Here is a 144,179-nt window from a genome sequence, read left to right as displayed (position 1 = left end):
TAATCTGGTATCTCAAGGAGCTAAGTGGCGTTTACATGTCGACTCATCTCACAGAAGCGCGAGTGAGGATGCCGGACAGAATATGGAGGATGCCCGCTGAGCACAGATGTCAGCTGGGTGGGAGGGGTCCACGTAGGAGTCAGGAGAGAGACTGAAAAGGCAAGTGTGGGCAATGGGGGTCTTTCCATGGTTCTAATGAAGCTGAGCTTCAGGCCTCCTGGCTGCCGTGGACCCCTCCCCAAACCTGGTGAGGCTCCAGCTATCTGGTCGGTGTCCCTTTTCTTAAAGAGGGCCTCACAAATTGCAAAAGCCTCAGAGACCCACAGATGCACAGCTCTGGGTACTTTATAGGGTGATGAGCCTCAAGGGCTGGGCTGGGGAGCTGGGCTTTCTCGTGTAAGCCCCTGGGGAGCTCACCAGTGGGAGGAAGTGGCAGTGCTAGTGCTTCTGGAAACCACCCAGCTGCCTGACGTCCAGGGAATTTGCCCAGCCCCTCTGGCCTGGCGAAGACGCCTCACGGAGCATGCCCGGAGCAGCAGACGGAGAGAAAACCCCGAACCCAGCTCTCCTCCCTCGGACAAGCCAGTGCAGGCCCCTCTGATTGTGTGGGATCACCCACCGCTCCCAACAATTTGGGGAATCCGAGGCACGATGCTGCTTTCCTGCCGGCTCCCGGCGGCTGACACCACCATCCGGCTAAGGAGATTAAGCAGCTTTACTTACAGAAGCCTCCTGGTGACAGCAGCCCCAGCGCACCCAGGTAGAGCCTGCGAAGAATGAAAGCACATTCCTTCCTTGTCGCCGCTGAATGCCTGGGCAGAGTCTCCATCAGAGACTGTCTGCACAGGTACCAGCAACCCCACCGAGGCTGACCACCAGTCAGCATCACGGGAAGAGGACCCTAGTGCAGGGCCTGGAGCACAGTGGGCCAGAGCAGAGACAGGGCCTGATGTCCAGAGAGGCCTCCGCCACCTGCACTGAATTTAGCTCAGGAAAGGGACTTACTGGGCATTTTCTGAATGAATGAATGTCCATGACCACCCCAGCTGCCTCTGTGTCACACCCCTTCCCCAGTCCTCATTTCTGGAAGAAAGAGTTTTTCAAAATAAAAAGTATTTTATAAACACATGTATTAATAAAACTTATTTTATTAATAAGCAATTGCAATCTACCCCTTAAGTGTGGAGCTCTCACTCAAAGAGTCTGAAAGGACAGAAATAAATGACTCCCGCGTCCTTCCACCACATGCCTTTCTTTCACTTGTGTGCCTGTGTACACACACACACACACACACACACACACACACACACACATGCCTGAGAGACGGTCCTGCACAGTGATGAGTGTGTGATCTCTAGAGTCAGATGCTTTGGGCTAGGAACCCATTTCTTCCATTTATGAATGGAATGACCTCGGGCAAGTTACTTCACCTTTCTGAGCCTCAGTTTTCTTATCTGTAAGATGGGATGATGACACCAACCACCTTCCAGGGTTTGTTATGAGGATCGATGAAGATAATAAAAAGTGTCATAAAAACTGTGAAGAGCACTTCAGTTATTGCTGCCAACACAGCATCCTCGGATGAGTGAACAGGAGCATCTTGCTTTCGCTCTCCCTGGCACTCAGTGGGGACCGAAAAAGGATATGCATCCATTCACTCTGCGCAGACAGGGCTGGGTAGATGATGCTGTCCTGGAAATATCTCTGTGGAATAAGTTGCTAAACTTTCATGGAGAAACCAACAGGAGACCAGGGAAGACTTCCCAAAGGAAGTGATTTTGAAAAACATCGGAGATGCCTAATCCCTTGGCACTTAACCCCCCTTTTTCAAAACTGAAATACCTTGGTTATCTCTGACCCCTATAAAGATCATGACTTGTGTTTCTGATTTCTCTTCCAAGTTCCATGTGTTTTCTTGAATTTCCGCCCATGAATGTCATTTGTTGATTTCTCTACTGTAAGTTGTGTAGCCCATGGTTCTCTTTGTGAGGGTCCCAGCAAAACCTTTTTGGCTGTTGTATTCATGTACTTGGGCTGCTCTAATGAAATGTCATCAATGGCATGGCTGAAACAACAAACATTTACTTCTCACAGTTGCGGAGTCTTGCTGGGTCCACACATGGCAGAGAGAGAGAGAGAGCAAGAGAGATCATGAGCGAGCCCTGGTCTCTTCCTCCTTTCATGAGGACACTAATCCCATCATGAGGGTTTCACCCTCATGACCTCATACCTTCCAGAGGCCCCATTTCCAAATAGTATCATATTGGGGGTTAGGACTTCAGCACATGAATGGGGGGACCACAATTCAGTCCATAGATTTCTGCTCCCTTTCCCCAAATCATGTCCTTCTTGCATGCAAAATACATACATTCCATCCTGACAGCCCCTAAATTCTTAGCTCGTTCCACCATCAGCTCCTATGTCTCAAGTTCAGTCTCATCTAAATATCCTCTAAATCAGATATGAACAACATTTGAGGTGTTATTTATCCTGAGGCAAAATTCCTCTCTAGCCGTGAACCCGTGAAACCACACAAGACATGTGATTTCAAACTACAATGATGGGACAAGCATAGGACAGATATCTTCCCTCCAAAAGAGAGAAGTAGGGAAAATGGAAGGGGTGATGGGTCCCAAGCAAGTCCCAGACCTAGCAGGGCAAATTCCATGAGATCCGAGGCTTCAAGAATAATCCTCTTTGACTCAGTGCTCTGCCCTCCAGCCCCATCAGGGTGACAACATCATCCCCACAACGGTGCAGGGGCTCCGGGTGGCTGTCTGGGGGATGGGGGGACAGCCCACACTGTGGGTCTCTGCTGAGGGCCACAGGCCTCTCCTCTGACACGGAGGGGGAGATAGCCTCTCCCTCCCCTTTCCCCTCAGGCCCCTGGCCTGTGCTCTCTGGGCCTTGTGGTGGGAGTGGCAGCCCTGGCCATCTCTGAATTGCCTTTGGGGTCCCTCCCCCCTTTTCTGGAAGGATAGCACACATAGAGCCAGATAGCTCTATGGTCCCAGCCTGTAGCATCCAGGACGTCTAACAGCCTTCGTTTACCCTGTGCCTCTTCCTCTGCCCCCTCTGGTTCATACTGGAGTATCTGCTGGCATGATCCCACCTCTGATGCTGCCTCTCCTGAGCAGGCTGGGTGAATCTGTGAGTCACGCTCACCATCTCCTTGTCGCGTCATCGCCCAGCCCGGCCTTCAGTGTTCTCCTCAGAACAAACTTTATTTTTTGCAGTATGGACAGGCTGGGAATCTCCCAGACTTCCAAGTTCTGTGTTTTGTTTTTTGGGTTTTTCCTGGCTTACAATCCTCTCTTCGTGTTCTCTCTCTCCTCACTCTTTGCTGTAGAGAGTCAGGAGGAATCAAGCTGCTGCTTCTACATTGGCTTAGAAAGCTCCTCGGCTAAATTTCCGACCTCCTTGCTCGCAGTACGTGGTAAATGGTATAGGAGAGGGACAGTGTGTTATAGGATACCCGGTATGGAGCTCATCCAATTATGGGGTTCAGTGCAGGCGTTGGAGAACGGGTGAGAATCTTGAGGATGGGTGTGTGATGGGGAAGGAGAGAGCGGAGAAAGAGTGAAGGTGGGCAGAGAGGATCGAGTGATGTGACGTTGGGGATGGGAGGATGGAATTCAGGGAAGGCAGCCTCGGGAGGCCCTTGAAGAGTTTGGACTGTATTGGTTAGAAAATGTGGGCACCTATGGTCTTGAACATTTGGGAAGCCTGCTTTAAAGGAGAAAAGCCTCTCTCCATCCTTGGCCCAGAGCTGTCTGTGCCTTGCCAATGCTACCCGGTCACAGAAGGAACCAGGGAACAGAAGTGGATGACTTGGATTCCTGGAAAACAGACCAAACCCAGGTCCAGCAAGGGAACGGGGGTGGTGGTACCATGACTAATTTTGCTGTGGACATTACCTCTCCTTGGGAATCCACCCTCTCAGGATAGCAAGCATTCCACGGATCTCTAGTGGTCAAAATAGCACCGAAATGGTCCCACATGCCCCTACTTCACAAACCTATCCCCAGAGATCACGGTGGAGCAAGAAATTGCTTAGAATAGAGCCTCTGTCCTTCCAGCCGCTCCTTTTTTTGCCCTCCGTGGGCTTTCCTTCTTCATTAAACTAAATCTGTCCACTCACTCTCTGAGCAAAAGTGTCTGACCCAAGTCAGTAACCTTCAGGGCTGGAGGAGACATGACACTCCTCTGTGTTGGTCACAGCCTGCTGAAGCTCTCTTCACCTCAGGAAGCATCCTGTTTGCCATGAAGGATGAGCACGCATTAAAGTCAGTATCTGACTCACAGTTAAATTTTCCTAGACCGTGAAGTAGGGTCAGGTGTTCTAACAATAATCACTAAGGCTTAGCACTACGTCAGATGACATTCTGGGCATTTTAGATATGAAATTTTACTTAATCTTCACAAAAACCCTTAGAAGCAGGCATTTTACAGTTTTTTTTCTTTTGCATTATGGTTTATTATAGGCTATTGAATATAGTTCCCTGTGCTATACAATAGGACCTTGTTGTTCATCCGCTCTACATATAATAGCTTGCATCTGCTCATGCCAAGCTCCCAGTCCTTCCCTCCCTCACCCCCCTCCCCCTTGGCAACCACAAGTCTGTTCTCTATGTCTGTGAGTCTGTTTCTGTTTTGTGGATAAGTACATTTGTGTCATATTTTGGATGCCATGTAAGTGATATCATATGATATCTGTCTCTGTCTGACTTGCTTCACTTAGTGTGATCGTCTCTAGGTCCACCCATGCTGCTGCAGATGGCATTATTTCACTCTTTTTTATGGCTGAGTCGTATTCCATTGTGTGTGTGTGTGCGTGTGTGTGTGTGCGCACGCGTGTGTGTGTACCACATAGAAGCAGGCATTTTAAAGATGAGGAAATTGAGGCACAAAACAAGCTCGAGATTACAAAGATAGGCAGTGATAGGACAGACACCTGGCCCAGGCAGCATCATTGCAGAACCTGTGCTCTTAGACACCACGGGATGTTGCTTCCCAGCCTCATGTTGGACCAGCCAAGGGACATCCCTACGGTCCCTGGGCCTCTGCTTCTTCATCTGCCATGTGAGGGGATTGGATTAGAGTAGACGCATCAGACTTCGACGTGGAACAGACAGAGACAACAGAAACAGAGCATTTGCTTTAGCAAAAGGGGGGCTGATAACCAGCTCACTTGTTCTCTCCTCCCTGCCCCCTTTCCCATCCAAGGGGCTCTTAAACTCCTGGGAAAGATCTCAGGACTCCAGGGAGCTAGACGGCACCACGGAATTACTTAGTGAGCATTTATTTAGCATTTACTGTGTTGCTGGTGTCTTATTCAGTGTTTTAGAAACATTATATCCCTAATTCTCACAACAATCTCACGAGGTAGCTGTTATTATGCCCATTTTACAGATGAGTAAACCAAAGCACAGAGAGGATCAAATAGCTATCCCAAAGTCACACAGCCAGTAACCGGCAAAACTGGGATGTGAATCTAGGTCTGCCTGACGCCAAAGTCCATGCCTTTCACAGCAAACTCCAAGGTCCCTCTGCCAGTGAGACTGTGTGCTGGGAATCGGTGTCCTGGGGTCTGGTTCCAAGCCTCCCCCTGAGTCACTGTGCCTGGTAAGGAGAAGGTGAGGACGATCCTTCCTCAGGGCAGCGGGGAGCAGCAGCTAGAGCCGAACTCACGGGAGGAACATCCGCTCTCCAGCTCAGCAGACAACCAGCCACCAGGGCCATAGCCTGTCCATAAGCATGGAGATGACCTCTGGACTTACAGAAGCTTCCAGTCGAAGGAAGCTGTTCTGACTCAAGCTCCTCCGGTCAGAGTCCCTTTCTAGATTCCGGCTCCCACACTAGGAAGGTGTAGAAGCAGACAGCTTTGCCACCAGCCCAGACACAAGCTGCCTCTCGGGGCAGACGGCTTGCCCTGGCTCAGCAGGGCTGTGGGATCGGCCCACGTCACTCAGCCTACTCAGTGGTTGGTTATCTGCCCTTGGCAGGTAAAGAGAAATGGTTGGTTAGAGGCCCCCAGGAGGCCCCCTTTTTTGAAGTCACGTGTTGTTTCTCCAGCTGTGGTTCTCGCTCTAAATCCAGGGACCAGATAGAAAAGGGATACCAATGGAGCCTTGATGCCCCCTCTCAGTTTAGAAAAGACCCGATTTCTAAGAGAAACCTTAGTAGAAGGGAATCCGAAGCAGAGCATCTTAGGAGAAGAGCATCTTAGAAGAAAATCTCACTCACAGTTAACTTTATCTGAACAGAATCATACACAGTTTTGAAGCTCACCATTTTATTTTATTTTATTTTTTCACTGCAATTTAATTTTTTATTTTATTTTTTGAAAAAAAGATAATCTTTATTCCCAGACAAAATGTGTAGTTATTGATAGAATAGTTTTCTTTATTTTTCTTTCTTTTTTTTTTTGCGGTACGCGGGCCTCTCACTGTTGTGGCCTCTCCCGTTGCGGAGCACAGGCTCCGGACGCGCAGGCTCAGCGGCCATGGCTCACGGGCCCAGCCGCTCTGCGGCACGTGGGATCTTCCCGGACCGGGGCACGAACCCGCGTCCCCCGCATCGGCAGGCGGACTCCCAACCACTGCGCCACCAGGGAAGCCCTATTTTTTATTTTTTAATTGAAGTATAGTTGCTGTACAATTTTATAGAAGTTACAGGTGTACAACATAGTGACTCACCAGTTTTAAAGGGTATGTTCCATTTATAGTTACTATAAAATATTGGCTATGTTCCCTGTGTTGTACAACATATCCTTGTAGCTTATTTTATACCTAGTAGTTTGTGCCTCTGAATCCCCTACCCCTATGTTGCCCCTCTCCCATTCCCTCTCCTCAGTGGTAACCATAGTTTGTTCTCTATATCTGTGAGTCTGCTTATTTTTTGTTAAATTCACTAGTTTGTTGTATTTTTGAGATTCCACATGCAAGTGATATCACACAGTGTTTGTCTCACCATTTTATTAATTTGTTGTAAACTAAGACACCACACCCTAATCTATCTTTCCAGCAAATGTTGATTTTAATTGTTTCATGCCAGATTGTTTTTAGTGTCTGAACCATTGGATATGACCATAGTTGAAATAAACTCCAAGGTAAATCCAAAGAGACCTGGAATGAAAGTTGGATTCGCTCTGGGCTAGTGACGCAGCTGTCATCCTCACCATTTCCTTCCACAGTCACCAAAGAGAGGGCCAAGGACCAATAAGAAGGGGTCCTCGTATTTGAGGAGTCCACGGTCTAGTGGAGGAAATGGATGTACAAGGGGAATATCTCAGTGCAATGTGATACATGCGCTTACAGACGTATTCAAAGGGTGATGGTCAAGGCTGTAATTTTTAGAAAAGACGAAGCACCTCCATTTCCCTGGATCATAAGCCCCTACAAAAAGGAATGTATTTTAGGCCAAGCTGTATGGGTGCAGTCAAAGCACAGAGCAAATATGCCCATTAGAACAAGAATTGATGCTTCTGGGGTCCAGACCACCACCCGACTCAGCCTCCAGCCGTTGCAGCCTGGCCCCTTGGAGGAGACTGGCCAGCCTGCAGTCCAGGAGGGCCGGGCTCCTCCATGGCCCCTTGAACTGAGGGGACCACTTGCTGATCCCCCGGAATGGTGCCCAATGATGGTTCCTGGGTGGAGGGCCTCTACCTTGAACACCAACCTCAGAGAAGGGCTGATGGTGTCTTGAGGGGCAGGAAAAGGAGCAGGGCTGGGAAGTAAGGAGATTGGGGTCCGGAAGGAACTGGGAGTGTGTGTGAGGAGGGGAATCAAGCCGTGGTCTCTGGGTCTAATCAGAGCCTCACTGGTGGAGGCCCAGCCCTCATCTGGCGTAAGTGCCCCCGAGCATCCGTGGTCAGGCTGGACCACAGCTGCGGTGTAGGGCTGCATCCATCTGGGGAGGTCGGCCCACTGTGACCTTGGCCTCTTCCAAAACCTGCGCGGTCAGGCCAGGCTAAAGCACTGGGGCCGGGGGAGGGGGGAAGCAGGAGGCCAGATGGCAGGGGCCGGAGCTGGGTGGACTGATACGCCCAGGACCCCTGGCTGAACTTCTGTGCCCGTCCCCGCCCAGCCCTCCTGCTAGGGGTTGGCAGGAAGAAGTGGTGGCCGTAGGGAATTAGTAACAAGATATGGTGTCATTCACCTCCAGACCCACTAGTTCTAAACCAGGTGCACCGGGAGTCAAAGTTCCTGACCAAGGAGGCCGTGGTGGTTCATTTGAATGGGTTGAAGGCAGATGTTCATGCTCTCAGAAGACGGCGCAGGCAGGTCGGCCAGGGCCACGGGGCGAGGAGCTGTGTCCCTGGTGACACGCCGTGCAGGCAGAGAGGCCTCTACCGGGGCTCGTCCTTGTGGTCCATTCTCTCCAAGACCCCGCTTCTCTGCCCCCAGGCCAGGTCACACCGCCGTGTGCTCACATCAGGGTTGCCTGTCCGCAGGATCCAGGTAGGCGGCACCCAGAGCATCTGGTGAGAGCTCTGCTTCCTTAGAAGTCTCTGCCTCTGAGGGCAGGGGCCACAGTGATTTCATATCCTATGCATATGACATCATCACTCTCTAGCACATCCTGATTCATTATTATTTTGCCTTATCATTATCTCAACTAGTTTATTTATTTGTTTACTTGTCTCTTGCCTGAGTCTTCATACTATTAACATTAAGCTGTTTGAAAGCAGAGGCCCCATCTATGGCTGGCACTCATTAGACGCTCACACATTGTTTATTGAATGAATAAATACATAAAATAAGGAGTGAATCCCTGGTGCCTCACAGTGTCTGGCAGAGAGGATGTGCTCAAAGATTTTTGCCGGATGAATGAATGAAGGAGGAATGAATGAAAATTTTGAGAATTATCAGCTCCCAGCATGCCGGTGGGACCATTGTACTGCTAGAGAATCAGCAAGTTTTTCTCAATACAAAACTGAAATCTGTAAACCCCAAGCACGGTGCTTGGTACACAGTAGGTGCTTAGAAAATGTTTCTTGAGTGAATGGATGATAAGTGGATGGATGGATAGATGGATGGGTGGACAGGAGGGTCAAGCAGGTAAGGCTAGCATGCGTGGATGAGGCCAAACCCAAAAGGTTTATGACAATTATTTTTTTCCTTCTTATCCAACATGTTGACCTTTTGGTTTCCCTCTCTCCATAACTCCAGATCTGGGAGTTTCTCATTCATTCAGTTTGCACATAATTAAGTTTTTCATTCATTCATCCATCCAAGCAAACGAAGTGTTGGCTCGGTCCACACTCAACTCAGTGTGTTGTACATGCGAGACGCATACCGTGACGAATAAGATGCGATCCAAGCCATAAGTCCAGTGGTCAGACATACCTTCTAACTTCCTCTGTCTGCCACTTGGCTAAAGTTTCTCTTTTTTTATCACATAATCTCTTGCCCACTCATTCGTGTTTATTCGTGTGTTCATTGAACACTTGCTCCATGTCAGTGACTGTGCTGTGGGGTTACAACAGTGAGTAAGACAGCCTGGTTCTGTTTTTGTATTGTTGTTTTCATGTCTTGCAGCTGTACTGTCTGTCCTAGATTCTAAGTGACCCCTCACTTAGCTATCGAAATGGAATTTCGTCATGAGTCAGGACTAATATCTAATAAAAGTTATAGGCAGAGGCTAGACCGAGCCTATTTGCCCTGTATTGTGACTAACCTAGCACCAGTGACAATTAGCAGTTTTGCAGAAATTTTCAAAAATAAGGCTGCTTATGACACACAAAGTTACCACAATTGCAAGTTATATATCTCTAGCCTCATAATTCAAGACAATTGCTAGAGCATCTTAGCGTGTCCACCATGTGCCAGGTATTGTGCTACATGTTGGGGGCGATGGATAAAATCTTGCTTTGGCCCCATAAAAGATCTGAATCTAGCTGAAGATGTAAAAATGCTTTGTTCTATGGGATAAGGATTCTAAACAAGGTACGTATGTAGTGGGAGCATCCGGGAGGGCTTGATTAATTATGTTTTGGGGTGTTGGAGCCAATATTTGGGGTTTGCTCTGGCCAGAAAACAGCAGTTTGTGAAATGAGAGAAGGATGCGGCAGAGCCTAAGTCTGGCAGTTGTAGGTGTGTGGAAGTTGGTAGAACCATGAGCTGTCTGTGTGGCTAGAATATAGGGCATTAAGAAGAGATGGACCTGGGTATATATCCGGAAAAAAAAAACAAAAAAAACAGAACACTAATTCAAAAAGATACATGCACCCCATTGTTCATAGCAGTGTTATTTACAATAAGCAAAAACATGGAGACACCTAAGTGTCCATCAACAGATGAATGGATAAAGAAGTAGACTACTTACACATAAAAAAGAACGAAATCTTGCCATTTGCAGCAACATGGATGGACTTGGAAGGCATTATGCTAAGTGAAATAAGCCAGACAGAGAAAGATAAACACCATATGATATCGCTTATATGTGGAATCTAAAAAAATACAACAAACTAGTGACTATAACATAAAAGAAGCAGACTCACAGATATAGAGAACAAACTAGTGGTTACCAGTGGGGAGGGGTGGTGGGCAATATCGGGGCGGGGAATTTAGACATACAAACTATGGAGTGTCAGACAGGCTCAAGGATGTATTCTACAGCACGGGAGTATAGCCAATATTTTGTAGTAACCGTAAATGGAAAATAAACTTTAAAAATTATGTAAAAATAAAAAAGAATTTTTTAAAAAGAAGAGAGAGATGGAAAACGGAACGGGAGAAGCACATATGAGCCAGACTGTTTTCTCCAGGTCATGCTAATGAGCTGGGTTGTTACTGTTTGTGTAATGGGGAATCATCAGATTAGTGCTTTTGACTGTTATGTCTGAGGGGGGGGGATCCTTATTTTCTACAATATGGTACATTAGATGACCTGAAAACTCTCCTATCTCAAAACTCCTAGAAATGCTGAACAAAATATATATATAGAAAAATTGTTTTTTCTACACGCAAAGAGGAGCTCACAGAAAGTAAGAAAGATCCCCCAGGAGAAAACAAGCAGGAATTGAAAATGAGTGAACGGATGTGGGGCGACCCTGCATGCTGGGGCAGGTATGGGGAGGATTGGGTTTGTAGGCTTTTAGGATTTTAAATTTTCTAATTTAGTTTGGGTTTTAGGTCCACAGAAATTTGAATATGAGGCCTTGGGTCTGTGCCAGACGGAGAGTTGGAATGAAGGCTTTCACGTAAGGCGAGGAAGAGGTTTATAAGGAAACATTCTGCTCAGCTACAAAGGGAGATGCCATATAAGCTTGTCTGTTGAGCCTGGGCTACGAGTGGAAGGAAAACAAGTGTCCCCTGTAATCTCATAATTACACGCTGACCTTCACGTGGAGCAGGGGTTTGCACTGACATTACTTGAGTGGTCCAGGAACCCTCAAATCAACAAAATAACGAGAAGCCATCTTTTGGACAGTGCTGCAGGGATCCCATGGAGAACTGTACACAGATGGCCCTTGCAGGACACACGCTCAGTGCAGCCCCTTCAGAATCCTCATTCCCACCGTAGTGAATTCTCAACTCTGAAGTTATAGTCTCACAACCCCCACGGGCAAACATCGGCATATACAACAAACAATAGGTGTAGACCACCAAGAATCTTCATTCAGAAAATAGAGCTATTGGAGACAGACTAGAAATTAGTGTTTTCTTTAAATCGTTAAAGATATATATAAAGGGAAAAAAATCATTAAGACACTACCAAAAGAAACCCAGACAGATTTGAAGAAACAAATAGAACCTAGAAAAACACAGTGCAGTAAATGACATGGGTTACACATAGCTGAAGTAAGAGTTTAAGAACTGGCAGATTTCAGAAAACTGCCCCAAATGCAGCATAGATACATAAATAGAAAATATAAAAGCAAGATTAAGAGACATGGAGGATAGAGAGAGGGGAAACGTATGAGTAATAGAACTTCAGGTAGAGAATATTAAGAGAAGGAGGAAAGAAAACAACCAAAGAGAAAAAGGCTGAGAATTTTCCAGAACCTATGAGAGAAACAAATCTTCAGAGGCAGGAAATGAGTCCTAAGAAAGATCGAATGAAACTTGTACCCATAACATCAGAGAAAAACTTTTGAAAACCAAAAAGAAATAGATCTTAAAAGCGGCAAGAGAGAAATATGGATTCTCACTAAGAAATCATAATTGGACTTGTAACTGACTTCTCAAAAGCAACAGTGGAGCCAGAAGTCGATGAAATAATATTTTTAAGGTGCTGAGAGAAAAAAAATGGTCAGTCTTCATTTCTACCATCTTCAACTATCATTTAAAAACAAAAGGAAAGGGGCTTCCCTGGTGGCGCAGCGGTTGAGAGTCCACCTGCCGATGCAGGGGACACGGGTTCCTGCCCCGGTCCAGGGGGATCCCACATGCCACGGAGTGGCTGGGCCCGTGAGCCATGGCCGCTGAGCCTGTGTGTCCAGAGCCTGTGCTCCGCAACGGGAGAGGCCACAACAGTTAGAGGCCCGTGTACCGCAAAAAAAAAAAGAAAAAAGAAAAAGGAAATAAAGATATTCTAAAGCAATGACCAAAAAAATGTATGATTCAAGGACACTCATGGAAAAGACTTCTAGAGTATGTGTTTTAGGAAAGAAGAAATTGAAGTCAGAGGGAAAGATTCAGAGGCAAGAAGGGATGGTTATTAAAGATGCTGATAAACATCTAGGCAAAGCCAAAAAATGCATTAATTTGCTCAAAGCCAACAATAATGAAAATAATAACACTTAGGGTATAAAACTAAAGTGGAACTATCTAAAATGTTGGATAGCGATAATATGTAAGATGGGTTAAAATATTCTAAATTCCTTATATTATTTAGGAAGAGGGTAGTAATAGTAACTTTAGAATTTAGGTCCAACTGGCTTGGCAAAAGTTTCAGGATAACCCCTGGAAGAGTAGAAACAGAACATGTAATTTCTAAATTAATTGAGGGAAAGAGAGAAATATGGAAACCTTGATCGATCCAAAAGAAGACAGGAAAAGAGGAAGAAAAGGCATTAAAAAGCAGAGTAAATAGAAAGTCCCGCAAGAAATGGTGGAAATAAATCTAAATATATTAAGAAACACAATAAATCTAAGTGGATTATACTCACGAGTTGAAAGACAGTTGTCAGGTTCGATGTGAAAAAAATAGAAAGAAAACTTACTTATGCCGCTTTCAAAATACATATTGATACCTAAAACAGAAGGATTCAAAACAATTGAAAGTAAATGATAAAAAGAGGTATACTAGGCAAATATGAATCAAAACAAAACTAACTAGAAGGCTGCAGCAGAGTAAATGTCTTTAAGGCAAAAAGAAGGTCATTATATAGTGATAAAAGGAATAATTCATCAGGAGGGTATAACACATCCAAATTTGTATTTACCTATTTTAGACCCTCAAAATGTACAAAAGCAAAAATTTGACCAAATTTCAGGGAGGAACTGACAAATCGTTACAGGAGATTTTAAAATACACCTTTCTGGTTATTGATAAGTCAGGAGGCATAAAAATTGACAAGACTGTCTAAGATTTGAATAACACAATGAACAAGTTGATCTAACAGACCTGTGTAGAATCGTGTACCCAACAGTTGAAGAATGCACATTTTTCAAACACAGAAGAGATGGTTACAGAAACCGACAAGGTACTCAGCCACAAAGCAAGTCTCCACAAATGCAAAAGAATAAGGATTGTAGAGCCCACCTTCCCGACCCAGTCTAATTAGGTTATAAATGAACAACAAAAGGTAACTAAAAAAAAAGCAAGATATGTTTAGAATTTAAAACCTTTCTAATTGATTCATAGGTTAAAGAAAAAAGCATAATATCAATGAACAAATATTTAGAACAAAATCTATTATTTATATATATTTTTAAATTTTTGTTGGCGTATAGTTGATGTACAATGTTGTGTTCATTCAGGTGTACAGCGAAGTGAATCAGATATATCTATATATCTATATCTATATATCTCGATTCTTTTTAAGATTCTTTTTCCATATAGGTTATTAGAGAATATTAAGTAGAGTTCCCTGTGCTATACAGTAGGTGCTTGTTGGTTATCTATTTTATATATAGTAGTGTATATATATTAATCCCAATCTCCTAATTTATCATTTCCCCCACATTTTCCCTTTGGTAACCATAAGTTTGATTTCGAGATCTGTGAGCCTTAGAACAAAACTTAAAATCCTACTTCATAAAGCTTGAGGGATGTCGTGAAGAAGTGCTGTGAGCAGTGGTCCTCAACTGGGGACAGTTTTGCTCCTCACAGGGACATTTGGCAACGCCTGGAGACGTCTTCGTTTGTCACGACTATGGGCAGATCTACAAGCATCTAGTGGGTGGAGGCCAGGGGTGCTGCTCTCTTCCAATGCCAAGGACAGCCACCCACAATTCCAGTGGGCTGGGCCCCCAGCCCCCAGGTCCTCGCCTTGTTCACATGGATGTTATATAAGCCACTGAAGAACAGTTGACAATTCTGCCACGGTGGAGAAAAAGAAAGAGACACGACCACATGTACCACAGCTCAGAGCTTCAAAGACCACACTTAAGGTGCACTTCAAACAGTCATTTTGCAGCTCGAGCTGGTCCCAGACCCAAGACTGTGTAAACAGAATTATATTTACTAGCACGAGGCCTAAAATAGAAATCCCGCAGCAAGCTCTTCTCTCATTAAAGGTGTCTCTTTGATACCTAAGTGGGTACCCATCGAAGGGGCCCGTGTCAATTGTTGACGCCAGTGGCTGGTGAGGATGCTCTCTCTTTCACATTTTATGGGGGACTTCAAAGGGCAGTAGATTCATAGTCTGGTGACATCTTTGGTGGAAATGCTCAGATCTTTTTCTCTCTGGCTGTAGCTGGTCTCTATGGGTTGATGTTTGGTATTGAAAAGCCTGAAACAGGTGGCTGAGGGAATCTGTAGGCTCATTGTTTAACGTTTCAAATAGTCACGAAATGAACTTCTCTGAGCCCCATTTAGGGTCCTAAGGTGTTTCTGACCTAATGAGGTTTTTGGTTTTGTTTTTTTTCCATCTAGATAAAAGATAGTGTATTAGTCAAGATAGCTGGTATTTTTTATTTGTTGGTTTCCCATCAAACTCTCTCTCTCTCTCTGAAGTACACACAGGTCTTTATTTGGTTTGTCTGTGTGTGGGAGAGAGATACACAGACCAGGGTAACAACCACAAAGAAAGGCAAAGCCAGCCTGCCTATGTCTGTCCTGCCGAACTGTCTGTCTCTGTGAAACGTAGACTACATAGGACTTCCTCTAAGTCAATGATGGTGGTGATGGTGGTGAGAAGAGAGCACAGAAACACCAAGAAATGGGTAGCAAGCCAGGAGGAGAGGAAGAGAGAAGTGAAATGGCAGGAAGGTGAGGACGGCAGAGGTTCCTTTTCTCTGCCCTTAGCAACATTGTCTTGGCTCCATGTCTGTCTGTTCACAAGTCCTGTCTATGTCACTGAGGATGGACCCACTGGGGCCTTGGGGTTATGAGGGTTGAGCAGCAGGAAAAGACTCCAGCATCTCCAGCCTCCATCCTCCTGGAGTGGGGGAGGAGGAGGGGAGGGGAGGACTGAGACCCAGGGCATCTTTAATGTCTGCCCGCCTGGCACTGGGCAGCCTTCTTCCTCTTGTAAGGGTCAGGAAGGGAGACTGGTGAAACTTGTACAGACTGGTTGAAAGTTTTGTAGGCTGAAGTGATGGTTGGGCTCCAACATTAAAACGTTAGCCGACTTGAAAGTTTCTTTGCCTACGAAGATGAATTTACCGAGCACCCTTCCAGGAAAAACAGAGATGTCACAATGAAAAGTTTTCCCTTTCATCCTGTGAAAGAATTCTAGGGGCTTCCCTGGTGGTGCAGCGGTTAAGAATCCGCCTGCCAATGCAGGGGATACGGGTTCGAGCCCTGGTCCAGGAAGATCCCACATGCTGCAGAGCAACTAAGCCCATGTGTCACAACTACTGAACCTGTGCTCTAGAGCCCGTGAGCCACAACTACTGAGCCCACGTGCCACAGTTGCTGAAGCCCGTGTGCCTAGAGCCCATGCTCCGCAACAAGAGAAGCCACTGCAATGAGGAGCCTGCACACTGCAACAAAGAGTAGCCCCCGCTCGCCACAACTAGAGAAAGCCCGTGTGCAGCAGCAAAGACCCAACGCAGCCAAAAATAAATAAATAAATAGAAAGAAAGAATTCTAATGCGAATACCTCCCTGTGTATCATAGCACCTTCTGTTTCTTTAGGGTATTTTCACAGCTGCCATCTCATTTGGTTCTGTCAGGGAGTAAGAGGTAGACTGCTATCTCTTTTTATCCCTGGGACGTTGGTTTGCTTCCTCCTTTCTGATAATAAGAATGATGTGATTGATGGTATCTCATGTTTTGCTTTGGTTACCAGGAAGCTCAGAGCCAAATTTGTAGCTCAAACATCACTGATTCTCTGTTGTTCTGTACTATATTTTCAGAGTCTAGAGCACCGCCTGGCACATGGAAGTCCCTCGATAAATACCTACTGAGTGAAAGAATCACTTATCACATGCCAAATTCTGTGCTAGGAGATGGCAACCAGAGCCTGTTTCATGGGGATGTGACCTTTGCTGAATCACAGGGCGCCACACTTGGTTGAAGGCTGTGCTGTCGCCATCTTGAAATACCTAATACACTTTGAATGAGGAGCCCATATTTCCATTTACACTGGGCTCTGAATTCTATGATGAGTCCTGATGGGGATGTTCCAGTGTTACTACCGGTATGAAGGTTTGATCTGGAGGAAGGAATTCTAAGAAAAGATATATACCACGAATATGTATTTTAACATGAAAGATATATGTGTGTACACACACACACACACATCTGCATGAATCTTTTGATTCAGAGCTAATGCCTTTTCTGTCATCTTTCTTGTATAAAACACACCCTTAATGCATCGTCCATGATTTCCTGTTTTCATTTCTTGAAAGGGGAGGGAGAAGTTAAAGACAGACTTGAAAAGAAATCTGCAGAGTTCTTCTGTAGTTTGATAATGCCCTCCCCAATTTTTTACAGTTGTTTCACTCACTGTTAAGCAAGTTTTGGTGCCTTACCTTTATCAAGTCTTCCCAAATGATTCAACTGAATTCTCAGACAGATGAATACTTTTTGTACTCACATTTCATTGGCTTGCATAATATTTAATTCAGTTACATAAATTACAATAGCGTGCACAGCTAGCGTGAACCAATTTGGGAACAAATACAAGTGACCCTTGATAAGCAAACTCTAAACAAGAGAGAAGCAGAAATATTCAATCACGTTAAAGAGTGGCCTACCAGCTTCCAGCATTCAGAGTATCATGGGCACCAAACACAGAGAGGTGGATAGTGTTAGTGAATCTGGAAAGTCAGTTAAGGGGAGGTTGGTTAAATGAATTTCTACTGTTATTAATGCTATGAGAACACATAACAGGGAGATTCAACTCCCTTTGGGCCAAGGAGGTCATAGAAGTCCTCCCCGAGGAAGTTATGACTGAGATGAGTGCTTAAAAAAATAAAAATAAAGGTAGGGGTTGTCTGGATGAAGAGAGAGGAATGATCAGGGCTGTAGGAAGAGCATGTGCAAAGGTCCTGTGGAAGGATGGGTTTACAGCAGATTCAGAGACGTGAAAGAAGGTGGTGTAGCTGGAGCGTACAGAATGAGAATCGTGGGGTGTGAAGCACAGAGAAGTCAGGAGGGAAAGACCTGGCAAGCTTTATGGGTCATGTTAAGGATTATGGGTTTTGCAATGGGAGCGAGGAAAGCTACCAAAGATTTTAAGCAAGAAATATGACATTATCAGATTCCAGTTCATAAAGATCACTCTGGCCGCAGTGTGGAGAACAGACTGGAGGGGAACAAGAGTGGTTTGGAAAATCAGCAGTAGTCCAGGGAAGACGTGCTGTTAGTGTACTTGGGTTGTGATGATGGACATGAAGAGGATACTTAGAACTTGGTGATAGATTAGATATGGAGGGAGGGTGATGACTGATCGAGGATGACACCTAATTTCTGACTTGTAAAACGGGGTGGATGTTGTTTCTATTCCTTGAACTATTCATTGAAACTATATTACAAGCCTATAGTAATCAAAGCAGTATGGTATTGGCATAAAAACAGACATATAAATCAATGGGATAGAATAGAGAGCCCAGAAATAAATCCATGCATATATGATCAATTTTTTTTTGACAAGGAACCAAGAATATACAATGGGGAAAGGAGAGTCTCTTCAACAAATGGTGTTGGGAAAACAGGACAGTGACATGCAAGAGAATCATACTGGACCATTATGTTACACCATTCACAAAAATTAACTCAAAATGGCTTAAGGACTTGAGTGTAGGACCTGAAATTATAAAACTTCTAGAAGAAAACATAAGCAGTAAGCTCCTAGACATTGGTTTTGGTAATGATTTTTTGGATTTGAAAACAAAAGCAAGAATAAACAAGTGGGACCACATCAAATTAAAGAGCTTCTGTACAGCAAAAGAAAACATCAATAGAATGAGAAGGCAACTTACTGAGTGGGAGAAAAGTATTTACAAATTGTATATCTTATAGAGAGTTGATATCCAAAAAACAAAAAACAAAAACCAAAAAATTTAAAAACGGGCAGAGTATCTTAATAGACATTTTTCCAAAGAAGACATACAGATGGCCATGAGGCACAGGAAAAGATGCTCAACATCATAATCTTCAGTAAAATGCAAATCAAAATCACAGTTGGATATCATCTCACAACTATTAGAATGGCTATCCTCAAAAAGACAAGAAATAACGAGTGTTGGCAAGGATGTGGAGAAAAGGGAACCCTTGTACACTGTTGTTGGGAATGCACATTGGTGAAGCCGCTACGGAAAACAGTATGGAGCTTCCTCAAAAAATTAGAAATAGAACTACCATATATGATTTAACAATTCCATCACTGGGTATTTATTCAAAGGAAATGAAAACACTAACTTGAAAAGATATATGTACCCCCTACATTCATTGTAACATTATTTATAATAGCCAAGACATGAAAGCAACCTAAGTATTCACTGACAGATGAATGGTTAGAGAAGATGTGGTATATGTATTCAACAGAATATTATTTAGCTGTAAAAAAAGAAGAAAAGCTTGCCATTTGTGACAGCATGGATGGACCTTGAGGGCGTTATGCTAAGTGAAGTAAGTGAGACAGACAAAACAAATACCATATGATCTCAGTTATATGTGGAATCTAAAAAAACCCCCAAAAACCAAACAAAACCTAAAAACTGGAAACCATACATACAGAGAACAGATTGGTAATTGTCAGAGGTGGTGGGTGGGGGTGGGCAAAAGGGATGAAAGTGTCAAAAGGCACAAACTTCCAGTTATGATATAAATAAGTCCTGGGGCTGTAATGTACAGCATGGTGACTATAGTTAATACCATATTATATATTTTGTTGCTAAGTTGCTAAGGAAGTAAATCTTAAAAGTTCTCACCACAGGGGAAAAAATTTGTAACTGTGTGTGGTGATGGATGTTAACTAGACTTTTTGTGGTGATTATTTTTCAGTATACACAAATATCAAATCATTGTGTGGTATGAAACTAATATAATGAAAAACTAAGGACTGTAAATATCCATTGAAACTAGCAACCTGGAGGTCACTGATGACTTTAAAGAAAGCTGTTTCCTGGAGTGATGGGATAGGAAGGCAAATTGGAGTGGGTTGATTAGGCAGTAGGAGATAAGGAGATGGAGGCTCTGCAGATCCTTTCTAGGAGGGAGATAGAGAGATGGATGGATGGATGGATAGATATATAGATAGATAGATGATGGATGGATAGATGAGGGATGGATGGACAGATAGATGAGGGATGGATGGACAGATAGATATATAATGGATGGATAGATAGATGAGGGATGGATGGACACATAGATAATGGATGGATAGATGATGGATGCATGGACAGATAGATAGATGATGGATGGATGGATGGATAGATGAGGGATGGATGGACAGATAGATAGATGATGGATGGATAGATAGATGATGGATGGATGGATGGATAGATGAGGGATGGATGGATAGATAGGTAGATAATGGATGGGTGGATGGATAGATGATAGCTGGATGGATGGTTAGATGATGGGTGGATGAATGGATAGATAGATGATGGTTAGATAGATAGATGATGGGTGGATGGATGGATGGATGAATGGATGGATGGATAGATAGAGATATAGAGAGAGATAGATATATAGATATATTTACACAAATATATGTGGAGATATGTATGGATATCCATTTGGATAGTCATATCTATCTCTCTATATACATTTGTATACATACAAACAAATCCCTATTTTATTGTTGAGAAAACAGGTTCAGAGAAATTATATGATTTGCTTAAAGTTGTACAGAAAACCTGTAGCCAAGCTATGACCATAGACTAGTCCTCTGACTCATCAGACATAGCTCAGCACCCGGAAAGAGGGTTGGATCTCAGAGCTCTTGGCAAATCACATATTTTCTCCAAGTCTCAGTTTCCTTAGCTTTACCTCATTGGTTGTGAGGATTAAATGCAAGAACCGCTCAACAGCCGGACCCTAGCAGCACTCTGTCTCAGTTTCCATGTCCTTCCTGCCCCTCAATTTCCTTTTCTCCTTAATCTGAGAAGAGGGAGATAGCATGAAAGGAGAGAGAGCATTTGGATATTTCTTTAGAAGGGTGATGAGCTGGGAATTAGGTTCAAATCAGCTGGAGAGATGGAGGGTAGATGCAGCCAACATACTGGCGGCCAGAAAACTGAGTGAGCAGAACGTGCCGTCATGAAAACCAGGAAGTGTCTTTCCCTGGAAGTCTTTCAGCTGAGGCAATAATTCCTTTCTGCGTACTTTGAGCCATTTGTTTCACGCTGCTGTCTCTGACCTTCAGAGGGAGTGATCCATTAACAAGTCTGAGAACTTTGTCAGCAATCCCCAAATTGAGTCTTTATTAGCATTTCAGAGGAACATCTAAATGCCACCACTGAAGCACAGGCTCCTTGGTCTCCTGAAAGCACGTGTGCAGAGTCCTGTGCTGCCTGGCCACTAAGCTGGGTGACCAAGAGGGAATGAGGCTGCCCCCACCCACGCACCCCACCTCTTTATCCTGTCCAGAGAGTCCAGAAAATGCAGGTTACCTAGGCGCCTACGACTACTCATCCTCTGCCCCGGCCCAAAGATGTTAAACCAGTTTAGATGACTGGGTTTTGGCAGAGGTATTTATTTTTTCCAAGTGATTTTCAGGCATGCCGTTATTTCCTAGTGGAGCCCAGTTTGAGAAGAGAACCGTTCCCTTCCAGCCTGAACCAACGTATGTGTAGATTTATCTAAAGTTGGGGTGGGATGAGGGTGGACCGTGAATGACACTTTCAAGTTCTGACCAACACAAGAGGCACACAGTTTGTAGCCCTGTAGATTACCTTTGGGTTCTCCTACCCAGTGAGTTTTTTCGTATTTTTCACATGAACCAAACCCAGAAGTTACAAATGCCATTCCAAGTGCTTGAAGAAACCATTTCCAAATAATTCATTCAGCATCACGGTGATGGCCAGAGGCTCTATTTCCTGCTAGTTGTGGGCAGGTGTGGAGGAAGAAGTGGGAGGAAATTAAGCCAACTGGATACAGTCAGAATAAATACAAGAGTGGATGGGTTGCATGGCCCATCAGACTCAGCTCCTGGAAAAGCTTAAGTAAATAACCTTCAGCTATGACCTGAGTGAAACGGGAAACTCAAACCTCCCATTGTATCAGAGAGGTTTCCACAGTTCACGGACTTAGCTGTACTCAAGGGCCCCCTTCCCATAGCTGTTCTCTCCCAGCCCCACACAAACACTTAGGTTCAAAGCATTCAATCCTTTTTTTTAAGGCTTGGGTACTCAACCATGGCATCTCTTTCCTTGGTGAACTTTAGGCTGTGGTTCAACATTTGGTTTATAATTTAAACATCACCCTTAAAAATAACTGAGTGTTTACAAACACATAATGTTCATCCTTCTCTTCTTATAGAATATTAAAGAAGGTCTTAGAGAATCTAGAACAACTTGAACATCAAAATGAATAATAATACTAAAGGAATAATTAAGAATCCATGAATCTACACTAGAAAGAAAGAAAGAGAGAGAGAGAGAAAGAAAGAAAGAAAGAGAAAGAAAGAAAGAAAGAAAGAAAGAGAAAGAAAGAAAAGCTCTTCCTTATCATGGAAAGCCAACTAATAAATGTAGAAGAAATGACAGAATTAGAAAATCACCATTTGGCAACCATCATAATAATTGATTTAGGCAAGAAACATCAATGGATGCTAAAACCGATCGGTAAAAGTTTGAGGACTATTCAAATTTTATATACTCTCAATGTCTACCCATCATACACTTACTAATTACAAGGGGGGAAATAGTCATTTTGCAGTGGAGAAACCTGGCAGACACCCCCTTAAATGAGTGATCAAAATTAACGTCAGCAATAATGGGACACATTGACTATGTGCTGTCTGAAACGGAGTTCCTGCCAAATGGGTAGAATCTAATCACCAGGAAACAGACAAACCCAACTTGAAGGACGGTTTACAAACAAATTGAGCTCTACTCTTCAAAAATGTCTACAGCATGAAAACACAAAGACAGACTGAGGAACTGTTCCAGGTTAAGGGAGACTAAATTAGAGACATGATAAATGAACACAATACGAGTCTGGATTTTCTTTTTCAATAAAAGGGCGTTATTGGGACAATTGGTGAAATCTTTGTCAAGTCTGTAATTCAGATAGTAGTATTGTTATCAATGCTAATTTCTTGATTTATAGAGTTGTATTATGGTAGTATTAGAGTATGTCTTACTTTTAGGAAAGACAGTCTGAAGTAAATAGGGGTAAAGGGGCTTCATGTCTGCGATTTAATCTCACACAGTGCACACACACACACACACACAAGAGGATAAACCAGAGTGAGATGTTAATCTTTGAGGAATCTGGATGAAGAGTGTAGATGGATTCTTTGTATTATTTTCACAACTTTTCTATATATCTGAAGTTACATTTTAAGGACTTTTGAAAGAGGTCTTGGCGATTAGTTGTTAAATCCTCTTGTTTGATGGTAGCGGTCTTGCCCGAGGACATCCAAGGGGCTGGTGGTGGGGTTAGGCTGGGCACTACCTCTGCCGCATGCCATAAATCCAGGGAGACAGGCAAAACTGTTTTGCTTTTCATTGCCAATCATTCTGTGGGCTCTCCTTTGAGATCTTTCTGGATCTTTCGTTGTCTGGTTTAAACTTGGATAATGTAACCTATGACAAAAGAAGACACTTAGAACAGCTGCTAGGGATTGGTGTTAAGAGTGGGGCTTCTCTGGTGAATCCTCCCCAGAACTGTCCTTGATTCAACCATTTCTAAGTGTACCCTAGAGCAGTGAATACATCTGTTGTTGAAAGGAAGGATATTTGAGTCCCCTCCGTGGCCTTATTCTAGGCAGACCTGTGACCTTGGGCTGGAAATTGAATCTGTTGTCCTCAATCTTGACTCTGATTTTTCTTTTCTTTGTGCCTTCGCTCAATTATCCAGGAATACCTTGATGAATATTCCATCAAGCGCTAAGGTATAAATATTTTCAGGTTTTTAGGAAGGACACCTTCTGCAACACGTCTTACACGAACGTGGCCGTTGAATTCAATATCCTTAAAGAACTACCCACATATGTTTTTCCTCCATCCACAAAACATCCTGGTAGTGTCTACATTTTATCTTCATTTGATTTTATGTGGAAGCACTAGAGTGAGGGGAAATGAAGGAAATCCAGTTTCCAGCTGGACTATGAAATCCGTAATACATGGTCATTCCTCCTCAGACCCTCCCACCTTTCCTTAGCAAATACAAACTCCTTGCCATGGGTTCCTGACTGTCTCCAGCTGTTTTGTTTTCTCAGCGGTTGAGATGAGAGATAAATGAGAATGGAAATAGCCCCTCTTCCCACCTTCTGTAGAAGCCTTTCCCACGCTATCCACCATTCCCCTCCCAACTCGCCACCTTTAAATCCTTAATGTTCACTTTTTCTATGGAGATTCCCCATGTTGATGCCACTGCATAAGAGCAGCTCATATTTATTGAGTTCCAACTTGTTGCATCAAATGAGAAAACCTATGCAAAGCGTGAGGCACTGAACTAGCCTGTAACAAACACGTAATACATCTGATCGTTTACAGGTCCTCAGTGCTTATCCAAAACCCTCAGGGCCAGATGAGTTTTGGAATTAATTTATTAATTAATTTTGCAGATATAAGAAAGGTAATGAGGTACCTGCACTGTACATGAATAAGACACCCTCAGCTGGGTCGGGGGGAGCATTCTTTAATCAAATGCATTAATATGTCTAAAATGAAATGTATGAATATTCATATTAAGTGGAATAAATAAAGCCTATAAATAGCTTTACTTCTGGTCAAGCCCGGTTTTGCAACCAAATGAGTTTGCACTGAACTTACGGTAGACCTTCCTGTTGGGATTCGGGGACTGTGGATGAGAGATTGTGGTATATCAGTATTCTTAAGTTACTGATGCTCAGAGAGGTAAAGAGATTCCTATAGCTGGGAGCAGGGCTGGGATACAAACACAGATTTTTCTGAACCTGGAGCCCACGCTTTTACCAGGGACTGACCCTCCTTCCCTCCAGCTAGCTCAGCCTTCTCTGCAGCCTTCTGTTTACGGGCCTGCATCCCCACTGTTCTGACTCCATCCACTACATTCACTCACCTTTCCCTCCTGGGTAGGTTGTGAAGTCCTTAGACTGAGTCAGAAGTTCTGCCTTTCACGCACATTCCCTGGAGAGGCATCCAGGATTTCCAAAACCGGAATAGGTACCACTTCCCCAGGGAAACAAAGGGCCCAGAGAGGCTCATCTCCACAACTTCTTTTAAAATTTTATAGAGAATTTAAAATGTTTATTGGAAATTTACATAACATAAAATTAACAACTTTAAAGTGAACAATTCAGTGACATTTGGTATCTTCACAGTGTTGTATAACCACCAGATCTATCTACTTCCAAAATATTTGCATCACCCCAGAAAGGAAACTAGTACCCATTAAGCAGTTAGTCCTCCTTTCCCCCTCCCTCCAGCCCCTAGCAACCAGCAGTCTGCTCTGACGCTATGGATTTTCTTGTTCTGGGTATCTCACATAAATGGAATCCTATACTGTGTGACCTAGAGTGTCTGGCTTTTTCACTGAGCATGGTGTTTTTGAGGTTCATCCTTATGGTAGCATGGATCAGAACTTCATTCCTTTTCATGGCTTAGTAGTATTCCATGGTATAGATAGACAACATTTTGTTTATCTGTTCATCTATTGGTGGGCATTAGGTTATTTCCCCCTTTTGGCCACTGTGAACTGCGCTGTGAGGAGCATGCAAGGAAGGGCATTGTTTGCACAATTTCTTTTTAAGATAAACCCTCTGCTCCAGCCAAGCTTTCCCTTTTACTGCCTCACTCGAGGCCCCTCTGCTGGGGTTTGGTACAGATTCAAAGCCTAGGATGAGGCTGAATATGCAAAGGACTGAGGGGAGATGAGGGAGCCGAGGAGGAAGGAGACAAAAGGATACTAGTTTGCTTTGCTTTGGCTTTAAATTGTATTTTTTATGCACAGAAGTAATGCATGTTAATTGTGGAAACTTTTAAATATGCAGAAAACACAAAGAAGAGCTTTTTGAACCTTCTCTTTAAGTCCATCACCCAGGGAGAGGTTTCTGGTCATTTGTAATAATATCGTTTATACTGTTTTTTGCTTATTTGTTTTTAAAATAGACTACCTTTTAGAACAGTTTTAGATTTACAGAAAAATTGAGAAGATAGTAAAGAGAGTTCACATATACTACCTTACCCGATTTCCCCTGTTATTAACATCTTACATTAGTGTGGTACATTTGTTGAAATTAATGAACCCATACTGATACATTGTTGACTAAAGTCCACAGTTTATTTAGATGTCCTTATTTTTTACCTAACGTCCTTTCCCCAGGATCCTATCCAGGAAACCTCGTTACATCTAGTCATCATGTCACACAGGCTTTTCTTGGCTGTGACAGTTTCTCAGACTTCCCTTGTTTTTGATGACCTTGGCAGTTTTGTGGGGGTCTATAGTCAGGTATATTGTAGAATGTCCCTTTATTGGGATTTGTTTGATGTTTCTCTCATGATTTAGCTGGGGTTGTAAATTTGGGGAGGAAGATCACAGAAGTAGAGTGCCGGTTTCCTCACATCATATCAATGTGCATATTATCAACATTACCTGTAACTGCTGACGTTGGCCTGGATCACCTGGCTGTAACAGTGTTTCTCTGGTTTCTTCATTGTAAACTTACTCTTTTCTCCGCTCTTTCCATATTGATCTCTTTGGAAACAGTTACTATGCATAGCCCATACCTAAGGGGTGGGGAGGTCCCATAGTGTTTTAAACACCATTATTTTGAACAGTAGGAGTTCACTAAAGGAAGTGATCACTTACCTGATTAACCTGCCCTTTCCATTCTGTTAAGTATACTAAGTATGTGATACACTGAATACTCACTGAATTTAGGTGTCTAGGACACCTGAATCATTCCGCTCCTGCCCATTGAACTGTATCCTTACCAGTCGGTTCCATTCCCAAACCTAGGAATGCCAATTGTATTTGTTATTGTAAACCACATTATTTAATTATTAGGGGATTCAATAAACTATAAGTGATAAAACTATTAACCAACCAGTTAACAGGCCTAATTAAAATCCATGGACGGGGGACTTCCCTGGTGGCGCAGTGGTTAAGAATCCGACTGCTGATGCAGGGGGCGTGGGTTCGATCCCTGGTCCGGGAAGATCCCACATGCCACGGAGCAACTAAGCCTGTGCGTCACAACTACTGAGCCTGCGCTCTAGAGCCCGCGAGCCACAAGTACTTAAGCCCACGCGCCTAGAGCCTGTGCTCTGAAACAAGAGAAGCCACTGCAGTGAGAGGCCCACGCACCACAACGAAGAGTAGCCCCTGCTCGCGCAACTAGAGAAAGCCCATGTGCAGCAACGAAGATCCAACGACGAAGACCCAACACAGCCAAAAATAAATAAATAAATTTATTTTTTAAAAAATTCATTGACGCCTTTATTGTAATATTGTTCTATATCAAAAAAGTTCTGCCTTTATTTGTTTATTTTCTCTGCTAGATTAATTTTACAATTAATTTGTCAAGATAACGTTAAAAAAATCTGTTGCAATTTTCATTGGGATTTTTTTTAAATTCATGAATTAATTTGGGGAAATTAACTTTATAATATAGAACATTTTTACCGTGGCACAGAAACTTCCTTTTACTCAAATCTTTTTTATGTTGTTCAGTAAAGAAAGTGTCATAGTTTCACTTTATAGATCTTATATGTTTCTTATTAAGTATGTGCCTATTTTTAGGACTTTGTTGCTATAGTAAATGCTATTAGATTTATTATTAATTGTTATTAGATTTATTATTTATTAGATTTATAGGAAAGCAATTAGTTCTTGTATATTTTTAGCACTATCTGACATCTATTGATTCCATTTTTTTTTTTTTTTTTGGCCGTGCCTCGCGGCATGTGGGATCTTAGTTCCCCGACCAGGGATTGAACCCGTGCCCTCTGCATTGGGAGTACAGAGTGTTAACCACTGGACTTCCAGGGATAATTTTACATATATATATATATATATATATATATATATATATAATCTTGGATTTTCAAGGTAGATGACCATGCAATCTGCATACAACAACAGTTTTGTCTTTTTTATTATTTCTGTGTATATTTTTGTGTGTACAGAATTTGTCTGGATCTCCAGTAAAATGTTGAGTAACAGCAGTAATCGAGGTATCCTTTTTTTGTCCCTCATTTTGACGGGTAGGCTTCTGTTTTCACCATTCCTGGTAGATAACCCACACACACTGAAGAAAATTTCCTTGTATTCCTAGTTTGAAAATGGGATTTTTTTTCTTATGATGTTAATATATAAATTATGCCGCTAGTGTTGAACCAGCTTTGCATTCCTGAAATAAATCTTACTTGGTCATGAGCTATTATCCTTATATTATATGGCTGAATTTGATTTGCCTATATTTTGTTTAGGTTTTTTGCGTCTATGTAAGGCTGGCTTATAATTTCTTTGTCAGACTTTGTCTTTGAGATTGCATTAAACTTTTTAAATGAGTTTTGTGTCCTTCACCTTTTTTCTCTGCTCTGGAACAATTTATATATCACAAAGATTATCTGCAACTTTTAGGGTCAGGTAGAGTTTATCCATGGATACATCTGGGTCTAGTGACTTTAAATTTTTTTTAAAACATTCTAATTGAAGTATGTCATACACAGAGATAAGCACTCAATTCATAAGTTTTGGCTTGATGAATTATTCCAGAGTTAACGTTCTCCTAGGACCACCACCCAGGCCAAGAAATAGAGCATGACTTAGACCCAAGAAATAGAGCATGGCTTAGACCCAAGAAATAGAGCATGGCTTAGACCCAAGAAATAGAGCATGACTTAGACCCAAGAAATAGAGCATGACTTAGACCCAAGAAGCCCCTTCCTGCCTCCTCCCAGCCTCTGCCCCCCACTTTCCTCCCCAGACATCATCGCTGCCCTGACTTCTATCACCTTGGATGAGTTTTGCCTGATTTTGCATTTTATATAAATGGAATCATACAGTGTATATACTCTTGTGTTCTTTTGCGGTGTGAAGCAAGAGTCCGTTCATTTTAGTTGTCTAGTATTTCACTGTATAAAATATGCCACAATTTATCTATTCATTCTGCTGTTGAGGGGCATTTGCATGATTTTCGGTTTTAGGGCGTTATGAGTAACCCCGCTCTGAACATTTTTGCACATGTCTTTGCGGCATTCACTCACACATTTCTACTGGGAGTGGAAAAATAGGGTCAGTGAATGTGCATATGTTGACCGTTACTAGGTTCCACCAACTGCTTTCCAAAGTGGGTGTATAGATTCATATTCCCAGAAGTAGCGCATGAGAACTTTAGTTGCTCAGTATCCTTACCAACACTTGATTATGAGTCTTTTTTTAAATTTTATTTTAGCCACTGTGGTCTGTGTTCAGTTGTATTTCAGTGGGTTTAAATTTGCTGCTCCTGATAACTGAGTTGAGCACATCTTCTTACATGTTTTGGCAATTTGGATATCGTCTTTTGTGAATGCCTATTTGGGATGTTTACCTATTTTTTTCCCCACTTAGTTGTCTTTTCCTTATGTGTAGGATCATTGAGTTCTAGATTAAAAACTTAGCTCTCCAAATATATGCACTTAAGGCTATACACTTTACCCTGTAAGTACTATATTAGCTGTATCCCATATATTTTGATTTGTCATATTTTCATAATAATTTAATTTTTAAATATCTACTATTTCTTCTTTGTCCTACAGGTTATTTAGAAGCATGTTGCTTAATTTCCAACTACATCGAGATTTTCTCGTTATCTTTGTATTTTTTTTTTTTTTTTTTTGCGGTACGCGGACCTCTCACTGCTGTGGCCTCTCCCGTTGCGGAGCACAGGCTCCAGACGCGCAGGCTTAGCGGCCATGGCTCACAGGCCCAGCCGCTCCACGGCATGTGGGCTTTTCCTGGACTGGGGCACGAACCCGCGTCCCCTGCATTGGCAGGCGGACTCTCAACCACTGCGCCACCAGGGAAGCCCCATCTTTGTATTATTGATTTCTAGTTTAACCTACCGTGATCAGAGGACATATTCTGCATAATCTGAAAATGTTTTGAGACTTGCTTTACGAACTAGCATATAGTCAGTTCTGGTAAATATATTTTGTCAAGCCTATATGCACTTGAATTCTGCATTTGTTGGGTATCATACATTGTATATGTAAATTAAGTCCAGTTTGTTAATTATGTTGTTTAAATCTTTTATAATCTTACTGACTTCTGTCTGCTTATTCTATAGTTCCTAAGAAACATATTATAATCTCCCACTATAAAGCATTACACTTACAATTTTTGTACTCTTCTGTATATGCTATATTTTGATAAGAATTTCACTAAATATCTCTCACTGTGGTTGTGAATTTGTCCATTTCACCTTTAAGTTTTGTCAATATTTGTTTATGCATTTTGAAGGTATGTGGTTTTTTGGTTTTTTTGTGTTTGGTAAATACGAATTTACAAGTTGTATGTCTTCCTGGTGAAATGACTTCCTTTACCATGTTAAAATACCTTCCTCGTCTCTACTAAAGACATATTTCTTGCTTTAAAATCTACTTTGTCTGATATTAATACAGCTGCAAGTTTTGTTTGGGTTAGTGTTTTCATTGTATATTTTTTTATCTAGATATTTTATATAAAATATTGGAGAGCTAATTTGATTTTCTATGTAGTGTCCTCTTCCATAGAATTTTGTTGTTGTTGTTTCTGTAGACAGTTAGATTAGGGCTGATCAATAATCCAACTAGAGATTTGAAGTGGGCTTTCGTGTTGGTGGGGGTCAGTATGGTTCTGGTTCACCCTTACCCCTAAGGTATAGTCTTTTGGGATCTCAGTGGAAAACCAGGGAGGCTAACCAGGTTTTTCCTCTTGTGGGGGTTCTGATCTCCAAACTTCCCCAAACCTTGACAGGTGGTGAAAGTGCTCTCAGCTTCACAGCCACAATTTTTGATCAAATGTCGCTAAGGGAAGAGCCACATCGAGTGTTGAACTCACCAATCTGGACTTCCCTCTGGGATCTTGTTCTTACAAATATTTGCTGCCCTGGTGGCTCTCCAGTGCCTTGAGTAGATTATTTCTTTATTTATTTAACTTTTAATCCAGCTCTTCTACTTGTTCTCAGGGACAGCTTTGGTCTAAAACAGGCTGGAACAAGCTTCCATTACTGAAAGTAAAAAGGTTAGAGCATTTCCTGATGCCATTTTAAGAGTTACATCTTTCATTACCTTTTCAGTTTTGCTGTCATTATTGCTCTAAGTCAGGTTTTCTACATCTTTTGAATAAGTCTCCTAGAAAATCATTTATTTCATCTAAGTTAAAGTTGTTACAAAATTATATATGGTATTCTTTCACAATTAAAAAATATCAGTATATCTTTTGTTATGTTTCTTTTCTCATTCTTAAGTTTCTAGAACTATTTAATATAGTTTTCTTTAACATAGTTGGCAAATATTTATTTTATTGTTCTTTTCAGTAACCATATTTCTTGTCTATCAATTAAGTTTATGGTTTTAAAAAATTTGTTCCCTAGAGGATCTCAGTTTTTGGCCAAGTCAAGATGGTAACTGGAGAAACATTAAAAAAATAAATGAAAACCTTCCCTTTGGTGTGAGAGAGAGTCACGTTTCAATCCTGAATCTATCATTTACTATCTGTCTCATGTTGGGTAAATCGCTCTGTGTCTCTTAGCCTCATCTGTGAAAGAAGAAGAAGAATATCTATTCTACAGTTTGTTGTGAGATAATATATTAAAGAACTTATTACAATGCCTGACATGTGATTAAATACAAAAATAAGTTGTTGTTATTATTCTGACATGTGAACAATGGAGCAACGACGACATAGTTAGAATTGTCATAGGACAGATATCACAACTGCCAACACACATTTGGGATGCCACATAAAGAAATCACTCTTACAGAATGAGGTGTTGAAGGTAAGAGAGAGACCTAATCGGTCAGGCTTGGGTTTGGATCTTGGCTCTACCACTTACTTAGCTGTGTGACCTTGCATGTGGTACTTAACCTCTCTGAGCCTTAGTTTCTCACCTGTAATATGTAGATAATAATAGGATTATTTTGTGGGCTAACTGACGTAATGTATACAAAATTCTTAAGACAAGGTCTCACACATAAACTTTAATACATTTAGCTATTACTATGAAATGGCTAACTCCAGAAGGTAGAAGTGGGACCAACAGGTAGAAGTAAAGGGGCAATCTTTGGCTCAATTTGAGAAGGATGTTTCCAAAGATTAACGTTCTCTGACAATGGACAGGGCTAGCGTTTGTCGTAATAAGTTATATACTGAGCTGCACATTCAGTCTCCAAGGCGCTTTCAGCTCTGTAATTCTGTGATTTCACAACAGTATGAGTGTTCCAGATATCTTCCCCTTTCCAGATTCCTATGCTGTTTTACCTTTTCTCTCACTTGGCAATTGCTTCTCCATGTTGTGTGTTCTTTTTTGGCATATTTGTTTATTCTTTCATTCAATCGCAGTGCAGGAAGCCCCATGCCAGATGTTGATAATAAAGTGAGGAGGGACACCAGACCACCCCCCACCCCCTCCAAACTCTCCTGAGGCCACAGGCCAGCAGGGGAGAGAGACATTAGTCAACATTCTCCCTCCTGAGTGTGTGGCCACAGTCTGAGATGAGTGCCCCGAGCATAGGTGAGCGTGGAGAACCTGACCCAGATGCGTGCTCAGGGTCCCCCTGAGTAACTGACATGCACGGTGAAATTCACATCGGGCTTGGGATGGCTGAAGCAAAGTAGGGGAATGGGTGAGTCTTGTCATAGGTGTCCCTCCACCTCTCCTAAAGCCACCATCTCCCCCCACTTGGGCTCATGTTATTATCACATTGCATCCATCACTTGGGCAATTCCTCACGTTGGGCATCTCTTCTGAGCCATCCTTCCTGCCTTGTCAGAACTTACCTGTCTGCTGTCTCACTTCCTTATGCTTGGCTCAGCCTTAAAAGATGCTACTTCTTTTCGATTAAATCTTTGCATTTTATCAGAAACTCTTACTGTATGAAAGAAGCAGGGTGTGTAATGAGGGCATTCCAGCTATTTTCTCAGGCTTGGGGAAGCCATATTTTGGGGCAAAGAGCCTTTCACTTCCTCCCTAACCACCCCATGCAGTGGTTGTAAACTTGATCTCCTCTGAATCTCCACCCTGCTTCTCCCCACCCCATCCTCTACGTCAACGCCCCCCCCCCATCTCCCCACACCCACAGACTTTCCACAATAGGCCTGGGTCCCTCCTACCCAAGCATTCACACTTGGGGTGTTCTTCCTGCGGGGCTCCAAGGGAGAACAACAGGCAAAGGAATCTGCTCCATCTTGTCCAAGGAAGGAGACCTCGAGGGGAAGCAACACTTCCTCTGCTCAGCCTTTCTTCCTGGGTCACAACTAGGGTCAGCCACTGTCAGCTTCTCCCCCAAGGAAGAGAGACAGCATAAGGGGAACCAGTTCCTGCTCCGGCACCTTTGGGTCTGGCTCTGTCGTCTTAAATCATCTGCCTCGAGCCCCTCTCTCAGGCACTGGAATACACAGAACCGTTTTACTTTGGGAGCAGACAGACTATGGAGTGAGCGCTCACAGAAGGCTTCTACTGAAATAGATAAAAACCCTCTGTCTACTCGAAATAGTCTATGATATCAGCTGGTTACTTTTGTCTCTCCCTCCTCATAAAAAAGAAGTCCAGGGCTTCCCTGGTGGCGCAGTGGTTGAGAGTCCGCCTGCCGATGCAGGGGACACAGGTTCGTGCCCCGGTCCGGGAAGATCCCACGTGCCGCGGAGCGGCTGGGCCCGTGAGCCATGGCCGCTGAGCCTGCGAGTCCGGAGCCTGTGCTCCGCAACAGGAGAGGCCACAACAGTGAGAGGCCCGCCTACCGCAAAAAAAAAGTCCAGGCGGCACCATTTGGTGATGTTGTTGTCATTATTATTATTATTAAGTGTCATGTTGGCAAGAATTGTCTGTGTGCATGCACGGTCTGTCTAGACTCATAGAAGAATTATTCTGCATCAGTGATGACAAATCGATTGATGGCTGTGAGAGAAAGGAGAAAGTCTTGTAGTGTCAGAGAAGGAGAAGTCAACCAGGGTGATTAGAGTCAAAGAAAACAGATTCCCAGAGTGGATAACCTACTTCTTTGTTATACAGCAGAAACTAACACACAACTGTAAAGCAATTATACTCTAATAAAGATGTTAAACTTCTGTTGATGATTTCGATAGGTTATCAGCAGAGGAGCCGAGAGGGGGCAGTAGGCAATGTGGTGATGAATGGATGGAATGCTTGTCCTAAGGCAGTGGAAGGGGTGGCAACTACATGCAAGGGTGAGGGTGTAAAGATCTAGAAGAAAGCTCTGGAAATGACCAAATGGCAGACCATGGGATTTGGGAAGAAAGACACCAGAAGTACTCAGAGAAGAGAACAGAAGATTGAGAAGTCTTTGAGGATACGAATGAGTCCACAGGCCCTGCCGTTCTGGGGTCCAATACGGTTTTCCATCAATGGACATGTAAGTAAGACGTGTCTGACCAGAACTGGTGGTCAGATCCTGGCCGGGACTGACTAGGCTACTAACAGCAAGATGGTCAGCATCTGAGTGCTTAGTCACATCTTAGCTTAGGAGTGGGGATACGGAGAAGCCACTGTCATGCAGTCTTTCTAAGCTTTCCTGAGGTAGGGTGTCCTGCAGGATGGGTGAGGCCAGTACACGGACAGAAGAGCACCAGAGGAGCCCGTGCCGGCAAAGGGCTGCCCGTGGTCCTGTCTACCTGCTCCACACCCTCCTCCTCTTAAACTTTTCTGTGGATGTGAACACATATATCAAGACATCAAGTTGTACACTTTAAATATATGCAATTTTTATATGTCAAAGTTATCTCAGTAACGTTGTTTAAAAAAAACTACAGTTAGATCTTTCAAAGTCTCTGAATAGTTGGGGTATCAAACAAGTTTTGATGAGTAGCAGACAGAGAAGGGTCCAAGTCAGAGCATTATTGAGGCGGTAGGTCTCGAGCAGAGGGTTCCATGAGCACGCAGTGGAATGTGGGCATTGGGTGTCCAAGGTCATCCAAACAGCTGAGAGACATTCCAGGAGGGAAGGCAGTGGACCCCAAATTACTGATTTGAGGGCTTTTCTGAGCCAGTGGGAGTAGCATCCTTGCTAAGCTGCCATTGGGTCATAATTCCAGCGCTAAAACATTCAGTTGTGCCCTTTTAGCTAAGCCCTCAAAGCCGCTTTTTTTTTGCGGTACGCGGGCCTCTCACTGCTGTGGCCTCTCCCGTTGCGGAGCACAGGCTCCAGACGCGCAGACTCAGCGGCCATGGCTCACAGGCCCAGCTGCTCCGCGGCATGTGGGATCTTCCCGGACCAGGGCATGAACCCTCATCCCCTGCATCGGCAGGTGGATTCTCAACCACTGCGCCACCAGGGAAGTCCTCAAAGCCGCTTTTAAAGAAATCATTCTTAAGCACCTCTTGCCCTCTTGTGGGCATATTTTTACAGTAAAATCTAAAGTTAATCCTTTCCCAGTTTGTGACCAGGCCATTTTGCTTTTATTATTTTTTTTTAATAAATTTATTTATTTATTTATTTTTGGCTGTGTTGGGTCTTTGTTGCTTCACGCGGGCTTTCTCTAGTTGTGGTGAGCGGGGACTACTCTTTGTTGCGGTGCACAGGCTTCTCCTTGTGGTGGCTTCTCTCGTTGCAGTGCACGGGCTTCAGTAGTTGTGGCACATGGGCTCAGTAGTTGTGGGTCGTGAGCTCTAGAGCACAGGCTCAGTAGCTGTGGCTCACGGGCTTAGTTGCTACGCGGCATGCGGGATCTTCCCGAACCAGGGCTCGAAACCGTGTGCCCTGCATTGGCAGGCGGATTCTTAACTACTGCGCCACTAGGGAAGCCCCATTTTGCCTTTATCACTGCATTTCTCCCCAGTAAAAGTTTCTTGCATGATTGCTGGATGTCAGAACTCATGGTTAGTGGATGCATATGTCACTCCTGGCCTGGATTGACCCTCAGTACTGTGTGGCAAGTCCATGGTGGAGGTATGTATTGGGTGCTATGGAGAACAAAAGATGACAACTTGACTCTTGCCTTGAAAACTAGAAGAGCATCCCAAATGAAATATTTGGGATGGGTTTTGAAGGATGAGTAAGAGTTTGCTAGGCCGTAAAGGAAAGAAAGGAGACAAGAGGTTTTAGGTAGAGGAATACATATGCAAAATACAGATGCTCTAAAAAACACTATTTGTTTGGAGACAATAAGAAGTTCTGTAGGGCTGTGTCAAAGGTTAATGTAAAAAATTAATAGAGACTAATATTTATTGAGTGCTTACTAAGTACCAAGCACTATCTGAGCACTTTAAGTGTAGGAACTGAACTGAGTCTCCCAACAGCTTTATCATCCCCATTTTAATGATGAGGAAACACAGATGCTCACATGTGTGGAGAGAGGGTATGAGATGTAGCACAGCAGAAGGCTGGACATCTTGGGGCCAGATTGTGAAGGGCATTCTGTGTCATGCTAAGGAGTTGGCATCTTGTCTGTTAGGCCATTGTTTCTCAAGCTCTGTCATGTGAAGCCAGTGATCCTTTGGAGGTACCTTAAGAGCAGTTACTAGGATCAAGGGGGTGGTGGAGCAGGTTGTTTCCAGCTGTTACTCGTTATATTTAATGGGTTAGTGAATATTTCATGTGGAAAAACTGTGCTGCTGTTCAAAGGAATGTCTAGAAAAGCACTTCTTTTGACCACAAGGAGCCATTACAGTAAGTCCCCTACATACGAACCTTCAAGTTTCGAACTTTCAAACATCCAAACGTGCGTTCGCATGTCCAATCACGTAAGTTTGTTCACGTGTCTGACGTACATTGTCACGTGCGTGCGTCCTCTACAAGTGGTTGTGCTTTTGTGTACTTTACTGTAAGTACTGTGTAGAGTACCGTAGTACAGTGTCTTTATTTCAAGCTAGATCTGCAGGAGGAGGACTTCATTGAACTCCTTGCCATGCAACACGAGGAGCTGAGTAACGAAGACCTGACGGAATTGGAGGCCCAGAGAAAAGGACGAAGAGAGGCAAGAGGAACAAGAAGTAACTGAAGAACTGAAGAGATTCATGATACAGGAAATGGCAAGGGGATTTTCTTTATTTGAGGAGGCACTGTTAGGTTTTGAGGCACAGGACCCGAACGTAGAACGGTGCACGAAGGTTGCAGCAGCCATTCAGAATGCAATCCAGGGCTACCGCGTCATCTATGATGAGAAAAAAAGAGCTACTACCCAGACATCACTGGATCATTTTTTCAAGAGGGTAGATAGAATTGAATCCAGCAAGGAACCAGAACCCGCGCCATCAGCGTCAGCCGTGAGTGAAACTGCAGCTTGTTCTCCATCTCCTGTTGCTGACGATCCTTCAGCTCTACCATCTCCCACCTCCTCTCCCTCCTCCAGTCAGTAACTCTTCTTGCCTTTTCCCTCGATGCCAGCCCCTGTATGCCAGCTGTTGTACCGTACTGCTGTACTTTCCAAGGGACTGTACTGTAAGATTAAAAGTTTTCTTTATTTTTTGTTTCTTTATGTATTATTTGTGTGAAAAATATTATAAACCTATGACAGTACGGTACTATATAGCCGATTGTGTTAGTTGGGCACCTAGGCTAACTTTGTTGGACTTGTGAACAAATTGGACTTACGAACACGCTCTCGGAAGGGAGCTCGTTTGTATGTAGGGGGCTTACTGTATAGAGTTTTAGACAAGAAAACAGAATGTTTGTACCTTTTCATGTCGATCTTTGTGGAGCAGGATTAGATGGGGGACACTGAGGGCAATGAATTGGCTTCCTTGTCAAGAAAGAAAATACCACGGTGCTTAGAATGCAGGACGCCCCTCTTGGATATTTGCCGAAGGTTCCAGGCTTTTTAGAGTTTACGATTCAGGCTTCACAGCCCTGATAAATCTAAAACATGCACATGTAAGAGAAGCAGCTATTTATCTCTATGTGAACTGGGAATGGGATAATTTGTGTACTAAGATATTTACAAAAACAAGGACCTGTTCTCTAAATACAGTGATATCTCTTCTATTCAGACTTGCCTATTCTACAACTTCAACATCCTAGAACCAGGAAACCTTCAGAGCAGTCAAAGCAGATATCATACTGCCCATGCACTGAAACTCACAGACCTTACTCAGATCCATTTGTTCTTACTGACATACAATTCTTAAAAGCCATAATGCTGTATAAACTGCTTTCATCTATATTATCTCACTTTAATTCTCACTCACTTTACTTTTTGAGGACTTCCTTACTTTCTGGAAATGCAAGGTGCTCCAGACTTGTTTTGTGTATTTCCTGACCCAGTCTGAATCAGCTATTTCTTTGAGAAGCCTGGTCCCTTTCACTGGAGGATGGTGTTAGAAACCAAGATCTGGGTACTGGCTGTGCTCATTGCTACTGGAGTGCCATTGCTTTTAGGCTCTTTCAGCTGGCAAAGCAAGGCGATAAATGTGTGTGCACTACCTCACATATGTACACATATCAGTAAAGATTTCTAGGTGTAACCATGTGGGAACATGAGTTCATGCTAACGTCTTCAACTCTAATCCATTACCACATGGTTTATTCTAGCCTCCGCCCCTTGCTTATCTGTAATCTCTCACTCCAACAGTGAACAATTGGCCCCCACTCCCCACCTTCCATTTACTTGATTGTCCATTTCCAGGACACAGTTATAGTAGAATCATATTGTTTGCTCATATACCCCCATAGGAAATGACTTTATCAGCTGGAGTACAGGGCTTATGTGCAGTTCCTTTGCCTGTAGGCTTACAAGTTTTTATCTCTTGATCTCCTGTTTTCAATTGTATTGATTTCTGCTCTAATTTTTCTTGTTTCTTTTATTCTGTTTTTTTTGGGGGGTGGTGGTAATTTGCTCTTCTTTTTCTAGTTTCTTAAGATGGAAGCTTAGATGACTGATTTTAGATCTTTTTTTTTCTAATATATGTATCTGCTGCTATAAATTTCCCTCTAAGCATGGTTTTTGTTGCATCTCACAAATTTTGACAAGTTGTATTTTCGTTTTCATTTAGTTACAAAAATTTTTTTTTAATTTCCCTTGAGATTTCTTCTTTGATCCTTCTGTTATTTAGAACTGTGTTGTTTGCTCTCTAAGTATTTGGGGATTTTCCACCTACCTTTCTGTTACAGATTTCTAGTTTAATTCCACTGTGGTCTGAGAGCAGACATTGTATTTTAAGATACGTTAGTACGTGTTTTATGGCCCAGGATGTGGTAATCTTCGTGAGCACTGCCTGTGAGCTTGAGAAGAATATGGCTTCTGCTACTGTTGGATAAATAGTGGATAGATATCAATCATAGTCAGTTGATTGATGGTGCCATTGATTTCAATTTGTCCTTGCTAATTGTCTTTCTGCTCAATCAACCCATTTCCGATAGAGGGGTGTTGACGTTTCCAGCTATAGTAGTGGACTCATCTACTTCTCCTTGCCATTCTTTCAATCTTTTGCCTCACAGTATGACGCTCTATTGTTAGGTGCATAGACATTTAGGATTGTTATGTCGTCTTGAAGGACTGGCCCCTTTATCATTATGTAATGCCCCTCCTTATCCCTGATAACCTATCTTGCTCTGAAATCTGCTCTGTCTGAAATTAATATAGCTGCACCACTTTCTTTTGATTACTGTTAGCATGGTATATCTTTCTCTATCCTTTTACTTTTAATCTACATGTGTCTTTGTATTTAAAATGGTTTTCTTTTTTTTTGCGGTACGCGGGCCTCTCACTCTTGTGGCCTCTCCCGTTGCAGAGCACAGGCTCCGGATGCGCAGGCTCAGCGGCCATGGCTTACGGGCCCAGCCACTCCGCGGCATGTGGGATCTAAAGCCCCTAAAATGGTTTTCTTGTAGATAACGTATAGTTGGGTCTTCTTTTTTATCCTCTCTGACAATCTCTGTCTTTAATTGGTATATTTAGACCACTGACATTTAAAGTGCTTATAGATATAGTTGGATTAATATCTACCATATGGCTTCCCTGGTGGTACAGTGGTTGAGAGTCCGCCTGCCGATGCAGGGGACACGGGTTCGTGCCCCGGTCCGGGAGGATCCCACGTGCCACGGAGCAGCTGGGCCCGTGAGCCATGGCCACTGAGCCTGCGCATCCGGAGCCTGTGGTCCACAGCAGGAGAGGCCACAATAGTGAGAGGCCCGTGAACCCCCCCAAAAAAAACCTACCATATATGTTACTGTTTTCTATCCCTTGTCTTTATTCTTTGTTCCTGTTTTTGTTTTCCACTCTCTTTTATGGTGTGTGAATGTGTGTGTTTTACTGTGGTAAAAAATACCTAACATAAAGTTTACCATCCTAGCCATTTTAAGTGTACAGTATGAAAGTGTTAACTGTATGCAAACCGTTCTGGAACTTTTTCATCTTGTGTGACTGAAAGCTTATACTTATTGACCAACAACTCCTTGTATCTGCCTCCCTCCAGCCCCTGGCTACCACTCTTCTACTCTCTGCTTCTGTGGGTTTGACTAATTGAGACACCTCATCTACACGGGATCGTGCCGTGTTTGTTCTTCTGTGATTGGCTTTTTCCACCATGCATAACGTCTCAGAGTTCATTCATGTCGTAGCTTACAACAGGAGTCTCTTTTCTGAGGCTGATGTTATGCTGTGTGTATATACCACATTTTACCACATTTTCTCTGTCTCTTCGTCTGTTGATGGCTGCTTAAACTGTCTCCTCCTCTTACCTATTCTGAATAATGCTGCAGTGAACGTGGGAGTGCAGATACTTCTTCAAGACTTATACACTACCGTGTGTAAAATAGATAGCTAGTGGGAACCTGCTATAAAGCACCGGAAGCTCAGCTCTGTGCTCTGTGATCACCTAAGTGAGTAGGATGGGGGTGGGTGGGAGGGAGGTTCAAGAGGGAGGAGATATATGTGTACAGATAGCTGATTCACTTCATTGTACAGCAGAAACTAACACAACATTGTAAAGCAGTTGTACTCCAATTAAAAAAAAAAAAGGAGAAGACTGTGCCTTCAATTCCTTTGGGTAAATATCCAGAAGTGGGGTCACTGGATCATACGGGGGTTCTATTCTTATTTTTTGAGGAACCTCCATACCGTTTTCAATAGCAGTTGCACCATTTTCGATTCCCACCAACAGTGCACAAGGGTTACAATTCCTTTACCTTCGGCACCACACTTGTTATTTTCTGTGCGTGTTTTTTAAAACTAGTAGCCATCCTAATGGGTGTGAGGTGTTCTCACTGTGGTTTTTGATTTGCATTTCCCTGGCGATAAGGGACGTGGTGCATCTTTTCATGTACTTATTCACCATTTTCATGCTTTCTTTTGAAAAAATGCTTATGGAAGTCTTTTGCCCATTTTTAAATCAGGTAAAAAAATTTTTTTTTGCCACTGAGTTTTAGGAGTTTCTTTTTTTTTCGGATATTAATACCTTATCATATATATGGTTTGCAAATATTTTCTCCCATCCTATAGATTGCCTTTGGATTCTGCTAATGAGCCCCTTTGTTCTGCTGAAGTTTGATGTAGTTCTGTTTCTCAGTTTTTGCTTTTATTTCCTGTGATCTCAGTGTAATATCCACTGCCTTTGTGGGCTTAATTGACCATTTTACAATGATTCTATTTTCTATAGTTTTTTAGTGTATCAGTAATACTTCTTTTTTAAAAAACTCGTCTATTGGTTGCCCTAGAGTTTGCAATATATATTTACGACTAATCCAAGTCCACTTTCAAATAACACTGTAGTGCTTCATGTATAAGTACTTTATACTAACAAAATAATCCTAATTCCTCCCTCCCATACCTTGTATCTTTGCTGTCCTTCGTTTCACTTATATATAAGCATATATATATATATATATATATATACATAAGCATACATAATAGAATATATTCTTGCTATTAATTCGAACAAACTGTTATCTTTTAGATGAATTAAGAACACTTATTCCTTCTTTAATGCTCTTCCTCTTTTTATGTGGATCCGAGTTTCTGACTGATGTTGTTTTTCTTCTCTCTGAAGAACTTCTTGTAACACTTCTTCCAAGGCAGATACGCTGGCGATGAATTCCCTTAATGTTTGTCTGAGAAAGTTTTTATTTATCCTTCACTTTTGAAGGATAATTTTGATGGATACAGAATTCTAGGTTAGTGAGTTTTTTCCTCAACACTTGAAATGCCTTTACTCCACTGTCTTCTTGCTCGCATGTTGTTTTGAGAAGTTGGATGTAATTCTTTTTTTTTTTTTTTTTTTTTTGGCGTTACGTGGGCCTCTCACTGCTGTGGCCTCTCCCGCTGCGGAGCACAGGCTCCAGACGCACAGGCTTAGCGGCCATGGCTCACGGGCCCAGCCGCTCCGCGGCACGTGGGATCCTCCAGGACCGGGGCACGAACCCGTGTCCCCTGCATCGGCAGGCGGACCCTCAACCACTGCGCCACCAGGGAAGCCCTGGATGTAATTCTTATCCTTGTTGCTTTATAGATGAGGGGGGTTTTTTTGCCCCCCTCTGGCTTCTTTCCAGATTTTTTCTTTATTTCTGATGTTCTGCAGTTTGAATGTGATCTGTGTAGGTATAGTTTTGTGGCATTTATCCTGCTTGATATTCTCTGAGATTCCTGCATCTGTGATTTAGTGTCTGATATTAATTTGGGGAAATTCTCAGTCATTATTACTTCAAATATTTCTTCTGTTCTTTCTTTCTTTCTTCTCCTTCTGGTATTCCCATTACACAGGCATTACACCTTTTGTAGTTGTCGCACAGGTCTTAGCCACTTTTTCTTCCCCCTCCCCCTCCCCCTCCTCTCCCCTCTCTTCCTCCCCCCTCTCCCTTCCCCCTCCTTCTCCTTCTCCTTCTTCTTCTTCTTCCTCTGTCTTTTTCTCTCCTTGTTTTTCAGTTTTGGAAATTTCTATTGAAATATCCTCAAGTTGAGATATATATAGAAAGATATTCTTTTTCCAATTCTTTTCCATTGTAAGTTATTACAAGGTATTGAATACAGCTCCCCATACTACACCTTGTTGTGCTAGGACCTTGTTGCTTATTGAGAGATCCTTTCCTCAGCTGTATGGGATCTAATGTGCCCATCAAAGGCATCCTTCATTTCTGTGACAGTGCTTTCTATCTCTAGCCTTTCTTTTAGATTCTTTCTTAGAATTTCCATCTCTCTGCTTACATTGCCCATCTATGTTATCCATTAGAGCCCTTAGGTTATTAATCGTGGTTGTTTTAAATTCCTAGTCTGATCATTCTAACATCCCTGCCACATACCAGTCTGGTTCTGATGCTTACTCCACCTCTTCAAACTTTGTCTTTGCCTTTTAGTGTGCCCTGTAATTTGTTCTTGCTGAGTGGACGTGATATCCTGGGTGCAAAGACTTTAGGGATGTAGTGGTGAGGCTAGGGGGAGAGGAAGACTTCTATGGTCCTCTAATAGATCTGAGTCCTTTAGTGAGCTTGTGTCCCTGGAATGTGAGCTCCACAAGCACCTCTCAGTCCTCCACCTCCATGCTTTAGGGGGGATACGATGTCTAGAGTGGACTGTAGGTATTTCCCTTCCCCCACTGGTTGGGCTGTGATCAGACCCCAGTAGGATAGATTCCAGTAAACTAGTTTCTCTTGAGTCCAGACCTTGTTAAGAAGAGCAGAACACTCTTCCTTTTCCCTCCCCCCTCCCTCAGTAATCACCGTGAGAACCTGGTAGAGATCCTGGAGGTAGAACTGACAAAAATGGGGAGGGGCTCCCCCCGGAGTCTCAGACTTGTCCATCCTGAGGCTCCGGCATCCGTCAGTTACAGTTTAGGTTTTCCTGCCCTGGCTGGTGCGTTTCTAGTCCTCTAAGTTGTGCTCTTCTGTACTCACTTGTCTGTCTCTCCAGTTTGGGGGGCAGTGCTTTGCCTTCTGACTTCACCTCTCTGATGGATCTAAGATTTGTTCATTGTTCAGCTTTCTACTTGTTGGCTGGATGGAGTGACGACTTCCAAGCTCTTTCCAGGACAGACTAGATACTGGGAGTCGACGATACCCTCTCCATCCTTGGCAGGCACAGAAATCCAGTTCACACCCTCCTTGACCTTCATGGTGGTCCTTAACCAAGGAGCTGCTCTCTCTGCCGTAGTGTCAGGTAGCAGCAGAAGTGTAAGCATCACATGGCCACGTCCGAGGGGCTCTCCAGCTCACTAATCTGCTTGCCTGGGGGAGATTCTCTTAGACCAGTGGTAGTTCTCAACCGACAGAGATTTTGTCCTCCAGGGAACGTTTAGAAATGTCTGGAGACCCTTTTGGTTGTTACCACCGGGGAAGCTGCTACAGGCGTCTAGGTGGTAGAGAACACTAACCACCCTAATGGCACAAGATAGCACCCCCTTAACAAAGAGCCATGCAGCCAGATGTCAGTAGCTGAGGCTGGGAAGCCCTGTCCTAGATTAACCTCGCAGTTTTCTTCCCCAATCACACCCCACGCCCCCATCTTCAATACAACCAGGGTTGAACCAACTTGACGCCTTGAAATTCAACTTTTCTCTTGATTAGTTTTTGGCCTTTTCACCAACCTTAGGAGCCAGTCACGATTCAGCCAACATTTTACTGTTTATGGCTTACAGGGCAGCGAGCTCATTACTTCCTCTTGTTATCTTGCTTTATTCATTCTCATTAGGTATTAACTGAGCCCTTACTATGTGCCAGGTGTAGTACTTCAATATGTGGGAAGGGTTCTACCCCTGTTTTTGCAGATGGGAAAGCTGAAGCTCAGAGAGGTTAAGTGATGTATCCCAAATCACACAGCTTGGAATTGGCTTATCTGCTGGATACACATGCTGAGAGTAGCCACTGCAACCCTTCTCTCTGCTGGGATTTGCAGGTGCCCAGATGCTCTGGCCAAGTGAGGCTGGCGTCAGCATCTGGGTTGAGGAGGTGACATCATCGTGGCCAAGGGAAGAAGAGGTCCCCATGTTCCAAGTCCCCACCCAGGTGCTCTGCAGGCCTCCCAGAGAGCGTGAATGGGTTTTGATGGGGGATAATAGTCTCTCTCCAAATACACCCACTGCTGGCCCTTCTTACTGAGCCATTCAGCTTTCAAAGGCTCTGTACATTAGCCCAAAGGATGGGTGTTTTGTCTTCTTTTCCCCCTGCCTTTTTCTTTTTTTAGGGAAAGCAATTTGCTCCTTTCTGATGTAGAATGAGATCTGGCAAGTAAGTCCTTGCTCTGCTCCTTCCCCTGTACCCCTCCCACCCTCGGTTGGAAAAACGTTGCGGGGGGGGGGGGGGGGGGGAGCGAAGGGGGAGAGGAACACAGGATCCATGCTAAGCAAAACTATTTGCATAAGCCGTACACTTGGTTCTTAGAGCTTGGGCTGATCTAACCTATGACAAATTCCTCTGTCTCGGCTACCTGCCAGCTGCGTTTTCATCGGGGCTGGCAAGACAACTAAAGTCTACATTCTGTACCAATTAACGACCTTCAGGGAGAAGACCACCAATCGCAATGCCAGCACACTCTGCTTGTTAAAGGGGACAGGGGGCCTTGTTGGACAAGGCCCAGGCTTTTTTCTTTAGGGTGGTGGGCGGCGGGGAAGCAGGCCAGGAGGAGTGAGGGGTGGACTGGGGCGGGAAACACACCAGAAAGACCAACTCTGAAGTTGCAGGAACCCTCCGGAAGCCATCTGCACAGGCCAGAACGTCGTAGCGAAGCCTGGCGTACGCAAGGTGACTCTAGCAAGTAGGGCAGGGCCTGGAGTGAGGGGCTCCCTTTTGGGGAAAGGGACTTCTGCTGGCCCGGAGAGCCGCAGACGACCAAGGGGAGCCCTGTCTGGAAACGTCGGGGCTGCCTTGCCCACTGGCACCAGGATGGGAGACGGGGAGGTGCCTTGGCCACGCCCACCGTGCAGACAGCCGCAGGCTCTGGTAGCATCATCATCTCTGGTGCAGAGATCACAGATGTGTGTCTACAAGCCACAAAGGGAGAAAGGCCTCTCTTCCCCCAGGATTTCAGCGATTTCATTTTTCTTTACTGTTGGGGGGTGCGGAGCGCGATGACAGGACCTTCTGAAAGAACATTGGGGGTGAGGGGAAGGCCCATGCACAACCTTGCCATCTCCCCCAGCTGCCCACTTGTGTGCTATTGTACGTTGTACGGCCCTTGGCCACTTCCTGCAAACTCTGTAGCCATCCCGCTTTTCCTTCTTCACCTGGATGGAGAAGGCCTCCAACTCTAACGCATGAGGGCCTGAGGGGACCCCAAGAGAGCATCCCCCCGACCACCCTGGCTTCAAAGCTTGCCCCTCGGAAACTAACCCCAGGTGGGTTGAAAGAATGAAAGAGGGCACCCAGCGTCCTGTCTTGCCTGCTCGGATGTTGGATGGCGCAGGGAATCTCTTTGTGGGAAGGATGGAGGCCCCGTGCTCCTGGTGGAACCCCCCTTCTCCCAGGACCTCCCTCCTACCTGCCCAGCTGTGCCTCAGTTTCCTTGAGGGGAAGCGGCACCCTCTGTCTTCCGGCTCACATCCACCCCCCGAAACCAAGCATCCCATCTCCAAAGCCTCTGATGTGGAACTAGTCACATCCATCTGGGCAGTGAGAGGTAAAAGAGGGGCTGAGGGTCCTTTTCCTCTAGAGGAGCCTGGAGTGGAAAGATGGGGCGCCCCTAGCTCACCCCTAGCCCTCACAGGCCCCCAACCACCCCCATATCCCCAGCCCCATGCTTCATTAAGGGAGCACAATGTGTCCCCATGGTCGCCTGCCAGCCGGGATGTCCTGTGTGACAGCAGATGCAAAGAGAATGAACAGGCGGCTGAAAGAGCTGGGGACAAAAAGAGCACATTGTCCCAAGCGCTGAAAGGGCTGCCTGAGAGGGGACATATGCATCTGAAAAAAATACCCCAGTGGGTCTCCCCCCTGCTGGCCCCAGCCCGCCCTCACCCAGCCTTCAACCGATGCTGCACAAAGGGGTCCCCAAGCCAGGCAGGGCCGGCCCAGCTCCAGGCTGACAGCAGGACAAGCTTGGAGGGAAGGGTCTCAGAGGCACAGGCTCCCTCCAGGGAAATTCTCCACCCTTGTCCCCTGTCCATCATGGAACCCTGGAAGCCGGGGAGCTGGGAGTGTCTCTGGAAATCACTGGCCCCGCCCGCTTAATTTACAGGTGACAATGGCCAGGCCCAGGCTAGGTGAGGCCCTACAGCTGGACAGGAGATGCCAGGCTGCCTGGGTACCCAGATCTCCCACAAGCCTGGTTCCCCACACGTTGGGGCCATAGCCACGCAACCAGAGGACCACGGTGGGCTTCCAAAGGGGTCGGAGAGTGTGGCTGAAACCCCCCTCTGCCGCTCTGCCGGGGTGTGGACCCCAGACTCACCTTGCGAAGAGACTGTGTCCTACCCACGAGAATCCCAGGGCTTGGCTGGGTTTGTGAGACAGGGGCCTCAAGAAGTGGGAGAAGAAGGAAAAGCCAGCTTGAGAGACCACTGCACGGTTTTGCAAAAGGAAAAGTACGTGGGTTTACAAGTCACATGCAAGAGCCCGAGTCCTCTCTTCCGGTTTGTGAGCTTGGGCGATCCAGGAAGCCTCTGTAAGTCTCAGCTTCCACGTTAGAAAATCAGGGTGGACGCTCTGCCCACGTCAGTACCCACATCAGTACCTATCCTGGTACCAACACGAGGTTAGCGCCATCTGCCCACCCCTCCCAGACGGCCACTGGGGGTCAGATGCCGCAAGGGAAACGGTGAAAGCTCTTTGTGGACTATAGGGCGTGTACACGTTAAAACATCATTTTTAACCCTAGAAAGCTGTCGTGGTCCAGGACCATGTTCCTTTGTAGGATATTTTCTAACCAGCAGTCGCTTCTTGACTTTGACTTTGGGGAGGGAGAAGGAGGACTGATGGGAGTGAAGTTTCTTTTTAAAATCCATTGTGCAGGGCTTCCCTGGTGGCGCAGCGGTTGAGAGTCCGCCTGCCGATGCAGGGGATGCGGGTTCGTGCCCCGGTTCGGGAGGATCCCACGTGCCGCGGAGCGGCTGGGCCCGTGAGCCATGGCCACTGAGCCTGCGCGTCCGGAGCCTGTGCTCCGCAACGGGAGAGGCCACAACAGTAAGAGGCCCGCGTACCGAAAAAAAAAAAAAAATCCATTGTACATTTGATAATACCTCCTTTCAACCATAACGGACAAAGGGACTTTCTCGAAAGCAGACTCCCTTCGTCAAGGCAGGCGTCCGTGGGCTCCCTCGCCCTTCAGCCTGTCTCCAGAGCTTTCTGACGTGAGAAAGGTCTCCTTCCACCTGGAGCCACTTCCTCCTTCCTCCGCAGCCCCTCCCGAGGTAGACTGACGTGGACCCCACAGACTCAGACGGCAGCCCCCGGGGAAATGAGCTCACCGACTGGATGCTAGCAGATGTGGGGAGTCTGTGTGGTCTCTCGCACAGCTGTTCAGAATTCTTTTCCCCTGAAAGTTTCCATTCTGTATCTGGGGTGGTGGGCAGGGGGAGGGCAGGCCAGCAGACAGGGAAGGAATGTCAGCTCTCCACCCTGTTTGGGGGCTGCTTTGTTTCTCTGAGACCTTAGTGTGGCAGAGACATCATGCACCCTGCAAGATGTTAGAAATGCGTTTGTCTTGTTCCAGATGTGACACCAGGATCTCCGAGTCGGATTATACATATTATGTTGTCATGCCAACACACACGCACACACACACACGCACACACGCACGCGCGCGCACACACACACACACACACACGCACACACACACACACCAGGATCCCAAACTGTGCTCAGCGCTGAGGAGCGAAACAGAGGCCTAAGAGAAATAATGTTTTCTTTCAGAGAAGTTTCCCGTGTGACATTTCTGAACCAATCGGAGGCCTGGTCAGTGTCATGCTGCCCAGAGCCCAGAGGAAGGAGTTTCCCTTGGGATGGCGCTGATGAGAAGAGGCTTTGCGGGGAAGGTGGGCCTTGACCTGACTGGAAAGAAGGCTGTAACGTGGGCAGAAAGGCAGGGCTGGGCACCCTACACAGTGTGACAGGGCGAGGGAGACGTGCAAGTGGGTGAGCCTCTTGCCCACGGGCACCCACATATGCCCAGAAGCCATCTTAAAGACTCCTGGAGCTGAAGGCCAGTGGAGAACCAGGGCTGTCCCCACCACCAAACAGGATCAGGACCAAATTATCCTCCCTCATGTGGAAAGCCCAAGAAAAAGATTCCAGAATTTCTGGTAAGTTTTTCTGGAGTTTTATGACCATAACTGTCAACATATCTTCCCTCATATTTGCTTTGAATCCTTCTGGCAGCCTGGGAGTCATACCTGAAAGCAAGCCTTAAACTTCGAAAATTCGTGGCCCCAGAGCGGTTTTGTGGGCAGAGGTGTCACTACAAACATGGTGAGCTCCTCCAGTGCACCAGGCCCTGTCAGGCGCCGGGCAGTCAGAGGTAAATTAGGATTTTCCTGCCTACAGGACGCTCAGGATGTAATAAGCAATTGAAGCATAACGTCAGAACGTCTCTTATAAATTATAGGCAAAAAGAATTCACAGAAGAGCTACCAGGTCTGCTCAGAGGTTAGGGGATGATCAGGAAGCCTTCCCAGAGGAGGTCGTGGTTGTGCTGAGTGTGAAAGGATGGAGAAGCGTTTGCCAGGTAGACAGGGGAGGCCCGGGCATTCTACACCCTGACCCACAGGAAATGCACCAGGGCTGGGCAAGCATCCCTCTTGTTTCCTCCAAGATCTGGCTCTCATAGTCAACTTAGCATATGATAAAAGAATAATAAATAAACGAATGAGCTTAGAAGTAGTGGAGCAAGCCACAGCATGGTCCAGGGCATTTGCAAACCCTGTAGGTACCAGTGTCCATAGGGTCTTTTGTTAAATGGTTGGCACTCAAGACAGAGTGTCTGAGCTCTGACATTCCTGGCAGGGAGCTGAGCACGCTGGGGGCAGGTGGTCGTTCGCTCATGCACAGACCACCTGAGAAAAGGATGCGGTGGGAGGTGAGGACAGCTTGAGCTGAGGCCGTGAAAGCTAGAATGATAATGGGGGTGGAGGTGGGGTGGAAGCAGTGGGAGTGGGTCATTGCTGGTCTACTGGGTGGCCCCCGGTCCGTCCTCAAGTGCTCCTGTCACATTGTCTATGTCCATGGCCCCTTCCTCGTTGGGCTGGGAGGGCAGCACCGTATGGTAACAGTAACCGCAAAAGTAACAGTAACGCTGGAAACTCACCGTGAACCAGGCTCTGCTCTAAGTACCACATGTTTCTCAGGTCTTAATCCTCACGACCCTGTGAGCACGTGCGACATCAGCCTCCTTTCACAGACAAGGAAACTGGAGTGTCAAGGGAAGCAAATTGCTCAGCGTCACATCGCTGACTAGTATCAGGACCCAGAGCTGAGCCCAGGCGAGGGGGTCCCGGAGGCTGGGGTCCTGATCATGACCCTCTGGCCCTTCCTTCAGTGATAGAGGGCAAACCAGAGCCCTTGCCCTACCCACTGATGTCTGTCTACTGCATTTCAAGTAGTGAGAATCGTTGTTAATATTATAACTGCCTTTCCTACCCTCCCATCTTCATTTTCTCCTAATCTCAGGATACAGAAAATAAATGGGTGTCAGAGTGAGGATGGGGGCGGATCCCATATTGCCTGATGAGCTGAAAGGCGTTCTGGGCCTCTCTGTATCCCATAGCGTCTTTTTCTTTTACTGGGATTAGAAGCTTCCCTTTGACCCTCCAAAACTCTAAAAGAAGGATATCTCATTACATAAATGGGAAACTGAGGCACTGGGACAAAGATTCATGTACCAGTCATAGGACCCTGAGCACATCAGGGCAGGACAGGACAGTGCCTCCCATTATACTGTCTGACTTCTCACTGTCACTCGTCCAGGACCAGACTGGGAAGGGGGGCAGCCACGTGGCACACAAGCCCGCATTTCCCATCCCTCCTCCAGGACAGACTTCACAAATCCACGGGGCCTTCTTGCCCACTCAGCGGACTTGTCAGTTTAATGCTTTAGGGAGTCACTGTCTCCTGATCTCATTTGGCCCATGAGCTGAAACCCCCTCTGATACCCCTGGACCAGCCATTAGCTGTTTGAAGGCCTTATTGAGATCTTGAGTATCTTCCTAGATCTATAACTAATGTACTGTCTCCAAGGGGAACTGAACATTTTCTCACTGTGAGGCTATTGGGCTAACTCGGGTTTCTTTCATCTTTTATGGGACCAGGGCAGGAGGAGTAAAACTCTGAGCAGAGGGCTTCCCTGGTGGCGCAGTGGTTGAGAGTCCGCCTGCCGATGCAGGGGACGCGGGTTCGTGCCCCGGTCCGGGAGGATCCCACGTGCCATGGAGCGGCTGGGCCCGTGAGCCGTGGCCGCTGAGCCTGCGCGTCCAGAGCCTGTGCTCCGCAACGGGAGAGGCCACAGTGGTGAGAGGCCCGCGTACTGCAAAAAAAAAAAAGAAAAAAAAAAAAAATCTGAGCAGAGGCCTTACGTTAGGTTGAATAAGGAAACTTTTGTTGTGTGCCGGGACCTATTAACAATACGATCCAGCTAGCCCAAAGATGCTGCTTAGAACTGTGCAGGATATACTTAGACTGCAATGGGAGTGGCACCCCAGAGGGTTGAACAGTGCACAACCTGTACAACTGTCTCCTGAGGGCCTCGCCCGGGTAGCACATAGTCTAGCTGGGGAAGTGATCTCTAAACAGACAGCCATAAATCAGCTTCCTCAGCGCTGTCACCGAGGCACCTCCAAAGAGCACAGTGAAGGGCGAAGCCAGGATCTTTCTACGTGGGAGGCGGGGAGGTCTTCCCAATGTGACCAGTATGAGCGCCCTTAAAGCTAAAAGCATCGGACATTCATCGTGTGTGCGGCTCTGGTGGACGTCGGCTGACCATGTTCGCAGACCACACAGCGATGCCTGGTGCCTGCAGTGAGGTCAGGCCCCTCCCAAGAATCCCCTTGTCTGTGCTGCTCAGGGCTGCCTGGGAAGTAAAGGTCCTCAGAGACAAGCATGACCAATGCAGAGAGGAAATGCAGAGATTTATTATTTTTTTAAAGGCAGAAACCCCAAGCCTCAGCCCCATAGTACATCAGTGTGTAGCAATCAGCCACAGTTCACAGCCTGCCTGCGAGGGCTGGGAAGGGAGCCTTTCTGGGGGTGAGGTGAGAGCAAGGCAGTTCCGGGAGACGCTAGGCTCTGTTTGTGCAGACGGCATATGGAATCTTTTCAAGCTGGGAGCGTGTGGGTTCCTCTGTTTCCCTCCAGGAAAATCCGTGACCTGGTGAAGACTGGGCGGCCAGAGCAGGGGGCCGGCGCCCGGGGGCCCTTTGCCCATCGCGGTGGTCTATCTCCTGGGGGGAGCACAGAGCTTCAAAGACTGAGAGCTTCATCTTGAGAGCACCGTCTCAGGCTGAAGGTCAAGACCATGGCCTGGTTGAGGAGAGGGAAGGGAGTGAGGGTTCTCAAGAAAAACGCTCCAAGGAAGGACAGATCCAGCCCCAGGCCAGATGAACCCCCGGCCCAGGCCCCAGAGGGGAGTGTCCAGCGTGTCCTGCAGCCGCAGGGGAAAGTGTAGAAAGCACCGCAGCCTCAAGACACAGGGCCAAGGCCGGCTGGCCACCAGGGCCAGCGCTATTGGACTTGGGGTCCGTGTCACTGTTCCCAAAGCTTCCATCCCTGTCCTTGCCTGTGAGTAGGACCCCGTGTCCTCACTGCGGCTCATTTAGGTCCATCAATATCTTTCTCCATCCCCTCGCAGCTCACCTGCCACATCATCGCTGCGGTTCTGGCTCCCTGGGCCGCACCCCACCAGGCTGCGCCTACAGCTCCTCTGCGGAGAAGCAGCCCAGCAGTGCAGCTGGCGCCCCAGATTCTAGCTCCAGCACCGCCATCCTGTTTCTCCTTCCTGCACAGGCGGACCCGTGTGGTTTGTGCCTTGGTTTAAAATAAAATTCAGTTTATCCAATAAAAAGATGAGTGGGTGTGTGTGTTTCATTGGATTTTGAACTTCTTAAGGCAGGAACCAGCCTCCCACAGTGCCTTGTATAAGAAGCTCACACAGTCACCGTGTGTTGCTGGAAGGAAGGAAGGGAGGGAGGGAGGGAGGAAGGAAGGAAGGGAGGGAGGGAGGGAAGAAGGAAGGGAGAGAGGGAAGGATGGAGGGAAGGAGGGAAGAAGTCATATATTTTTGTGAAGACTCCTCTGTTACGGAGGTGATTTCTTGTTCTTGAAGACAGTCCTCACAGACACTGCCTTCTTGTGTGGATCTAACAAATTCTGTCTGAAACAGAAATCCCGTAAGCCATATGCTTTCACAAGGATATCTACAGGGGATGTGGCATTCCATATCTAATACACAAAAAATGACAGATAGTTTTAATAAAATGTGTCCTTAATTATTTTCAAGACAGATTTCTCCAGCACCTACACTATGGCAGCCGTTACACTGAAAAGGAATGCAGGATAGGGGTTGGGGTCTGTCCTCAAGGAGCTCAGAGTCTAGAGGAAAAGAGAAAACGGGAGCCCAAATCCACTCAAGGTCAAAGTCCTCGCATGGGGTGAGGGACGGAGAAGAGGGAGGAGGACTTGCCTCCGCCCTGGAGACATGTGACCCAGGGGCTTTCTGCCTGGAGAGTCTGGGGAGGAATTGTAAATCTGTTTATTGATTGCCAAGAACGCTTGCCTTGGAAACTAGAGGGTCGCAGAGGCAGTCCCAGTGGTAAAGCGTCTCTAAACTGGGTCAGGGACAAAAGCAAAGGACAGACGAGACCATAAATAACGAACTTATAGGGCAGAAGGTGTCAGCTCCAGCTCTGCAAGGCAGAGGGAACCAGGAGAGTAAGGATTTGATGAGCGGTTTAAGAAGGCTTCGAAACCAACCCATCAGTTCGTTATTTCTTCGGCACGTTTCGCACCTCCCTGGAATACGACAGCTACTCCCAAATCGATTTCCCCAGCTTCAATCTCTCCTTGGTCTCATCCACGCTCTACAGCATTGCAAGGTTGATCTTCTGGGCTATCTCTTTGATCTCGTCATTTCTTTTGTTACAAACTTTCACAAGTTCCACTGAAAAAGAATAAAAATAACATTTCGATGCATTCGAAGTCACTTGAGATTCTTTTTAACAAGCTGTCCAAGGAATTCTGAGGCCCCTAAGGTTTGTGAATTATTCCTTATATGGCTTATCTCTTCTACCAAGGAAGTTGATCTCCCGGGGGAAGAGCCTCCCTAGTACATCCGCTCAGAGGCCGGCGCATGGCAGGTGGTCAAGAAATCATGGAAAAGTGACATGTGTCTTCCAAGCAAAGGCTGCCTGTCAAGCGGCGTTGGGTGCCCTGGGGAATGGAGGACAATTAGATGTGTTACCGCGCGTGGTTCAGAGTCTATCAGAGGAGACAGGCTTAAAGCACACGGCGCGTGAGGATAGCGCAGTGCCGGTCTGCAGAGTGTTGTTCCCGGAAGCGACAGAGCACAGCCGAGGGAGGAGGCCCCGGACGCGTTCAGCATGTGGCCTTATGTGGCTGGACACTTTCTCCATGGCGCTTTTTCCATTCCTTAGCTGTCCAGGAGGAAGAGGCCAGCAGACCAGAGGAAGATGATTATGGTGACAATCACAGTCCTGTTACCGCTTGTGATAAGAGCAGCTGACGTTTATAAGACACCACTATGTGTCACGCACTGTTCTCTGCATTTTATATATTAGCTTATTGCATCCTCATCACGACCCGATGACAGGGATCGGAGAGAGGTTGGAGTCGGAGAAATTGATTTGGAAGTTACTGCGTTGTGCTAGGCAACCCAATGGGACAATGTTATTAACCGGTTTTACAGAGGTGGAAACTGAGGCACAGAGAAGTTAGGAGAGAATCTACTGATTTAAAGTGACAGGTTTGAACCCCCCGGGTGCTAAGGGGTTTGGGAAGGGAGGGACCTCGCTGGGACCTGCAAAGTGCAGAATGGGATTTTAGACCAAACCAGGAAATTCTTGGCATCTCCAGCCTTATCCTTCCTTCTGGCTGGCTGTTGCTCCTTGTTTGGCTCTCTGAGAGCTTTCTGGCTCTGTGCTGAGCTCACCTTTTCCCCTACTTGGGAAATCTCTCTTTCTCTTTATCCATCTCGCTTTAACGTCCTTCCACCATCCTCCCACCCCTTCGGAAATCCTAGATGTCTCTCGGCGTGGTACCCCTACATCCGGTCACCCTCCCCTCCTTGCCCCTGGCTTGGATGGGCTCTCTTAAAGCGCTGAGGATCTTTGAGACGTCCTCCACCCTAGAACATTCTTTTCACTTCTTCCTTTCCTTCATCCCATAAGGTATGGAAAAACCAGGTCTTATAGCTCCTCGTATAACTAGAGCTTAAAACCAGAGGCACAGAGGCGTAGATCAGTGTGATCCTGCAGGGCCCGTGCTCTGGGGGACTCGCAGCAGCTAAGTTCTCTGCCACCCCTGACTTACTGTGTGACCTCGGGGCCAGCCACTTGCCCTCTCTGTGTCTCAGTCCCCCGTGGTGGGATCATAATATCTACCGCCAAGCAGTGCTCCGAGCATGAAAGAATTATTATCCCAAACGCCCTCTGAGCTTCTGGGACAAAGGTGCTGTGTTAATACACAGTATCCGTCTTCTTCTTCTTCTCGTTAGTATTATTCAAACCCAGATGGCATTATTATTGTTGTTGATTGACAGCTCCGCATAGCTCCATTCACGGGTGTCAGAGAGCCAGGCGGTAGTTAACACAAGCAAACACCATGTTTAAAACAAAGCCCAAGGAACACTCCAGTCGTCTGTGCCTTGGGTTGCTATTAGCACCAGAGCAGCTGCGGTGGCAACACGGAGGGACAGGGCAAGGAAAAGCACCCCGGAGCACAAAGAAGGAAAGTGGGTCTTGACACTGATCATATAATCGTGCTGGGCTTTTATAGACACCGGGAGGCCTCAGACAGAACAAACGCTTGAACTTTATCCACGGTTTACAGGCAGCGGCTGTAAAGGTCTTTGTTGCTGTTGCTGCCATGTTAATGACCCAGCCTGGGGCACTGCTGCCGCCGCCGCCGGCCGCTTCTTCCAAAGAAAACAAATCAAAGTGAGTAACTCGATGTCCGGCAATGAGTTTTCCATTATAGAAAAATAAGTATAAATCTTTCCCAGTTGGGCAGCCACACCGCGACGTCGGAGGCTGGTAAGGAGGTCAAGGTAGCTAGACGCTTTGAACCCCTGAACCAGCGCATCAGAAAGAGGCAACTTCTCTTTGTTAATTGCAAAATCAACAGATAAAAATAAACCGTGGTGCCCAGGCTCTGTGGACGGCGTTTGCACCAAAGGAATGAGGGTCGGACGTAGGGGGAGTGGGGTCCCTTGAACTGGTTCTCCATTACCTTTCCCACTCTGCCGACGCTGATAAAACCCCACGAGCCATTGACCCTGGACGTGCAGAGACATTAATCTTCAGCCACGGGCCAGGCCCTGCAACGTCCAAGAGGTTGAGTCAAGTGGTATCTTGAGCAGAGGCAATGGAGTGCCTTGGAGGTTTTAAAAAATGACTGTCCCTAAATGTTCCTATTCTCTTAACAGAACTTGGGGGGCTTTTAAGAAACTGAGCAGTTGAGGCAGCCTTTGGTTGGGGATTCGGACCGATGGATGAATGACGTGCGCTCCTAGGGTGTGGAAAAGGGAGATGGACTGGGGGAGGGATCAGCGTGGGAAGTAAGTCAGGAGGAAGTAGAGGAGGAAGGTGGGGACCCTGAGTAAGAGAGAAGACTGGGGGGTTTGTCCCTGGTGGGGTGTGATGGTTTGGGGGTGCAGTGAAGGGCAGGGCAGGGACAGCGTTAGTACCAAGGGAAGGAAGTCAGGCACCTGGAGGCCCAGGAAGTGAGGCCTGAAGGGGGAGGCAAGTGATTCCTAAGTGGTGCTGGTTCTAGGGTCTGCGACCCCCTCCCAGCCTCATCCTTCATTTAGAAGCAGCAGAAATAGCCCAAGGTGCCGTTTGGATGCAGGACTTTTCTCCCCTAAAATAGGCGTTACCAGCCCCCGCAAAAATACATGTGTTGCTTTTGCCCAAACCCTTTGTTTTCTTCTCTGTATTTCCTCTCACCTTCCTCCTCACCAAACCTCCTTCCGTCACTGGCTCCCCCCACCACCTTTTCTTTCCCCACCGACCACCTCCTCTTTGCCACCAGGTGAGCGTCCATCCATCCGTTCACTCTGTTAGTGTGGGACTCCTTCCAGAAACCATTCTAGATGAGAATAAGGCAGCGTCTCCGTCCGGAAGCATCAGAGGCAAGCTAGTTCCAAGCAAGCAGGAAAACAAGCCAGCGTGGGTGTGCCTGGGTCAGCTTCGGCGGGGGTAAGGGGTGGTACCAGCACGGAAGGCGTCAAGGAGAAGAGGGTGTCTGAGCCGAAACGTGAAAACCAAACGGGAACTCGCTGGGGAAGCAGGGCAAATGGATCTGACATGAAGGGGAAACGCCCCGTGTGCTCAAATGCATGTAAGTTGGCCAGAGAGAGAGAAAGGACAGAGTGAGAGGCAGAACCAGTGCAGGACAGGGGAGGGGGGCCAGGCAGGCTCTGGGTGATGGACTCCCCAGAGAGGCTGGAGCAGACGATGGAGAGAGGTGAGGCTGGGAGGTCAGTTTACAAAAGACTGATGTACCATGATGAGGGGCTCGGCCCTGATCCTGAGGGTGTGGGATCCACCTCCGATCCTGGAGGTGCGGGATCCACCAAAGGGACTAGATCAGACTAAAGAGAGGCCACTGGGGCTGTGAGCTGCATGGGTAGGGGCCGGGGCGTGGGGAGGGACCAGTTGGCCAAGAGGCTGCGTCATCTGCAGAGAGAGACAACCTGAGCTGAGCTAAAGCCAGAAGGGGGCAAAGAAGACAGAGTGTCTAAAAAGGTGGAATCACCCAGAGGAAGGTGGGGAGAAGCAGGGAGAGGAACCTGCCAGAATCCCAGCCAGTCTAACTAACCCCCCGTCCAACTCCCGCCTTCCACAGCTTTTCCCTCGAGTGTACTTCATACTCCTCCCCTTCAGATTCCTCTCCTGTGTCTCTGCTTTTGTTCACATCTCCCCCCAAGAACTTCCTCCCACCTGGGTACATCATCGTGCTTCCAAACAATGTTTCCTCTCCGCTCTCCTAAAATTCCTTCTCTGAATCTCATTTTCACCTTTGTCATTCTCTCCTTTTCCCAGTCCCATGCTTTTCCCAGCTTGCTGCCACAGTGGGAGCCGGGACCTGCTGCTGGTCGCAGGGGCTAGACTGGCTTCCAGCCTCTTGCTTCAGGGCTGCTTGAGAGACAGAGTTGAAGGCTTCTCCTGGGAAGCAGCATGGAGGAGATTTGGGCTGTGGAGGAGAGAAACCCAGAAAGATGACATCAAGGGTGGATTTAAGGCAGACATAAAACTAAATGGGTCTTGTTTCTTCCCTGAAATAGTCCTTTGGGAACAGATTCAATGTGGTCCATGGAGATGTCCACATTCCATAGTCCTAAACTTGGGATTTTTTTTTAGTATGGGAGAGGTCCTAATTCCTAAGAAGGCAAGAGGGAAACTGCCTTCCCTCAACTCCTCCCCAGCAAAGCATCCTCCCCGGGAAGTGGAAACATAGACTCCTGATTCCGGAAGCTTCAGGAACGACCAGTGGAGGTTGCAGAGGAGCCATGAGGAGTCACTTTTGTAGTCTCCCTACTAATGAGGCCAGAGGAGGTTAGTTATCATCTGCTGGGTGTTCTGCTCTGCTACTTCACATACTTTGTGTCTCCTCTAACCCTCCCATCAACCTTTGGAGGTAAGTGTAATTATAATTCCACTTTAGAGATGGAGAAACTGAGGTTTGTGGCCTTAGGAAACTTGCCCAGGTCTGCATGAGTCCTCAGCCTTCCCCACTTGCCCATGCACTGCTTCTACTGTCAAGCGAATGTTTGAAAATAAAAGTAAACCAGTAACAACCTACCTTAGCCTAACATAAATTTAAGCCCACATTTTTTTCTTTCTCTCTCCTGAGATGTTAGAAATGGATCTCACTGTCTGGGTTTTGCTTTCAAACAGAGAATTAAAAATGTTTCCCACAGAATTTTGATGCTTTTCTCCAGATGAAATATTTGGTACCCTGAAAAGGTATTTGTTTGTTTGTTTTTTGAAGACAGCCTCCAATAAAAACTTTGACTAAGCCTGTCTTTCAGCTCTTTCCCAAGACAGCTCCTCTGGGGAACCGATCTTTGGAGGGATATGTTGGAAGGATTTCCCAGGACCTTCAGAAGGAGTCGAAGTTCTGGAAGAAAATTGTCTACCCACTGCATGGAAGGGGATTGGAAGCAGGCTTCATGGGCGGCAGCCGGAGGTGGAAATAGACAAGGGAGTCCAAAGTCAGTGTGCAGAAGGTGAGAGACAAGTGGAGTGGCTGCTGTCACCAAACACCTAAAAATATGAGAGTGGCTTTGGGACAGTGGAGGACGGCAGCTGGAAAGACCTTGAGGACAGTATTAGTACAAATCTAAAGGGTCTCAAAGAGGCTGTTCGCAGAAGCCTGGTGTCCCTCGAGAAAGCTAGCCATCAGGATTAAAGAAAAATGAGGGAACTGTTATTGGCAACTAGACAGAAGAGGATCCATTATGCAGAGGCGGAAAGTTGAGCAACACTCTTGTCTGCAGTAATGGGGAGAACAGAAAGCGCACCCTTTGAGTTGGGCGATCTATAGCTAAGATTTCCAGGCAGGGTTAAAGGTCACCCTGACGTCTTCTTGCTGTAAAATTTGAGAGGAGAGAGAGAAGCTCAAGGGAACAAAAAAGTTAACTATAAAGGACACAGACTCTGCACAGCAGTTTGGAAGGTCTCCTGCTTCTCCAGATGGAAATCAATGTGAAATCAAGAATAGCTTCTGGAAAAAAATGAAATTCAGGGAATCGGCAGAAAAACACGGTGTAATGACAAAATTGAGAGTATGACTGTAAAGTCCTTTGATAAGCCCTTGGAAAAATTTAATGTAATGCCTTAGAGCATTTTGTTCATTCAAAAACGAAAACAAAAACAAAATCCAGGACTTTTAAGAATCCTTGGTAGCTTTGGCAGAAGCCAAAGGGAGAGAATGATTTATCCCCAAGAGGTTTGTGGATGTGACTTTTTATTTTTCTGATGGCATGAACCGCAGTAAGATTCATAGGAGGTTTCCAAAGGTTTTGAGAAAATTGTACAAGCAGAAACACCACTAGCTTGGACTGAAAGAGACAGAGAACATACCAGAAAAAAGAAAAAGGTCTTTGGACCCCCAAACTTTTACAGGCTGAAAATAGTCTGAGAAAATGTCTCAGCTGCAAATACAGGTTACCTTTTCAGGAAAAGGAAGAATGGCTGTTGGGACAGAACCAAGACTGCAGCAGGTAATTTCCAGGGCTTGGTCTCTAATCAGGGAACAGACCACACGTTCCCATCAGATTTCAGAGTTGCTTTAGACCAGGGACTCCCGTATGTCTCCTGTTTCCCCCCTTTTTGAATGGGAGTGTCTCTAGTGGTTATTCCATGCCCGTCCCACCACTGCGTGTTGGGTGTAGGGGAGAGGGCAGGTAACTTGTCTCGTTAGTTCCCGGGTGCTCAGATAGAGAAGACTGCCCTGGAGGGAGGGTGTGTCTCCTTGGACCGTCCAGCACAACCTCCTTGGCACTTTGCACACACTGTTCCCTCTGCCTAGACTTGTCTTCCCTCACCTCCCCGCCTGGTTCATTCCTATTTGTACTCTAAGATTCAGCTCAAAATGACCGCTCCGCGAAGCCTCCCCAGTTTCATCAGCTAAAGTTAAGAGCTATGTTTCTGTCTTTCTGTAGGATTTGCTGTGGCTTTTATCGCCCTGAACTGAGATGGTTTACATACTTTCTTCCTCCCCAGCTGGCCCATGAGTTCAAACGTGGTAGGGATTGTGTCTTATCATTTTTGTTGTTTATCCAAACTTATTGCAAAATTAACACGGAAGCTCAACCAACGTCTGACATTAAAGCAATAAATAGGAGGCTACAGGTGGCCTAAACGCTTCGATGAAGGAGAGTGAGTGAAGAAAACCGAGGCCTGGAGAGGAGTCCTGTCCTGGAGGCCAGTGTCACCGACTTGGCGTTTGGGAAATCTGCACGCACTTCCCAGGTGGTGAGCGAGCCCAGGGAAGAAGTAGCTTCATCCTTTTTGGGGAGGGGCTGGGCGCCTTGTTCTCCTTGGCACGTAATCAGCGACTTAGAACTAAGTGCTTTCAGCATTTGGCAACACATTAACAGCGTGAAGGGGGATCCGGGGATTCTGGAAATCGGAGCATCAGATTCCTAGAGATCATCTCAGACCTAAAATCTTCTGTTTGGAGAAACCACCTCGGAAACTTCTGTTTAGATCTATGAGACCAGAGACTGACCGTGGCCCCTTGTACCTGCTGGCACGTAGCAGGCACTAATTTTTTTTTTTTTTTTTAATGGTTGATTACCGGCAGATGTGAAGAAGGAAGAAGGGAAGGGGATGTTTTGGAAATTTTCTAATGTTGCTTAAACGGGTAGCGGTTTTTAAATGAATGGTGTGCGTTTATACACCAATGGGTATGATACATACAGTGGGTGAGTTTATACCTACAGTGGGTATGATATCGTAGCGGAGGTTTTATACCATCAGGACAGTGATATCCAATGGCTATGTCCCTCGGACCTTTCTCCAGAAGGCCTCCTTCATCTGGATGGGACTCTGTCCTCCCCTAATTCTTAGTAATACTCCCTCTGAGAGAGTCTGAGACTCTCATGTCCCCTGTTGTCATGGAAACCCCATCTGGATTCCAGGGAACCAGAGTCTTGAGGAGAGATGATTCATGTTGGGCCCAAAATAAGATTTATTGAAATGATTGATTTTTCTGTTTCTCCCTGAGAGAATCTCAAGGTCAAGACCTAAGAACGATCACAAATACACAAATATGTATCTCCTCAACTCCACAGAACTTACACAAAGACAGTGCAGGGGGGCCACTTGTGAGATGCATCTTAAGAGGGGCTGGCAAGACCTCTCCCCAGCCCCCAAATCCCCCTTCAGCACAAAGCTGCCCCTGGCTAGATCAGTGGCTTTGTGAAAAGGAGAAAAGTCGGCCCTTCCTTCAGGAGGACACGGCTCTGTGCCAGGGGGCGTGGCTTGGTGAGCAGAGTGCAGATGGGGTTACCGTCTCACTCACCCCTCAGCTTCAAGTTCTACGTCAACAACAATCTACACAATCGTAAAGGAAACTCCTATCGTCATGGAGTCCAAAATTCCATCACGAGGATCCATTCTACGTACCTGGATGAAAGCATCGTTCCCCACTTCATCAAGTGTGGACACCCCCAGATACTGGGTACCCATCCAGCTCCTGTCGGCCATCTATCACTGCATTCTCTTTACCAAACGACAAGAAGCAGTGGCAGAGATGGGGAGGGGACACCAGGCAGAGACCTGAGCTGTGGAAGATCCCAGGGGAAAAGACTGGTTTGTGGGAGGCCCTGGAAGGCCAGGGAGGCGGAATTTCAGGAAAGGGGCTGGGAGCAGTGGGCTGCGGGGGAGGGCAGCAGGGCCAGACCACATTCACCTATTTCTTTTTTTTTTTTATAAATCTTTCCAAAGTTTGAAATGTTATTTTTTAATCTTTTTTTTTTTTTTTTTGCGGTACGCGGGCCTCTCAATGTTGCGGCCTCTCCCGTTGCAGAGCACAGGCTCAGCGGCCATGGCTCACGGACCCAGCCACTCCACGGCACGTGGGATCCTCCCGGACCGGGGCACAAACCCGTGTCCCCTGCGTCGGCAGGCAGACTCTCAACCACTGCGCCACCAGGGAAGCCCTTTTTTAATCTTTATATTTTTTCCAATATTTGAAAATTTGCAAAACTTATTTCCTTTTAATCATTTTAATGTGGCTACTAGAAACTTCCAAATTACATATGTGGCTTGCGTTATATCTCTATTGGGCGGCACGGGTCTAGAACTCAGCTCAGCTCCTGGCACTTAGCAGATGCCCGTAAATGTGATTTGAAATGAAATGTGCCACAGTTACCTGTCTCAGAGCTGACTGCTGCGTCCTCTTTAGACAGTGCTGCTTTTTCTTCGTGGCTATTGTTTGCTCTCCTCTGTCTTTTTCTCCCCCAGAGTTTTATTGAGATATAATTGAGATGCATCACTGTATAAGTTGAAGGTGCACAACATAATGGTTGGACGTACAGATATTGTGAATTTTGTTCTCCTCTTCAAAAACTCATATTTGCGGGCTTCCCTGGTGGCGCAGTGGTTGAGAGTCCGCCTGCCGATGCAGGGGACGCAGGTTCGTGCCCCGGTCCGGGAGGATCCCGCATGCCGCGGAGCGGCTGGGCCCGTGAGTCGTGGCCGCTGGGCCTGCACGTCCGGAGCCTGTGCTCCGCAACGGGAGAGGCCACAACAGTGAGAGGCCCGCGTACCGCAAAAAAAAAAAAAAAAAATCATAGTTGCTTAGCACAGAAGATCAAGCCAATAAGCAAAAAGATATTTCCAGATATTTTTTCTTTAAGTAGAAAAAATTCCCACGTCCCACTCCTTCATCCCCTTCTCTGGGAGGGACTACGACCTCTCAAGTACAGTGAGATGGCCGGTTATACAAGGAGAAAAGACAGTTTATCGAATTTCGATCCTTTCTGTAGACGTTGAAATCGATTCAGAATTCTCAGTTGTCGAAACTCCAAATCCTTCCCTTTGAAGCCCCACGACGGCTTCAAAATATCTATGAGAAATAGTGCAAGGAGCAGAGTAAGTAGTTAACCGTCTTCTGTTAAATAACGTTAAATGAATAAAGCTTTGAGGTCAGATTAGGAATGCAGAGGAAATAGCAATCTGGGGGAAAATTTAGCGTTTCTTTTTTTTCTGAATCACTAGGAAGAAGAAGAAAATCTCACATAAATTAAATTTCAGGTTTTCAGAAGTCTGTGATGACTCCTGGCAACAGGGAGCAAAGTTCTGGAGTTAAATGGGCTGATAAGTTCACCTTCGCTTCCGAATTCTCTTCCCCATGTTTTGCATATGTAGTTTTACCCAACGCGTGCCTGGGCCAGACACAGGAGCCCTGCCGTGACGGTGCTGGACCAGGGGAAGGTGGGCTTGTGGGAGAGGGGATCACCGTAGCTGGGATTTGGGGGAAGAGGTACAGGCAAGAAGCGGGTGTAGACAGGTGCCAGAGGAGACTGTAGTTTTAGGCATTTGTTTGTTTGTTTGTTTAATTACTTGTTAGAATGGATTGCATTTCTTTGCCCAGAAGAGGTACAGGTTTGAGATGAATTTTAGATGTTTTTAGAACAAAAATGTTACTCATTTTTTTTTAACTTCTGTTATTCATTGAATCTTTACCAGTAACTGACAAGCTAATTTAGTATATACTGTTCATTTTATATGTTCTCCACTCTTCATAACTTTGATCATGTTAGATTTTCCACCAGGAATATTCACCTCCATTTTCTATCAAGATGCCTATAAATCTATTCAGTGCTTCAAAGCCCAATTCAAACAGCCCCTGTTCTTGAAGATTGTCTGATTTTCCAAACATGGTAATTTATTTCTCCTCTAAACATTCAGAGTTTTTTAATATCTACTGTGGCGATTGCGTCTTACTTTGAATTGCTGTTATTTGTGTGCTTTTTTCCAGCCGCTCCGCAGCATGTGGGATCTTCCCGGACCGGGGCACGAACCCGTGTCCCCTGCATCGGCAGGCGGACTCTCAACCACTGCGCCACCGGGGAAGCCCTGTTACTCATTTTTGAATCTTCTGTTTTTGCCGTAGCTGTGCAACCAAGCTGGAGGAAAAGAAAGCGCGAGGAACTCCCACCAGACTGAAACCCTTTTTGTTGCTCGCATGTCACAGAGCCTTCATTCTGTTCCTGAGGAAGAAATAGTATCCTGAAGGATTCCCGAAAAGCTGGACAATTAGGTAAATATTTTTGCTCAAAAAACATGCCATTTGATGCCACTTTCCTTGATAAATTCTTTCCCCTGTCAAAAAGGGAGCAAAAAAAAAGGAACCCTTCTCCTGAGATGAAATTATAATGAATAGAAAGATACAATCGGGTTTTTATAGTGTTACAACAGTTAAGCATACTAGAGCTTGAAGTCATTAAGCTTTTTCCATCATATTTTAAACTTTTCTAAAAATAAAAAAATAGAGCTCAGGGTAACACCTGTTCTTTAAAAGGATACCCTGTTATTGAGGAAGGAAATGAGACAGTTGGTCCCTAATCACGTTGCCTTAATAGTTGTAAAAGTCACACTTTTACGAAAGGGATATGGGTTATCTTAACCAGCTTCATGCAGAGTTAGCATAATGGCCGTGATATAAGACAAGCTTCATGGAAAAACTGTCTCCACTCTTTTCCCCTTATTTCTAAATGCACTTGATCAGTATGATACACTACAGTTGGTCAGAGCAGACCTTTAGATAAACAATTGGCCATGGAGGTAACATTATGGCCATAAACCACATGTACTTGTGTCTGCTCAATCTTTTACACCATATGATTCATTCATTCATTCGTTCATTCACTCAGTACACATGTGTTGAGTGCATTGCATGGAGAAGAAATAACTTAACCCTAGAGGATCTGAAGCCAACTTCCCAGGTGAAAAGTTTTTGTTCAAAGTCTTGGAGATTACACGTGTGGCAGAATGGCCATCCTGACAGAAGAAACAGCACATATAAATACACGGAAGAATGAGAGCACATGCTATGTTCAGGGGGCAGCACTTAGCTTCAAGTGAGAGAGGCCAGGATGCCCGCAGTGGAGTGGGCTGCACCTGGATTGCAAAAGGCCTTGAGTGCCAGCCCAAGGAGTTTATATTTTACTTTTTAAGAAACAGATGATATGAAATGGACCTCCAGTCAAGTAGGCTCCCCTTCGTCTCATATTTCTCCATATTCCCTGTGCTCTAAGCACAAAGCAATGAAAGACAAAGTATGAAAAGAAAAAACAAACCTAAAAAGATATCGCCAAACTCAAAAAGAAGAAAAAATATCTTTATGGATCACTCAAATCAGTGAGGAGGGATGAAGCCATGGTCTTGCAGGCCACAGCAGAAAGGACCCTGGCTCTTTTGGGGTAACAGAAGCTAAGTGTCCACGCAAAGGATGGTGGAAGCAGGCTAACTGTCCGAAGACAGGGTCTGACTCTCCCAGAAGGTGTAGGATGAGGGAGGTGGGACCCAGGCTCCCAACAAGGAACTGATCCAGGTTCTGTGAGTGACTCTGCAATGTTCTTATTCTCACTGTGGGGCAGGAGACCCCAGGAAACCATCATAAACCTGGCTGTGGACTGAGGGTGCTGGGTGGAAGAATCCACAAAGCTTTTCAACTGGATGCAAGAGAGAGGGAACAAAACAAAAAGCCTCCCGTAGAAAGTGAGCCTGCAAACTTTCCAGAATATACATAGGAAGTGAGTGCTAAGAAAATCAATCAGCAAAATCAATAATTCACGCCAACTGAAAATAATTTTACAAAGCAGTCTGATGAAGGCTTAAATAGAAAGTTAAGATAATCAAAGAGATGAAAAAGAAATTTCATTCATTAAAAATAAACAAATTAAGATAATGAGAATTCATAATTCTGTACTTGCAGTTGGATTAAAGGCAACAACTGAAAGCAGAGATTATCAAAATGAATGAGAGAGAGAGAGAGAGAGATCCAACCATATACTAGTGACTGGAAAAATACACCTAAAACAGTATCAGTCCAAAAGACTGAAAACAAAGAGTGGGCAAGAGAGAAGATAGATCATTCAAATTCCAAAAGAATGTTGAGCAGCAATATTAATGGTAGACAAAATGGAATTTATGGCAAAAAAATAAGGAAAGAGAGAGACACCATATAGTAAAAAGTGAGTCATCTTCCAGGATGATGTAGCAACCATGACTTTGCATACACTGAGCAACATGGCTTCAAATGATACAAAAGGGGGAAACTGATCATTTTATACAAACAATAGGAGATTTTTAACATTCTTCCAATAGAAAATGATGAATTGTAAAAAACAACCTTGTAAGACTATAGAATATTTGAAGAAAATATATGTAAATTTATTTAACAGCTTTATGCAGAACCCCCACACACAAGAAATAAAGATTATAATTGATTTTCATGTTAACATGGAACATTTGCAGACTTGACCATGTCACAAAGAAGATTTTAACAATTTTCCAAGAATTTATATCATACATGTTTTCTGATCACTATGCAATTAAATTCCATACCTACAAGCCAGGGAAAGAGGTTTTTGTTTTGTTTTGTTGTTTTGTCTTTTTTTGTTTTTGTTTTTATTTTTAGTAAACGGAGAAAAAAGCATGTCTGGTAGCTTAAAAATGCTCTCCTAAATAACTTTTGGGTTCAAGAAGAAATCATAAAGTCCAAAATAATTTAAACTAAGAAAAAAGGAAAGGATTACATAAACACATGTGATGCAGTTAGCGTAGACTTATAAGGTTCAATTAAGACCTAAATTTAATTTATAAAAAGAAAGAAAGGTAAAAAGTAAATGAGTCTACAGTCAATCCAAGAAGCAAGGGGGGTAAAAAACAGGAAGACCCTAAAAAGAGAAGGAAGGAAAAAATAAGGGTGAGCTAGAAAACTAACAATACAAAAGATCGATAAAATTAAAATTTGATTTTTTGAATAAAAGAAAAAGGTCTAGTACGCATAATAAAGAAAAAGGCACGAAAAAACAATACCAAGAACAAAAAGGGGAACAGAACTATATCGCCTTAGAAGGGAGATTAAACAGATCGTAAGAGAAAATGATACATTTATGCAAATAAAATTGAAAATTAAGAAGAAAGGATTAAGATTTTTTTTTTACAATGGAATAAAGGGAGAATGAATACCAGGGTGAAATTAGCAATCTCAGCCATACTTTCCAGGCCTAGTTTATTAAGTTTCTAAAAAATTCGTTAAGTCAACGATAAATTTTATTGAATGTTTTTTCTTCATCCCTTGAGAAAAGCATACAATTTTACCCTTTACATTCAGAGAGCGGCACAGCATAAGAAGAAGAAGCTGGATCTCTGAGATGCCCCAAACGGACTGGATTTCTTGAGCATGAAAAATAAATTTCTATCTTGCTTAATCCACTGCCATTTAGTCGTTTTGTGTTACTCTCGGCCAAGCCTAATCCTAACTGATAGGAAAAAGGAACACGTCAACCTAGTAAAGAATATTTATTAAAATATATTACAAAATCGCATCGAGTGGCAAAGTAATGTGAGATGGGCCCCTGGAGTTTTGCCTTGCAGGGGTCCTGAGAAGTGAAACTCAGTAAGCACCTGTGTCCAAGTCAGGAGGAAACAGAACCGCTCACTCTAACTGCTTCTTTTCAGTCCTGTACCAGAAGTCTTAGCTAATACAATCAGATAAAGAATTTAAAAGCAAAAGGAAAACGGTCTTTATTAGCAGGTGAGGTGATAGTCTTAAGAAATGTTATAGATAAACTTTTGGAATGAATAAGAGTGATCACTAAGCTGGATGTAAGACCAACAAACAAATCAATAGCCTTCCTTAATCACCAATCTTAGACGATTAGGAATGTAAGTTTTTTAAAATGTCTTATTCACAAAACTGAAGAAGGTGCTTGTGGAGAAGCAGATGGAATATTATTGAAGGAAATGATAAAAGACATGGTATATTAATTAGGATGCTTTCACATGCAAGTAACACATGCCAACCAGAAATGTCTTAACTATGAGAATATTTATTATGTGGTGTAACAAGAAGTCCAGCACAGGCAGGTGCAGGTTAGTCCTGCGACGCAAAGACGTCATCAGACGCTCAGTATCTTTCCATCTTTCCGCGGCAGGGCTTCGACCCTCAGATTTGTCCTCTCATGGCTGTAGATTGGTTGTATTAGCTACAGTCTACGTGTAAAGTCCCCTTCGTACAGCCTCCTTCTGAAGGAAGTAAAAGAAGTATCTCTTCACACATCCGTGTTTATCAAACTGTTCTCATAGAATGTCACCTCTAGTCGCACTCCCCGGGATTAAGTTGTGAGGTCATGCCTACCGGCAAGGGAGGCTGAGAAACATCTCATATTTTCAGTCTCTATCGTGGGAAGTGTGTTCTTCCAGTAAGAAAGGGGGTGGGGTGGAGCAGGTTACTGAGGAAGAGGCCACCCCAAATAAACGGACGGAGAGACCCGATAGCATTACTGCTCCTCCAATTTAAGTCTATGAATTCAGGGCAATTACAATCAAAATGGAAATGAGTTTTTTTCCCAGGCACTTGAAAAGCTTATACAAAAATTAATATGGGAGGAAAAAAAGGGCCAAGAATAGCTCAGACAATTTTGGAAGGGAACAAAATTGGGGACACGTGCCCAACTAGAGATCGAAATACCTTGTAAAGCCATAATAACTAAAGGTGAGAACACTTATGACAACACCCACTTCACAAAACTGTTACAAGAATCACGTTATAAGGCCTACGTGAAAAAGGCTTTGTTGACTGTAAAACGCTGTCTAGATGTGAGACGGTACAGAGGACAAAGGTGTATATTGCATCTCTGAGCTACAACGCTTCCTCCAGCAGTAAAATTAATGACATCGACTTCTTTACTCCCTACCTGCCATAAATTCTTCCTGTGAGTGGGCTCAAAGGAGGGTAAGAAAGAAGCACGAAATCTCCCAGTTGGAGGGAATCTTGGAGGTTATTATTTCAGTCTCCCACTCAGCGGAGGAATCCTATCTACAAATTCCGGCCCCAGGTGGCCATCCTGTCTTGGCTTGAACACTTTCTGTGATGGAAGGGTTACTCCCTCTCAAAGCATCTCGGTCCTCGGGCAGGCAGCAGTGACAGTTAGAGATGGAGCTGAAATGAGACTCCCTCCAAGCTTTTTCCACTTGTCTTAGTTCAACCTTCGGGAACAACACAAAACGAATTCACTCCCTTCCACCCTTGACAGCAAATCAAGGGTTTGAAGAAGGCCATCAGGGCCTTTCCCTGGGATAAACATTCTCAGCTTTTTAACTGTCCCTCTAAGACCTTTCCCTAAACAGGCTGGCCTCCCTGGGGTGCCCACTCCTTGGTCAATATCCTTTTCAAAGCTGGTGGTACCTCCCTGCCACCGCCTCCAAATGGAAACAGCTTAGATGTCCACAAGTGAGTCACTTTAAACAAATGAAGGCATATGCATATGATAATGGATGGTGTGACTATTAAAACTGTGTTTTCAAAGAATATATAATGAGTTGGGGGGAGGAATTCAGGATATGATGTTAATTTCAAAAAAAAAAATTTCCCTCCATATTCCTCCGTCTCACACAAAAAAAGACTTGAAGGACACATACCAAAACGATACCAGTAGTTATCACTAAATGGTGACAGTTAGATCATTTTTGTTTTCTTTTTTTCACCTTTCTACATTTGTAGGTTTTCTACCATGACTATACTTTTCTTTTGTAATAATAAAAACAAAATTACAGAGGCTGACAAAGCTGAATGTGAAGGAGAAACATGGTGCCTGGAACAAACACGGATGCTCTGATGCGGGCAGCCAATGGGGTGCTCACCATCGTGGTGTGGCCATGACAAGCATTAGTTTTTGGGAGCCATGTCAGAAATTTGTCAGAAAATTGAGCTTTTTGTTAACTAAAATCCTCAAGACTTTTTTTTTTCACATGAACTCTCGTCAATAGTTTGAATAACTGAGTCTTTTTTTTTTTAATCAAAATGAAAATCTTTCATTTTCCTCCATTAAATTCCATGTGTTTGTTTTGGCTCCTTGCTTAGCAGACCATATCCTGTTTCTGCCATGCTGTGTATTACTTATACGTTTCCATTTTGTGTCAGCCCTCATTTGTATGTTGGCCTACCGTTCACGTCATTGAAAGATATTTAACAGAACCGGTCCCCACAGAAGGACCAGAGGCATCTTGCACTGTACACCTTTCTTTGGATGACTTGGCTCAATCATTCAGTGCTTTCTGGATGCAGTGGGTTGCCTAGTTGTGCCTTTACCCAGCTGGACATCATCTCTTCCTTATCTATTCATCTTACCATGAGAAACTTTGCCCAAATCCCTGCTGAAAGATTCAGTACCTCTGGGACAACCTGGTGATTTTTGATAACCTTTCAAGAAAGAAAAGAATATGAAATGATGTTAGTATGATGTGGCTTGTTGTACACAAACTTGTGCTGGCTTTTTGAGATTTCTGCTTCCTTTTTGAAGCGATTTCAATCTAACTCTTTAATAACCCAGGTTAAGGTTTGCTGGGGATCAAAGTTAAACTCAATGGTGCAAACCTTCCGGAAGCTACATATTCCCCCTTTTGATAACTCGGACCGTTTCCCATCACTAATCCTTTGGCATCACTCCTGAGACCCCTGAAAGATTACCGACAATGGTTCCGTGATGAAACCTACAAGTTCTGTCATCCCCGGGGAAGAGATTTGTCAGGACCTGGAGACCTGAGCTTAGTTAAAGAGGCCAGGTGTTTACTTCCTGCAGAGCTTCACACCTAGGGCTGTAGTTTCCTTTTAACCATGTTGAAGATCCTTCTTGGAGACAGAGGAGATGACAGCTACTTAGGAGTGGAGCAACTCTGCTTTGTGTCTGTCATCTTCTAGCGTAACACCGTCCGCCCCTGGCCCTTCCCTATTCTCCCAGGTCAAAGCACGCTCACACAGAGCTCTGGTAGCTGTTCCGGAGCATTTTTTTGCAAGTCTCAGCTAGATTCTGAGCCCCAGCCTTGCTAACACGATGGCTGCAAACCCATGACACTCTTTGCCGTTCTCCGCTTGTTCTGTGCTCCTCCCTTGCGCTGTTATAAAGGCTCTTGGAGAACCTGAGGCTGCTGGAGGGCTTCCTTCGCTGGCTCTGGGTCTTCCCTTTGCTCCACTGTCGGGATCGTGGGAGATTGTACTGTCAGCATTTAATTTCGGGAAGAATTTTTTTTTAAGTTGAAGGATAGTTGATTTACAATGCTGTGTTAGTTTCAGGTGTACAGCAAAGTGATTCAGTTATAATATATATATGTATATATATACATATATGTATTCTTTTTCAGATGCTTTTCCATTATAGTTTATTATAAGATATTGAATACAGTTCCCTGTGCTATGCAATAGGACCTTGTTGTTTATTTATTTCATATACAGCAGTGTGTATCTGCTAATCCCAAACTCCTAATTTATCCTTCCGGATCCCCTTTCCCCTTTGGTAACCATAAATTTGTTTTCTATGTCTGTGAGTCTATTTCTGTTTTATAAATAAGTTCACTTGTATCATTATTTTAGATTCCACGTATAAGTGAATATCATACGATATTTGTCTTTCTCTGACTTACATCACTTAGTATGAAAATCTCTAGGCCCATCCATGTTGCTGCAAATGGCATTATTTCATTCTTTTTTATATATATACAGTAGTATTCCACTGTACATACATCTTCTTTATCCATTCACCTGTCGGTGGATTTTTAGATTGCAGGAAGAATGTTTCTTTAATACATCCTCTGTCCTCTTACCTTTAAACAACAAAACACCAACATAATAAAATAAAACACAATAACAACGGCAACCAGAAAGCTCCTCTTCAGGCGTGCTTCTCATCACGGAGGTGAGCAAACGAGGTCTGATAAGACGCTGGAAGTGGGCATTTCGGCTCCTCGTGGTACATCTTCTTAGAAAAACATATGACAAATGATGAAAAATGTTGCTTAACTTGCTTCAAATACGAATGTGGAGGAGCTATTCTTTCCTGTGTATTGTGCAGTGGGAAAGAGGGGAGAGGAGGGATGGAGAAACAAGGGAAATTAGTATTGAGTACCAACCACGTGGTTTCATTTAATCTTCATATCAATCCTGGAAGCACCGTCCCAATTTTAAAGGTGGAAAAAAATGAAGCTCAGGCTTAAGTAACTTGAAATAACTTTGTTTGTGGTCCAGAAGGTAGAGCAAGGGTTGAACTCAGAATCAGTGTGATTCTGCCGTTCATGCTTTTTTCTACATAACAGGTTGTAGGTAAGCAGCTCACAGGACAATCCAGTCCAGAGATGTGTGTTTTTGGACCACCCTGTATTTTAACATTTTTGAATATATTGCCAACGTTTACAATGTAGGAGATTTTACATCAAATTCCAGATTTCCAGCTTCTTTTGAAGATCTCTGGACCCACGTTTCTCCCCATGGTGACCACTGGCCAAGCTGAATCATGGCGAGCCCTTTAGAGAGACCGTGCCCCCTCCAGGCTGCCATGATCTCCGATCCTATCCTCATTTACATCCTCTACTTGGTCCTGCTGGTATTTGCATTTGCAATGCCCTAGGCCATGCTGATGCTCTACTGGTTTTCCTGGTTTCAGAGAGAAAGACTGCTGCCGTATGCAAAAGAAGGGAGCAACGGATACGAAAATCACAGATATGTCTCTTACACTCAATTCAGCCTCATTATTGCCCCGGAAAGGGGGCTCCCAGAATCTCAAGATGTCCCCAAAAGAATGTGCTTGTTTGTCCCAGGCTCCTCTGTTCCCAGTTATGTACTCAACTCTCTGTACTGTTTCTTAAACCACAGCGTCTAGTAAGAGTATCATTTAAGACTTTGTAACCTCAGACAATGGGCAAAAGAGTTTGTTCCTGTGACTGTTTAAACGGAGGTCTCAGGCATGATCAAACTCTGTGCTGTCCCAGAATCTCTGGCTAAGAGATCTCTCCATCCACAGCTGGATGCTACGGACAGAACAGTAAAAATGTACGTAGGCTAAACAGGCCAGACAGTGGGGATATAAATAGGCCAGACAGTGGGGAACCAGGCTGGGGATCAGGAACCCGTTTCCTGCTCTTGGTCCTGTTCTTATAAGGACACCAGAATGTAGGACATTACAGTGATACAGACCTGAAGAGGCAAGTCCGAAACTGGGGCTAGTAAGTTTGAATGACAGATGCAGGGGGAAATATGAAGGTCATTTTGAAGGGAGAGATTCATTCATTCAGTCAGTCATTTGACACATGTGCCTCATGTGTCCACTACATGTCAGACACATTTTAGGCCGTGAGGATTCAGGAGTGAATGAGACAGACAGAAATTCCTGCCATCACGGAGCTTACTTTTTTATAGGGAAAGACAGACCATAAACAACCAAACAAACAAGACTAAAAAGGAAATATATATAATGTCAGTTGATGATAAGGCTGTGGAAAAACTCAAGCAGGGCAAGGGAGTTAGGGAGCTTTTTCTGAACGCTCGTGAGGCAGATGCAGTGGAGCCTGGGGTGGGGGGAGGGGAGAACTGCTGGGCCAGTGAGTGAATTTGAGGGCTGGGACCCCGCACACGCGTGGGGGAGCAGGCCAGCCCATCCCTGGGGATGGTATAAAGGCAGAGACAGATAGGCTGGTACACGGGGTGACCGGACCTTCTATAGCCAGGCTGGTCACCAGGCTGAACACGGGGCCTGAAGGGAGGGGACAGCTCAGGAGCCGGGACCAAAGGCCCACGGAGAGGTCGGTAAGGGGAGACGTCTTTAGTTCCAGTAACTGAATCTAGAGGCCAGACCTTTAAACCATGAGACACAGGAGAGCTGGGAGTCACAAGGAAATGAAGACCGTGGAAGCTTCCATCAGAGCCTGAAAACCGGGGACGGGGTGAACCCTCTAAGAAAGAGGGGAGCAGAGAGAGGAGCCCGGGCCAAGAGGGCGCCTTGCAGGAACCCCCACCCAGGGAGCCGTGTGTGTGTGTGTGTGTGTGTGTGTGTGTGTGTGTGTGCGTGTGTGTGTGTTTGTGTGTGTGTGTGTGCGCGCACGCACTGGGGTGGAAGAGGAAGCAAAGAGCCTTGCTTTGTCTGTCGGTTCAGACCTACTTTCTTGCCTGAAGAAGTGGAGACAACGGAACCTGCAAAGGAGTGGAGAGCATCGCTTGAAGGAAGGAAGGAGCCGCCAGCTGGGCCACCAGCCTCGGGAGGCCACGCAGAGGGGGATGGTGGCTTCGGAAGTCTCCAGACTGAGAAGAGGAAGGTCCCCGGCTTTCGAGGGAACAGCTGCAGTAGAGGAAGGTGGGCAGATGCCAGTCGCGGGGGCTTAAGATGTGATTAAAGGACGGAATGGAGCCAGCACGTGGGTGGCAGGTTCCACATGTTGAAGTGGTGTCCCTACCGAGTGAACAAACAGAGGAAAAGCCATACGGTGCCTCCAATGACCAAGCAAGACCTTTTAAGGGAGTTGGAGGATGACATCAGGAAAGGGGCCCTTGGAGAGGGCGGGATGGTGGAGACGGTGGTCACCACGCCCACACGCGGCCCGGGCTCTTTCTGTCTGGGCTTCCTCCCAGCAGATCCGGCAGCTGCAGGACATGTCCAGACCCTTCACTTGTCTCCGAGCCTCCTGGCAAGATGGTGCGCAACAAGGACATGGGAAAAGGAGAAGCACGGTGTCCTAACATCTCCCAGATCTGTCTGGGTGGGAGCCTCCACGGCTGGCACGAGATAGCGTGAAGCAGAAGGTGTGGGTATCGGTCTTGTGTTGCTTTCCTCATTCTCTTTTTGACTTATTTCCCCACTTGTCCCTAAGTCTGGATGCAAACGTGTGTCTCTGGGGGGCGTTCTAACAGAGCTCTATTCAACATGAGAAGTCCGACGGTTTCCTCTTGCGGATGGTGACTTCAGGGCTGGACCCTGACTCATTTGGGAAATAATAACACATTGTGCTTTGGGTCCCAAAACATCCTCCTAGAACCACCTTACGAAGGCCTTCATGGACACGCATAGCCAAAACCTTCAGCCACAGTAGAGCAGAACCACTTCACGCCCCCCTCCTGCTATGTACTCCTCTTACGCTCTTAGAGAAGGTCTTATTAAACCTTTTAGAGCTAACGCACCAGTGAAAATGTTTACTCTGGGAAAGAACTTCTGTTTTTCTTATATTTTAAAGATACATGTACTTATTTTTTTATGCATTGATTAATTTATTCATCAATACGTTAAAGTGCAGAAAATAAAGTTTAAAAAAGATCGCCTCTCCACTTAAGGGAACAGCCATTTTCATGTAATAAAACAGATATTGCTGATAGTACGTGAAACGTGCCAATCCCGGTCCCATGTCTGATGTACGTGATCAGATTTAATCTTCAGAACAAATTGATGAGGGACGTAATTACTGTCCCTATTTTATAAATGCGGAAAAGGAGGCTCAGAGACATTCACCGGCCCAAGAACTGGTAAAGGGCAGGGCCAGGGCCCCATGGCCCATCTGCTCCCCTGAACGCATGTTTCTACATCATTGGGATCCCCTGATGGGGTTTAATGAGCATTTGTTCACCACCGCGGTGAGGAGGGGCTTCCCCGTGGGAGGAAATCCTGCAACCCATCCCTTCTCATCCTGCACTAGTGATGCCCTGATTCCAAGAGGACCTGGACTACCTCCATTCCTGTCTCAGGAGAGCCTCTGGGGGTGGACAGAGGCAGGAATGGAGCCTCCTGCTGGTGGGAGGCCGGCTGTGCAGATGCTCAGGGGCTCACAAAGCAGCCCGGTCCTGTCCCAGGGCCCCTGGAAGCCTGACCTTGCCCTTCACTTGCTCGGGAGGAAGGAGGGGCTGATCTTACCCTCCTCCCGTGAAAGATCCAGCAGGGGAGTGGGAAGTATCAGAGACCAAGCTGGAAGGGAAGCGGAAAGACCGGCACAGCAGGGGTCCAGGCAATAACCCGCCTGGAATTTGCAACTTGGAATGCTGGGGGGACGAGGGTCAGGGGTTCAGGCACGGGATGGATAAGGCTGGCTTCCCAGGCGTAGGATTTCCCAGGGAAAGTACTTCCTTAGCTCCTAGTGACAAGGTTTGGCAACAGCAGGAGCTGTGGTTTAGGTGGTGTCATTTCTGGATGATCGTTACATGAAAGGGAGCCAGGGTGCAGGAGTTTATGTTCCCACGTCTGACGATCCGTCCAGCAACACATGTGGCTGGGCTGTTCCTTCACACACTTTTGCTTTTGCTTTCCTGGAAGGAGTTCCAGTGTTATCGTTATGTTTAACAGTTATAAACACTCCCATGTATTACGAGCTTACTAAGCACCGGTTTCACTTCTCTTTGCCTGGGAAATTTGCGTTTATCACCCCCAACCAGGGCAATGAAAGCGCTGTACAAACACTGCTTTACAAGCTGGGAGTGACTTTTTAGTCTGCAGCTCCATTATAGCAAGTAAGCGATGTGGCCTCTCCGTCCCTGACTTCTCCTGGAGATGGAAGACTCCCCCTAAGGCAGAGGTAGTGACCCCAGGAAACTGAGAGAGCCTCTTCTGCCCTGTGTGGGGAGGTCTTAGGAGCGGGGAGAAGGTGTATGCTAGTGTGGCCCAGGGCACTCCCCACAGGAAGAGAGATGTTCACTTCCTCCTAAGTTCTGGGCTGTAGCCTCACTGATCACTGTCACAGCTCTTCTCATACCACAGTTTTTTGGCAGCCTCTCCCCCAAGACCGTGAACTTCTTGTAAGCAAAGTCTCTGTATCTTTTCTGTATCTCTGCATCCCTAGCGCCATGTCTGCAGCAGGGTCTGGTCCCTGGGGAATGCCCAGTGCATGTGTTTCTGACATGCTCAGGAAGCATGTGAGTAGCTTATTTTTGGAAAGACTTGACTTTTCCTTGGTTACAGTCTCATCACAAGTCTTTCCTCACAACTCTAGTACTTTTATGACAGTGGTGTGATCCTGCAGTGTTCTGTTAAGATTACTCACTACAGTTTACAACTTACTACGGACAAGTATCTCACAAATGGGGTGCGGGGGAGAGCCCGTCCTGCCTTTCCATGTGCTAATGTCTTTGCGGGTGTTCACCTGGTACTGATGTAGGACACACAGAAGTAGTTCTCCCTTACTAAGAAATGTAACTATACTATTTATCAGGTAAGTATAAACCTGGCCTCCGACCCAAAGCTTTAGGTATAGGAAAGGTTGGACTAGCATAGGCACCAATGAGTCAGGCTCCATCCTGAACCAATTAGTAATTTTGTACATTCAGCAACTTTTCTCCAATCCCTAATCTGCCCTGGCTTCCGGAAGAAAGTGAGCCAGTTTGGGCTTCATTATCAACTGTGTTAGAGTCCCTTTTTTGTCTTGAAATATATCAAGATGTCAAGAGTTCAACTACTGGAGCTCACCTTTCCTTGACTCCTAAGATGAAAAAGGCACTTCCTGGTGTTAGGGAATTACCTCGATGTTCTTTTTTTTTTTTACAGCATAGAGATTTTTTTTTGGTTTAAAAACATTTTTTTAACATCTTTATTGGAGTATAATTGCTTTACAATGGTGTGTTAGTTGCTGCTTTATAACAAAGTGAATCAGATATCCCCATATCTCCTCCCTCTTGCATCTCCCTCCCACCCTCCCTATCCCACCCCTCTAGGTGGTCACAAAGCACCGAGCTGATCTCCCTGTGCTATGCGGCTGCTTCCCACTAGCTCTCTGTTTTACATTTGGTAGTGTATATATGTCCACGCCACTTTCTCACTTCGTCCCAGCTTACTCTTCCCACTCCCTGTGTCCTCAAGTCCATTCTCTACGTCTGTGTCTTTATTCCTGTCCTGTCCCTAGGTTCTTCAGAACCTTTTTTTTTTTCTTTTGGATTCCATATATATGTGTTAGCGTACGGTATTTGTTTTTCTTTCTGACTTACTTCACTCTGTATGACAAACTCTAGGTCCATCCACCTCACTACAAACAACTCAATTTTGTTTCTTTTTCTGACTGGGTAATATTCCATTGTATATATGTGCCACATCTTCTTTATCCATTCATCTGTCGATGGACAGTTTAGGTTGCTTCCATGTCCTGGCTATTGTAAATAGAGCTGCAGTGAACATTGTGATACACGACTGTTTTTGAATTATAGTTTTCTCAGGGTATATGCCCAGTAGTGGGATTGCTGGGTCGTATGGTAGTTCTACTTTTAGTTTTTTAAGGAACCTCCATACTGTTCTCCATAGTGGCTGTATCAGTTTACATTCCCACCAACAGTGCAAGAGGGTTCCCTTTTCTCCACACCCTCTGCAGCATTTATTGTTTGTAGATTTTTTGATGATGGCCATTCTGACTGGTGTCAGGTGATACCTCTTGTAGTTTTGATTTGCATTTCTCTAATGATTAGTGGTGTTGAGCATTCTTTCTTGTGTTTGTTGGCGATGATAATGGCCTGGAATTCATTCAACATCCAGGAGGGTTTATTGAGCACCCCGGGAGTGATGCGGAAACACTTCCCAAGGGAATTGGTAATAGGAACTGGGTCTTAAAGGAGAAGTAGAATCTGACTGAGTGAGGTGGCTGGGAATAATAGTCCACCTTGGGGAAGTGACCTTAGGACGGGGAAGAGCCCACACACACTGAAAAGTGGGCATGTCCACCTGAATGGAGAGAAGGCTGGTACCTGGGGAACATGGGTGGGATGGAATGTCAGGCCAGGTATGTTGGCTCTGAGTGGCACACTGAGGTGTTTGGATTCTAAACCAAAATGTATCCTCAAAACAAAAAAAGGAGGACCTACTTACAGCACAGGGAACTCTACTCAATATTTTGTAATAAACTATAAGGGGAAAGAATCTGAAAATATATATATATATATATACACATGTATATATATCTCTGAATCACTGTGCTGTACACCTGAAACTAACACGACATTGTAAATCGACTATACTTCAATTAAGAGAAAAAGGTAGAACAATTTTACTGAGAGGACACTGAAAGCCAAGATAAATGAGAACAGTTAGTTAGAAAATGTTAGCTGGCTCCAGACGTAGAACAGAGACCATCAGACCTTGAAGGGGCCTTCAACTTCATCTGGTCCAAATGCCTATTTCCCAGATGGGGAAATTACAGCTGAAATAAAATCAAAACCTGCCCGCGTGCGCTCAGCGGATAAAGCCAGAGCTAGAAACTAGTGTGGTGTTTTTTCCCCGCCCCTGCCCCCTTAATAAATTCAAATCTCCAGGCTTAGACAAATCACATCCCAGGTTCCTCAAAGAACTCCCAGAACCCTTGTCAATAATGTTTGAAAAAGCATGGAGAATAGCGGAACTGTTAACAGACAAGAGAAGAACAAAGTTGTCCCGATTCTCAAAAAAGGGGGAAAGGGGCACATTATAAAAACGAAAAGCCAGTCAGCTTGACAATTATCCCTGGCAGAATATTCTAGAACAGAATTTTAAAAAGCTATTTACTCCACGACCATTATTATAATGATAGAAACGAAGGGGGAAATAACCCACAATTTGACCACTTTAACCCATCAACTGAACAGATTATTAAGTAGACTCTTTGTAAGTCTTTAGAAAAGCAGAGATCGCTCAGAGCCAACCCGAAATCTCAGAAAACAAAACACGTCTTCATTTATTCCTTTTTTGATGGGGATGTTGGACTAGTAGAAAGCAGTGACGTCAAAACCATACTTGCTCTTAGCGCGGCGCTTGACAAGATCCATCATAATCTCCTTGTGGCTAAGACGTGAACTGGCTCCCAGCCAGTGGGAACAGCCATGGCTGGTGTAAGAATTGTACCTAGACTGCTGATTAGTGTGTATATCAGCCTGAAAGGACGCTATGGTGGTGAGCCATGGAGGTCTCTCTTCACTCTTCCCTGAGAGTATTTTTGTCTTACAGGGGACACTTATCAGATTTTCACATGACATGGCCAAGGAGGAATAGCTAATATGAAGGACCCTTGCTGTGTTCTGTGAATTATGTTAACTATACTTTTCCCACAAAATTATCACGCTTAAATCGTACCACCCTGGGAGGCAGGTAGGAATGCTATCTCCATTTTAGAGATGAGGAAATCGATGGTTTGAGATGAATCGGTTGCTTAAGGTGACACAGCTCAGGAGGGGAGGGAACAAAATTTTGAATCCAGCTTTTTGTCTGGCACCAGAGTCGGAATGAAAAGATCGTGTGTAATTTGGACAGACCACAGCTATGAGCTGAAATCCACATGGTATCACAGAGCTTAACACCTGCATTTTAATTCTAAAAATCAATTGCATATCCAAGGATTGGGCCGATCCGACCTACCACACCCATGGGAATGACCTGGGGGTTTTAGTTGCCCACAGGCTCCATCGGGAAAAAAAAAACAAAACAAAACAGTGAAGAGAGTTAACCAAATTTTGGCTGCATTTATTGATAGTGTTTAAATCAAGGCAGCTAAGGGTCCTGCTGGCTATGGGATCAAAACATATTTGAAGATAAATCAGAGAAAAGTAACCAAGAAAGATGCAGAAACTATGTTGTATGAAAAATGGTTGAAGAAGCTGATACTATTTTAGGCTGAGAAGGCCGGAATCATCACATATTCAATGAGAAGTCATATAAAAAAAACAGCAGAACGGGATCCGGGAGTAGAAGTTATGAAGGGCCAGGCTTTGGCGCAATCCGAGGACGAACTTTCTAACTGTTGGAACTGTCCGGAAATATAAGACAGTGGTCAGTTTGCAGTTACCATGAGAGTTAAACAGACTGGAGAGCCCTCGTTAATGTGGAAGTGGTTACCGTGGGAGCTGAGAGGGAGACAGAGGCCACACGTTCTTCCCTCCAAACCCCAAATCCCGACCCCGCTTAGATGTTCGCTTATCGGAACTTGGTTAGTCGTTAGAGTTCAAATAGTGAATTATTCATCAACTGACCCTTCAAATAATCCTCACACAGATCCAGATTTGTTAAAACAATATGGTTTCTTGGGAAGTAGGAGAGTTCCTACTGTAATTCCTAATTTCATTTGGGGCTACCCGAATCCAGGTCAGCATCATCTCACTGGCAAAGACCCATCCGTATCAGAATAAGAATCTAAACCTTATCACCAACTCTGTTTTCGGACACTACTTAGTTAAGAGATTTATAGTTCTTTACTAATACTTTTACCCCGATGTATATTATACTGCTTTCATTCAGTCCGGACCATTTCGCTGATTTAGGGTAAAACAGTACAGTTAGATCATCGCTATTCCAGAAAGCTATTCTGACATGTGCCTGACAAAAGCTGATCTTGGTCATCCAGAAACAAAGGAATTCTCTGGTTTATTAGGAAGTTTGTGCTCACATTTTAACATCAGAGCCATCCTTGCCTGTCTGCCAGCGCCATCTAGTGATGCAATGAGCACATTTTTTCCAGCCTGGGAGTGATAACCCAGTTTTGAATAATCTAGGAGGGACCACCCTTCTTTTCTGGACCCCAGAATATTTGGATTGGAAGAAACCTCTTGGGGACAAATGTTTAATACCCGTGTATCATCCAGGCAGGCCTTCCCCAAGATCCCACCCAGAGATATCAATTTCTAGTCTAGTGTCCAGAGTGAGTATTAATCCAGGAGGCCAGAGCTCCCAGGAAGAGTGAAAATGAACAAATTGAATGGGAGAGATCATAGTGATTTTTCCCATCTATTTCTTTTCATTTCAATTTTTTTTAGAACTCAGGGCAGGTTAAGACTTGATGCAAAGGCTTGTGACCGGAGACTTGCAGAGATGTTGCAGAAACAGCCCTGGCGAGTAGGTGGCACTAGATAGGAAAATGCACAAATATCCTACAAAGCGGTGTAAGAACTTAATTTTTTTTTAGGGCACTGATTTTTGAGAAGTGGTTGCTGGGCAGATATTGTTCAAGTCTATGCCGATGACAAGACTCGTCTTAAACCGTTTCTTATTTAACCCACTGGGCTTTGAAGAGAAGGATATTATGTGCATTCCTGTTCTTGTTTCAGGTTATTCAGGATCGAGGATAATGTTGAGGATATTCTATCAAATTATTATAAGCGCAAGACAAGCATCCTCCCAAATGCTACATGGAGATGGAGGTGTTTGGATTGGATGATGCTAAGATCCCTTTTCTCCTCTGAGAGTTTCTTATTTGGTGATTTGAGACCATCCACAAGATCGATAAGGTGTGCCTTTGTATTAGGGGCACCCAGCCCGTGAGATCCAGGACTCGGCAGGGTAAGAGCCTCCTTGTTGCTTTAGGTGCACAGGTGAGTCAAAGCAAGGTGAACTGGACCAGAGATCTGATCGCTCCTGATTCTCAGCTACTTCCTGTCCCTTGCATTCTTTACATGGTTTATCTTATGTCTTTGTCAAGTCTTACATGTGGCTCTCTTTTTAGTATCCTCCAGTAAATGAAAAGTTCCTCAAAGGCACAGAGTGTATCTTTTGCTTCCTGTATCTCTTCCCTGACATATCTGACCCCAGCGTCTCCTTATGGCATCAAATCATGGGCTGTGAGAGCTGGCAGCCACCTTGGAGATTACCTCGTCCACTTATCTCATCAGATGAGAAACACAGGCCCCAAAAGGGATGTGACTTGCTTAACACCATTCAGCTCATCAGAACCAGAACTTGGATCAGCCCCTGAATCTCCTGACTGTCCTAGACATTAACATGGCACATCCCATAGTGGCAGAGAGGCAGGACGCCTCCCCACCCCCAGCTGGGAGCAGCTAACCACGAGCAAGAAACTGCTCCAAACCCTCATGTATGTGAATATTGCCTTCTACTCCATAATATGTACGTGTTTGTTTTAACATTAAAATGTTAGAATTATTTTTTCTCGTAAGGAAAATTGATACTGAAGTTATAATGGGAAAGAGTCGTTTGTCTTCCTTGGCATAAAGCTGTAACCCTCAGAGTCAAAGCAGAGTTGTAACTTTTGTGCTTGGAGCTGAGGAACCGTGAACATCTTTCTGAGTGTGGCTCTGCGTCCCTGAGGATAGAGGTCAGGAGGAGGGGAAACCAGGGAGGGGAAAGCCAAGATCCTATCTTTTTAAAAAATTGATTGTTTTAACAGCCTTATTGAGCTATAACTCACATACCATACAATTCCTCCATTTAAATTGCATAATTCAGTGGGTTTTGGTATAAAGGTGCTTTGTCTTGAGTGAACAGCTACAAACACACATCCCCACACAGTGCCTGATGGAGGAGAAGGAAAGGCGAGATCTAGTTTTTAAATGCAATTTACGCTCCACCCTGCCTCCTCAAGATCTGTAGGGCGTTCTTAATCCACAGAAGCACCCCTTCACTGCTCCCCAACTCCCCTTCCCAAGCTGAACGGAAGCTCTATCCATAGACAATTATTTAATTTTCTGGGCAGAAGCAATGGACCGCAGTGATGAACTTGCAGGAGAGGCAGTTCTAGGGTTGGTAGAGAAGGGAGCAAAGGGCCAGGGAGAGGGTTGTAGGTGATAAAGCAGGGAAAAACACTGCTTTTTTAAAAAGAGCATAAGTTTGTCCTAGCGGACTACTTGAATTCCAATTGCGATTGGGTGATGGGGCTGGTTGGGGGATGGCTAGAAACCACGCAGAGTAGTGATTAGGAACACAGGTTCTAAGGCCAGGAACCGAGGTTCAGATTCTTGTGTTTGGACAGGTTCAATCATATCTCTGTGCCTCAGTTTCTTTTCGGGTAGAAGGGGTTAAAGAGAGTACCTACTTCACAGGGTTGCTGTGAGAATTCTATTTGTTAATTACATAAAGAGCTTATAACAGTGTCAGGCCCTAAGTTCGTGTTATACCAGGCCCTGTTCCATCTGCACACCTTCTCCTCAAACACATACACACACACACACATGCTCTCTCTCTCTCTCTCTCTCTCTCTCTGTCTTAGGAACTCTGACCAGCTGTTCCCTCTGCATGGAATCCTCTTTGCCCAGATATCACTCAGCTTGCTCCCTTACTTCCTCAAATCTTAGCTTCTCAATGAGGACCATCTTAAATACTCTCACCATCCCTTACCCGTATCTGTGTTTTTTCTGTAGCTCTTATCACCTTACAGCATACTATACAACGTGCTTGTTTATTACATCACGTTATCTGTGTCCATCCCCCCACACCCAAGCCCCAAGCCTGCCCCACCTCACCTTCCCCAGCACGTAAATTCCACAAGGGTAGGGATTTTCCTCTATTTTGTTCACTGATACAGCCTAGGAAGCTGGGGACAGTGCCTGGAACATTGAGGGAGCTTGCTAAATATTTGCTGAATGAAGAACCGAAGAGCAACTCATATTAGATAATCTGCTGTGGTTTCCTGACCTCCCTGGATGTGATTCTTAGGAATGTCTGCAGTGACCCAAGCGCAGGCGGGACACCCTCCAGCTGCCCTTTCCACCACTCAGGGCTTGTACTTGCCTCTCTCTCTCCTAGTGACCCAAGCGCAGACGGGACACCCTCCAGCCGCCCTTTCCACCACTCAGGGCTTGTACTTGCCTCCCTCTCTCCTAATTTTAAAAATGATATCCTATTGACGTGCTTTCCTGCTTCCCGCTTCTCACCTTGAAGCTTCTCAAACGCTAAGTCGTCTCTGTTCTCTCTTTCCAGATCATTCCTATTAAGTTCTTTTTGACAATGCGATGACCAAAACCCTAGAGTGGCATTCCTGGAAGGAAAGCACCAGCCAGGAATGTCACAGCCCGAGAGCCTTTTCAGAGTTCTCCATCCTCTAATTAGGATGGCCACACATCTCAGCTGCCGCTTTGGACTGTGCTGTGAGCTGCATGTTGATGTCTACATCTTCCCCCCCCCCGCCGCCCCCCCACACCCAGCAGCAAAAACTAATCATCAGTGGTATTTGCAAGAGAGCCTTTCCGTTCAGTATGAGTGAATTATTTAGCTCTTCATTTTTTTTTCAGTTGAATTTAATTCGTTGTCCTGTTTCCTAATTAGGAAGATTTACAGGATTCATTCTGATTTTTTGAAAAAAAAAATTCCTTCCTAGGGACGCTTATCTCGGCTTCAGCAAATGTTTCATCTGCTTATCTCACCTCTTAATTCCTGCTGGAGTTGTTAACTGTCAGGCTCCAGCAGCAGGGCTGATTCTGGCGCTGCCTCACTGTTGGCTCTTTTTCAGACTGAGGCTGGGTCTTTATATTCAGGGCCGAGGGGCACAAATGCAGCTTTTTCTCCCTCACTCCTGGACCCTCTCGCGGCCCCTCATCTCTCCCTGTGCCTCTTCTCGTCTCCTGCTTCCCCCTTTCTGTCGAAAACAGCCTGTCCCCCATATACATTCCTAGCTAGCCCCCTCCATTTCTGGCTGTCCATGTGGCCGTTAAAAATAAAAACAATTATGAAAATAACATTTTTAAAATAGATAATACTATATAATGCATCTCACCAGTTACTTGGTTCTTTTTTCTCTTTCTGTTGTCTTAGGGGAGGTAGAATTCCCCCCCACACACACAAATTGACCTTGCCATTCTCTTCTTTCATCTGCCTGTTTTCTCCATCTGATTATTTTCTTGCTTTCCAGACATAAGATAGGTCTCCTCTGCTCCATTTCCCCCCCTCTCCTTTCCCCTTGGGCAATTCCTCCCTGCTCTCCTAGCATTCCAAGATCTAATCAACTCAACCAGGTGTGAGGGAGGCCGCCATCCCTCAGGATCCCTGGGCTGAGTTTAGCGTAGTTTAAGTTATCATCACCCAGAACACACACAGGACACATGAAAGATAAAGGAAAATGTCTTCTATTTGTCTGGCTTTCCTGAGAAAACTAGTGACCGTGGTCAGGATGCATAGTTTCTACAGCTGTGGCACTTAGCCTGGAACGATGATGCAGAGGGAAGCCGTCCCAGCCCCAGACCGTGTCACAGAGAGTCATCTCTTGGAAGACCATGAGAGGCTGAGCCCCATGTCTGAACCCTCCCTGGAAAAAGTTATGGGAAAGTGTATAACGTTGTTTCCTATGAGAACATTCTAGAAAGTCCCAGATCCATTCCACTTCTTCAGCAAAATAAGAGATGGGTTATCATCAGTTATGAACCCAAATACCTAAGGGGCCCAGGAAGGTAATTTAAACAAGGAAAAGAGATACAGGTCAGGTAACTCAGGTAAAGCTAAGAACCCGTTCCCAGTCCAAAGGGGTCAGTATGACCAGTCGTTGGCATAGGAGGATGGTGTGTAAGGGAAGCTGGAGAAACACATTATTTCATGTGAAATTTCCCAGTTTTAAAATGGTGGGCACTTATCAAAACTTTTAAAATACTTTGTGGGCTAAAGCTCATTAGCTGTTTGTGACCCCTGGACTAAAGGATCTAAGGTCCCTTCCCACACTTGCTCTCTAACAGTGGTCATAAATCCAGAATAATAAGAATAAAGATAATTACCAGACTTTTCACAGCTCTTTTCAGTTTATGAAATGTGTTCTCTTCATATTAGGGATATGGCAGTATATTTTAAAAACATATCCACCTGAGATATATATCCACATCAGCTGTGTTCTCTCCATCTCCCTCTCTGACCACCAGCCCAGGCAACCGCAAGGCTTCAAGGAAATGAAGTATAGCTCCAACCGCCCCCAAAAGTTAAGGACTTCATCCTAATCTTTCCAATTAAACTTGCTTTGTAAAAATCCACTCCACCTTCGAAGAAGAGCTAGTTCCTAAATTATTTAAATTGCTACTGTTCACTTTGCAAAACTTAAAGACAATCACCAAAACCCACCGATAACAATGGATCGATTTCATGACTTATAAATAAATTTTATTCCTAAATAAAATATTAACAAATTGAATGCAGCAGTTTTTTCAAAGAATAATGAATATGTGACTAAGCAGAGCTTATTTCAAGAAGGTAAGGATGGGTTGAACATTAGAAAACCTACTAGTATAGTTCATTATATTAATGAGTCAGAATAAAAAAGGAATATAGTGATAGAGCTCAAGAGACAGTTGATAAGTTTAACATCCTTTCCCAATTAAAAGCTTATAGTGAACTAGGAATAGAAAGGAATTTCTTTAAAGATGATAGTGTATTTAAAGAATATCTAGGGGCTTCCCTGGTGGTGCAGTGGTTAAGAATCCACCTGTCAATGCAGGGAACACGGGTTCAAGCCCTGGTCTGGGAAGATCCCACATGCTGCGGAGCAACTAAGCCTGTGCGCCACAACTACTGAGCCTGCGCTCTAGAGCCCATGAGCCACAACTACTGAGTCCTAGTGGCCACAACTACTGAAGCCCGCATGCCTAGAGCCTGTGCTCTTCAAGAAGAGAAGCCACAGCAATGAGAAGCCCGCGCAATGAAGAGTAGCCCCGGCTCACCGCCACAAGAGAAAACCCGCGCAGCAACAAAGACCCAACACAGCCAAAAAAAAAGAAAAAAAAAAAAATCTAGCACCAACCAGGGGCAAACGTTTACCATACCTAACTAAAAACTGAATGCTCATTACCTTGTCCTGCATTCTTCAAAAATTTTCTGAAATTTTGGCCAATGCAATACTAAGAGTGAAAACTGCATTATTTGTAGGTGATGTGATTGTTAACATAGAAATTGCAGAGAGATTGGCTGACAAGCTATTAAAACTAATAAGACATTTTCAGCGTGGTAGGATGTAAGATACACATAGCATTTCATAGCTTGTACACATGTTACACACATATACACTTGAAATAATCCACTGTGATAGTTAAGTAGTTTTCAATTTTTTACTATTCCAAAAAATACAGCAATAAACATTCTTGTACAGATTATTGTGTACATTTGTCTATTTACCTCCTTGAAATTAGTTCCTAGAAATGGAATTGTTTAATAAAAGATTATGGAAATTTCAAATTTTGATACATAATGCCAAACTAGACTCAAGAATAGTGTGTGTTGGGCTTCCCTGGTGGCGCAGTGGTTGAGAGTCCGCCTGCCGATGCAGGCGACACGGGTTTGTGCCCCGGTCCGGGAAGATCCCACATGCCGCGGAGCGGCTGGGCCCGTGAGCCGTGGCCGCTGAGCCCGCGCATCCGGAGCCTGTGCTCCACAACGGAAGAGGCCACAACAGTGAGAGGCCCCGCGTACTGCAAAAAACAAACAAAAAAAAAGAATAGTGTGTGAACAACTAAGACCCAACACAGCCAAAAATAAATAAATAAATCTTTAAAGAAAAACAATTTGCACTCTCTAATTTATTCTGGTAAATGGATTGGGATAGGGATCTTCACTTTATCTTTTTTTTTTCCCCTCTTTAATTTTTGCCAAATGCTAAACCAGTTGCCCCAGTATGACTTCTCGAATAATCCTTTCTTTCCCCACTACTTTGAAATAGAATTACTCTACATATTGGAATGAAGGATAGCTATATCATAGTAGGTGAAAAAGTCTGTAGGTATTCTTTGATCAAGTAAAAAAATTTTAATGTGTGGAGGCATAGAAAAATTCAGAAGGAGCTTAAACTGTTCCTTTTTCATTTCCTATGGGTAGATGGTGCTTCTTTGCCTGGAAGATTCTTCCCCTCTTGTAGCTCAGGTAACTTCAATAGGAGGGCATCCTTGAAGTTTTGGCTTAAACCTCTTGGTGGGGGGGTTGGATTGGGGGGCGGCAGACACCCTGTCCTAGGTAGGCACCCTCTCAAAGAACCCTGTACTTGCCATACTACCTGTAGACCATCCTGCACCTTTTAATTTTATCTAAATTACTTCTTACTTTTTTCTCTAGACTCTAAGCTGCATGAGGACTGCATATGGGTCACTTGCTCATTGCAGAGCCTAGCACAGTGTCAGTATCTGGCAAATAACCGTCACTCATTGAGCACTTCCTGTATACCAAACACCATGCTAGGTGCCTTCAATGAGCACACTACACGCTTAGATACTATTACTATCACCTCTGAGCACGAGGAAACCGAGTCGGAAGCTTGTCCCACAGGCTATTAATTCCCAGGCCTGTCTGCCTCTTGGCCACTACACTCCCTATACGGTGATTAATAAATATCGGAGGTCATCAATAAATATCGAGGCTTGAGGATCACTTGGAGGGGACTTTGCTGGAGGGATGCAGCCCTGGAGGGTGGCTGGGCTGGTAGCCCTTTAACAACCGCATTACAACCCAGACCCTCGCAGGCCCCGCCCACTCCGCGCCGAGGCCGGAAGGGAGAGGCACTGGCGGGGGCGAGCTTCCGGGGGCGGGGCGGGGCGGGGCTGGCGCTGGTTGGCCGGCTTCGGCCGGAAGTCGGGAGGTTCGAGGGGGTCCGAAGACGCCGGTTTATGACGGGGAGGCTTGCGTGGAGGTTGTCTCTCCGTTCTTTCGCTCCCTGGGCCCTCGGGAAAAACCCAGCACCCCGACCCTGTGGCCAGCCCCTTCCGCCAGGCTCTCTCCGCTCGATTTCGCCACCGTTATGTGGGAAGCGAATCCGGTGAGTAGCCGGGCGGGACGGGGCGGACCGATGGGCGGGGTTGATGGGAGAGGGCGGGAGGGTTTCCCGGGAACTACGCCCTCCCCCCCAGGCCGCGCAGACCGGCTCGTGAGTTCCGGGGACGCGAAGGCCCCGGCCCCGGGGGCTCGGGCAGTCGCCTTGCGAGCAGTGGAGACGGCTCGGTGGGTCCCCAGCGCCGTGCGGCTGTCCCGTCCCACTGATTGGACTCGCTGTGGTTTCTCCGGCCCCGTCCCTCCACCGTCTTTGTAAACTTGGCGTTTTGCTCTCTGGCTGGAGTTCCTGGGCTTCGGACCTGTGACTGACTTAGGCTCAGGTGTACCTGCCAGCCCCACCCCCATCCCCGTCCAAAGCGAGGGGACTCGCCCTCTGGGTCCTGAAATGGGCCTAAGGGGAACCGCCGGGGCTCCTTTTCCCTTCCTGGTGGACAGCCATGGAAAACTGGGGTGGTCGAGCGTGTGTTCTAAGCCTCTAGATGGTGAGGTTCTTAGATTTTTTTTTTCCAGTGGACAGAAACTGACTGATGACCTGGAGCGTTTCCACTGCAAGTCTTGTGTCTCCCTCCGGTATTTGCATTGTGTCTGCATGCGTTTTTGTTTACCTTGCTTTTGTACATTTATTTATTTAATATGCCGCCTTCAAAGAGTGGAATCCGCTTGCCAAGAGTATTCCATTAATCTGTTAGAATTGAAATCGCCTAGTTACACGGCAAATAGACACTATTTACGCCTTTGAGTTGACTGGAAAAATGGCAGAATCACGTATCAGCAAATTGTTGACCTAAATATGTGCAACTACCCCACGTGCTGAGATAACTTCCTAAATTTAGTTTAATAACCCTGTTTCCATATTTGCAGTAACTCCTTTGCTGTAATCATTACTTCTTTTTTTCCCCATTCCCGGCATATATTTCCAGATAGAGAGTTTGTCTGTAAATTTGCTTCTGTTTTTACGTTTTTACCCGGTAGAAACTAGTCTGTTGGTCTGGATTTTTTTGGTTGCGTATCATGGTTACATCCCAGGCCATCGAATAGCGATGATCATTATCTAAGACCCCCCCCCCTTTTTTTTTTTTTTGGTTCAAACATACAGTCCTTTAAGGCCACATCAGAGGAAAGTAATTGCTGGGGTTCGATTTTAGCAAAGATAATTTCAAATTGTGAGAATGTGCTCTCTCCTTATATATTCAGTGTCACTATCTGTCATCAGTAAGTTTCATTTTCTATTATTATATGTGTGTTTGTGTTGTATTCAGTTTTTATTGGCAGTCCTTCTCCTTCCTGGCTTCTCCATAAGATACCCTTTAGTCATCCAAGTACATGTCTTGCCCAAAGTCACATGTCTTAAATCCTTCACCATGTTAGAAGCTCCATATGGGCAGAGACTTTTGTCTGTTTTGTTTACTGCGGTATCCTCAGACTAGGGAACAGAGCCTGACATATAGTAGGCACTCAGTAAATATCCACTGAATTAACAAAGTGGTTGCATCGGTACTAGAAAGAGTCCTTTGCTCCCGTTGTTCATTCTCCCTCCTCCATCACATATACAACAGAACTGGCTACTGGGTCACTCATGTGTTTGTGAGGATTATAAAGGCATTAATGAGTATCTCATATATTTGCTTTGTTACAGCATTATCTCACTTCTTTGGAAGGAAGGCTTGGTTTTCTCCGAAATCTCCCTAATGATTTTGCTTGATTTCAGTAGAGCAGACTGACTTTTGTTAATAGTGGTGAACCTTCCACCTACAAGCCCACATTCTTCTTTTGACCCTTATCACGCTGCTCTGATAGATCTTAATGCTCCTGTGTTTTCTTACCGGTCCTGTTTTTCTTCCTCTGAGCATATGAATGTTGTCAATAAGGACAGTTTCATTTTGTAAAAGTACAGTGAACATTCTGCATATGGATTTCCTCTTGTAATTTGTTAGTTTCTTTCAGTAGAAGAGGCATCTGAATAGTCTGTCCAGCTGTGCTTGTGGGATGAAAATTAATTTTAATGTTTCTCTAAGCCAAACACAATTGGAAAGATGAAAACAAAACCCACAGTGCATCCTAAAGATAAATACAGATGACTTTTGTATTACCCACCAATTTAAATTACTGTTTACCATTTCTTCCCATTGAATGATACAATAAATTCTGCTTTGTGGAGGAAGGCCATAGAGAGCTGCTTTAACTGAAGACTTCTGCTAGTTTCTCCCTGTATTTTTTTAGTAGCTTCCATGACTTTGATATGCCACCTGTGATCTGCAAATTTATCTCCTCTTGCAAATACGCTTCAGTGTGATACTGTATTCCGCTCGCAAGTGTTTTGAGGAAATACTACACTGCCTCTGGCCATGATAATGCTCAGAAGCAGTCGCCCCTTCTACGTGGAAAGTCTCCATGACATGGTTTGAGTATGGAAAATCACCATTGAACTGGGAACAGTTTCTTGGGCGGGGGAACCCAAAACAAGATAACCAAGGAGCTATAAATAAACTTTATCTCAGTACACCGTTTTATTTTATTTTTCAAGACAGTCATGAGGTCAGTGATGATTCTGTTCAAGCCTGTCACCGACCAGGCCCCTTGAGGTCCCTGCCGAGGCAGAAGCAGGTTGACAGGGCTCAGGCACTCAGTTTTGGTGTGAGATCCTGGCAGTTCTCCACCCACCTGGGGGGAGGGCCTGGCCCTGGACTGATGTCCCCCAGTGTAGGAAAATGGCAGATCTGTAGGAAGGAGTTGGAGGGGATGCCGTCACTGCCTTGACTCTGTGTACCCTGACTTTGCCCTGCTTTTTTCTGTATCTTTGTCGCTGTCTTCCCCCTCTTTGCAGGAAACAGAGTCAGTATCAGCATTACATAGGAGGGAGTTTCAACTTCTCTCTGACGACAGAAAATGAAAAATGACAAACATCTGTTACGATAACAAATCATCTGTTGCAGTGGTAGGACCTTACTTTGTAAAGAGTGATAAACTCTTCAAAATTCCTTTTCGCTTATTAATTCATATGATTAGAACAATCTAATGAGTTAGCTAAGGGAGAAGGAAGTGACTTCCCCAAGATCTCGCAGGTGGGTGAGCCACAGAGTCGTTTAGCACCCGTGTCCTCTCTGCCACCACCCTGCCGCTCGGTTGGGGCAGTGATAACGTTTGTAAATCGGTCCAGCGTTTTACCCGCTGAGCCTCCCTTTTCTCTGTTATTTTATATTCACAGCTGCTTCCACGCTCGCTTGGCACTGTGATTCTCTCCTTCCTCTGTCCAGCCTCTTGAGAGAATAGTCTTATACTTCTTGTCCTTCGTACTCAGACCTCAGCCCCCCCAGCCCCGGCTCTGCCCCAGCAGCTGACTTGCGAGGGGGTCACCGAGAGTTTCCGAATCGCCACGCACAGCGGCCACCTGCACATCTCACTCTCTTCTGTCATTTTCCAACAGTAATGCCACTGGAGATGTTTCTCAAAACTCTCTTTTTTTGATTTCCTGGGACTGTATTCCTTTGGATTTCTTCTCCTTTCTATGATTCATCCTTGAATCATAATCTTGGGTGAGCTGCACTGCCTTCTTCTGCCCCTGAAATGTACCACCTTAACCTTTTTCTTCTCTCAGCACATCCTTTTTTGGTGAGCCCCAAGGCTTCAGATATCTCTTTAGTGACTCTACCTGCCAAATGGACGTCATTAGTCCTGACCCCCTTTCTGAACTGGGTGATGGACAGCTCTACTGGTTGTCCCTCCGGGAGTTCAAAGTCAGTATGTCTAAATCCAGCTCCCTCAGTCACTGAGTCATTATTTCACGCAGTCAGTCAACAAACACTGAATAAACATCTATTGTCTGGAAAACACCATTCCAGGCACTAGGAAGGGGCAGGGCAAACCTGGACCAAGTCAGAGCCTGCCCTCCAGGGCCTGGAGATACAGTTTGAGTGGGGACAGTGTTACCAGAGGGCATCTGGGGGCCTGGGAAGGTTTGTTGAAGTAAGTTACGCTTGAGCTAGGTGTCCAAGTCCCAGGAGTGGTCTTGTGGGAAGGGCAGAGGAAGCAGCATGGCCAAAGGCCACGGAAGTGAGAGAGAGAATGGCCGCTACAGCTTGGATGGAGGAGTGACGTGGACAAAGCGCATGTCCTGTGGTCGTCTCGGTGAGGACATCGCGAGAGGAGGGTGGAACGCTGCGAGGACAGCAGCTGGCATCTGTGGGACATCCTGGCTGAGGAGGCAGCGTATGCTATAGACGTACCTTCGGGCTGGAGGGGGACAGAGGTAGGATGTGTTCCTGGCAGTGAAAGTTCTAGAGAATGTAGTGTCTATGAAGGTGTGTTCTTAGGGTCAGTGTACGCTCACGGGTTCATAACTGACAGTTTCATCTTCGTGGCATTCTTTGTAATTGTTCTAGCAATGGGTTGAGCTGAGCTGACAGAGGAGTGTGACGTGCCAGTGTTTGGTGGCTGGGGGCAGTCTAAATTGAGTATGGGGTCATCCAGTACCTCTGAGGTGGGGATTTATAAATGATTGTTCTCTTTTTTAGTGATGAGACTAAGGCTCAAAGTTGGGTGCACTTTCTGAATGAGGACAGCCAGGTTCTAAACCCAGAACTTTCTGGCTCCAGAACAGGTACTCTTCCCAGTCCAACTTAGGATTTAGGATTTAAAGTGAGTAGAAAAGACCCTGTGGGAGAGTCACAGGGACTCAGAGCTAAAGGAAGGGTTCTCGAACTGCAGGAAACCTTGACGTTTCTGTGACACCAGCTCCTGTGCGCCTGGACCTTTGCTAGTGACGTAGCCCATGAGCAGGAGAGAAGTACTGTGGCCTCTTCCCAGGGTTGGCACGGCACATGCTGCGCAGGCTAAGGAATGAGTCTGATAGTTTTTGGTATCAGGGGAGAAAAAGAGTTTGGGAAGCAGGCTGGAGGCACGTGTTTGTGGTCGAGGCCTGAGGGATGGGGTGAGGCAGTTTGCCCATTGTGACCCACCTGGTCTGATGCTCAAGCCGGCTGCTGAGGTCTTTGGCTCATGCAGCTCCCCCTCTAAGAGTTAGACCTGCTTTGGAAATAATGTCTGAGGGCAATACAATACTCATGTATTTATTTAGCACCTACTATAAGCCAGTCAGCTCTAAATCCCAGGGTTTACAGTGGTGAGCAGAACAGAACAGGCCCAGCCCACACTGATTTGCAGTCTGCGCAGGGTGGCGACGTTAAGCTGATAATTACACAGTACCATTGAGCTCCAATTGTAGTAGAAGCTCTGAAAGAAAAAGTACGGTGACGTGTAATAGGAGGAGCTAGTGCTGGACTTGGAGATCAGGTCAGGCCACCCAGTGAAAGTTACTTCTACAGAGATCTGAAGGACTGAGCAAGAGTTAGCCCCGGAAAGGCTGGGTGGGAGGGGAGGAGGGCTGTTCAGACAGCCGAGACAGCCTGAGCAAAGGCCCCGGGGCAGAAAGGAGCTTGTGAGAGAAGCCGCCGTGGCTGGAATGCGGTGAACTGGGAGTTAGGGCCAGCGGGTAGGTCGGGGCAAGCCATGCGTGGCTTTGTGGCACGTGTTCAGGATCTGAAATTTATCCTTGGAGGAGTGGGGCCATCGCAGTGTTTTACACAGGAAGTGACGTGAACATACTTGCGTTTTGAAAAAGATCATTCTGGCTGCTGTGTGGAGCACGAGTTATTTATTAGAGAGTGTACGAGGCAGATGATGGCCTGCCACCGATAACCGTGTCCGCGTCATCGGGAACTGGGGAAGTGTTCGGTCCCAGAGCAAAGGGGAGTTAAGATTGCTGATCAGCCGACTACTGACAGGGAGATCATCTTGGATTATCCAGGCTGGGTCCTTGAAAGTATCCATAGGAGATGCAGACAGAAGTGAGTCAACGTGAGGATGTGAGGATAATCAAAAATACCAAGGGCGGCGGGGCAGCGGGGCGGGGGATTGGGAGGTTGGGTTGACACATACACACTATTGATGCCATGTATAAAATAGATAACTAACGAGAACCTACTGTAGAGCACAGGGAACTCTGCTCGGTGCTCTGTGGTGACCTAAATGGGAAGGAAATCCGAAAAAGAGGGGATATATGTATACGTACAGCTGATTCACTTTGCTGTACGGTAGAAACTAACAGAACATTGTAAAGCAACTCTAATCCAATAAAAATGAATTTATAAAACAAAGATATACAAGGTTGCTGGCTTTGGAGATGAAGGGGACCACGAAGCAAGGAATGTGATAAGCTTCTAGAAGCTTCCCAAGGAATGTGATAAGCTTCTAGAAGCAGGAAAAGCCAAGGAAATAGATTCCTGCCCCCGCCCAGTCCCCCCACCGACAGCCTCCAGACAGGAATCACTAGTTGATTTTAGTCCGGTGAGTCCCACATCAGACTTCAGCAGAACTGTAAGATAAGAAATTGTGTTCCTTTAAGCCACTAAATTGGTGGTAATTTGTTCCAGCAGTGATTAAAAACACAGAGAGGGAGGGAGATGCAGGAGGGAGGAGATATGGGAACATATGTATATGTATAACTGATTCACTTTGTTATAAAGCAGAAACACACCATTGTAAAGCAATTATACTCCAATCAAGATGTAAAAACAAACAAACAAACAAAATAACAAAACTTACACAGAGAGCATCAGAAGGTCTGTTCGAAGACACTTAGGAACCTATAGTGTAGTCTGGGGTGAGGGTGAAGGGGACTTGGACTAAGCGGGAGAGAGACAGGAGTGGATCAACCCAGGCTGCATTTCGAGTGATGGAGGCTGGGTTCCTGGCCCAGGCAGCCGGGAAGAAGGACCATTTCCACTGAGATGGGGAGACTGGGAAAGGGGAAGATGTGGAGGGGACCAGGAGTTTGGTTTGGGGCCTGTGATAGGTTTAACGTGCCTGTGAGGCATTCAAGTAAAAAGTCAAAAGGGGCAGTTGGATAAGTGAGTGGAGCTCAGAGGAGAAGGCCGGGCTAGAAATGGCTGTTTATGGCCTCAGCCTGTATAGACAGAAGGTGCTTAAAATCTTGGGAGCAAGTGAGATCCCTAGGACAGTGTTTCTCAAATTTTCAGCACCCATGCAGATCACCGATTTTAAACAATATTTTATTGTTTATTTTAATTTTATATTGTATATTTTAAAAATGAATAATGTTTTTATTGTTAAAAAGATGACATTTTTGCAGCCTCTTACAAAGTATCTAACTTGATAGGTAGCTTGAGATGTGGGTTAGACCCAGACACTTGAATTTTTTACTCTATATTTCTATTAAAATAGGAAATCCCATGCTGTAATTATAGATTGTCAAGATTTGCAACTAGTGTTTGCTGACCCTGTTAGATGTTTTGGAATACCAAGATAAAACACAGACTGAGAAATTGTGGGAATTCTGGGACCATACCTAGTCCCTGAAGACTGTTCCTAGAGCTGTGGCAGTTGCCAACTTGATGCACTTATAATATTAAATAACTGTAGGGGTGGATGTTTCACCCAGCCGGAATGTTTGGAAGCAGGGAGTGAATGGATTCTGGGACTACTTCAGTCTCCGGAAAATATCTGTTCGTGTTTTCTTGTAACGTTGGCTGTGTTCTTTATACAGCCACAATAGTAAAGTCAGTCTCACTCTCTGATGAGTAAAGAAAACCATCAGATTCTGGGAAGAAATCACAGCCTAGCAATCGAGCCATTTGCAGCACAGTTTGCTGACTTTGAGAAATCTGGTATCTTACTCTCAGCATTAAAATTTGGGGTATTTTGGCCTTGAAATAGTAGGTTCCAGTTATTTATGTTGCTGACTATATTTCAGCATCTACTTCAGTAGGCCTTTGGAAATCAAGAATGGCCATTGGTATTATTAGCATCATGAAGAAACGTTTTTATCTCATCCCTCCTTTCAGAAACTCTTGTCAGCACTGCTGTCCTTGACAGCTAGTAAACTTAGGTGGGAAGAGTAATCTTGCACACACTGCCGTTGCTTTCCGCAGCATCTGAGAGCACATGCTCTGAGTTGCCAAGATTTGCTGGTATTCAGTTTTCACTGTTTCCTTCCACACTCGGTTACAATCAGGAGGCACATTGGTGCCTTCTGACTGGCCCAGATGTTTAAAGCATCTTTTAGGAACCCAGCCGCACCTTTCCTTGCTATTCGTATAGCTCATGCTCTGTCAGTTTTGAATGGATTGCACCTTTTTCAGCCCATGTCACACCTCACAGAAATACCATCGCCTGAATGAAAACTGACTTCCCTTGTACCGTGAGCTTCCACCCACAAGCAGAACAAAAAGTTGTCGAGTATTTCTACCCCGTTACATGCCACCTGTACTGCAAGAACGGATTTGTATTTTTGCTCAGGTAGTTTGTTCAGTTTTAAAACTAAACATGTTGAAACACTCAAGTGGTAATAATTGCTTTTCTATGTCATGTGCCGTTGATAAGATGTGACTTCCAACAGAGTCATTTAATAAAGAAATTTTGTCAGTAGTTTATTTTTTTTTGTTACAACAATTAAATTGGGCATTAAATTTGGATTGACAGCTTCTCAGCAATATTCAGATTTTTACCGGTTTTAGCTGGGTGATGACCCTTTAGTCTTGGTCCTTTCTCTGTCCTTTTCAACAAAGCAAATTGACTTGGGGCTCTGTTAGAAGATTATGTGAAAATTTATTTGGTTTTACACCATTGTATTTGCTGAACACTAGCTGATATGAACTCAGTAACACAGACTGAACATATTGAGATGCTATGAAAATAAAAGGATTTTTGTGAAAATTGTAATTCATCTTATATTTCAGCTTTGCAAACTGTATGTGATCAAATTTCTTTCATTACTTTTTTTGTGTGAAAAATGCTTTTGAACTACTTCCTAATTCTTGAGGACCATGTTTTAAAGATGCTGAGAAAGACAAAAAAGGGCTAAGACTGAGCCCCAGTAACCTACAAGTTATAGGCTGAACCGAAGTAAAGTTGCAGAGGATTGAGAGTTTGTGGCCAGAAATCTAAGATGACCTGGAGAGAGTGATTTCATGGAAAGCAAGAAAAAAGTAATACAGGACAGTGGGTAAACTGTGAAATGTTACTGAGAGGTCAAATAAGACAAGGTCTGATAAAAGTGCATGGGATTTGGTAACTTGAAGCTCATTGGAGATCCTAGCACGTGCTTCCTTCTGTGTGTGTGTGTGTGTGTGTGTGTGTGTGTGTGTGAGAGAGAGAGAGAGAGAGAGAGAGAGAGCGAGAGACGGTGGTGGGAGATATTAGCCCAGAAGCTAGAAAAGCTAAATTAGAGTGGGTTTTGGCATGCATGGAAAGTGAAGAAATAAACAGTGTGTAGACACACAAAGAGTTATAAGCCACCAAAGGAGATAAAGTGGAATCCTGAAAAGAAGGTATATGATAAGGGGAGCAAAGAACAGATGGGACAAAGCAAGATGGTAAACTTAAACCTAACCATATCAATAATCATACCAAAATAAATGCTCTAAACACCCCAATTAGAAGGCAGATTGTCAGATTGGATTAGAAAGCAGGACCCAACTGTAAGTTGTCTACAAGAAACAGACATTGAAAGCAAAGACACAAGTAGAGGGACTTCCCTGGTGGCGCAGTGGTTAAGAATCCGCCTGCCAATGCAGGGGACACGGGTTCGAGCACTGGTCCGGGAAGATGCCACATGCCATGGAGGAACTAAGCCCGTGCGCCACAACTACTGAGCCTGCACTCTACAGCCCACGAGCCACAACTACTGAGCCCGCGTGCCTCAACTACTGAAGCCCGTGTACCTCGAGCCCGTGCTCCACAACAAGAGAAGCCACTGCAATGAGAAGCCCGTGCACCGCAATGAAGAGTAGCCTCTGCTCCCCACAACTAGAGGAACCCTGCGTGGGACAATGAAGACCCAACACAGCCAAAAATAAATAAATAAAAAATAAAATAAATAAATTATTTTTTAAAAAAGTAGAATAAATAGAAAGAGATATACAGTGCTAACACTAGAGAGAAAGCTTGCGTGGTATGTTAATATTAAAGTAGGTTTTTAGAGATAATATTAGTGATAAAGAATGTCATTTCCTAATGATAAAGAGGTCCGTTAATCAGTAACAATCCTAAACATTTATATACCTAATAATAGAGTGTCAAGATACATGAAACAAAACTAATAGAGCTGTAAGGAGAAATAGGCAAATCCCATTATAGTTGGAGATTTTAATACCCCTCTCTGAATAATTGATAGAATTAGTAGGTAGAAATAAGCAAGGATGTAGAAGACTTGAACATCATCAACCAACTTGACCTAATTAATATTTATAGACCAGTACACCAGCAACAGCTGAGTACACATTTTTTTCAACTACACAGAGAACATTTAACAAGATAGACCGTATTCTGGGCTATAAAAGGAGTCCCAATACATTTAAAAGAATTCAGGTCTTATAAAGTACACTATCTGATTAAAATGGAATTAAATTAGAATTCAATAAAAGAAAGATCTGTAAAATCCTCGAGTATTGGTAAATAAATAGCACGCTCTAAAATAACCCATTGATGAAAGAAATAAAAAGGGAAAATAGAACATATGAAAGCATATCAAATTTGTGGTGTGCTGCTACAACAGTTCTTAGAAGGAAATGTATAGCTGTACTGATGCTTATATCAAAAAAATGTCACAAATCAATGACCACAGCTTCCTCCTTAAGAAATGAGAGAAGAGCAAGTTAAGCTCAAGCAGGAGCAAAGAAATAAAGTTTAGAGTGCAAAGCACTAAAGTGAAAACAACAGAGAAAATGAAACCGGAAGGAAAGAGGGGATACAAATTACCGATATTGAGAATGAGAGAGAGAATATCACTACATAGTCTACAAACGTTAAAGGATAATACTGGAATGTTATGAACAACTTAATGTCAATCAGTGTGACAGCTGAGATGAAATGGACATATTTTCTAAGACACAAACTACCAGAGCTCCCTCAAGAAGAAATAAATCACATGAATGGCCCAATATCTACCAAAGAATTTAAATTTAAAGAAAAAGCCTACCCACAAAGAAAACTCTAGGCCCAGTGGTTTCACTGGTGAATTCTAACAAACATTTAAGGAAGAAATAATACCATTCTGCACAAACTTTCAGAATATAGAAACGAAGGTAATACTTCACAACTCACTCTATGAAACTGGCATTACCCTAATTCCAAAACCAGTCAAAGACATTATAAGACAACTACAGACCAATATCCCTAATGAATATAGATGCAAAACTTTGCAAAATTTTTGCAAATCAAACCTAACAGTATATAAGAAGGTTAATGCATCATTATCAAATGATGTTAATCCCCCCAATACAAGGTTTGTTTAATATTTGAACAGCATCAGTGTAACTCATTATATAAGCAAACTAAAATGGAAAACTGTGATTATTTCAATACATGCAGAAAAAACATTTGACAAAATCCAGTATCTATTCCTGATAACAGACCCTCAGCAACCTTGGACAAGAAGAGAACTTGTTCAGCCTGATACGGGGTGTGCAGAAAAGGTTAACTCAGCAGGCCTGGGTTGCTCAAACCTTGCACATTCTCAAGAAAGGCCTGTTTCCATGACTGTCCTTTGCCTAGCTCCAGAGAACTGAACTCCTGGAATGGTTTGTCTCATGAGTGTATCTGCATGCCTGAGAACTTCAGCCATGCTCCACCAGTCTGTCCAGAAAGTTTATACTAGCAGTGTGATTTATGGTGAGTTCCTTCCCTCTGGAGATCTGGAACTTCAGCAGCTGAGGACATTCACACAGGCGCTATAGGCTTACATGACCAACTCCCAATAAAAACCCTGGACACCTAGGCTCAGGTGAACACCCCTGATAGGCAACACTTTGCAGTTGTCACACATGGTTACTGGGAGAATTAAGTGTGTCCTGTGTGACTCCACTGGGAGGGGCCGCTTGGAAGCTTGTACGTGGTTTCCTCTGGACTTCATCCCACCTACTTTTTCCCCTGTGTTTGTTTCACTTTGTATACTTTTACTGTAATAAACTGTAACCATGAGTAGAACAATTTCTGAGTTCTTCTCTTATGAACTAGAGAGTGGTCTTGGGGACCTCTGACACAAGGGGCATCTGCAAAATACCTGTATCTAATATCAAACTTAGTAGTCAAAGGCCAAATGCTTCCCCACTAAGATCAGGAACAAGGAAATAATGCCTGTTCTTTATTCAGCATTGTACTGGTGATTACAACCAGTGCAGTAAGGCAGGAAAAAAAATAACAGGCATCTATATGCTAGAAGAAAGAAGTAAAGCTAGCTAGCTAGCTATCTAATGCCTATAGAAAATCTGATGGAATGTCCAAAAATCTCCTAGAACTAATAAGTGAGTTTAGTAAGGTTGCTGGATACAGGAACCATATCCAAAAATCAGTGTATCACTATGAACTAGCAACATTCAATCAGAAATTGAAATTTAAAATGCAATTCCATTTGCAATAGTATCAAAAATATGAAATACTTAGTCGTGAATCTTGCATAAGTGATATGCAGGACTGTACACTGAAAACTATAAAACATTGAAACAGTTAAATAAGACCTAAATAAGTCAAGAGATGTACCTCACTCATGGGTTGGAATACTCCATATTGTCGAGATGCCAGTTCTTCCAGATAGGTCACTATGCAATCCCAATCAAAATTGAAAAGATCTAACCAAAGCAGTTCTGAAAAAGAAGAATAAATTTGGAGTGCTAACACTACAGTGTAGTATTGGTATCAAGATAGAGAAAATGTTTATTAGAACAGAATAGAGGGTCCAGAAAGAGGCCCACAAACAAACAGACAACTGATTTTCTATAGAAGTAAGACTCAGTGGAGAAAGGATAGTTCACTCAGTGTTTGGTCAGAGGTTATGTTTAACCCCCTTGTGCCAGTGAGGCTGCCCCCTGTGTTGAGGGATCTGTGTGCAGCCTTGGGAATGCTGTCATGTCTGCCCCGTGACCTGTTCTGACCGCTCCTGGGTAGACACAGCCTAGAGCTTGTGCACAGCCTTCCCGACTCCCCCCGTTGACTATAATCCCAGGAGGGCTTTCTTGGCTGTCCCTGGTTCTCTATATTAAATTTCTGCCTACTGTGCCATTCTGCTTGTATCAGAGCTCCGGGCCTCTCCTTAATTGTTTTTCATCAAAGATTTCCATTTTTTTCGATAATGCTCTTAGACGTGAGGTTCTCTATACTCGGTTACACGTAGAATCAGTCCCCTCAGGCAGAGTCATGGATCTCTTTGTCCTTAGGATGTGCTTTTCCTCCTGCAGTAGAACCCCTGTGTCACTGGAGCTGGAGTTGGGACCCCACTCTTCCCAGAGTGACACCCTGGGCGGGAGGGGTGGTGGCAGCCCCTGGTCTACCTGACTTAGCCCTCCTGCCATGAAACCACTACCCTAGAAACCACCCTGTACCTGGGTGGGAGCAATCAGGGCCCAGTATTCACAGCTGGCTGGGCTTGGACTGGAGCTTCCACCAAATGAGTGGGGACCGGGTAGAGGAAAGGAGATCGGTCCTCTGTGTTGCCTGCCCAGAGTAGACCTTCTGCACTTGTGGGCAGCCTGACCCTTCCAGGGTCAGGAGGGAAAGGGAGCTGGAGGAAAGGGAGCCCCTGTCTTCTCGTCTGCAACACTGAGCCGGTGGGGTGGGGAGTGGTGGACCAGATCTTGCCCCAAATGCCTGTTCTGGAGATCTAGTAGATTTTCTTGAATAAATATTTCTCTATTTGCTAGATGATCTTAAGACAGTTTCCAGAGACGTTAAATGTTGTTCTTTTAAATAATGCCCACCAGTTAAAATGCAGTTTTGCTGGGGAGGGGCCCACTGCACTCCTTACTCTGTCATTCCAAAAGTTCCACCCTGTTTGTAAGCTTTCAGTATCCAGTTTTGGACCTTCTTCCTATAAGAGACAAGGAAGTTTGCATTACAACTATGATTTCCTCAAGGTGTTACGTTTATCCTAACAAAATAAATTATATTCTGTGTATTTTAATAAACTCATCAGAAAGGTTTTAACCAATCTGGAAGGTGGCATTATTTTTCTCCCATAGAGCAGGATTTTGATTTTAAGCCCATCTTCCACCCAGCCTTTCAATTTGATGATCCAGATTGATTGCTCCCAGGCTCCATAAATATTGCGGTTGGAATAGCTAGCATTGTAGACAGGTTCCACCAGCATACCCATTGCACTGGAAAATTTACAAAATGCTTTTCCAATTTATACTAGCTCTTTTGTCCTTCTTAGCCTGAAGTGCAGGAATTATCATCGTCTGCCAATTATAAACCGGAAAAGCATGGCAGATTATGGTGTCGTGGCTGATCTAATTCATTCCACTAACATTCATTCACTGCCTTTTCCCTGGTGGACACCTGGCGCACACTCCTTTTGTTGCCTGTAAGTGTATTCTATCCTAGATCCATTACTACGCTGGTTACAGTATTTTAAAGTTACGCGTTGAAGCTTAACTTAACTCTTTGAGCCTAATTATACAGAATAGCCATTCCTTTGGAGGATGAACTTGTAGAAAACCATGAGTCAGTCTTATGAACTGAGTCTGAGTCTTTGGAAAGAAAACCATAGCATCTGTGAAGCAAAGCAGTCACATTCAGCTTTGGCCCCAGAGGAAAGAAGGAACAACTCTCCATGTAGGAAAACGAGGCAGGGGACTGACAACTTAGGGAAGAGCTGACAGTCCGGAGGCCTTGGGTGTTTCTAGAATCTTCTTTGAACTGCCAGCTCCATGATCCTAGACACATAATTGTATCTTCTCTGCTTCGTTTTTTTCCCCTAAAGTTAATTAGAGAATGACTTCTCCTGTGCTTTGGATTGTAGAGGAAAAAATTAGTGTAAACTGACAAGGAACTTTATAAAATTTGAAGCACTTCAGGGCAGTGGTGGCTGTCTGTGGTGCTGCCCTCTCCGCATAGGGATGAATATGAGATGAGTCTGTCCTACCCACCTCCCCCTGCGAGAGCTGCTTATGACAGGATGCTCTGCAAGGACTTTTGTGAAACACGTCCACTTGTAACCTGGCTCAGGGTGTGGTCTTGGGAACAGTGTGACGTAGCAAAGCACACATGTTGCATGTATGCTGTGTAAAGGGGGCTCCTATTTCCCATTCCCTTTTCTCCTACATGGAACGCATAAGCCACATATTTATCTTAACTATTTCCTTGAATCTCATCCTTCCAAATTTTTCTGGTTATTTTCAGAAGAAAAATAAATTTAAGTCACTCTCGCTTTCTTTGTCTCTCAGTAAAATGAGCAAATTATGTGAACAATAAGTAATAGAAGGAAGAGCAGGTGTTGTGAACAGTTAACCTACACAACTGATCTTAAATTTTAAATCACTGCCTTTTTTATTGGGTTAAAATAGATAAGGTAAATAGTGGGCCCCAAATCTGCATCTCTTGCTCCTAGGGTGTTCTGGTTTTCATTTCTTAGTGGCCAATCCACTTTAAAACATGAAGGAAAAATCCCGAACATAATCACAGAGCATCCCTTGGAGAGAGTTTCCAAACGTGAATGAGAAAATAACAAGTCCCATTCCCTGAGCTCAGGTACTCTGCCTGGTACTTCACTGCGGTACCGAGCATCACCTCTCCCAGCAGCCCCGGGAGGAAGGAGCCTTTCATCTAGGTTCTGTGAGGAGGAAGCTGTGGCCTTAACAAGGCCATGGAAGCTTATCCCACGTTACACCACTTCTGTACACTTTAAACAATGAAATGTAAAGCAAATATTTTCCAAATTACCCAAGTATAGTACATATTCTTTGTTTAAAAAAAAAAAACAGAGATATAGGAAATCACATTTTTAACAAATCAGCAGAAACCGTATAAGTTTATATGTGTGTATATGATGAAACGCGCGCACACACACACACACACACGCACGCAGAGAGAGAGCAAAGCCTGACAGTCGCACAGTAAGCAAACAGTACTGATTAACCCTGGCGAAGGAAGGTGAGAGGCGCCAGGAATGGAGGTGATAGTCAGAAAGAGTCTAGCTTTATCTTAAAGGTTCTGGTGTTTTGCAAGGAGAGATTTTCATGTATCAGCTGTGCAAATTTAAATTAATAATTTAAAAACCCTTAAAGAATGAGGACAGAAAGCCGCATTCCAGATAAAGTTGAATCTTTGACTGACTTCTTCGTCCCTTTTCTGATGGCCTTTTCTTCATCACAGTCTCCACCCAAGAATGTTTAAAACTTTTCAAAGATAATGTGTACATAATATAGGCAAGATTATAAAGTCATTGATCAGGAAGTATAAGGTAGTATTCTATGGTGCTTACATGGACAGACCCTGGATCCAGACTGCCTGGCTTTGAATCCTGGCTTCCACGTTGTGTGACCTCCTCATTTATAAATTTGAGGTACTAATAGTACATATCTTAAAGGGTGGTTGTGAGGCCCAGATGACTTATTGTTTGTGCAGTACTGAGGACAGCACCTGGCACATAGTAAGAGCCCTATAAGGGTTACTATTATTATGATCCTAATATTCAGGAAAAACTATGATAAGCGTTGATGTATCCATCCAGACTTTTTCTGTGTGTACGTACATATGCATATACCCACATCTGTATTTCATGTGGGTAAATATAGATGTATTTTTTATTAAAATCGGATCATACTATTTCTATTTATCGTAACATTCTTTGTACTCAACACTATATGTTATAAACTCTTTCTGTGCCGCTAAATGAAATATGAATACTTTATTCATTTGGCCACGCTGAGCAACTTGCAGGATCTTAGTTCCCCAACAAGGGATTGAACCCAGGCCCCCGGCAGTGAAAGCGCTGAGTCCTAACCCCTGGGCCGCCTGGGAATTCCCGAAATATGAATATTTAAAACAAAAATCAGTTGTATTTGGTCTTAACTAGTTGTGATAGTGGATCCTTTTGACCAAATACGTGAACATTTGATAAGACAGAAATTTCTTGGCATTAAACTGAGAATCTGGAGTGCTTATAGGTGTTGATACCGCTTACTTAAGTGGTTGCGTGGACATTGATATATCCACCTAAGTGTCTGATTGTTTGTCTTATTTGTTAAGTGTGAGGATATTCAACATTTTTTAAAATAAAGACCAGATTTTTTAATCAGATCGTGGACAGTTTAAACAAAAAATTAAATTTGTGGTTGATTTCATAATCCCAAACTGAATCTTTCCTTTTTCTTTCTAAACAGTCCACTATGGAATTTTTCCTATAAGCAATTAACCCAAAAGACCCAAATCATTTCTGTAGCAGTTGCTGCTAAAAAACTGGAATGTTAAGGCCCATGTCCAAGAAAGATGTGCAGATGTGATAATTTAACATTTTAAAATGTTTATCTTCAGAGCCAGTATGAGAGATAGAATGCTATTTGTCAACATCACTGTTGGAATACAGCTCTCTGTGAGAAGAAAAATGATATGTGAAAAGCACACTGGTTATTAAAAGAACGATTTCTTCCTCTCCCTCTTCCCGGCACTTCAGGAGATGTTTCACAGAACAGAAGAATTCTTATCCAAGACTGCAAACAGCGAGACAGATGAGATGGACACGTCGGACACGCAGTGGGGCTGGTTTTACCTGGCAGAGTGCGGGAAGTGGCACATGTTTCAGGTAGCGCCCCTTGGGCGGAGCAGGCGGGGTTTAGACTCACCGAGCACCGTTGTGCTGGTGTGAAAAGGGAGTCCGGGCGGCACCCGAAAGAAATCAAACCTCAGGGAAGTCAGAGGGTGGAACGAAAAGAAAAATCAGAAATTCTTCTGGTCCTTTTCCTTTCCCCAGGTTTTCACAGTGTTTACTTAGAAGAAACGGTGTGTGTTTTCTGTGTGGCCAGAGTGCAAGCGTGACTGAGGGGTACGTGGTCTCGGCACATGGGAGCAAGGCCAGGCCTGCTTTGGTGGACAAAGGGAAGGGGAAGCGACCAAGCCGGTCTTAAACGCCTCTGTGCTCCTGGTGTTAGGTTAGAGGGTGTAGAGATGTCTTCTCCTCCAGCCTCACAGCAACCCGAAAGCAGATGCTAGCACTCTGTCTTACAGCCAAAGACAGTGCAACTCAGAAAAGTTACTGTAATTGGTCTTGAGTCACACAGCTCGTTAACGGTTAAGCTGAGACCTGAACCCATATTCAAGAGCTTGTGGATTTTTTTTTTTTTTTTTTTTTTTTTTTTGCTTACAAGGCTACTTAAGGAAGATTTGATTTGAGCCACTTAAGATGTGTAATTTTGGCAATAATTTGGAAACACTGTAATACTTTGGAAAAAGTCCTTATAACCAGTTACCGAAGTTTCTTTGCTGGAAATCCTTAAGCTATTTTCCATATGCTGTCTTAGCTGTGATTCTCCCCGTGTGTTGGGAACTAGAACAGGTGATTAGTAAGTTTCCTCTGTCCCTCCACTCTGTCTCCGTCCCCCATTACTGCCTTTGTGGCCAAGCCATTCCTGTGAACAGCTGGTAAATGAACTTTCTGGTTTGTCTTAAAGCCGGATACCAACATTCAGTGTTCAGTTAGCAGTGAAGATATCGAAAAAAGCTTCAAAACAAACCCTTGTGGCTCCATTTCTTTTACTACTTCCAAATTCAGCTACAAGATAGACTTTGCAGGTATGTCTTTTTCCCTAATAGTTGTGTGTTCTTAGTATGTTGATATGGTGAAATCTGCAGTTCTGAAAATCAGGATTAGTTGACATACTTGCAAACAACAGAGTAAATCCTTTTTGTAACACATAAAAATACCTGTAAAAAAATTCAACATTTAAAATCTTTCTGAGCGACACTGCCTTTTATAAAGGTTATTTATATGCTTATAGATACTAACATATATGGAGACTGTCATGTATTTTCCTGTAATGTTTCTCTTCTAAGGAACACAAAACACCTCTAAGCCATTGTTTTATTCATCATCCTCTCAGCTTTTCGAAATAGGTAGAATCAGTCAGATTTTAAGGATCAATCAGAGAGGTTACACGCAGAGTCATAGGTAGCTGGATTGAGTTTTAAGACCACAGTTCAGCTGAATGACCCATCTCTTGGTGTCTTTCCTAGAAAACTACTCTTCAATGGACGTTGCCTCCTGCCACTTTCTGATTTTGTTGGCCCTTTCACAGATTAACCAGCTAATCTGGAAATCAGCCCCGCTTCATATTTCATCCATGATACATGTGCATGTTTTTAGGGACCCCATGAGAAACCTGTTGGACTCACCCTGCAGTTTCAAGCTGCCAGCCTCAGCTGTTTACTGCTTAGAGGCAAACAGAACCTGGAGGGGGAGACTTTCTTAACAAAAGCGGCTTTGGGCTGCCACACAGCTCAGGCCTCTAGATGTTCTTTGCTATTTTCTGTGAGTAGAGTCCTTATGACAGAGTCAGTGCTATACCGTGGTGAGGGGGGGTGTTGAAACCCTAGGAGATTCCTTTGGAGGATCCAAGGCCCAGTCATGCTGCAGGAGATTTGTCCACTAAGACACTGATGGAATCAGATCTCTAATGACTGTTGTGCCCCCAGAGTGAGTTTTTTTTTTAAAATCAAGAGTTAAAGCCATTAGATTCTTACTCCTGACTAAGCATAACATATTTTACGACGTTAGGCAAATAGGCTGCCTTTAAGGGGGCCCGACATTTGTCTTAGACGGAAGGTGTCAGCAGACACTTCAGTCTTGAGTACACCTGTCAGTGTTGAAGCCATACTGAGACATCGCAGTGTGCAGACATCAAGCTTCACGTAGAGCACGGAGTTCAGAGCTTTTGGTAGGTAGCCCAGCAAGCTGCATTTTCTGAAAGAATGTTTTCTAGTAAGCTGTATTTTTTGGAAGTTTTCTCTCAGACGGCGCAGTTTATTTAAGTCTTTATCAAAGAATTGGAGTCACATATGATAGCGCCAGCTCCCGCTCCTCTGTGTGATGACACAGTTTCAGAGGCACAGGTATTAGCATTCCCCGTGTACCACTTGTAAAGTTAGCCCCCATGGTTCTGCCACAAGCCAGCTCGGCTTCTCTGTAAAAATGGTGAAAAGCAAACTCGAAACGAGGTAGTATGAGAAGAACGCAGCACAGGCTTCACCGCATGTGCTGGGATGACCTTTCTTTTTCCCTGCGCGGTGGTCAGACGCCAGTGTGTGCAGAGCCTAGGAGAATACGGAAAGGACAAATGCACTTCACACAGCATTGGCCTGGATGGGTGAACCCCTTTACCTTGGAGTGGAATGATGCCAGTTAGACAAGGTAGACTGACGAGAATCTCACATTAAGACTTAGCACCTAACTTTGTGGGAATGAAGAGGGGGACCTAGTAAATATTGCCACAGCTGAGGAACAGAGGTAAGAAGAAAATGATACTTTAGTTAGTTCATTAGTCTTTCATCACTAGAATCTTTCATATAAGTCTGTGTTGAGTCTAGCTAGGTTTTCTGTTTTTTTGGTTTAGGTGTACAATTTAAAGAGAAGGCAAGAAATGTACAAATTTTTGAAACTCTGTGAATTGTACATGTTTTATCATGGTAATGTATCTTTTTTATCATTTCCAAAATTTTTGGAGAAATCAAAGTAACACTTTTCACTTAAGAAGCCAACCAGAAGATTCAGTACTGTAATTTCTTTCTCTTTCTAGTACTCTTAATTTTCCTAAGTTGAGAACTCTCCTATTTTCACGTCAGTTTAACCCAAGTATGGTACAGAAAGGAATAGACCTTACATACTGAGCCATGTATGAGGTGAGCTTCCTCCTGTGTGAGCCTAGGTCAAGCAATGAAGCTGCTTTTTATGCCATGATAAACAGATGTTGGTCAAGTATCCCTCATATACTGTGCTTAGTAGCTACTCCCAAAGCTCCCTGATTCCCTGACCATCATGTAGTGTGGCTAGAAATTTTCATGACAATTTGTAGCACAGTGTGTTTCTGTGACTTATCTAACATCTTTGTCTTTTTGCACAGAAATGAAGCAGATGAATCTCACCACTGGAAAACAGCGCTTAATAAAAAGAGCCCCTTTTTCTATCAGTGCTTTCAGGTATTGTGGAGAGAATGGGGTGGAAAGCAAGAGTGGGCTTTTTCTCTCTCTTGTCTTCCTTAATATGTAACAGAGGAACAAATAAACTGAAAATGTTTCGGTAGGTTATTTTTAATAATCTTAATATCGATCTTTTCTCTACTGAATTTCACATTCATTGATGCAAGAGCAGCGTTGTTATTTTCTGCTGGCATTTCCTTTCCTGTTGTCCTTTTCATTTCCCCTTATATATTTGTATTTTTCAATTCTTTAGAGCACTAAATGCTAACTAAAATAGCACTAGAGCACTAAAATTTTTCAATTCTTTAGAGCACTAATGAATGCTCTAGTGCTTCTGTGGAAGGGAGAGAATCTTACTTCCTTACCAGCTACATCACATCCTCATTCTTAAGTGTAAGGGTTTTAATAAAGGAATTACTTATCTTCAAAGGGTATGGAATCTGGGAGAAAAATGAGACATAATAATGGAAAATTGTTACTGTAACTGTGTGTTATTATATCTGGTACCCTTTGGTGGGGAGAAGCACTTAATGGGGTCAAGCACTTTGTTCTCTCACAGACTATACAAGCCATAGAACAAAGATAGGAGAGGGAGAGAATTAGCGACAACAGAGGACAAAAAGCAAGATAATAAAAGAGGAAGAACAGTTAGGTGGGATACAGCAGAGTGATGAAGATGAGGAGGTATTGATATACAAATGTTTATTTATTACAGGAATACATTGGGCATTTTTTGACATGCAAGGTGAATAGTACATTTCCTATTGACAAGGAATTTATAATTAACTAAGGCCACAAACATTAAACAAACAAACAAAAATATTTTCCATGGCTAAAAGATACATCAGGCAAAGTAAAAATACAAAGAAAACGAAGAAAACCTGGGAAACGTATTGTCACTCGGTATCACAGTCAAAGGGTTCACCTGTATAGTATTTGAAGTACTTTTTGGAATCTCTAAGTAGAAGACCAGCAACCCCTTAGAAGGATGAGAACAGAAGAATTCTTTGAAGAATTTGAACGGTTCATGCAACCTCACTCGTACTAAGAGAAATACAAATTATACCAGATTATTTCTTACCATCAGATTGACAAAAATTCTCATGTTTGACAGCACACTCCTTTGGAGAGGTTGTTGGCAAATAGGTGTTCTCTCCATTTCTGGGGGAAATGCCAATGAGTATAGCCTTCGAGGAGGGCACCTTGACGGCTTCTGTCAAAATCAGGAATAAATATATGCTTTGACTCAGAAATGCCATTTCAAAGATGTTATCCTGAAAATTGACTCGTGGCCATGTACAGTGACAAAGGGACAGACTTGTTCTTTGCAGCATCCTCAACAGTAGCAAAGAGTTGAAAAAGGCTAAATGTCATCAGTAGGGGACTTGTAATCAGTAGGGGTGGTATCCTTGCATATCAGTGGGTAAGAGAGCATCCACGCAACAGTGTCTGCCGTGTGCCAGGCTCTGTGCTAGGATGCTCTCTCACCTACTGATACGCAAGGATCTCTAAGAACATAGTCAGTGGAAAAAAAGAGCAGCTGCAAAAGACACGTGATTATGCTACCATTCGTGTGTGCCAAAAAAAAGGCTTGTGTTAACCTAGAGAAGTCCTGGAAGAATACCCAAGAGACTAAAAGCAGTGATTACTTGGAATGGAGGCGAGAGGTGAGAAGTGAGAAGAGCAAGAGGTGAGAAGACCAAGGACTGGAGTGGGAGGGAAACCATCCACCGTTCACTTTTTTATACCTATTCATCTTTAAATCATACGATTGTGTGATCTTCCCAAAGTTGAAATGAGTTAAAACATACGCTAAAGATAGACTTGAAATTTATGAATGTCTTCCATAGCCTGCAGTCACCAGAAAGGATTCCTATCAATATTATCAGTCACAGCCTTTTGCCATCCAGCTCGCCAAGATCATTGTCTTTTTCTGTGTTCACGTCCAGTGGCTTACACATGGTGGATTACTTTACTGGCTTCTGCGCCGAGTGAGTTCATGCGGACCGTGCCGGGGGATAGTGGACAATAAAGAGAGAAAGGTTTAGGTTTGCGTTAGATCTTGAAGGATGTTGAGCGCGCGGCCGAGGGTTTTGGATGGTATTTAATAGGCAGTATACATCTGTTAAAGAGGTTTGTTTTTTTAATCAAGAATTTTTGATTTTCTTCTTGGAAATTCCTTTTCTTCACCTAAAATCTTCCTCCATTTAAAAGAAATTCTGAAAAAATAAGAAAAACAAGACTGAATTAAACGACTGTTTTTGAAATTTTAGTGTTATGTAGGATTAGACGTTTCCCATCAGATTTCTTAATTCAGCCCCTAAAAAGCTGCACACAAGCGGATATTCAATAAATATTTTAAAATAAAGAAACCAAGGACTACACTTAATTGCATTTGTCACAGTAGCGCAGCGTGGCAATTCAGCTCGGGAGAAAACGTCTAAGTCATTGACAGTGATTCTAATCAGCTTCTAATATTTTGTTTTGTCTTTTCTGTTTAAAGTTATATCTGTGAAAATGAGGCCATCCCCATGCCACTCCACTGGGAGAATGTGAATACCGACCTGCCCTACCAGGTGAGAGCAGCGCTGACCAGCTGCAGGTGGGAGAGATTGGAAAGGACCCCAGTAAAACTGTGCAAACTTCTCTTTCCAGCTCATTCCTTTGCACAATCAAACACACGAATACAATGAAGTTGCTAGTCTCTTTGGGAAAACAGTGGATCGCAACAGAATTAAAAGAATTCAGAGAATTCAAAACCTAGACTTGTGGGAGTTCTTTTGCAGGTGAGACAGTTTCTACTCTGAACCCCCTCCTTGGCCTCTGAGACTTTTACAGTCTCAGAGACAGTGAAGCACAAATGTTTAATCATATTCATTGTCAGTGGCACCACCACGTGAGCTGTGTAGACGCCCTGTGCGTGTTCTGACCTGGTTTTTCAGCTCTCTTCCTCATCCTCAGGGAGAGCTGCTCTGTAAGCCAGCACCAGCATCCCGTGCAACACTGTCCGACAGCCTCTTCTGCACTGCTTTCAGAGTTTCGAGCTGGGCGTCGTGGCTGAATCAGCATTACCAGGGGGTCTGGGGAGCTGTTTAGTTCTGTTACTATGACTTTGTTGGCTCAGACTTTCCAGCCTGTAAGTCATTTGCTTGTTTTTAGTTTTGAAGGACATTGTAAAACGTACCTTCAAATTCCCTGCTTAGCCCAGAGTTTATGTTCTAGATTTGAAATCTCCATTCATTACTCAATTTAGGTTGGAAATGACCCATTGGATTGCTTGGTGGGCCCTTAACCTAAAAATAAAGCCCATTACAAGAAACTTAACAGGTATTGTCCACATGAACACATTGTGCTGTAGTTTTTTGAATAACATTATAATATAATGTAATAACAGTAATAAGCATTACTTAAAATAAGTGATTTTCTGAAATACTTTTATTAAATCTGTGTTCAAGGTTTGATTTCTAATATTTTTTAATACAAGCATTTAACCTTTAGTCAGGAAAATTTCAAATAATAGAGTCTAATGTCATGAACCCTGTGTATCCATCATCCTGATTTAACATTTATCTCGATTTACCATCATAATCTATCTCCTCTTTTGCTATGTTATTGTTGTTGCTGAAGTATTTTAAAGCAAATCCCAGGCCTTAACTCATTTCATTCTCATATACTTGAAAATCAGGCTGACTTTTGTTTGGTGATAATATGCGGAATTCTTTGATGCTTCTGGTAGGTCAGTTCCTACAGCCTGAGTAAACTCCAGGTTTTATTCTCATAATAGTTTATATTATAAAATAAGGGTTTTCAGCTTGTATTCTTTGTAATTTTGAGTCTTTGGGCCCAGCCCACTTTTATTTCTGACAATACTGAGTTTAACTGAGTTTAGGTTTTTTTGTTTGTTTGTTTGTTTGTTTAAATTTATTTTGGGCTGTGTTGGGTCTTCGTTTCTGTGCGAGGGCTTTCTCTAGTTGCGGCGAGCGGGGGCCACTCTTCATCGCGGTGCACGGGCCTCTCACTGTCGCGGCCTTCTCTTGTTGCAGAGCACAGGCTCCAGACGCGCAGGCTCAGTAGCTGTGGTGCACGGGCTTAGTTGCTCCGTGGCATGTGGGATCTTCCCAGACCAGGGCTCGAACCCGTGTCCCCTGCATTGGCAGGCAGATTCTCAACCACTGCGCCACCAGGGAAGCCCTGAGTTTAGGTTTTATTCAGGGGGTAATGGAGGATGGAAGCCTCCGTCTTCTTTGATCTTATTCTCTCAGTGAATAAAGTAAGTTTTCCTAAAATGTTCTGATGAAGACGTAATTCCTTCTTCTTAATCGGGCCTCTGAGGTGGAATTCCTGTCAGTCTTCCTCGTAATTTGAGACCTCAATTAATTCCTAGTGGTAGAAATGTTCCAGCGAATCGCCAACACATCATATACTAAGAACCTCAGTGGAGATGTTTTTACTCTGTAGATGCCATTCATGATGTTATGTGAGGTCGGCCTATAGAAATCTGTGATGGGAAATGAACCTGCCACCTGCCATGACAGCAGAAAATACTGAGTCGCATTTTAAGGACAGCCTGTCATTCTGATCTCTGCCTGAAGGACGAAAATAAACTCATCCACCCCATTGTCACGTAACCTGTGACTCACTGTACAGGCGGGAAGCCCACATGAGTCCAGCAGATAGATGTCAGTTTGCATGTTGTCCAGGCCTTCCTTCTTTCCTCCCTTCTTCCAGAAACATGTTCCAGAACCAGTTTTGTGCCAGGCACCGTTCTAGGCACTCGGGATGTAAGAGTGCACAGGACCAGAGCTTGGACAGAAGTAGGTTGTGTGTGGGATGTCACGGAGCACTTCCTAAGCCAGTGTCATCTAGGCTGGATGCAGGAGGAGAGGGGAGGGCACCCCAGGCATCGGGAGCAGCAGCACGGGCCAGAGATCGATGACAAGAGGGAATGTAGAACATTGAGAGGATTTCAAATAGGACAGAAGATAGGATGGATGGCGAGAGAAGATGCTAGAAAAGGACTCAGGAGGTAGAGCATGCAGGGGTTTGTGGGAGACCCACTGGGTGGTCGTGTGATTTTCTCCATCAGCCTTATGAGTTGGACTGACCTGGCGTCTGGGTCAGAGGGTTGGCACAGGCCAGGCCACGCGGGGCCTTGTAAGCAAACTAAGGGGTTTGGGTCTTTTCCCTGGGATAGTGGAAAGCCATTGCAGGACTTCAAGCAAGAGAGTGATGGAGCTGATGTGCATTTTAGAGAAATGATTTATCAGGCTGCACTGTGGAGAAGGCGTTTAAAGCGGTGGTTCTCAGGGGTGATTTTGCCCACCAGGGGCGTTTGGCAACGCCTGGAGCTGTTTTTGATTGTCGTGGGGTAGGAGGCGGGGGCTACCACTGCATCTGCGGGGTGGAGGGCAGGGATGCGACACATCCTGCGAGGCACAAGACAGGCCACACAACAAAGAGCTCCCCAGCCCAAAACAGTCAGCAGCGCTGAGGCTGAGAAACTGGTTTAAAAGGATCACAGAAGGGTGACCAACCAACTTAGGAAATTGTTTCAGTCGTTACAAATGTGACACACTGGATGGCCTGAGGCAAGGTGCTCTCGGTACCACTGCAGTGAAGAGGACTGTTCTGAGATATTAAAGATGTAGAATGATATTGCCTGGTACTCGATTTAATGTGCGTGATGGGGACACGCACATTAGGGGAGGTGGGGGAGATGGGAAAGATAGCTCCAGGGATTCAGACTTATTTGTTCTCATTGACTGAGGGAAATGTGTAGGAACGGGTTTTGGTCTGGGGAGGACGGGGCGGGGTTAGCAGTTGATACATGGGTTGGGAGCTCAAGAGAGCAGTGTAGACAGAGATAAAGGTTTTGGAGTTACTGGAAAGTGTGGGGTCATAGAAGCCAAAGGAATTGATAAGATGACCAGGTATTTTATGTCGATTAGGAAAAGAAGGGGGTAAGGACCAAACTCTGAAAGGGATGAACAGAGCACGAGAAAGCTCAGGGAGGAGACTGAGAAGTAACCACATAAAGTGGAAGAAAACCCATAGAATGTGGAGTCACAGGAGCCAAAGGAAGAACGTGGGTGACACAAGTATGTGTCATCCTCAGGGTCACATACGGCAGAGATGCCAAGAAAGATGAATGTTGAAAATGTCCTTTGGATTTTGCAATAAAATGTCCTTGGTACCCTAGGCGAGAGCACCGTTGGTAGATGCTATACTGTGTGTACAGCAAACGTTGACAACTGTTTCAAGGCGCTCGGCAGTGAAGAGTGAGAGACGTGAGAAGATGGTGATGTGGGCGTGGGACGCGTGCTTGGTTTTGTTTTTCGAATTTAAAGATGGGAGAGACCTGAGGATATTTACATTATTATAGGAAAGGACCTATGCAGAGGGAGAGTTTAAAAGACAGCAGAGGGCTTCCCTGGTGGCGCAGTGGTTGAGAGTCCGCCTGCCGATGCAGGGGACGTGGGTTCATGCCCTGGTCCGGGAAGATCCCACATGCCGCGGAGCAGCTGGGCCCGTGAGCCACGGCCGCTGAGCCTGCGCATCCGGAGCCTGTGCTCCGCAATGGGAGAGGCCGCAGCAGTGAGAGGCCCAGACAGCAGAGAGAGGGAGGGGTAATGGGGTGGGATTCAGAGAACGCGGGTCAGAAGGAGAGAGACAGAGTGGTCCAGTTAGATATACAGATGAGGATGGGGAGGGGATCAGAGATGAGGTAGGTCAGGGAGTTCTCCCTGATACTTTGTTTCCTTGGGGAAGGAAGCAGTGAGGTCTCCTGCAGAGAATGAGGTGCTAGGGAGGGGGATGTGAGGGAGAGAGAGGAAAAGCAGAGAGAGGAAACAGCCACTGTGGAACACGGAGGGGAGAAAGAGCTAACCTGGGAACCATGGGGTCTCCATCAGTGTCGAGGGCTGAGCTGACGTGGGAACGTGCGGATATGGGGTGGGAACCATGGCGATGTTGTTTGATTGATTCCAGCCTCCCGATTCTAAAGCAGTGATGGGAGACGGTTGGATTGGTCCAGGGTTGGGAAGGATAAGGCAGCAGGAAATAAGAGCAGGGAAGGCTGCTGCTTTGTTAAGAATGCTGATTTAGGTGCGAGGTTCTCCATCCTGGCTGCCTGTCAAAATCACCTGGGGAAGCTCTTTAACCTGTATGGGCATCTGTCACCCATCCCAGAGCCACTGAATCAGAGCCTCTGCGTTCTGACAGTTTTATCTTTAAAAAGGTCTACAAGTGATTCTGGTGTTCAGCCAGGAGGGAGAACCGCTGGTCTAAACTGGACGAACCTATTTCAGTCCAGAGCGCGAAGCTCTTCCTGCTGCATTTGGAACGTGGGGCACACCCAGCCTGGCCCGGTTGGCACCCTAGTCCCTGGGGGGGAGGGTACTTTTAAGACATCTTTGAGAAGTGGGTGCAACAGCATTTTCAGTAAGTTCAGAGATGAGTGTGGGGTTGGGCAAAGGTGGGCAGGGTGGTGGAGAACCTAGTTTGGTTTCAATCTGTGACTTTCCCTGAAGGTTTAACTGGAGCCCAAGAGGCCCTGGAACCCAACGTTAGCCTTTCTAGATCAAGGTCATAGTGTGAGTCTCCGCATGTCCTGGGTGCCTTGGCGATGGGCACTAAAGTAAACCGTGCACACGATGGCGGGTGCAGAGCTGTGATCACCCCATCCCATAGACGCTGTACCCATCCAGTGACTGAGCAGAGTTTCAGTGCCCACACTTCCGGCTCTTTCACTAACCACCACTTCATTTATCTTATCTAAGAGAGACTCGAGTGAATTTTCAAACCAAAGTTCATTCTAATCTGCACCTGAAAAGTAGTGCTGAGTGAATATCCTGATGATAGCGTGGATTCTAGTCATTACAGACCGTGAAGCTTAATATTTGAAGGACGTATGTTAAAGACATGTTTACTTAGGAAAAACCCGAATGAATTCACTGATGCTCCACTAACCAAGAGGACTGCCGTAGTGGTAGGTGGATAAGCCCCTTAGACAGTGTAGCTTGATTTCTACGAGTGGTTGAGAAAGGTCCTTACGATGGAGGCGAGATGGAGAGCTGGGTGCCGGGTGACCATACAAAGGGAAAAAGTAACATCTGGTTAAAAGTCTTATCAAAGAGTAACTTGAATGGCATGCATGCTTTCCTCTTGAGCCCTTCACATCTCTGTCAGGAATGTGGATGAAAATGTAGGAGACGTGCTTATCACGCTGTGGAAGGTTCAAAACTAGAAGGGGAAGCTTACTTGTAGGGTGAATTAATCAGGAGTCAGAAAGACCTTGGAAGATTGAAACAGTGAGTCTAAACAAATGTGATTATCTTCTCTTAAAAAGATTTTTTTCTTAGTTAGAAAAGCAGCAAATGTGCATTGTAAAAAAAACAAGGCAGACAGTACATAAAGGTCTAAAAAGAAAGTTGGCATAATTTGTTCTTTGTGAAAACATGCTGGCTTTTTCTGAAATAAATGTTTGTTTAATGCACATCCTCCTAACGTCATGCTTAATGGTCTGAGAAGACTGTCTCCAGTAGATGAAAGCGTATGCATTTGAATTTTGATACATGCTGCCAGAGGGCTCTGAGAAGGACCATGTGCATTTCCATTCTCTCATCATTTAAGGGCAAGCGTCCTTCCCCCCAACCCCGAACAGTCCCTAAGCTGCCTGCTCTTTATAAATTCTGTACTTTTAAAATTACTATATCAAGATAAAGCTTAATTGAAATAAACCTATTGCATGAGATTTAGAAATCAGTTGCACAAATCTGGAGAGCGGAGAGAAGCCTGCTTTGGGAAAGCGCCAGCAGCTTTAACTGACTGCAAGCTTCCATCGGTAGCATGGTGCAGAGCGAGCTCAGCTGGGCGCCGTCCCACGACATCTAGGCCCTGTTTCTGTTTCTTCCCGGCGTTTTCGGACTAGAAGGTGTCCAGCAGATTCCTGCCCACTAAAGGCTGTCCAGGGTGGAGAAAGGCCTAGAAGCTATGCCATGGGAGGAATAGTTGAGACAGTGGCGTCTGTTCACCTGGGGAAGGAAACCTATCAGTGTCCAGAGTTATTCCTGGATACTTGGAGTTGTTTTGTGTTAAGTGTTTGGTTGTTCTGTGTTCAGAAGGGAATAACTGAGACGACAGTAGAAGGACCAGGGAGGCAGGTTCTGGTTCACCGTCGGGGGGTGACTTTCTCACGATTACAGCTTATGGCCAGTAGGTTGGCCGCTGTGCAGGGCGGGGAGCGCTGGGGGCGCGGCAGCTCTCATTGCAGAGCTAACGGGGGAGGGTTCTTTTTCATCTTTAAGACATCTTTTGAATGAAATATGTTTAAATGAAAATGCAGCCAACAGTTTACAGACACCCATGTACCTACCAATCAGATTTGACATTTTAATATTTGTGACATTTTCTTCATCTTTGTGTCTGGGTTTTTTTTTTTTTTTAAGATACACAGCATTAGAGATCAAGGTGGAGTGTTTCCCCCATCCCCATCCTCTCCTCGTCTTTCGCCCTCAAGTTGCTGTGATACCTTCTTATCCATGTTTTTATATTTGTTACTACCTATGTTTGTATACCGCTACAATATGCATTATTATTTTGAGATAGAGGTCTCTTTTTGCATCATTCTTTTTATATTAAACATTATTTTTCAAGAGGTATCTATGTTAATACTTATAGATCTAGTTCATTATTTTAACTTTCATGTATAAATATATAATTATTCATTTTGCTGTGAAAGAATTTTAGGCTGTTTTCAGTTTGTTTGTTTTTTTACTATTACAATAAGTCCTACATCGAATAGCATTTTATGTGTTGGAAGAGGATTGTCCATTGGCAAGAGGTTTGAACTGGATGGCTTCATGTCCCTTCCAGCCCTAAGATGCAAAGTTCCGTTCAGTTTAACCAACATGTCCTACTGTGGGGATAAAAAGATTAAGGCATGGTCCGTGCTCAAGGAATTCACTGTTTAAAGACTCTGTGAACTATGTATTATTTACTGTTTGTAGTGTCATTTTTAGGCATCTGTAAAGCTTGGCTGGTTTAGGCGATCAGTCACTTTACTATGATGGGGCATTGTCTGGGATATCTATAGTTTTTGGTATAATTTTCAACATTCAGTGTCAATATTAACTAATAATTTTTGATGAGATGATTTATGTGTCCAAGATCATTTGAGATTATTTTTTTTTTCCAGAGCTATTTGTCCACTTATGATGTATGTTAAAGAACTGTGTTCTGTTTTACCCTTTCTATTGAGAAAATTAATAATGCCACTTATGGTAGATGTCTGTGTGTTTTGTGTCTGTGTATTGTGTTTTCAGGAAAAAGGCTCAGCTCAAGAAAAAAAGAGGCGTGCCCCAGATTAATGAACAGATGCTGTTTCATGGCACCAGCAGTGAATTTGTGGAAGCAATTTGCATTCATAACTTTGATTGGAGAATCAATGGTATACACGGTGCTCTCTTTGGAAAAGGTAACTATCAGAATCCAGTTGGAGCGCTAGAAGAGAATCTCCTCTCCTGAGAGAGGATTGACTGTTTGTATCTCAGGGGCTTGAGAGTCACTAAGTTAAAAGTTACTGTACTGGGTTCCTGGCACACCCTCAGAGTTTCTGAGACACCGAAAAGCCACTTCCTGCGTGTGCAAGATGGAAGGAAGACTTTTTACACCTCTACCAGATTAGATAACCCTCCAAGTCCCAGTCATTCAGGTGGGGCATCATGTCCAGATTAGCTGATTTTTGCATTATGACGTTTACTTTCCATGCATAAGTCCTTTCCATGGATAAACCCATACAGTGAACTGTTTTATGTCAAGTACACAGAGCACTATAAAATAAATCAATTAATGTGTACATTGTACGTAGGTCTATTTTTTTGTTTGTTTTGTTTTTAAAAAAATGATAGGTAGGAATATTAATGAGCATGGGGGAAATCCTCGCCTTTTTTCTAATGTTGTGAAAGTCTAAGTTCTCCAGTTTGTGCTCACTACTCAAGCAAATTAAGGAGAGAGGGGAGGGGAAAAGGTAAGGGGTGGACATTTCTTTGCTTGGTCCTTATTTTGTACCTTTCCTCCAGCAAGAGAACTGGCTACCACTCAGGATCAGGAGGTGCTACATTTTTTTCTTCTTTTTTTTTTTTTTTTGTGGTACGCGGGCCTCTCACTGCTGCGGCCTCTCCCGTTGCGGAGCACAGGCTCCGGACGCGCAGGCTCAGCGGCCATGGCTCACGGGCCCAGCCACTCCGCGGCATGTGGGATCCTCCCAGACCGGGGCACGAACCCGTGTCCCCTGCATCGGCAGGCGGACTCTCAACCACTGCGCCACCAGGGAAGCCCATGAGGTGCTACATTTTTAAGAGTAAATTAATTTTTAAAATAACGACTTTAAAGGCCATCCCATTTATTTAACTGTAAGAGGATCAGAAAGGTGTTACATTAAGTCCCGTCGGATTTGGGTAATAGGAGACTTTGCAGTTCATTCCCGAAATGTTTTAGGGTAAGTATTCCCTTCATGATGTCAGCCTCCTAGGCCTACCCCTTTGGAAGAGTCGGATTCTTCGTGGAGGTTTCCTCTTTAGGCAGCGGACAAGTGAGCTTGTCCTTCTGGAACGTTCAGGTGTGAATAGGATCACACTCTCCAGAAATCTTTTCCTGGATATGGGGTTCTCTCAGCTCCAGAAGTATTATTGAACAGTTACCCGGTAGCACAGAAATGTGGTGTCTTGGGGTTTGAAATCATCTCTGCAGACCCTTGGCTTCACTGTGCTCTGCAGTGGCTGCTTGGATGGGTGGGTGGTGGATGGGGAAAGGGTGGAAGGAAACAGAAGTGGGAGGGAGGTCCGAGCAGTGACAAGGCAGGTCCTGTCACTTGTGATCACAGAAACCATTCGTATCCATCTTACGTACTGGATTTCTTTATGAGGCTCTTTTTGAAAACACAAGTCTGGTTGCTACGTTTTGGTGGGGACGGGGCTGGTGGTGGTGGTGGGGACTCTGGTCTGTACTGACAGATCTATCCCAGTGGCAGCCTGCATCACAGCTGTCCATAACAGACGGATTTCTGTTCTTTTCTTTAAAACCTACCGGCGAGGAAATTCCATGTCTATTCCTGTTACACAATTCTGTGTGTCTCCCCCCGCTAACAATCACAGTGTTTTTTTGCTTGTGTTTCATACACTCCTTGGAGTAATCTTGGCTCTTCGGGCTCCTTTTTGTTTAAGGAACCTATTTTGCTCGAGATGCTGCTTATGCCAGCCGCTTCTGCAAAGATGACGTAAAGCACGGAAACACATTCCAGATTCACGGCGTAACCCTGCAACAGCAGCATCTGTTTAGAACGTACAAATCTATGTTTCTTGCCCGAGTGCTGATTGGAGATTACATAAACGGAGACTCCAAATACGTGCGCCCTCCTTCCAAAGACGGGAGCTACGTGAATTTGTATGACAGCTGTGTGGATGACACCTGGAATCCCAGGGTCTTCGTGGTGTTCGACGCCAACCAGATCTACCCCGAGTACTTGATAGACTTTCATTGATTTCATTTCCAAGCTTCCATGGTCGAAGAAGTTTTATTTTTCGCAGGGAGATCTGCTTGCCGGTCACCTAGCTGCTCAATGTTAATTATTTGATCGTTTTGAAACAGATATGAAAGAAAGGGGCCGCCCTATAAAAAGACATACTGACTTTAGGGTTGGTTTGTTGTTTGTTTTTGTCCATTACTCATCTTTGTTACAGATCGATACCATTGCTGTTTTAACACCTGGGGTGAAAGACAGCGCTCAGAACGCAATCAGCTGAGTCCCTCCATCTTTAACGTTTACATCCGTGTCTTCAGGGTAAATGTTTTCAGCTCAAATAGACTGATTCATATGTATGTTCAAAAAATAAAAATACAGGCATAAAGGTGTCCCTTCAGAGGAACTGAGCCTTTGTAAACGAATTCTGAGATGATGGTGCACCGATCTACGTGTTGCCTTGTTAGTCTTCCGAAGAGGGGTGGAATTCAAAACCTTGAAGCAGCCTGAGTACCTTGAGGGAAATAGAAACAAGAGAATCGTTGGCAGTGCTGCCAGACAAGCCAGAAGGGGAGGATCAGGACAGGGCGCCCTGCTCCCGGTGCCTTCGGGCGGCAGGCTGCACACTCGGCCTAGCCCTTCTCCTCCTCTTCTGCTGAACTGACTGTAATCAGCCCGCGCGTCATCCCCCAGCGCTCCTGAATTCTTGTACCAAGACTTACTGCACAAGGCTTTTATTGCATCTTCAGAATGAAACTTTTATTTATTATTTAAAACACATACTTTCCCTTTGTTTTGGGGTCCCTACAATGATTACTTCTAAGAGATTTTTTTTATCTGCCGCCCCCCCCCCCACAGCTATTCAGCAAGGATTTATAAAATCCACACTTCTAAATCGTATCTCCCCATTTTGAATCGTCTGCAGAAAGCCTGGGATGCTTGGAACAAAGCTGGGTTACTCTTTTGAGCAGCAGTTGACAATCTGCTAACTCTCTTGAAAAGTTAGGTATAATGCATAATCGCGCCCAGTGGAAGTTTGCTTACCTGCTGCATCTGTTTGGCTCTTCTGTTTTAAGGAGGGCTGAGTGATGTTGGAACAGCCCCTCAAGCTATTCTAGCAGAGGCTGGACAGCAACAAGGCAGAGGTGTCACACAGGAGTTTGGGTGTCAGGTGGGGGAATTGGCCATACGACTGTTAAGTGTTTTTCCAACCTTGATTTTCTATGATTCTACCTGAAAAAAAAAAGAACACTGGTATCTTTTCTGAGAAACCTTTTTCTAACTCAGTTTAATACTAAATTCCCTCTCCATCATCTTCACTCCGTTTGGGCTGAAAGGTAGTGAACGTAATTTAACTTCTCAAGAAAAATCCAGTAAATGTCTATGCCTGGGACGCTCGTTCCCTCACTTGAACTGGGAAGGCATCTAGGAATAATGCAAATAAGGAGTAGGGAGCATGATTAGGTGTGTAATTCTTCAGCTGCCACATACCCCCAGATCCTCGTCGTAGCCCAGAGTACACGTGATTGTGCAGCCGAAAGTAAGTCGTGCGCAGGGAGTACCTAGTGCTCAGGAAGTTGCATGTCCAATGCTTTGCAGTCAAGTGACAACAAACGCTTCCCAATTCTGATGTGCAGACTAACAGCCGGTTTCGATGAAGCGCTGTTAGTGTTTGGAAAGGACACATCTTAGAAACACGCCGAGGTCATCAGGGAAATAAAGGCGGGAAAGTCACCAGGCTGCCTTGTGGGAGGTGGCACACCGCTGCTCCGGACTCGCTCCCAAAAGAGGACCTTAGAGACATCAGGGAGTCAGATTCTGAAAAGCTCTTTCTTCTGCTTACTTGTTATTTGCATACAAAATGATGTCAAAATGGTCTGCACTTCAACACGGCTACCTTTTTTTTTTTTTCCAACTTAACATGATTGCCTCTTGTATCACTTGAATGGGATAACTGTTGTAGCTTTGGGGGTTGTTACTCCTTTGGACACGTGCCGATCTGATCTACAGGAGACTAAGAGCCCAAGGTTGAAACTTGCAAGGCAACCGGTGTGAACTCTGCACTTCGCTAGCTGGCTCGTCTCTAGTAGGCAGAGTGCCCTGCGATAGACACTGTGAGTAACAACTGTGCTGTTATTCATGTCTGAGACCCTACTCCAACTCCCCTTTTATAAGAAAGGGCTGATCGTGATGACCTTTTTTAAACGTGATAGTGTTGAGTTCATCAATGTTAGTGTTCTCTTTGTTTTCATCAGTAGATCGAGTTGAGAATCGTATCATCAGTGTAATCAGACCAGACACCGCCGTTTGCCATCTTTTCTCTTGTCCTCACATAGTGTTGGGGGTGGGAGTGGGGAGAGAAACATTCCAGAGTCATGAATAAATGATTTTTAAAATTCTGCATTAAATACACTCCAGCTGATAGTAACTCTTCTTTTCCACTTTGGTAATATCAGCCTCAGGGTGAAAAAAAACTGTGTTTATAAGAAACAGTCTCCTAAATCTTGGCGGTAACGAACAGGAAGGTTTTGTATTAATGCCAAATACAAAATACAATAGACTGTTCCCGTGAGGGTGGTCAAGACTTGGGAGCCATGTTGGATGTATGAATGTATTGTTTCTACGTGGAGTGATTAAAGCTTTCCGTAGCAGGTCCTGGAGGTCTGTGTGTGCCATGATTCCTGTGTCTCATCTCCACCTTGCGTTATTTAAGTTTTCAACTCAAACTTAATGGACTCCAGAGGTGGTGGTTTCCTGTAACTCTTATGTAACCAACTTGCAGGTGGGGGAAGACCCTTGCTCTCAATTTGAATCATCACGAGCACTAGCTAAGCATATAACCCGTGGGGAACAGCATTTACTCCGTGCAACTGAAAATTCTGAAATAGACCAAGGCCTGGCGCCTTTGCTCTCAGTGGCTTCTGGCACAGAGGAGCATTCTGGAGAGTGTCGGCCGTCACCCGAAGAGCAAGCTACCTGAGTCCACCAACCTCCAGCCACTCCCGGTATGTCCTTTTGAAGTACGTTAGACATTTCACTTAATCATTTAAGCTTCTGTTGGCCAAAAAGGAAGGTATCAAAGATACCTTAATTGTAGAGCTGCGAGAAATGCAAAGCAGAATGACTAAGGCTTATCTACCCATGGAAACAGTCAAGATTTCCGTTCGCTAAAACCGTGTCCCAGTCTGTCTAAATGCCGGACTATTATTGAGATTCATTATGATGAAAATTCACCTGAGCTTTGATGATGTAGAAAAGTGACACCTTTACAGAATTGTGCCTAGGCCATCCAGGTGTTTGAGGTCACCTCCCGGGTCACCAGGAGCAGAGCTAAAAACAGTCTTAATAGTGAGCGGTCCTGCTCGTGCTTCTGTCCCAGACTGCCCTCTGGCCCCAGGGAAGGAGGTTTTATTTATTGTTCAACAAACATTTTATTTTGCGTAAAACAGTCCACTTCTAGATGAAAGTATACATTCTGTACTTGTAAAGAGAAAAAGGAAAGGTAATGAAAAGATAGCAAGGAAAAGAAAAACAAAAACCTTGGCAAACATAATTTTTGATCAGAAGCTTTAGCAAAGTGATTTTGCTTCATTTTACCCCTTTGCACTAAATGCAGGAAGAGGTTTGGTGAAACAAGCCGCCCTGCCTCACTCCCTGTGAATAATCGGATCATGATGCTTGGGCGCCGCTGACGGAAGAAAGGAACGTTTTAAAGAAATATGAGGTACCTGGTTCTCGGGGGCTGCCTGGTCAGTGAGAGTGATCTATAAGGGAGAGGTGAGCCCAAACGTCTCGGAAAGGTGTTCATAGCTCATCATTAACCTTCACTATTCCGCAGGAGTAGTTTTCTTCTCATGTTTTCCCAGACTCCAGGCTGGGAGCTAGCTGGGGAGCTGGTTTGGTCCCTCTCTTCCCCCGCCCCCGCTCCTCTGCTGCCCTGGGCTCCATCCATCCCAGGTTAGAAGGTGTCTTGCTTATTCCTGACACCTGCCGGCTCCTTCCTTGCTGTGACTCAGCTCAGCCTCCTGCTGTAAGATTATGTAATGCGTTTTCTCAACTCTAATTTCCTGGCTTTTGTTCCTCAGCCCTGCAGGCTATGAACTTGGCTTTTATTTGAACTTTCTCCCTGTGTGGCTGTGGATCTAAGAAATTAGCACTGGTTTCTTGTGAGAACGGAGCATAGGGCCTTGCCAAAGACATTTGTGTTCCCTGCAGCCTTTTAGCTTTGCTGTACCTTCTATGGAGACGCTGCACAGCAGGCTGATTCCGGCTCTCATCTCACTATTTAAGCCAGCTCAGGGGAGTCACAGTCCAGAATTGAATCCAGATCATCTCTGCAATCTTAGCCATAAATCCAGATGGTGCTTCTTGTGTTTTCCTGTTCCTGTTTAAGAAATACCTTGTCCTGAGAGGCTCCTTACACTTTGGTATCTCCTCGGGGCACACGTGGAAGCTGCAGGCATTCTAAGTCCACACTCGATGGCATTCTGAGAGAATCAGTATTCCGGCCCAGTTCCTCCTCTTTATTCCTTTAAGAAAAAGATCAAGGAACTTCCCTGGCAGTCCAGTGGTTAAGACTCCACGCTTCTACTGCAAGGGGCACGGGTTTGATCCCTGGTCTGGGAACTAAACTCCTGCAAGCCATGCAGCCAAAAAAAAAATCAAGCCCCACCTTTTATTTTTTAACATCTTTACTGGAGTATAATGGCTTTACAATGGTGTGTTGGTTTCTGCTGTGTAACAAAGGGAATCAGCTGTACGTATACATATCAAGCCCCATCTTGAGAGTGCCGATCTGAGTTTTCTTTCTGGCTTTGCTCTTTGGCTCCGTGTCACCTTGGATAACTCACCAGAGGGGGAAGGTCACTTCTCAGAAGGTGAAGTTTGTGAAGGACTGACCGGACTCCTGTTAGAAGAAAAGCCCGTGGGTGGATTTCTCTAGGCAACACCTGACCTGACTGAGGCCCAGGAGGCAAGCGTTGGGATGGGAAGGGAAAGGGATTGACCTGGTTCTCCCCAAATCTCCCGCCACTCAGTCTGTTCCCCCTTGAGTTCACGACTCTGAGTTCCCGGGGTGTGCCCGGCAGTGACCGAGCCAACACAGCCCTGCCCTTGCGGGACTTACCGTCCAGCAGGAGGACACATCCTGAACTGTCACAAGAGCCGCCAAAAGGGAAGCTGAGGCCACTCGGGAGCCTGTGACAAAGAGATGTAACCTGTCCCGGGCGTCAGAGGAGGCTTCCCTAAGGAGTGACATCTGGATGTGGAGACCCAAAAGAGGGGTGGGCGTTAGTTAGGTGGATTCTGGATTCTGGCCACACCCAGCTACCCTACCAGGCTCCGGGAGATGAGGGACGAGGTGTGGGTGGAGGCCCGTGGAGCACTTTTTATCATTAAAGTGAAGGTGACAGGATCAAAGCCACTTAAAGAACCAGAAAGTGTTGCCCTAATGCCTGCACTGGCCCTGGCCCTGGGAGCCGGCCTTCAGGGAGCCCGGCCAGCGCTGGGGTTACCTGGGGACAGCAGCGGGGCTTGCGAAGATTTTTACTCAACTTACTAAATGTCCAGATGCGCGTTAGGCAGAGTTGTTACTTCCTGCCCCCGGGCCTTTGCTCATGCCTGCCTGTCTGCCCCCTCCCGCCCTCCCAGAACACACGCTACATACCTCCTACCTTCAGAGTCCTGTTTATCTGAGGCTTGGGCTCTGGAGTCAGAGGACCTAGTTGAACCCTAGCGCCACCACTTGCCAGCTGTCTGACCCTGGGGAGGTTACTTCACCTCCTCATGTGTCAATAGGGATAATAATAGTGCTACCTTGCATGATGAAATGACGTCTGTGAAGTGCTTAGGATAACGCCTAGGGAAATATCATCGGGTGTTAATATATAAGACCCTTCCCCTTTCAGGAAGTGTTCTGTAACGAACACAACTCTCACAACCCTGGGATCCTTACAGGATCCACGCTGCACTGGGGTTCTTTTTGTTTCTCCTTAACATTTACCTGGTCAATGCCCTTCGGCCAGACACTCGCAGAAGCAGCCCTGGAGCTAAACAAGCAGGGTTGTAGTGAGTGAGAGTCCAGACCAGGAGCGGTGGAGTGTCCCAGGAAGAGGGGCTTAGAAAGAGCTTATTGAGGATTCGGGGAACATCTAAGGAAATGGGGCTTTGCCCTAGATGGGAGGCTGCCAGGAAGCAGACAGGCAGGTCTACGATTAGGTCTTATCTGCAGGAGGGAGAGACAAGCCTGTGGATAGGCTGCAATTTGTAAAGCAGCAGCAGCCCTTGTGTGGCTGAGGGATGGGTGTTTGGTGTTCTGTGGGTGGCACACTGACCTTATTTTTGTCTGTGCTTAGACAAAATTATGAGGTGGCCTTGCTGTGTCTCATTTGGTCATAGTCTCCTTGTAACCTTGCCCAAGGTTGGCATTCCGTGAGTTTATGAGCAATGGGAGAATAACATGGCAGTGCAGTTGCCAGGCGAGGTTCTAAGTGTCAGGGGCTGTTCTCTTTTTCTCTCTCAACCTATTAATGAACTATTTATTTGGACTAGTTTTCTTCTCCCAGGGAAATTGTAAGTGAATATATTCATTCATTCAACAAAGCACTAGCTGAGTATCTATCTGGCCTAGGTACCAGGCACTGTGTCAGGTAGGATACAGTGGTGAAAACCCTGCCTTCCTTCAAGGAACTCAGAGTCAGGCATAAGGGAGATTTAAAGACTGTCTGTGTCACTCCATTTTGCTAGTTGAAATGCCTTCTTCAACTTGCCCACCAAGAAATTCTCCATCCTGTCTGGAACTCCCAAACGTCCAAGCCCTGCACCCACGAGGCGGGGCTAGAAACTCAGCGTGAAGTTTAGACCTGCCACCCCTCCCCGTACCTTGCACCCCTCGGACTGTGTCTGCCCAATAAAGATACCCAGACCGGGTGTCCTGCGTGTTCCCCGCTGCACCCCTGTGCGGTCCACACTCAGGACGTGTAAGGGAACTCGACATCCTCACATCCCAACGCTGGACTGACTCCTCTCATAGTTTTCTCAGAAGGATATTTTAATTCAACAAACAACTTAATGTTTTCTGAATGGCTTTGCTATGTAGGGCGATTCTGTCTGGGTGGAGGACCGACACCACGATGCTGGGGGTTCCTAATTAGACTGGCATCTGGGCAGTGAGATGCTGTTGAGGGTGGAGCAGCAGGGCACTAGAGGGCAGCATCTCACCCCAGAGCCCAAGCCGCAAAGTCAGGAACTGAGCTCCTGTGACGAAACCTCAGAGAACAGGGTGGAAGGCCCCTCCAGAAGGTACCTGGTCTCCTCTGCCACGAGGTGGCGCCATCCCTGGTCAAGTCCATCTGGGTCTGTATTCATCCCTTTTGTACTAACTGCTGGGAAAAGCAGGCCCCTTTCCAACAGTAACCTCTTCAAATGTTTTAGAATCTGGCCTGTCGGAAAGCGCTTCTCAGATAACCTCTTTACGTACTATCATTGAATCCTTGAATCCTATTTTCTTTCCTTTTCTCATGTGAAATTTTATGTCATCCAGCAGATAATTTGGGGATACTCTCTGAGTCCGTAAATACAAAGATACCCTTCAAACCTCCCCTCTTCAGGCATCAAATAAAGTAAACTCACAATCTCGAATCCTGTAACTTCTCTCTTGCCTACTCTCTACCTCCTCATCTCCCCATGAGGCTGCCTCCGGGGATGCCCTGTGTCATCATTAAGTTATGGAGCCCCAGGGTTTCACCACCCTCCTTGGCACAGATAAGAGACTCACCTTCTTACAATTGTAAAGTCACCACCTCGGAACACTGCATATCTGTGCTCTTTACCAAATGTGTGTCCAGAAGTTGGGCCATAAACTTAGCTTAAAATTGGAATCTATGACATATCAACACACATTTCTGAAATACTTTCTCAAAGTCCGAGGAATTGAACTTGGTACACTGCAGATTTTTTAAAGGTAAAATTTCATACCGTTCCTGTGAAACTGAGGTGGGGTCAGGTAGTCATTTGTCACTGCTGCGAGGACAGGAAAAGCTGACTCCCGGGTCATGTGTCAGTCTCAGAGCTGGCAGAGGTCCCAGCCACAGGCTTTGTGATCATGGGGCCAGCGATCCGTCTTTTACTGTAACTTCGTTGTAATGTGGCTATAGCTGCCTGCTCTGGGCTCTGATATCCTCCATTTAAAAACTATATGTATTACAAGGTCAACGTTTAAAAACTATGTGTGTCCTGGGTTTAGCATTTTCTGTTTGCAAAGCAATGTGATGTAATGAAAAACATAAGTTTCAGAGTCAGACCACTGCGTGTTACAGACGCAGCTTAGCCACTTTCTAGCCACGTGGGCTGGGAGAAGTCGCCCAGCTTCTCTGAGCTGCTGTCCCTTGTCTTTTAACGCTGCTGTGAGAATCACCCGAGACTGGGCTATGAAAGCGCTTGGTACAGTGTCTGATGAACACTGGCTGCTCCACACTTAGATACAGTTTTATCCCTGGCTGAGCTCTTCCCAGAGGAGGGCATCTGTCAGGCCAGGGTGAAGGCCCAGAGGCCTGGGAAAAGTGACAGTGGAGAGCTAGTGTCAGATCTCAGCACAGGCCTTCGTCTCTCAAGGAGCGTTAAGAGCACAAGATGCAGGAGAGGAAAACCAGGCACGGACAGGCCAAGCGGCACGAATAAGAATCCATCTGTGACCGAGATTCCATCCCCCGGCTTCCAGACAGCCTGGTGGGCTGGGGGTGGAGCAGGTTGTTGATAAGAGTTCCTTCCAGCCTGAGGACTCTCTGTTGAGAGGTCTTCGCACATTTTCATCATCAACAGTGGCAATAGCACCTAATGCCGTGGCTCTTCCTGGATTACCGTGGCCTGCGTTAAGGACCTGCCATCAGCGACTGCCAGGTCCTCAGGGCCAGTTGTAATTTTGCTTCTCGTTTCTTCCGGCAGAATCTAGCTCATTGTCTTAATATGAGCATGTATATTCGTTGGCTTCACAGTGACCTGCGTTAACTTGCATCTCATCTTGGCTCTTCCCCAACCTTGGCAAGTCACTTCCTCCCCCTGGGCCTCAGCTCCACCTCTGTAACATGAGGGGGTGGTCTAAGGCCCATTCTAGCTCTTGTCTTCTGTGATCCACAGCTCTCAGTCTCTCAGAGCCGCCAAAAATAAAAACAAGGTCACTCCTGCAAAGCAATTTATGTTCCCAGTTCTCCCAGTTTAGCATCAGACTTGGACCATAAAAAGGAGGGTAGACAGAACACTAAATAATAAGCAAAGTATACTAAAGGATGAAGTAGCAGAGACTGAGGGTATTTCAGTGGAGCCAGAGGTTTTTTTTTTTTTTTTTTTAAATATTGGCTATATTACCAGTGCTGTACAATATGTCCTTGTAGCTCTTTTATTTTATTTTTATTTATTTTTGCTGAACCGGGTCTTAGTCGCGGCACGTGGGATCTTCGTTGCGGCATGCAGAATCTAGTTCCCTGACCAGGGATCAAACCCAGGCCCCCTGCACTGGGAGTGCAAAATCTTACCCACTGGACCACCAGGGAAGTCCCTAGCCAGAGGTGTTTGAGAGAAAGTGGACGCTCTTGCCAGGTGACCTTTGAGAGTCTGGTCCATTGTAATAAGAGGAATGATACCAACTGGGGGTGTTCCCTGCTGCCATGCAGGTTAGATGACATCCACAGGCAGGGAGCATCCTCATAGGGAATCTAGATTTCGAGGAATTACCCCAAATGTCTGGGGCTGTGAAGCATAAGGTAACTGGCACAACTCTGGGTGCTAAGTCCCCACCTAGAGCAGAGGGAGTGCAATGGCTTCGCAGGAGCTGGCTGGCTGACTTCATGCCTTCGTCTTCTATGTGAGAAAGCAAATTGCAGGGGAATGACATGGGGGGTCATTCTGAATAAATTCTAATGCGTATGCAAAGTTAGATCACTCAAAACTAAATGCTCTTAATTGTAATGACAATTTACACAGCACAACTGTCTGGAATCTTTGCGGCTGAAACCTGCTAATCTAGGGAAAAGACTCAGGACTGAAAAACAGGCATTTGCCTTGTTTAGCATGTAGCCAGCTCCACAGGTACATTGTCCATTCACTTGTCAGTAGCGCAGGGTGCACTTTGGAGCCCAGGGAAGATGAAAGTCTGTTTACCGTTCGGACTAATAGGACAGTGAAGAAGCTTCAAAAGTGTATGGCAATATGGGGCAATGGTTGTTACAATAGCATTTGGCGAACTTGAATAAAGTATTTTGGATGGAAATAATGAAACCAAATTCACCCACTCATTAGCCTTTAATTCACTCTCATTTCCTAGAGAAAAAAAAAGGAACTAGGGAGTTTTGGTAATGTGAAGTTTCAGCTATTAAAACTACTGGAGAGCGTGGTGGACATTCCCGTTTTATTTACCTGGTGCTGTTCCCATCTCCTGGGAACAGCAGACACACCTGGGCGCACCTGTTCTCTCCTGACCCAGCTTGAATAAGTGAGCCTTAACAAGAGCTACCTTTTTAATTTAAAAATAATAAAAACATTTTAATACAAAAGGCATCTCCTTGGCTATAATGATTGTTCTCAGGGTGGATACCAGATACAAGCTAGTTCAACCATATTGTCTTATTTTCTCCACTGTCCAGAGTGTTTGACCAACCTATGGGCATATGACCTAATCTGACACCTTCCGTGATAATTCTGAATTTTGACTTGTCACTAAGGGTAAGGGCCTTTTTTTTCCTGATGCTGAATCTGTCAAGTTCCAAACCTAGAGATGCTAATGGTTGTGTCTCTAATATTGGGAGAAAGCTCATCTTCAGTAGGAGAAAAAAAAAAAAAAAAAAAAACCTAACACATGGAGAGAAGTAGACGTGAGAGACGGAAGGAAGAAAGTTCCGGTGGCCTTCCAGCCTCTGGTGCCAGGCATCCCTGAAACTAGTTTCATCCCTGCCTGTCCTCCGGTTTGATTAACACGAGCCAATAAATTGCCCTCTTTGCCGTAGGTAGTTACTATTGGGTTTCTGACACTTGCAAACGAGAGTCCCGACTGATGCAGACAGGAAGATAATGAAGTCTGACCTTGATCCATTGCAGTTTAAAAGACTCTTCTCTGGGTGCTAATGGAGCTCGAGGGGAAGATCAGGACCAGGGATAGAGGTTTGGAGGTCATGTTTGGATTAGTCGCTGTCTGAGCCACGGAAGCAAACGAGCTCCCCCAAGGCGAGCGTAGGAAGTGACTGGCGGTGGGAAGTGACAGGCGGTGGGGAGGCATCGTGAAGAATGCCAGCGTGCAAGGGCACAGGAGGACCAGCTGCCTCGCTCTCAGGCCTTTTCTGATTTCACCCAGCTCTTCTGTTCTCATGGTCCTCCGTGGGGAGAAGGCAAACTCCAAATCCACGAGGGGCCGCCAGCGCGCTCGCTCTCTCACTTTTAACTGTTCTAGGGCCACATCTTTTGAAATCTGCCTCCTATAGCTTTCAGGCATCAGAGCAATTCTAATTCTTCTTCCCCCAAACGCTCTTCCTTATATTTGAAATCTGTGATCTCATAGCTTCGGTCTTCTTCTTCAGGGTTAAGTCTCTCACGTCTTTCAGCCGATACTCATCTGACAGTGATTGGATTTTCCTGAACCCTTCGGGTCTTTTTCATGGATGGTGGTTCTGGTGGTTCTGTAGATAGTCGCATTGTTGGTGTGCTCGTGAGAGGAGGTGAGCTCGGGGTCTTTCTGCTCCGGGTCTTAGCTGCTCTCTGAACTCTTCTAGATGCTTGTCCATGTGGCTTGGGAAGGGTGGCGTCTGGAGCAGATACTGTTTCCGATTTAATGTGCCCAGCACGGAGCACAGTGGATCTAATGTCTCCCTGACCTGAGCACCATGCTGGTTGAACGGTTGGGAAATACTGCCCTTGTGAGCAACCAAAAGGTCCCAAGGCTTTCTTTTCTTCTAGAAATTGCTGGAAAGCCAGCTGAATAGAATCCATAGTGGTGATCGTGTTCGAGCCTAAATAAAGGCCTTTACATTCTTCTCTGTGACATTATTTTTGATATAAAAAGATGATCATCGTAACATTATCTTTTAAGACCAAATACAAGCACACCTCATTTTACCGCACTTCGCAGATGTGTTTTTACAAATTGAAGGTTTGCGGCCACCCTGTGTCGAGCAAGTCTGTCGGCGCATTTTTCCAACCGCATTTAGCTCACTTCGTGTCTCTGTGTCACATTTTGGTAATTCTCACAATATTTTAGACTTTTTCATTGCTATTATATTTGTTATGGTGATCTTTGATGTTACTGTTGCAAAAAGGCTACAAGTCACTGAAGGCTTACATAATGGTTAGCCTTTTTTAGCAATATGGTATTTTTTAATTAAAGTATATATATGGGTTTTTCTAGACATAATGCTATCGCACAGTTAATAGACTACTGTGTTGGATAAATACAACTATCACATGCACTGAGAAGACAAAAGTTCACGTGACTCACTTTATTGAGATGTTCACTTTATTGCTATGGTCTGGAACCAGGCCCACAGTTTCTCTAGGTCTGCCTGTAATTAGAAACAACATACCTGGTCAAAATAGGAGAATGAAAAATATATTTCAGTACATACATAAGATGGAATATTGTGTGTCTGTGAAATGGTCTTTCTGAAGGAAGGATTTAGGAGGTAGTAAATGGATTTAAAAAAAAAAAACTGCTAGTACCACCTCAAATTATTTAGGATCAAATTAAAACATAACATTGATTTCTCTCTTTATTCCTCATTTTGCCACTTGCCTCTCCCTAAGGAGGTGGCCATCTGGGTGGGGAGCAGACTTCCCTTGCCCCCTAAAACTGCAGTTGTAGAATGAACTTCTGTGGGTTTTAATAGCGATGACGTGGTCCCAGGGTGCATCCTAGTCTATTTATTGTCTTTGGGAGAAAATCACTAGCCACCTTGCCCCTGCCTACATCCAACAGCTTGTCCTTGGCCAAAGGCAATTGCACTGTCTTCCATGTCACTAAATTTGGCAGAAACTTGTTTGCGTGAAAATGAAGGAACGTGTCTGTGTCCTGTTACCTCTGTCGGTCCATGATGGGCAATTGTGTCTGGAGCTCTGGAGGAACTTCTTAACTGTCTCCAACCCCCTAAAGGGTTGTGATGCAGAAGATGGTGCCCAGATGCCCTCCATCCTCTCTGAGGACAGACCAGAGGGGCCAGATTGAAACTACAGAACAAGATGTTTCCGGAGACATCAAAAAGAATTGTCTATCGTGGTTTGGTTTTATTTTATTTTATTTTTAAATTAACTTTTATTGGAGTATAGTTGATTTACAATGTTGTGTTAGTTTCTGCTGTACATCTGTCCACTCTTTTTTAGATTCTGTTCCCATATAGGTCATTACAGAGTGTTCAGTAGAGTTCCCTGTGCTATACAGTAGGTCCTTATTCCTGTCATGGTTTTAAAACGCAGAATTGGTGACAAGGGCAGCAGTGGAATTCCTTGCCTTGAGGATGTTTAAGGACAGGAGAGACAGGCAGCTGGACTGGGCAACCTCCTAGGGAAGGTGACGTAGCGAGGTCGCCCCTTCATGAACGACCCTCCAGGCAGACACGCGCTTGTCCTTAGAGCTGCTCTCGGGGCTGATCACGAGGTGGGCTCGCGCCTCATCTCCCCCGCTGCCCCAGCCTCTAACAATGTTTGGGGCAAGGAGACTATCTGACGTGGCCCCTTGTACATAGGAGAGACTCAGGAAAGGTTTTGGAGGGAATGAATCAGTGCAGATGAAAAGTGTCTTGGGAATTCCCTAGTTCCTCACCTCTTCCTCCTTTCAGCCCAGTCCCCAGCTCAGGTGAGCTCCCAAATCTCTTCCAGCTCAGAAATTGTACTAGTCCGGGTTTGCTTGGGTTGTCACGACACGCTTTCACCTTTCTTGGCAAACACAGACCTCACAAGTCACACCTAAATGTGAATTTCCTAACAGTTAATAGCTGCAGAATAATATACATTATTCCAGTGAATCCTCACAATGCTGTGGACTGGCATCATGATCCCAACTTTACTGATAAGCAAAAAAGCTCAGAGAGACTGACACGTCCCAGGTTCAGTAACTAACAAGGATGTAAGCTCACATCTGTCTGACTCCAAAGCCCGGCACTTAAACACAAGGCCAAGTGAGTTCTCTCACCCAGGAATATACAAAATTATCTAAGTATATGGATACCTATACCTATATCTATACCTGTATCTATACATATACCTATATCTATATATCTATCAAGGAGGAAAAGCCCAAGAGACCTTAGTCCTTTGCTTAGTCTCCTGTGATGGGATAGCAAGTCCTGTTCACCAGGGTGAGGGAGACATAAGTTGCATCGTATGAGGGACTAAATCCCCGCCTGCCTTGGAGACCAGTCCTGGTATCCGGCCGCCTGAGTCTAGCTGGCCCCAGCCTGCTCTGCTCAGCCTATAAGGGGAGGCAGGTCCCCAGCTGTCTACCGGCATGGGGTCACCAGGTACCTTAGGGATGCTTGGCGCCCTGACACTTGAGTGTGTGTTACTGCCTGGCCAGCGTGGGCCTCAGCATTGCGTCCACCCGCAGGGCCAGTTTCCATCACCTGCAATCTGGCAGCTGAACCCTGGGAAGCAGGATCTCTGTCAACAGCCCAATTTTATGGTTTATGTTTCTCTCCTTCAGTTGATTTGTTCTCATTTTGGGTCACTAATCCCCTGCGGGGAACTGATGATCAGACTCAGGTCACAGAGGACCAAGGCTGTTATGGATTTAACTGCCACATCAGAAATAGCTAATGCTGAAATCCGGTGCGTGTTACCTGCGGGCCTTGTGCATTGAGTTCTCCTGGCGAATCTCTTACTTTTTGACCAAATATGTTGGTCTTCTGAGACTCCTTTTTAAGAAAGTTATAAATTCCCTCCTTGTCATTATGGTGCAACTCACAGGAGAGTGTGACTTCATTTGCACACACTTTTCTTGGATTGAATGAATCAGCCTGAAGCAATTGTCTCTTGAAGGTTTGTTAGCCCATCACTGGAGAAGACGGTCTAATTAGCATTTTAGGGCAGGGACTGGCCCGTTCTAAGGTGAGGGCTGAAGGGGAAACACGGGTTTATTTTCAGTGGCACTGGCCTTGGTTTCCAAAAACTTTCATCCTCTGTGCTGAAGCGAAGACAGGGCAGGGGGAGCTGGGACTTGGGGCCCCTACTTTGAAAGGGTAATGAGCTCTGGGAGTACACCCACTAGACTGTGTAATTCTCCGTGGGTGAGGCCTATTGCCATACGCTTGTATCCAGGGCAGCGCAGTGCGGTGATTAGCAGTGTAGACTCTGAAGCCAGGCACCCTGGGTTCAAGTCCTGCTAGGAGCACTCGCAGGCTGTGTGGCCCCTCTGTGCTTCAGCTGCCCTGCCAGTAAAGCATCACCTGTCTCCCGGGGCTGCTGTGACAGCTCGATGGGTCAGTACCCCTCAGTGTTAGAACACAGCCTGGACTGTAGCAAGTACTTTACATCTAACACGGTGCCCAGTGCCTCCTGGGCTCACACATGTCTGTGAATGAATAGAGCAGCCTTCCATGGCTCACTTGTCCTAATTCCCAAGGATAAGGGGTATCCTTACCCCTGGATCAGAAAGGTAGGGACACATCTCTAGAAAGAAAAAACTGACTAGTGGGAATGACTGACCGGGAGGAGAGTGAAATCTCTTTGTGGTTCTCGTAACAATCCTGACTCTCCTGGGTCTGGGAGTCCGGGGTGTAGTCCTGCGTATTTACCAGGAGCTGGAGGTGGGGGAGGGAAGGGGCTCGTGAGTTCTTCAAACCAGAGAAAGGACGATCCTCTGCTCTGTGCGTGCGCGGGTCCACGCTGGCTACAGCCGCCGCCGTCCGCCAGAGGGCGCCCTGGGGTTGACGTCCCATAGACAGTAACCGCGCCTACCCCTCCAGAGGGCCTCAGCTGAGTTTCTCAAGGACTGTCCTTGGTCTTTCTTGAATTTTTACCGCCTGGAGCCTTGACACTATCAGCTCCCCCTCCCCCCTTCTTCATCCTCTTTCCTGTGACCCCGAGCCTCTGGTTAAGGACTATGCCCTTCTGCGCTTCACAGTATTTAGAGATCACGGTGAACGCGATTCTGTGATCCCTCGGAGTAGATTGCCTGGTGGTCTTCTAAGCATTATCGCTGTGGCAGATCGTCTCACTGTCAGCCTGTCTTTAACATGTGTGTTTGCATGCACGTGCGCATGTGCACATATACCCACTTGTATGTAATTTATAAGTGAGTATACGTACATGCACTTGAAAAATATGGTGTTTGTACTCCTATTCCCTTAAGATGCCTTGCTTCTCCTACTGCTTGAGGCTTCTGGCTTTCTGTGTTCCTTCTACCTTCCCAAGATTGCAATCTCCAGAACACTTACCTTGCTACCGGACCAAACTTGGGTCCCCTTGCTCACGGGCAGTAAAGCCGTTCTACTGACCCTGGGTTGTAGGGAAGGAAAGGACAGGGTTTATTGCAGGTGCCAAGCAAGGAGTCCAGGACAGCTAGTACTCCAAACACCCGAACTCCCCCGTGGGTTTCAGGAAAGGAGTTTTAAAGGCCAGGTGAGGGAGAGGAGTCCCAGAGTATGTGATCAACTTGTGCACAGTTCTCCAACTGGCTGCTGGTGAGGTGCCAGGGCAGTGTCCCAGGGGTTCCCATGATCAGTCCTCAGCCTCCGGGAGTCCTGGGGTCTATGTGCTCACGGTCAAGTAGTTAACTTCTCCCATTTGGTGGGGGGTTTCACATCTGTAAAACAACTCAGGAAATGTGCATCAGATACTATTATCTGGGTCCTTCAGAGAGGAGCTACAGCAGAGGATACAGGGAGGGGTCTGACCCCGAAGGCCCCATAGGTTCCTGCTCGGTTACAACCTTGCACCAAATGTGAGGTGTAGTTCAATGCCTGGAAGCGAAAGGAAAGAAAAGGAAAAAATTGTCCCATCTCATATTCTGCTAGCGTGAGAATGCTTTATATTTTTCAGGAAACATTAACTTTACCAGGAGATGAACTTGTAATTCCTACCAAGTGAGCTAGTTGACCATACCTTACACACACCGCAGGTACACAGACCATACCTTACACGCACCACAGGTACACAGACCATACCTCACACACACCGCATCTACTGGGTAGTATACTGTCTCCACATGTGTTCTCCCCGAATTCTCCATCCTCCAGATGCCAGGGTCCTCAGGGAAAGAGATGGCACTTTTCAGCTTTTCTCCCCAGCCTCCCTACCAGAGCCTGAAAGACAGTCATTAGTTACATGAGGTTAGGGTAGTCATTTCCTTGATTGGTTGTCTGTGAGGGTTGGCGGGTGGGGGGACTGTGCGTGTTGTTTGCAAGGAGCAGACGTTTCTGCCGGCTCAAGAGGAAAAAGGGGGTTCATTGCAGGATGACATGAGAGCTGGAACTGGAAACAGTACCAGGATTCCAGCAGTTTTAAGACACCTGTCCTCCTTCTCTCTGCCTCAGTGTCTCTCTCATGACACATTTTCTCATCTCTGCGTATCTGCTCTTCTTCCCTTTTGTCCTTGCCGGTCCGTCTCCTCCATCCTCTCCAGCCTCAATCCTGATGGGCTTAACCTGCTCCTACTGCTTTAGTGGGCAGCACACTTCCTGCAGACTGCCTCATGGATCAGGGCCCAGACTGCGACTGAGCTTCCCGGGGTCCGATGCACAATCATCTCATCAGTGGCCACTCCCGCCAAAAAGACTGCCTGGCTGCACAGCTTTGAAGGCTGCAAGGGCAGTGCAGCTAAACGGAACAATGAACACAGCAGGAACATTGCAACTCACAGCAGAGCATCCCTGGAAAAGGGCACTGCTACCCTGTAACAAACAAGCAAAAGAGTGACAACTCCTGTGATCTTTTGGGCCAAGTTTGTTTCAAGCCCTTCACACATAGTCACTCATCTGACCATTTATGACGTAGTGTTAGGGTTGCCAGATTTAGCAAGTACAAAAACAGAATGGACACCCCTGCAATATTTGGAACATACTTATGTTGCAAGAAGGGGGACCGTTTCCAGGGCCCAAGAGTGGGCTCTTGTCTAACACTCAGAGATAAGTTGTCTGAGGAGACACACGTGCTGACAAAGCTAGAGACTTTATTGGGAAGGACCCCCCGCCCTCTGGGCGGAGAGCAGGAGGGTAGGGGAACCCGGGAGAGCTGCTCTGCCACGTGGTTTGCAGTCTCGGGTTTTACGGTGATGGGGTGAGTTTCCAGGTTGTCTCTGGCCAATCATTCTGACTCAGGGTCCTTCCTGGTGGCCCACACATCGCTCAGCCAGGATGGATTCCAGCGAGAAGGATTCTGGGAGGTTGGTAGGACATATGGACTGGAGGCTCCTCTCTCCTTTTGACCTTTCCTGAATTCTTCCGGTTGGTGGTAGCTTGTTAGTTCTGTGTTCCTTACCAGGACCTCCTGTCGTAAGATAACTCATGCAAACCTGGCCAGGGCAGGGGGTTTTAGTCAGTGGTTCCCCTAACACTTATACTAAGGAATTATTTGTTGTTTATCTGAAATTCCTATTTAACTGGGCACATTATACTTTATATGGTAAAAGCCTATTTATCCCCATTTTACAAATGAGGACACTGAGGCACAAGGAGACTATTTGCCCAAAGATACACAGCTAGGAGGTGGCAAAGCCAGTTTGGCTTCATTTCCTGTGCTCTTAGCCACGGTGCTAAGTTGCCACTTTAAACCTGTGTTAATGGCAAAGACATGCAAACACACACACACTTTCTAATAAAAGGAGTCTTTTGTGCAAAATAAAAGAGTCCTTTCTTCAAAAATAAAAACCGAACACCGCAGTGTACTTAGCGTACTCAGAGTCCAGGCAAGAGACAGAAATCACAGCGGAAGTTTGAACGGGGAAATTTAATAAAGAGACTTTTGACTGTAGAAGGGGTTGGCAACTGTGAAAGGGGTCCAAGAGAACTCTAAGGGGTAGAGAGCCAGTAACTGCAGGAAGCAGCCACTTGGCTGGAGACTGAGGGGAAAGTGAACAGGGAAGAAGCTTAGAAACTCAGAGTAAAGGGCCCACATGCACGCTGGCCTCAGACCCCAGAGGAGAGTTACCTGTGTCACGGGAACACGCCGCTTGCAGCATGGTGATGGGTGATGGCGACCAGGATGGAGACGCCCACTGCTCACCGCCAAGGGCAGCCTGCCGCCCCTGTGAGTAGCCACTGGGATGCCCGCTCACTTGCAGCTGCTCTGAGAAACAGACAATGGGAAGGGGAAGAAAAAGGCCCTTCTTTCCCAGCCCTGCATTGTCCCACCCACACGCCTATTGTCCAAACCTCACGTCCAGCCAGCTGGCAACAAGAAACCTAGCCTGTACGGTCCAGCTCCAGTGTTACAAAGCAGGAGAAAGATGGGGGGTTTGGAGCTGAAAGACATTAAATTAATAACTGGCACAGATGGAAGGTAGATTTTTCATCCCGAGGATGGAAAGAAGCCCCAAACATCGTCATGCAAAAGGGAGATAGATTGACTCAGAGAGGCATTTGCACCTAAAAAACCGAAGGTTTGTGTGAAGACATCTCTTGGAGTAGAGCTATAAAATGCAGTCTGCTGGCTGCCAAGGTATTGGGTAAGCAAGACAGGGTGTTATAAAGACTGCTGTGGAAAAATATGCAGAATGCTGAGGGCTTTTCAACTGAGCAAATGCCCAATGCCGCGTTACGATAGCTGTCTTTCAATGATTGAGTAAAAACGTCAGTGATTAAAAGACAGATCACTCTTTTGAGAGCCTCTTTAGTTATTACTTTCAAAAATGGTGATAAGCTTGTACTGTGCAAAATAGCATTTACCCCCTGAAATCTTGACATTTCTGGAGAGTGTAAGACTGACGTTTGTAGGGTCTGGGGCACAGACTTGGTGAGCTGCAAAGACCCCACTCACTGCCTGAGGGTGTGAGTCTGAGGATGATGAATGAAGACAGCTCTTTGCACTTGAAGGAGGGGAAGTCAGGCATCCGTCCGGTCTGCTGCCCCTGCTTGCGATGGTGGCCTATTTGTGCAGTCAGCAGTTACTGCTCTCTGCACAGCCCCGACTTTCCTGCCTCCATAGCAGCTTCTCTAATTGCAAAGTGTCCTCCTTGATTTGCTCTCCAGACCATCATGTCCGTGCCGCGAAGTGCTGACTCTCAGCCTTGCCGGGCAAATTGAACACATCACTCTTCGAAATGCCGGCGGTGCCAGGGTCAGCCCAAGACGCCCTCTTCTGTATTGAAGCGTGCTTCCTTCTCTTGCCCACCCCAGCACTGGTGTCTCTTAGTATTTATGGGACGTCTGCCCCCAGCTCTACCAGGTCCACATGAATGGAGTCAAGCCCCAGGCCATCCTGTAGGCATGGAAATGCGCCCTACCTAAAGCCCATGCTTTAAATGCACCCTCCTTAAACTTGAGACCAGGGTGACATCCTACTCTTTCTTCAAATATCTAAGTGTGTTTTAGGGATTTTATACTTCTAATACTTACTTGAGAAGCAATATAGCACAGCGCTTAAAACCATGAGCTAGACCTCCTGGGTTCAAATCTCACCTCTTACGTTAACCAGATTCATGAATTGGGGAGAGATTTTTCATTCCTCTGTGTCTAGTTTCCACATCTATAAGATGAGCATAACAATAATAGTGTCTATTTCAGAGGGCTATAATGAGAATTAATGTACATAAGCGGGACTTAGACTAGAAGCCACTGCTTTGGGAACTTCCCTCCTGCCCTAAAGAATTAGAAGACAGGGGCTTCCCTGGTGGCACAGT

At 45.1% G+C, this 144,179-nt stretch overlaps 1 protein-coding gene and 1 long non-coding RNA gene across 6 annotated transcripts; one reads left to right on the top strand and one right to left on the bottom strand.

Annotated features, from left to right (window-relative positions):
- The first annotated feature begins 89,674 nt into the window (after window positions 1-89,674).
- On the top strand, window positions 89,675-124,438 carry PARP11 (poly(ADP-ribose) polymerase family member 11). 5 transcript variants are annotated; one of them, XM_060024135.1, is made up of 8 exons: window positions 89,675-89,869; window positions 107,345-107,473; window positions 108,339-108,459; window positions 110,784-110,859; window positions 113,363-113,435; window positions 113,515-113,645; window positions 121,182-121,333; window positions 123,081-124,438. In XM_060024135.1, exons 1-8 carry the CDS (start codon window positions 89,852-89,854, stop codon window positions 123,395-123,397), a joined length of 1,017 nt encoding a protein of 338 aa, XP_059880118.1. In that variant the 5' UTR covers window positions 89,675-89,851; the 3' UTR covers window positions 123,398-124,438. The 5 variants fall into 5 exon arrangements, 4 of the variants coding, with proteins under 4 accessions (XP_059880118.1, XP_069397275.1, XP_059880119.1 ...); XM_069541173.1 differs by lacking the exon at window positions 89,675-89,869 and adding an exon at window positions 107,642-107,713 and having other exon boundaries at window positions 107,387-107,473; XR_011246652.1 differs by lacking the exon at window positions 113,515-113,645 and having other exon boundaries at window positions 123,081-123,205.
- Window positions 124,438-139,828, bottom strand: LOC132433423 (uncharacterized). Its single transcript, XR_009521137.1, has 4 exons — window positions 139,780-139,828; window positions 139,049-139,143; window positions 135,852-135,915; window positions 124,438-124,609 (listed from the first exon to the last, which is right to left on the bottom strand). It is a non-coding gene; the product is annotated as an uncharacterized lncRNA (long non-coding RNA).
- Window positions 139,829-144,179: the final 4,351 nt, after the last annotated feature.

The sequence above is a fragment of the Delphinus delphis genome, chromosome 11 (assembly GCF_949987515.2).
Source record: "Delphinus delphis chromosome 11, mDelDel1.2, whole genome shotgun sequence".
Classification (NCBI taxonomy): domain Eukaryota; kingdom Metazoa; phylum Chordata; class Mammalia; order Artiodactyla; family Delphinidae; genus Delphinus; species Delphinus delphis.
Note: the sequence above shows the minus strand (reverse complement) of the source record. Positions and strands in the feature narration are given on the sequence as shown.

Bases quoted from the DNA above. Each gene is read 5' to 3' on its own strand.
- PARP11 (XM_060024135.1), top strand. The intron at 113,436-113,514 runs GTGAGAGCAGCG...TTCTCTTTCCAG, and splicing joins ATACCGACCTGCCCTACCAG to CTCATTCCTTTGCACAATCA. The intron at 121,334-123,080 runs GTAACTATCAGA...TTTTTGTTTAAG, and splicing joins CGGTGCTCTCTTTGGAAAAG to GAACCTATTTTGCTCGAGAT.